Source organism: Hyperolius riggenbachi, chromosome 5 (genome assembly GCF_040937935.1).
Source record: "Hyperolius riggenbachi isolate aHypRig1 chromosome 5, aHypRig1.pri, whole genome shotgun sequence".
NCBI classification, from domain to species: domain Eukaryota; kingdom Metazoa; phylum Chordata; class Amphibia; order Anura; family Hyperoliidae; genus Hyperolius; species Hyperolius riggenbachi.
Window position 1 is genome coordinate 8,327,264 of NC_090650.1, and position 144,179 is coordinate 8,471,442.

General features: G+C 47.5%; 2 protein-coding genes across 4 annotated transcripts in view; one reads left to right on the forward strand and one right to left on the reverse strand.

Moving 5' to 3' along the window:
• The first annotated feature begins 18,099 nt into the window (after positions 1–18,099).
• GLCCI1 (glucocorticoid induced 1) lies at positions 18,100–114,143 on the forward strand. The gene is made up of 8 exons (XM_068235077.1): positions 18,100–18,380; positions 41,834–41,985; positions 56,558–56,647; positions 70,766–70,879; positions 80,849–80,998; positions 94,401–94,614; positions 107,697–107,817; positions 113,655–114,143. Exons 1-8 carry the CDS (start codon positions 18,221–18,223, stop codon positions 114,013–114,015), a joined length of 1,362 nt encoding a protein of 453 aa, XP_068091178.1. The 5' UTR covers positions 18,100–18,220; the 3' UTR covers positions 114,016–114,143.
• Positions 114,144–132,009: 17,866 nt separating this feature from the next.
• The window catches only part of ICA1 (islet cell autoantigen 1), a 129,067-nt gene continuing 116,897 nt past the window's right edge, over positions 132,010–144,179 (reverse strand). For all 3 annotated transcript variants that reach the window (XM_068235078.1, XM_068235080.1, XM_068235079.1), the window contains 2 exons: positions 143,411–143,521; positions 132,010–133,520 (listed from right to left, as the gene is read on the reverse strand). In XM_068235078.1, the coding sequence (XP_068091179.1) occupies positions 133,399–133,520; positions 143,411–143,521 (233 nt within the window). In that variant the 3' untranslated portion in view covers positions 132,010–133,398. The remainder of the gene's footprint in view (positions 133,521–143,410; positions 143,522–144,179) is intronic.

Below are 144,179 nucleotides of genomic sequence, written 5' to 3' on the forward strand. Positions count from 1 at the left end.
AAGGCCACATTTCAGCAGAGAATAATCGCAATCAGAGCAACATTTCACCAGAGAATAATCGCTATCAGAGCAACATTTCACCAGAGAATAATCGCTATCAGAGCAACATTTCACCAGAGAATAATCGCTATCAGAGCAACATTTCAGCAGAGAATAATTGCAATCAGTGCAACATTTCAGCAGAGAATAATCGCTATCAGAGCAACATTTCACCAGAGAATAATCGCTATCAGAGCAACATTTCAGCAGAGAATAATCGCAATCAGTGCAACATTTCAGCAGAGAATAATCGCAATGAGTGCAACGTTTCACCAGAAAATAATTGCAATGAGTGCAAATTTCATCAGAAAATAATCGTATAGTGGGCAGCATTTCGGTGAGAGTTGGAAGGAGGGTTAGAGAGGGTGGGCAGAGAGAGAGACATAGGGTAAGCAGATAGACAGGTACAGAAAGTGTTAGGGCTGGTTCAAACGGACACTTGCGGAACGCTTACCTCAAGCGTTCGGAACGTCTTGTTAAACGTTTGCACCGAGCTTTTACACGCGTTTACACAAACGCAGCGTTCGGGTCTCGATTTTCGCTTGCGTTCGTGGCCGCCCTGGAAGCTACATGTAGCTTCCAGGGGCTGCCAAACGCGACGGGTAATGTCTCCCTTGGGAGATAAAAACGCTGACCGCATCCGGACGCGACGGCTGCTGAAAGCCTGACCGCGCAGCAGCCACCGCACGTCATCAAACGTGACGCCGCGCAGACGTCCGTGTGAACCAGCCTTGACAATATTCAAGAGAGGAGTATGGGCAAAAGGAACACACCAGAGCATTGTACATTACCTCCTCCCCTTCTGTCATGTGTCTGGCTGGCAGGCTGTCTCTGTGCACTCTGCTGGGCTGGCTATGGCAGCTATGTCCCTCTGGGTGTCTGTGAGGCAGGCTAGAGGCTGTCACTGGCAGGCTCGGGCTGCAGCTCCTCTCTCTGCTGTCATGGCTGGCTGCTCAATCATTCACTCGCTCTGTCTCCTCGTCTCTGTCCAGCTCTGGTATTTCCCGCCGGTGCCACACATGGTGAAGATGCAGAGACGTCAGGCCAGCGTGAGTACGCCTGATGTCTCTCAGCATCAGGGAGCTGTAGGGGGAGCGGGGGAGGAGGCCAAAGCCTCACAACTTCGGCTGCTCTTTGAGCCTCAGGGTCTTTCTCAGTTATGTGGTTGGCAGCGAGTGGAGTTCTAGGAGCCTCTGTGACCTGGGCTGGGTAGCTGGTGGCCTGCTGCCTGGGCTGGGCGGCTGGGGCCTGCTGCCTGTGACCTGGTGGCCTGCTGCCTGGGCTGGGGCCTGCTGCCTGTGACCTGGCGGCCTGCTGCCTGGGCGGCTGGGGCCTGCTGCCTGTGACCTGGAGGCCTGCTGCCTGGGCTGGGCGGCTGGGGCCTGCTGCCTGTGACCTGGAGGCCTGCTGCCTGGGCTGGGCGGCTGGGGCCTGCTGCCTGTGACCTGGAGGCCTGCTGCCTGGGCTGGGCGGCTGGGGCCTGCTATCTGTGACCCTGGGGTAGCTGGTGGCCTGCTGCCTGTGACCCTGGGCTGGGATAGCTGGTCGTGGCCTGCTGGCTGCTGCCTGGGGCCTGCTGCCTGTGACCCTGGGCTGGGATAGCTGGTGGTGGCCTGCTGGCTGCTGCCTGGGGCCTGCTGCCTGTGACCCTGGGCTGGGGTAGCTGGTGGTGGCCTGCTGCCTGGGCAGCTGGGGCCTGCTGCCTGTGACCCTGGGCTGGGGTAGATAGTAGGTAGCTGGTGGCCTGCTGCCTGGGCGGCTGGGGCCTGCTTCCTGTGACTCTGGGCTGGGGTAGCTGGTGGTGGCCTGCTGCCTGCGACCCTGGGCTGGGGTAGCTAGTAGGTAGCTGGTGGCCTGCTGCCTGGGCAGCTGGGGCCTGCTGCCTGTGACGCTGGGCTGGGTAGCTGCTGGTGGTCTGCTGCCTGAGCGGCTGGGGCCTGCGACCCTGGGCTGGGGTAGCTGGTGGCCTGCTGTTCTGCCTGTGACCCTGGGCTGGGGTAGCTGGTGGCCTGCTGTTCTGCCTGTGACCCTGGGCTAGGGTAGCTGGTGGTTGCCTGCTGTGCTGCCTGGGCGGCTGGGGCCTGCTGCCTGTGACCCTGGGCTGGGGTAGCTGGTGGTGGCCTGCTGTGGTGCCTGGGGTCTGTGACCCTGGGCTAGGGTAGCTGGTGGTGGCCTGCTGCCTGGGCCTGCGAGTGACCCTGGGCTGGGGTAGCTGTTGGTGGCCTGCTGGGGTCTGTGACCCTGGGCTGGGGTAGCTGTTGGTGGCCTGGGCGGCTGGGGTCTGTGACCCTGGGCTGGGGTAGCTGTTGGTGGCCTGCTGTGCTGCCTGGGCGGCTGGGGTCTGTGACCCTGGGCTGGGGTAGCTGGTGGTGGCCTGCTGCCTGGGCTGGGCGGCTGGGGCCTGCGAGTGACCCTGGGCTGGGGACTGGAGTAGCTGTTGGTGGCCTGCTGTGGTGCCTGGGCGGCTGGGGTCTGTGACCCTGGGCTGGGGTAGCTGGTGGTGGCCTGCTGCCTGGGCTGGGCGGCTGGGGCCTGCGAGTGACCCTGGGCTGGGGACTGGGGTAGCTGTTGGTGGCCTGCTGTGGTGCCTGGGCGGCTGGGGTCTGTGACCCTGGGCTGGGGTAGCTGGTGGTGGCCTGCTGCCTGGGCTGGGCGGCTGGGGCCTGCGAGTGACCCTGGGCTGGGGACTGGGGTAGCTGTTGGTGGCCTGCTGTGGTGCCTGGGCGGCTGGGGTCTGTGACCCTGGGCTGGGGTAGCTGGTGGTGGCCTGCTGCCTGGGCTGGGCGGCTGGGGCCTGCGAGTGACCCTGGGCTGGGGACTGGGGTAGCTGTTGGTGGCCTGCTGTGGTGCCTGGGCGGCTGGGGTCTGTGACCCTGGGCTGGGGTAGCTGGTGGTGGCCTGCTGCCTGGGCTGCTGGGGCCTGCGAGTGACCCTGGGCTGGGGACTGGAGTAGCTGTTGGTGGCCTGCTGTGGTGCCTGGGCGGCTGGGGTCTGTGACCCTGGGCTGGGGTAGCTGGTGGTGGCCTGCTGCCTGGGCTGGGCGGCTGGGGCCTGCGAGTGACCCTGGGCTGGGGACTGGGGTAGCTGTTGGTGGCCTGCTGTGGTGCCTGGGCGGCTGGGGTCTGTGACCCTGGGCTGGGGTAGCTGGTGGTGGCCTGCTGCCTGGGCTGGGCGGCTGGGGCCTGCGAGTGACCCTGGGCTGGGGACTGGGGTAGCTGTTGGTGGCCTGCTGTGGTGCCTGGGCGGCTGGGGTCTGTGACCCTGGGCTGGGGTAGCTGGTGGTGGCCTGCTGCCTGGGCTGGGCGGCTGGGGCCTGCGAGTGACCCTGGGCTGGGGACTGGGGTAGCTGTTGGTGGCCTGCTGTGGTGCCTGGGCGGCTGGGGTCTGTGACCCTGGGCTGGGGTAGCTGGTGGTGGCCTGCTGCCTGGGCTGGGCGGCTGGGGCCTGCGAGTGACCCTGGGCTGGGGACTGGGGTAGCTGTTGGTGGCCTGCTGTGGTGCCTGGGCGGCTGGGGTCTGTGACCCTGGGCTGGGGTAGCTGGTGGTGGCCTGCTGCCTGGGCTGGGCGGCTGGGGCCTGCGAGTGACCCTGGGCTGGGGACTGGGGTAGCTGTTGGTGGCCTGCTGTGGTGCCTGGGCGGCTGGGGTCTGTGACCCTGGGCTGGGGTAGCTGGTGGTGGCCTGCTGCCTGGGCTGGGCGGCTGGGGCCTGCGAGTGACCCTGGGCTGGGGACTGGGGTAGCTGTTGGTGGCCTGCTGTGGTGCCTGGGCGGCTGGGGTCTGTGACCCTGGGCTGGGGTAGCTGGTGGTGGCCTGCTGCCTGGGCTGGGCGGCTGGGGCCTGCGAGTGACCCTGGGCTGGGGACTGGGGTAGCTGTTGGTGGCCTGCTGTGGTGCCTGGGCGGCTGGGGTCTGTGACCCTGGGCTGGGGTAGCTGGTGGCGGCCTGCTGTGCTGCCTGGGCGGCTGGGGCCTGCTGCCTGTGAGTGACCCTGGGCTAGGCGAGGCGAGGGTGCTTGCTGGGTACCTCTGGCTGCCTGGATCCTGGCTGGGTAGCTGTGGCGGCTGGGCTGGGTAGGGTAGCTGTGGCGGCTGCTGGGCTGGGTTGGTAGCTGTGGCGGCTGGGTAGCTGTGTCTGGGCTGCGGCGGCGGCTGCTTCACGTGGCTCCAGACTCCAGTCCCGACCCGACCACCTCGTTGCTGCTGTCCTCCAGTCCTCCTGCCGCCTGCGTGATCTAAAATGGCGGCGAGGGAGGAGGAGGAGGAGTCACTTTTTCCGGGCTCGGCTATGGGGGGGGCGGAGCATATGACGGAGGCCAATGTATCCATGCTGGCTGGCTGGCTGCCTGCCTCTCTCAGAGTCTCTCAGACTCAATGTCAAGCCACGCCCCCCCTCCCCGTACGTGTGCAAGTGGCTGCCTCCCTCCTCTCTGCTCTGGGCTGGCTGGCAAAACCATGGTGGCGGCGGCGGCGGGGGGGAGCGCCGAGCGCTTGCAAAATAACTGTAAGTGGTGATGCAGCGGCGCTCCCCCCCCCCCCCCCCTCCAAAAAAAAATAATAATAAAAAAAAAAAATGTCACAAGGGGAAAAAATTTAAAAAATTTTTTTTTTATTTAAACCCAGTCGCCACCCGCCCCCCCCGAGGACCCGCCCATGGCACCGGCCCACGGGTGCCTCTTAATAGATACGTCCCTGCATACTACATGGAAGGGGGTAAGATCTCTGTCTGATGGGGAGATCAGCTCCATAGAATAGACTGTGTAGGTGTGGCTCTCATACTACATGGAAGGGGGTAAGATTTCTGTCTGATGGGGAGTGCAGCTCCATAGAATAGACTGTGTAGGAATGGCTCTCATACTACATGGAAGGGGGTACGATTTCTGTCTGATGGGGAGTGCAGCTCCATAGAATAGACTGTGTAGGTGTGGCTCTCATACTACATGGAAGGGGGTAAGATTTCTGTCTGATGGGGAGTGCAGCTCCATAGAATAGACTGTGTAGGAATGGCTCTCATACTACATGGCAGTGGGTAAGATTTCTGTCTGATGGGGAGTGCAGCTCCATAGAATAGACTGTGTAGGTATGGCTCTCATACTACATGGAAGGGGGTAAGATTTCTGTCTGATGGGGAGTGCAGCTCCATAGAATAGACTGTGTAGGTGTGGCTCTCATACTACATGGAAGGGGATAACCTTGGTCTGTGATCTTTCATTTTCCAAAGACTTTTATCTGATGTGTGTACCCACCTTTATTCTTCTTGCTTCAAGGTTGAGGCACGTACTCTATTAGATAGATAGAAGATGCGGCGTATGCTACGACGCGGGTCGGCTAGTTACCAATATTTTACTACAGCTAAGCCGCACCCCACTCTCACACAGAACCCTCCGCTCCCTCCAATGCCTAACCCTAACACCCCCAGGTAGTACTTAACCTTAATTGCCCCCCTTCCCGCTGTTTAACCTTTACTGAAATCTGCCCCCCCCCCCTTCCTCACAAACCCCCTTCCTGACGCCTGACCTTAACACCTTCCCCTTCCCCCAACACAAAACCCTGTCCCTAACACCTAACATTAACTGCCACCTCCCGCACCCAAATTTCCTGTTACCCAATTGAGTTAAACAATAATATACATGATAATGATAAAAATAACAATAACGTAAGCAATACATTTTACCATGCGCCCAAAATGGGTGCTCAGTTGCTGCTAATTAATGTTAGTTCCAATGACGGCACCCCAATTTGTCCATTTACCGCTGGCACCCAAAACAAATGTCATGTTCCCCTTGTTACAGGGATCCCATGTGACCAGCTGTAGCTTACATGATGCCGGCTTCAAAGCCCAACTGTGAGTCTTTATCCCCTCACTCTCCTCCGATCACCCCCCTCATACCCATGAAATACCCTAAAGCTCAGAAATGCTGTTACATGGGGGCTTCTGGTCCTCCTAATGCCACCACGTGGATTCTACAGGAACACCACCTGAGCTGAGCTAATACAACTATACCAAGATATCTAAAGAGGAAAAGTCATACAAACAACCTCCGCTCTTTGCGAAACGCAGTCTCTCGCTACGGGAACGTTCTCAGAGGTGGGCTTCAATACTCAGAGCAGGATAATAGCATTTTAAATAACATTTATTTTAGGAAGTGAAAATAGTGCATTAAATTATACACAAATGTCAAATAGAAGTAACTAATAAAGGGGATAGTCCACAGTAACAAAAAAGGGGGTGATGGGGAAGTAAAATAATAGAAAATACTTAATTGCTTTTTGGACTGTCCAGTCTTTTGATAAACTAGATCTGTGTATTTGAAAAGTTCTATGGATTTATTGCATCTGCATCAAACCTTTTCTCATGCAGCCCCTACCCTTTTGAACGCCTTGCCACACCCAATCAAGACAGCTTCAACCTTGGAGGCGTTTAAACTGAAAAAAAAAAAAGGCGTCAAAACTGAAACGACACCTGTTTAGTCTGGCATTTATGATCAATCACGTCCCTTCACATTACTACATACTGATCTGAGCCAAGCTTATGCGCTTTGCGTCCTGTGGGAGGAAATTTACAAATATTTTGCTGTTGTTATTGGAAATCTAGAGTCCGGTGGTAATAATTTGTCCTTCTGCGACTCCCTGCAGATCCACGTGGTTACGATGTTATATCAGAAGAGCCTGTACAAGGCTTGAGCAAATGTTCTTATAGATTCAGGTGTGCCCCTCTAAAAGAGAGTAATGTACTGTGTAAGTGTATTTACATGTGTAAAGTAAACTTAGCATGTGAAGCTAAAATTCGCCTGGGAAATTAGCATGGTGGAACTAATACGGCGCATAGAGAGAAAGGCCTAAGCGTTCATATGGTCGCATAGACTGGTTGCTAAGGCAACCGCATAACAGAGAGAGAGGGGAATGTTCTGGAAGCTTTGCGCGGCCAAAGCGGAGCAGAGCGCAGGGGCAGAGCGCACGAGACCCAGCCTGAGGGAACTGGTTTAAACCAGTTCTCCTCAGAGCGCGCCAGTCAGTCAGAAGGCGGCGGTGAGGGAGGAAGGAGGCCAGTGAAAGCAGCCGCAGCAGCCACCCCATGAGGCAAAGCGGGGACCCGGCGGCAGCATACAGCCCACCAGCAGAGCAGAGGGCAGCGGTGACAGAGCCAGGCAGTTACCGGAGACCAAGTTGAAGTGACAGCAGGCAAGATCCCAGCTAGCGCGGAAGGAGAGAAACCCGGTCAGGCCAGATGAGTATAGGCCTTGCGCCAACATCAAGCCACAGTTGTGTTCAGAAAAGGGCCAGCATTCAGTGGAGATTTTCTGAGTAAAGTTAACCCAAGTTACTGAAGGGCATAATCTGAGGAAAGTGGTGTGACTAAAATCTGCCTGTCTGATAAAGCCTTAAAGAAGTTGTCAGGCAAATTTTAATAAAATAAACGCTACTTACCGGGGGCTTCCTCCAGCCCCAAGCTCCCAGGACCTCCCTCGCCGCAGCTCTGCCTGCAGCCGTTTGCCGGAGCTCCGACCCGGTCCCCGGCGATGACGTCAGAGCGACCTGGAGGTCGCTCTGTACTGCGCCTGTGAGATCGGCGCTGTCAATCACCTCCACGTGGGCCGGAGCGGACTGCACAGGTGGTTGTAGTTCTGCGCCTGCGCAGTCCGCTCCGAGTAAACTGAACATTGTTTTGAATGCCATATTGCCAACCAACGAACTATTGAAATTGCTTCAGTACCATAGTAAAGAGAGTCAGGAGTCCGCTAAGGTTTTGCTGAGCAATATAGCTTGGATTTGGCTACAAGGGACTGAGACTGTATAGGAACTGAGTTGCTCAGTAGACCTGTCGCTACCCAAGCTCCTATACCTCAGTAAATGGTACTGTGATTAAAAGGTGTTGTATTGTAAAGGGGTTGATGATTGTACAAGAAGATCTGTTGTAACTCAATTTTATTTAAAAGTGTTTGTGTAACTTAACCTTTTTATCCAGCAGCTTTTACCGGTGCACCGGCTGTTAAGAGGAGAAGATTGTATTTTGACCTGCGATGTGCAAGGGAAGTGTATATTGTTGTTGAAGTGTTACTGGTTGAGAAAAGTTACCAGTTGACCACTGTTAGGTCACAAATAAATCCTTGACATTTGCATCTGAGTCGGTGTCTGGTGGATTCCTCTCAGCAAGGGCCGAGTGGTAAGGATAAATCGGGTTACACAGGCCATGTAGGAGGAGTTGACAGCGCCCTTGAGCTGGGTGAAGCCCTGCGGCCCTCAGCATATAGAAACATCTTTTAGACACAATCATAAATACATGTGTCATTTCCACTGACCTGATCTTACCAACTGTATCCCAGCAAAATCATAATCTGCGCATATTGATGCACATGTACAGTAGATATAAGGGGCTTGATTCACAAAGCGGTGCTAATCTAGTTAGCAGCACGCCTAAAGACTTTGGGCGTGTAAAGTAGGGTGCTAACTAGGTTAGCACCGCTTTTAAAATAAACTCGCGCGCAAAGCTTTGCACAGCGCGGTGCGCGCGAAACATTGCATGCGGTGCGACGAAAACGGTCGCACAGGATGCGACCTTGATGTCGCTCTATGTGACGTTAAGGTCGCACCCCAGGTGCGTCGATTTCAGCGCAATGCATGCGATGTTTCGCGCTCGCAATCCTTTGCGAGCAGGACTTTGCGTGCGAGTTCGTTTTTCACATGCCTTATCAGAGTAGCATAGCGAGCGCTACAAACTTATTCTTGCTAATTGGCAATGACGAGAGCTCCACCCGTCCTGCCCTGAGCCCCTGCGGGGTCCAATCACTTTACAGGACATTATCCCCGCACTTTGATTGGCCCAATAGGCTGCCTATTAAGTTTCCTGTCAAGTGATAGGCTGCTTGTTGGGCCAATCAAAGTGCGGGGATAATGTCCTGTAAAGTGATTGGACCCGCAGGGGCTCAGGGCAGGGCGAGTGGAGCTCTCGTCATTACCAATTGGCAGGCATACGTTCGTAGCGCTCGCTATGCTACTCTGATAAGGCATGCCAACTCCGATATGGCATGCCAACTCTGATAAGGCATGCTATTTGTCTTAGTGAATGAAGCCTTTAGTGTGGTACGTCACTGTGCAGTATGTTCCCCTGTTGCAATGGCAATGAATGTCTGTGAGGCAGGGGCGTAGCAATAGCCATAGCATTTGTAGCAGCTGCTATGGGGCCCTGGAGCAGAGGGGGCCTAGTAGGTACTTAATGTATTCACCATTAACTTTCTTGTGTTTCTCTATTCTCTGACTTTGTCTCGTTGCCTCGATTCTGATTATGAACCATGCAGTGTTAACTGCATGAGAATGTAAACCGCCCCAATGAACTCCTATCCATAGAGTAGGGGCAAGTGGCATTGCTCAGGAGTGCCTTCATCTGAGGGCCCCGTAATCTCTGGCTGCACCACTGTCTGTGGAGACATTCATAATTACATTTTCACTGCAAGGGCAGGGATCTCCTCCTAGTGTTTCTTATTCTGCTGTAATATATCATATGCACATGTACCAGTATTGGGGATGTCTCACACCACCACTTGTATTGCTGGATGTCCTGATTGTCCAGAGTTTTGATCTTTTCTTAGGTATTTATATTGCCCAATATGTGTGAAGTACGATGTACAGCGCTACGGAAGATGTTGGCGCTATATAAATAAACAATAATACTATTTGCGCAGCCCACTTTTGCTAGTAGTGAGCATACAGAGAATTCAGATTTGTCTCCAGAGATAAAGGAATGGTGTTTTGTGTTTCGGAGGCATTCCGTGCAGCTGCAGCGCAGATAACGTTATCTTCAGTCATCAGATGGTCTTCCTGTGTCATGCGGGCCGACGAGCTGAGCGCTCCAACGCATGATAATAGCGTACAAACGCGTCATTCAGAGGAAGACTCCGTATGTCCTCTGAAGCAACCAATGACGTGCCTCCAATAATGAGCTCGATCAGTGGGTGATAGTCAGTCAGCATATGTGTGTGTTCTATGCTGTTATATATATATTATTATACTCTTATAGGGCAGAACTATACAGATTACATAGTCATACTCCACTCTTCATAGAGGTAGCACTCAGTCAGTCTGATCCAGAGCCGGATCATCCAAAAGGCAATTCTAGGCAGTTGCCTAGGGCCAGGAGAGAGTCTAGGGGCCTGGTTAATATTAGCCCTCACCAAATCTTACTGAAAAGCAAACTTATGACTTGGGCGCAGGATACAGCCGACATACGGCTCATCCTGCTGCTGCACAAGTCCCGATGGTGTTAAAGAGGAACTGAAGAGAGAGGTATACGGAGGCTGCCATATTTATTTCCTTTTAATCAATACCAGTTGCCTGGCAGCCCTGCTGGTCTATTTCTCTGCAGTAGTATCTGAATAACACCAGAAACAAGCATGCAGCTAGTCTTGTCAGATCTGACTTTAAAGTCTGAAACACCTGATCTGCTGCATGCTTGTTCAGGGGCTATGGCTAATAGTATTAGAGGGAGAGGATCAGCAGGACTGCCAGGCAATTGGTATCGCTTAAAAGGAAATAAACATGGCAGCCTCCATATAACTCTCTCTTCAGTTGTCCTTAAAGAGACTCTGTAACAACAAAAACCTCCCCTGGGGGGTACTCACCTCGGGTGGGGGAAGCCTCCGGATCCTAATGAGGCTTCCCATGCCGTCCTCTGTCCCACGGGGGTCTCGCTGCAGCCCTCCGAACAGCCGGCGACAGACCCAACTGTCAGTTCAATATTTACCTTTGCTGGCTCCAGCGGGGGCGCTGTGGCGACTTTCGGCACGGAAATAGACGGAAATACCCGATCTCCGTCGGGTCCGCTCTACTGCGCAGGCGCCGGAAACTTGCGCCTGCGCAGTAGAGCAGACCCGACGGCGATCGGATATTTCCGCCTACTTCGGCGCCGAGAGGCATCAGAGCGCCTGCGCAGGAGCCAGGAAGGTAAATATTGCGTCACCGCTGCACGGAGGGCTACAGCGAGACCCCCGAGGGACGCAGGACGGCGTGGGAAGCCTCATTAGGATCCTGAGGCTTCCCCCACCCGAGGTGAGTACCCCCCCCAGGGGCCGTTTTGTCGTTACAGTTCCTCTTTAAATTACTATTCCCCCTCCAGGTCCACGTGGATAATGGGGGGATGATGTAATTCAGTTTCCAGCTGTTGCTGACGGCCGAATTACAGTGCTTTAAAAGTAACTTCATCTTCATCTTCTGACAGCGCCGAAGTTACTCACTCTGCACCGCTATAGTTGTAATTCCTGTTATGGTCTATGATGGTGCAGGCTGCGCCCAAATCTCCTGCGTTGTTAATACAGCGATCGACTGATAATGCCAGGTGACCATCAACAGTGGGTACAAAATTGCAATTTATTGCAATATATTTTCGCACTAACCATAAGATTACTTACTGTTTTCTTAAAGAGAAACCGTGTCCAAGAATTAAACTTCATCCCAATCAGTAGCTGATACCCCCTTTTACATGAGAAATCTATTCCTTTTCACAAACAGACCATCAGGGGCCCTGTGTGGCTGATATTGTGGTGAAACCCCTCCCACAAGAAGCTCTGAGTACCGAGGTACTCCTGGCAGTTTCCTGTCTGTGAACCTTGTTGCATTGTGGGAAATAGCTGTTTACAGCTGTTTCCAACTGCCAAAAAAGCAAGCAGCAGCTACATCACCTGCCAGCAGTAAAAATGTCACCATGTAATAAATGTCAGAATGTAAATCAGGAAGAGGAAATATTTTACAATGGGCAAACATTGACTAAATCATTTATACATAATTATTGTAAGAATGAAGCACTTTTTATTACATTATTTTCACTGGAGTTCCTCTTTAAGTTTGCTAAAGCAAGATCACAATAGTTACGTCACTCAGGATTTTTGTTTTTTCAGATATAATTTTCTGATTCATGTATCCTCAGACATGCTCAGTTGGCATTTTTAGCTATCAATGTGGAAGAAAAACGTTCACGCAACGGTCGGCATTTCAGGCGAATTTCATGAATTACGACTTTAATAATAAATCTACCCTGAAAAAATAGTTAGCTACTCACCTATGGAGAGGAGAGGCTCTGAACCCCATATAACATACATGTCAAACTCGGCCCGCGGGCCAAATCTGGCCCTCAGAGCCATTCAATTTGGCCCTCAAGTGGTTTCCCCACTTAGCATTATGTTTGGCCCACTCTAGACCACCAGGGAAGCTGTATTGGAGGTGAAGCCCTAGTACACCAGGGAAGCCGTATGGGGGAGTTAGGGGGAAAGCAGTAAACACCAGAGGACTGTATAAGGGAGGGAGGACCACTAGACACCAGGAAACTGTATAGGGAAGGAAGGAAGTTAGTAGACACCAGGGAGTTGTATAGGGGAAGAAGGGGGGGCACTAAATATGAGGGAACTGTGGGGGAGGGGGCATTAGACACCAGACACCAGGGAACCTTATAAGGTAGGAAGGTGGACAGTAGACATTGAGGTTGGCCAGTGACTCAATTGATTGTCAGTGTTCAATTTCAGCTCACTTTTTGACATTTGACACCCCTGCCATAGAGCGTTCCTAGTCCTCTCTCCGTTGTCCCCTTGTGAAATTGATTTGCCCAACTGAGTGGCTGGATAGTGCCTTGGTTAAGGGCACCGCCTTTGACATGGGAGACCAGGGTTTGAATCCTGGCTAGGGTCAGTAAGGAGTTCAAGGCTAGACTTCCTAACACTGCAGGGTGGCCTCTTGAGCGCGTCCCAGTGGCTGCAGCTCTTGAGTGCTTTGAGTCCAACAGGAGAAAAGCGCTGTACAAATGTTTGGAATAGTTTGGGACTGGCCAAATCTGCCTTTCGGAGTCCTCTTGAAGGCTTTGGTCATGTCCCCGAGCGCATCCAAAGACAAGTGGATACCGCGCACACAGCGGTCAAGAGTGTGCTCACGCATGTGCAGTACAGATGCGCTTCTCTTCCAAGGCACTTGGGGACGGGAGTATTTCCGAAAGCCTTGCAATGAATACCGAAGGCATGGACTTTCACAGGTGGAACCGATAAAACCAGGGCACAGAAAGAGGACTGGGGAGGATACAGAGGATCCAGATCCTTCCCGCTACATAGGTATCTAGCTTTTTTTTCAGGGTGGCTTTAGATTTGCTTTAGGGTCCTTGGTGCGGTGCGATTGGTGTGACCCCGCTCCCAGGGCCAGATTTACCATAAGGCACTGTAGGCACAAGCCTATAGGCGCCTGATGATGGTAAGGTGCAAAGCTGGGACAAGCAGGGCCGGATTTCTGGCAAGGCCACATAGGCCATGGCCTAGGGCACCAGAAATTTAGGGGGCGGCTCAGTTAGGGGCAGTAAAGTTGATCTATGCAGCCATCCCTATCTACAAGGACAGCTTTAACCTTTGAACTCTCTGTCCTGTACTTGTGTCCTCCCTGCAAGACCTGTAAGCTCTATCCTGCAGGTACACATCAGCCTAACTCTCATGGTGACCCCATGGGTCCATCATTAACAAGATAGCAAACATAACATAAAAGTTCAAAACATAACTTATGATCTATACGCATATTACTAAAATAGTTATTGTCTGTGACATCCAATGATGGAAAGTAAGTAGAATTCTCATTGGGGCACACAGAGATAACAACCATACAGACAGTATAGTTGGCCTTGGGTGGTAAAAATTACAAATCCGGCCCTGGGGACAAGGTCCTCCAGCACCCAAGGCTTAGACACCAAAGTGCGCCCCTCCATCCCTCCCACCCCAGCCGTCACACACTGATTGCTATTAGACTAAGCGGTGCCACAGGGCCCACAACCTCCCCAACACCTTAATATCTAGTTATCTGGCTTGCAGTCACTGCTATGTATCCCCTTTTCCTATTTCTTTTTGCTTCATACACAATTAGGAATGACAGCTGATCGAATTGTGCGCCCCCTTCTACACTGCGCCCTGAGGCTGGTGCCTCTCCAGCCTATGCCTCGGCCCGGCCCTGGTAATGTGGCTCACTTCTCTCCCCAAGCACCTCCCTCCCTCCTTCCCTATGCAGAGTCCTGATGAGAGTGTAAATGAGCGGTTACTCACCCAGCTCTCTGCATTCCACTGACCAGGTCTCCCCTCAGTCGGGGTCACTACTAGTTACTTAACACTCAGGGTACCTCTGTCTCCCTATAGTGAGGGGCCGGGCATCTGTAGCTACCTATGACGAGTGAGAGAAGTAAGGGAGAAGTGACCGCTGGGACAGACAGCACACTTGCGGTGCGGTTCGGCGGGTGTTTGTAGGTTCATGGAGGGCGGAGTCTAGGGTGTCAGGACATTTGTGACTATAGGCCCCTGTGATGTAAATCCAGGCCTGCCTGCTCCCCATACATGTGTGCCAGTGATCTCAGAAGTCAGAAATATTGGCAGTATCAACAGAATTATCTACACGCCAGTATAGTTAAATAACCACAAGATGTCACTGTAAAGTGCTGCAATGATCTCTATGGTATTGCTATTTCCTGTATTCTCTCTGTTGTTCCTCTCTGTTCTAAGTAAGCAGCATTTCCTGATGGTGGTGTACGATTTATCTCTGCATGTTTTCCTTAGTAAAGAGTTCTAACTTATTATACAGGAAGCTTATCGCCGTGTACACTCTTCTCCGTCAAGAAGCATCTAACCCCTCAGTCTCGTGCACTCCAGATAGGAAGTGTGTTACATGATTTTCCTGATCTGCGCATGTGCGCTGCATCGCTAAGACAGCAATCTGTACATATTGTTTGTGGTCCCAATGACTACAATGGAGTCGTGCGCCACTCGGTACCGTGTGCACAGCTCGCCAATGCGTCGCATCGTGTCACACCGTGGGAACTGTGGCCTTTCTTATAGACCAGTGATAGCTAGCCTTGGCACTCCAGCTGTGGTGGAACTACAAGTTCCATGATGCATTGCAATACTCTGACAGCTCTAAGCATAACTCAGGGAGGCAGAGGCATGATGGGATTTGTAGTTTTGTCACAGCTGGAGTGCCAAGGCTAGCCATCACTGTTATAGACAGTAATGGCCCCCGCGACGAGCTGTGGCAGGGTAGCTGCAGGGAAGAGTAGCATGACGCGGTAAGTATGAAAAGGTCCTTAAAGAGACTCTGTACTGTGAAAATCTTACATAAATAAATGTACCAGCCTGTTTGTTGTCTTCTCCCAGCCCCCTTTGTGACATTTTTGCCGCTTCCCGCTGCTTTCTTGGTGATAAAATCACTGTTTTATTCATTGTTTTTGTAAACAGTGAAGATGGCCGCCAAACAGGAAATACATAATCAGAGCAGGTGCCTGTTTGCAGAGGCTCCTCTCAAACGTGACATGACTGCTGGAATGTTACTCCCACTTGTTGCGTTAGCTGCTTGTCTGAGCTCTGCACTGATCCTCTGCACTCACAGCTGTTCACAAGGTCACAGCTCCTGAGCCTGCAGACAGGCTGGCTGTGAGCAGAGACCTTGCCTGTGACTCATACACACAGAACACACACAAAGCCTGCAGAGGGCGTGGAGGGGGCGTGCATAACTTCTCCCTATCACAGCAGGGGCAGTGCATTCCTACCTGGGTTGACAAAGCTTGACAAAGAAAAGAACATTTTATTATTATTATTTATTTATAAAGCGCCAACATATTCCGTGGCTCTGTATAATGTAAGAAAACAAACAAAGGATACATAATGATACAGACAATGATATACATCAAATATGAACACTGATACAAGATACAGCACTGCTGATTGCAATTTGATTTAACATGATGACTAAAATGTATAAATGTCTAACAGTGTGCAAGCAATTAAATTAATAACATTTCATGACACAAAAAGGTGAGAGCCCTGCCCTTGCGAGCTTACAATCTAAAGAAATATCTTACAATCTAAAGCAATACCTTACAATCTAAAGGAACATTAGATATATTACAGAGACAGTGAAACTAGAAAAGGCTGCAGTAATTCAGACCACATCAGAACAGGTATAGGAACTTATAGGATAGAAGAAATAAGGCTGAACATTTTGTTACAGAGTCTCTTTAAGCTTGGAATTGCAAAATGTAATTCGGAACTCATGCGAGATCAGCGCGCTCAATTCTAAAACAACAAACCAAATAGTTTACATACATAGTGCTCTGATCTGTAGTACTATGCCGTGCAGCCGAGTACAGAGATTGACGTGAGCAGCGCGTATATACATTAACCAGCAATCAGCTTTCATTGCTGTGATTGCACGAACGTATCAGCATGATGACCGGCAGATCAGAACGCACCAGTCAATGCTCACCTTTGCTCTTCTGGAGTATAAAAAGTCATTACAGGATCCTGATACTTCTCCTTTATGGCTGTTTTACACAACATCTTATCCATATCCGTCCATATTTTACATTCCATAGGCTGATATACGTACAGGCTTGTGTGATGACAGAGAAATGTGAGCTCTTTTCTCGTATGCCGTGTCCTGAGCTGGCTGTAATCTGCACTCTACACAGCTCTATATTGCTATCGGGACACAGGAAAACGTCAGATGAAATGGGGTTCAAGACAAGTTAGTAATTCTGGCCCCCTCCCCTTATGCTCCTTTTGGTAATGTGAGATTGGGGAGTGGTCAGAGAAAGTAGAAGTTGGCCCCACTGACACCCGCTAGGCCCCGGGCACCTGCCTAAGTTTCTTGTGGATGATCCTGCAGGATTTCCATGTGGGAGGTGCCTGAAAAGCTGAGGACTGTTGTAAGGAGTCTCCCCCATGTCAGTAAGTGCTTCAGCCGGTCCTGGGCCTCAACAGTCTTCTGTTTACTCCTCCCATCAGAAGCCGCTACATTGCGCTCCAAGTATTGTCCCTCCTCTCGTTTCCATAGCAACAGATGTATCACTCTGCTGTGGCATGGAGAGGTGTCTGTACAGCACTCGGCCCCTGAACTGTCGCCTAAGGGATTATGTCCCAATACCTTCAAGGGACTTCGAGTGGGGACACACCCTAAGGGCTCGTTTCAATATGCAATACAGAGCCACGCGGCTGTGCGTGGCACTTGACTACCCGGGGGGCCGCGTTTACTATCCCATTCATTATAATGAATGGGGCTGCGGCGGGTACAAACGGGCCAAAATGAAAGAAACAATGCGCTGTGATGCAGTGGTCTATGCGCTGCCTGATGTCTCTGTGATCCTGTTTCCATAAGCGCGGCTGAAAACATGCTGTATGGAAACGAGCCCTGAACATACTAGTGCACTTCTGTCCGCTTTTCAGAAATGCTTATCAGTGTGTAAGGCCTCGTTCACATCATACGCGCTTCCGTGCGGATATGGAAGCGCATATGATGTGCATAGACTGCCCTTCTACCGTTCACATCTACTGCGCTGCGCAGCAGTACGATGGGCTGGGAAGCGCTTGCATACTGCTGCCTGCATTTTGCCCGCACCGCAGAGCTGATCCCATCACTGTCAATTGATGGGATCAGCAGCGCAGCGGCGCAGATGGCGTGCGATCGGATGCGATACGTTCCGATCGCACAGCCATCTGCGTTGGCTATGTTGTATGGGTGGGGTGGGGTATAAGAGTGTAATATATAGCATTGGGGTGTCAGTCAGGTCCCCTCAGTGTATAGACTGGAGGTATAACACCTGGAGTGATTTATGGAGGGGGTGTAATACAGTATGTGGGTGTCAGGCAGGGTCCCAGTTATATGGGGGGTATTGGGTATATATATATATATATTGGGGTGACAGTCATTCCTCTCAGGTGTGCAGGTGACACTGCTATAGCATATGATGTACATATAATATACAGTATAAAATCATGTATTATAATTTGATTTGGTATATAATATTATGATCACATTTATTATATGAAATATAATATATACTACGACTATTAGTATTGGGGAGTCAGTAAGGATTCCCATGTGTACAGGTGACGCCCCCTTTCCTCACTCCTCCCACTGCTACTCTCCTGCTGACGTCACCTGGCAATTTTACGCTACAACCTGACGGCGACCACGCCCCTCCTCGCGCAGCCTGAGAGGGATCGCTCGCCCATTGGCCGGAGCCCCTACGTCACGGCCGGCGGCTGCGCGCTGATTGGCCCGCAGGTAGCCCCGCCAGCCACGCCCCCTTCCCCTCGCCGCTGTGACAGTCGGCGGCGGCGGCCATTCGGGGGGCGGAGGAGGAGCCGGCGGGGGGCGGGAGAGCGTCCTGTGAGCCGCCAGACGCCCGTCATGTCTTCCAGTCACCCCCGAGGCACCCCGGGGCGCCTCCTGCAGCCCATCCGGGCCACCGTCCCCTACACGCTGCTGCCCGCCCCCTCCACCGAGACCCCGCCCAGCCCCGAGAACCGAGCCCGGCGCAGGAGGAGCAGCACGTCCCCCGGGAGCCGAGGTGAGCATGCTGTGACCTTTAGTGCACCATGACTGAGGCATGCTGGGACCTGTGGTGCACCATGACTGAGGCATGCTGGGACCTGTGGTGCACCATGACTGAGGCATGCTGGGATCTGTAGTGCGACACGACTGAGGCATGCTGGGACATGTGGTGCACCATGACTGAGGCATGCTGGGACCTGTGGTGCACCATGACTGAGGCATGCTGGGACCTGTGGTGCACCATGACTGAGGCATGCTGGGACCTGTAGTGCACCATGACTGAGGCATGCTGGGATCTGTAGTGCGCCATGACTGAGGCATGCTGGGACATGTGGTGCACCATGACTGAGGCATGCTGGGACCTGTGGTGCGCCATGACTGAGGCATGCTGGGACATGTGGTGCACCATGACTGAGGCATGCTGGGACATGTGGTGCGCCATGACTGAGGCATGCTGGGACCTGTTGTGGACCATGAATGAGGCATGCTGGGACCTGTGGTGCACCATGACTGAGGCATGCTGGGACCTGTGGTGCACCATGACTGAGGCATGCTGGGACATGTGGTGCACCATGACTGAGGCATGCTGGGACATGTGGTGCACCATGACTGAGGCATGCTGGGACATGTGGTGCACCATGACTGAGGCATGCTGGGACATGTGGTGCACCATGACTGAGGCATGTTGGGACCTGTGGTGCACCATGACTGAGGCATGCTGGGACCTGTGGTGCACCATGACTGAGGCATGCTGGGACCTGTGGTGCGCCATGACTGAGGCATGCTGGGACCTGTGGTGCACCATGACTGAGGCATGCTGGGACCTGTGGTGCGCCATGACTGAGGCATGCTGGGACCTGTGGTGCGCCATGACTGAGGCATGCTGGGACCTGTGGTGCGCCATGACTGAGGCATGCTGGGACCTGTGGTGCGCCATGACTGAGGCATGCTGGGACCTGTGGTGCGCCATGACTGAGGCATGCTGGGACCTGTGGTGCGCCATGACTGAGGCATGCTGGGACCTGTGGTGCGCCATGACTGAGGCATGCTGGGACCTGTGGTGCGCCATGACTGAGGCATGCTGGGACCTGTGGTGCGCCATGACTGAGGCATGCTGGGACCTGTGGTGCGCCATGACTGAGGCATGCTGGGACCTGTGGTGCGCCAGGACTGAGGCATGCTGGGACCTGTGGTGCGCCAGGACTGAGGCATGCTGGGACCTGTGGTGCGCCAGGACTGAGGCATGCTGGGACCTGTGGTGCGCCAGGACTGAGGCATGCTGGGACCTGTGGTGCGCCAGGACTGAGGCATGCTGGGACCTGTGGTGCGCCAGGACTGAGGCATGCTGGGACCTGTGGTGCGCCATGACTGAGGCATGCTGGGACCTGTGGTGCGCCAGGACTGAGGCATGCTGGGACCTGTGGTGCGCCAGGACTGAGGCATGCTGGGACCTGTGGTGCGCCGTTACTGATGGCAGCAGCTTTTTTTTTCCTTCAATAAAGTGCCAGCATCTTCCGTATCGCTGTACATAGTTTCTAGGCTCAAAGCGTGAAGGACAGGTTGTGGGAGAGAGTTCCAAACGAGAGGTGACACTCGTGAGAAGTCCTGGAGGTGGGAGTGAGGAGGGGACCAGGTTAGAGGGGTCTCCTGGGAGGAGGGAAGGGTCTGAAGGGTGCAGTAATACTATGGAAGACATCTGTGTGGAGGTGAGTGCTGGCATGCTGGGATTTGTGGTTCCCTCTGAGTAGTTTTCTGCCTTTGACTGATGACCAGTTCTGGCAGCTGTCTGCGGTGATATGTGGATGTCAGTGACACTGCGCTCCTGGTATCGGTCTGCAGTCTGCGGTGATATGTGGATGTCAGTGACACTGCGCTCCTGGTATCGGTCTGCAGTCTGCGGTGATATGTGGATGTCAGTGACACTGCGCTCCTGGTATCGGTCTGCAGTCTGCGGTGATATGTTGATGTCAGTGACACTGCGCTCCTGGTATCGGTCTGCAGTCTGCGGTGATATGTGGATGTCAGTGACACTGCGCTCCTGGTATCGGTCTGCCTCCTGCTGGGGGGTCACGTCGTGCAGCTAGATATCTGCAGCATTGTGAGACTTGTAGTTCTACGTTAGCTGCATGCCTCTGAGGGCTCGTTTCCACTATCGCGAATCTGCATGCGTCCAACGCATGCAGATCCGCACATGTAATACAAGTGGATGGGCCTGTTTCCACTGTAGCGTTGTTGAGGTGCGTTTTTTTCAGCGTGAAAAAAACGCACAAAAGAGCCAACGATTTCGCCTGCGTCGGGAATCCGTGCGAATCGCCGCTAATGTATTTAATAGTAAAAACGCATGCGTTTGTTACATGCGTTTTTACCCGCGATTTCGCGTGCGATTTCGCACCTTTTTCAATTTTATTTAGCCCTGGCAGTGCCATGGTTAATTTCGCATGGCACCCTGCCATGCGAAATCGCATGCGAAATCGCGGGTAAAAACGCATGTGGAAACGCATCCGCATGCGTTTTTACAAGCGTCGGAATGCGGCCGAAATCGCGTCGCAACAGTGGAAACGAGCCCTTACAGCGTCTGTGCTGCTGGGACCAGTGCAGCCTCTGCATGCTGGGACATGTAGTTCCATAGCTGTGCATGCTGAGCAATAGCTCTGTCTCTAGGCCTAATACTGAGGCTTACTCCTTTGACTTCAGTTCTTGCTGGCAGTATGCTTGGACATGTAGTTCTTCTCCTTGATGTGGTAGTTTGTCTCCTTGGCTGTTACCTAAACATTTCTGCATGTGCTATACTGGCGACTCCTGGTCCTCAGACCCCGACCATGTGCCTGTATGAATAAATATTAGGCGAATCCTGATATAGTAAACTAGTTGGCCAGGTCACTTGGAGTTTACTATAGAGGGGTCTTACTGTAGTGGAAGCCCCTGGTAAGCTCCTATTGCCTCCCATGAGGGTAGTATGCACAATATATATTGCTTCACAGTGCAATATGGATACTATGCAGCTTTACTACAAAGGAACAACTCAGCATTCCCAGAGAGTATCGTGGATTAAAGTGCACCAGTGATGACACTAATGTGTGTATTTCTACTTACCTGGGGCTTCCTCCAGCCTCACAAGGTGCGTGGGCTGCCTCGCCGTTCTCTGCAGCCTCTCGGATCACTTGTTATCGCTCCTGGTAATCTGGCCAGTCGTGCGCTTCTGCGCGTTCCTGGACACAGGCGTAGAACAGGAGCACTGCCGGCCGCACATGTGCAGAAGAGCCGACTGGCACAGCTGAGCCAGATTACCAGGACTGATACCAGGTGAACGGAGGTACTCAGGAGGATGGCAAGGGGCGCATCGCTGCTCATGGGGCTGGAGGAAGCCCCGGATAAGTATAAAATCTTTTTATTTGCCCATCTCAGGTACACTTTAAGGTCTGTTCACGCTGCGTCGATCAGTGTAGTCTGCCTTCTTGAAACAGAAGGTATTAGCGATCAATTCAGCTTTAAGTGGGCAACTGTGGTTTCCCACAATGCACCACTACTGAATATTTCTTTATGCCCCTGTAGCCAGGCTTGCATCCAGAGCCACATGAGTATAGCCAGCCTACAGCTTATACTCGTTACACAGCCACACCAACCCCACATGTAAATGGCTTGTTTAAGATTTTTTGTCCTCATCAGTACATGCTTTTAGTCCCCTATATTTTCCTAGTGGTTTAGGTCACCCCGAGCTGCTTGGTTACTTCTGTTCTGGTCCAAGTCCTATCCCATAGAGCCATATCTATCCCTGCCATGCCATGAGAAGTGCTTAAAGAGAATCTGTATTGTTAAAATCGCACAAAAGTAAACATACCAGTGCGTTAGGGGACATCTCCTATTACCCTCTGTCACAATTTCGCCGCTCCTCGCCGCATTAAAAGTGGTTAAAAACAGTTTTAAAAAGTTTGTTTATAAACAAACAAAATGGCCACCAAAACAGGAAGTAGGTTGATGTACAGTATGTCCACACATAGAAAATACATCCATACACAAGCAGGCTGTATACACAATTCCTTTTGAATCTCAAGAGATCATTTGTGTGTTTCTTTCCCTCTGCAGCTCTCACCCACTGAAGTGTCAGGCTGTTTCTTCCTGCAGAGTGCAGACAGCTCTGCCTGTATGTAATTCCTCAGTATGTGAAAGCCCAGCCAGCTCAGAGGAGGATTTATCCAGCTTGTAAAAGATAAGAGAGAAGAGAGAAGCTGCCCTAATCTAAATAATACACAGGCAGTGTGCATAGAGGGGCCTGGAAGGGGGAGTTCATAGCAGAAAAACAACACTGAAGAACTTGGCAGCGTTCCAGACACAGGCCGACAAGTCTGACAGGGGAAAGATACATTGATTTATTACAGAGACTGTGATAGTACAAAGTGCTGCAGTAAGCCAGAACACATTAGAATAGCTTTTGGAACTTGTAGGATGATAAAAAACAGGATGCAATTTTTGTTACGGAGTCTCTTTAAAGTCCAAAACAGGCTGTCTGCATGTTGGATTGATGTGGCTCGGTAAAATCTAATAGCTACAGGCTCACTATACACCAGTGGTTCTGGCTGCGAGCCTGGCTTTCAGGGGCATAAAGGGATAATTTGCATATGCAGTAGTGATGCATTGTGAGAAACAGTTGCTCACTTAAAGGACAATGAATTGAGAGGGATATGGAGGCTGCCATATTTATGTCCTTTTAAACAATACCAGTTACCTGGCTGTCCTGCTAATCCTCTGCCTCTAGTACTTATAGCCATAGACCCTGTACAAGCATGCAGCAGATCAGGTGTTTCTGACATTGTTATATCTGACGAGATTAGCTGCATGCTTGTTTCTGGTGTGATTCAGACACTATTGCAGCCAAATAGACCAGCAGGGCTGCCTGGCAACTGGTATTGTTTAAAAGGAAATAAATATGGCAGCCTCCATGCACCTCTCACTGCAGTTGTCCTTTAAAGGGAACCTAAAGCAAAGGCAAGAAAAAGAGTTTCATTTCCCTGGGGCTTCTACCAGCCCCCTGCAGCCGTTCTGTGCCGGTCCTTAGCTATGCTCTGGTTCCCCGCTGCTTTTTAGTTCTGGGCCACTGCGTCTGCATGGCCCTGGCCAGCGGTCCTGTCAGCGGGAGCGTCCTGTGCCGGGCACAGGGCAGCTTCAGGGAGCTGGTAGAAGCCCCAGGTAAGTGACATTCTTTCTTGCCTTTGCTTTAGGTTCCCTTTAAAAGGAACCCCTAGGTGTGAGACATGTGGAAGCTGCCATATTTATTTCCTTTTAAACCAAACCAGTTGGAGGCCTCTTGCACACTGCAAGCAAATCAGATTCAGATTTTTAATCTGTTTTTACATCCGATTCAGATTCAGATTTTTAATCTTAACTGCATGCTGCGTTTTTTGATCCGTTTTTCTGTTGAATGTATTCAAGGAAAATCGGAAACGGAATCGGAATCGGAATCGGAAAACGGATTTGCAGTGTGCAGGGAGCCGGAGTCCTGCTGCTCTTTCTGGTCAGTGGGGTCTAAATCGCTCACCTGGAAAAAGCATGCAGCTAAACTTGTCACACTTCAAGGACAACTGAAGTGAGAGGGATATGGAGGCTGCTATATTTATTTCCTTTTAAGCAATACCAGTTGCCTGGCAGCCCTGCTGATCCTCTGCCTCTAATACTATTAGCCATAGCCCCTGAACAAGCATGCAGCAGATCAGGTGTTTCAGACTTCACAGTCAGATCTGACAAGACTAGCTGCATGCTTGTTTCTGGTGTTATTCAGATACTACTGCAGAGAAATAGACCAGCAGGGCAGCCAGGCAACTGGTATTGATTAAAAGGAAATAAATATGGCAGCCTCCGTATACCTCTTACTTCCGTTCCCCTTTCAGTCAGAGCACGTGTTCTGCATGCTTGCTCAGGGTTTATGGCTAAATGCATTAGAGGCAGAGGATCAGCTGGACAGTCAGGCAAGCTGCATTGTTTAAAAGGAAAACATGTCAGCCTACATATCCATCCCTCCTCAGATTACACATACCTTCTACTTTAAGAAGGCAAACCACACTAAGCATTGCTTTTCAGTAGGGGGGATTTTCAGTCTTTTAGTCCCTTATACCAGTGATGGCTAACCTTGGCACTCCAGCTGTGAGAAAACTAGAAATCCCATCATGCCTCTGCCTCCCCGAGTTGTGCTTAGAGCTGTCAGAGTATTGCAATGCCTCATGGGACTTGTAGTTCCACCACAGCTGGAGTGCCATGGTTAGGTTCTGGTTCTCCCCGAGCTGCTGGGGTATTCTGTAGTACTGCGATGATGGGAATTTTCTCGGTTGCAGCAGGTTTTCGCCCTATTGCTTCTGCTCTCTATTCCATGTGCGTTGCGTTCACATTCTGATTGACAATGGGAATGTATCCTGTTGATAACCTAGTATGCGTTTGCTGTCTGTATTTACGTTTTTCTGCTGTATGAAAAGTGCAGTGTTTTTATCTGCGGTATGAACGGGGCCTTAGCTGTTCAACTGAAACTGCTGGCTGAATGCATGCTGAGACTTGTGGTATTACCTTACCAGTCATGGGATTACAAGCCAGCTACAGTGTCATCTGCCTTCCTATCCTGTTAGTAGCTAGAAGAGGTTTTGCATGCTTGAACGGTTGCAAATTTGACTGCCAAAGGCGATTGCCAGCGCACTGGTACTTGTAGTTCCCCAACCCTATGGACAATTTGCAGAAACAATACTTTGGCATGATCCGGTCGCTGCTGTGGATTGGGCTGAGTGCATGCTGGGACTTGTAGTGAAAGCAGCAGATTGCTAGTCACAGGCTTTGTACAGTAGGCAGCATGGCAGCTCTGGGTTCCTTGCAGTGAGGTCAGGCTGCAGGCTGTATTGTAGCTGATAGCTGCTCTGCACAGCCATGAGCACTTAATCCCAGCACGCCTAGGGAGCGCAGCCAGGATCGCTTTACCACTCAAGACTTCCTGGTCTCTGAATAGCTGAATGCATGCTGGGACTTGCAGTGCACCATGTGTCTGATCGTGTCTAGAGAGATGCATGAGGCAATAGAACCTCTTACTTGCTCATAGTATTGCCTCTTGATGGGTAAGCGTGCCGCCTGTGTCCAATGACACCTACATTACTGAGCAGCTTCCTGTACTCCCCAGAGAAAGTGCTGCAGAAGATGTCAGTGCTATAAATACATCATAATATGGTAGGCCATTACACTATGAATATGGTAGGGACTAGAGTAGTAGTATTGGTATAGTGTTAGTATAGTTCTCCTAATAAAGGGAGACCCTACCCAGTATTAGTATAGTGTTCCTAATAAAGGGAGGCCCTGCCCAGTATTAGTATAGTGTTCCTAATAAAGGGGGACTCTACCCAGTATTAGTATAGCGTTCCTAATAAAGGGAGACCCTACCCAGTATTAGTATACAGTTCCTAATAAAGGGAGACCCTACCCAGTATTAGTATACAGTTCCTAATAAAGGGAGACCCTACCCAGTATTAGTATAGTGTTCCTAATAAAGGGAGACCCTACCCAGTATTAGTGTAGTGTTCCTAATAAAGGGAGGCCCTACCCAGTATTAGTATAGTGTTCCTAATAAAGGGAGACCCTACCCAGTATTACTATATTGTTCCTAATAAAGGGGGGCCCTACCCAGTATTAGTATAGTGTTCCTAATAAAGGGGGGCCCTACCCAGTATTAGTATAGTGTTCCTAATAAAGGGAGGCCCTACCCAGTATTAGTATAGTGTTCCTAATAAAGGGGGGCCCTACCCAGTATTAGTATAGTGTTCCTAATAAAGGGGGGCCCTACCCAGTATTAGTATAGTGTTCCTAATAAAGGGAGGCCCTACCCAGTATTAGTATAGTGTTCCTAATAAAGAGGCCCTACCCAGTATTAGTATAGTGTTCCTAATAAAGGGAGACCCTACCCAGTATTAGTATAGTGTTCCTAATAAAGGGAGACCCTGCCCAGTATTAGTATAGTGTTCCTAATAAAGGGGGGCCCTACCCAGTATTAGTATAGTGTTCCTAATAAAGGGAGACCCCGCCCAGTATTAGTATAGTGTTCCTAATAAAGGGAGAACCTACCCAGTATTAGTATAGTGTTCCTAATAAAGAGAGGCCCTACCCAGTATTAGTATAGTGTTCCTAATAAAGGGGGGCCCTACCCAGTATTAGTATAGTGTTCCTAATGAAGAGAGGCCCTACCCAGTATTAGTATAGTGTTCCTAATAAAGGGGGGCCCTACCCAGTATTAGTATAGTGTTCCTAATAAAGGGAGACCCCGCCCAGTATTAGTATAGTGTTCCTAATAAAGGAAGAACCTACCCAGTATTAGTATAGTGTCCTAATAAAGGGAGACCCTACCCAGTATTAGTATACTGTTCCTAATAAAGGGGGGCCCTACCCAGTATTAGTATAGTGTTCCTAATAAAGGGGGGCCCTACCCAGTATTAGTATAGTGTTCCTAATAAAGGGAGACTCTACCCAGTATTAGTATAGTGTTCCTAATAAAGGGAGAACCTACCCAGTATTAGTATAGTGTTCCTAATAAAGGGAGGCCCTACCCAGTATTAGTATAGTGTTCCTAATAAAGGGAGACCCTGCCCAGTATTAGTATAGTGTTCCTAATAAAGGGAGGCCCTACCCAGTGTTAGTATAGTGTTCCTAATAAAGGGAGACCCTACCCAGTATTAGTATACTGTTCCTAATAAAGGGAGGCCCTACCCAGTATTAGTATAGTGTTCCTAATAAAGGGAGGCCCTACCCAGTGTTAGTATAGTGTTCCTAATAAAGGGAGACCCTACCCAGTATTAATATAGTGTTCCTAATCGAGGGAGGCCCTACCCAGTATTAGTATAGTGTTCCTAATAAAGGGAGACTCTACCCAGTATTAGTATAGTGTTCCTAATAAAGGGAGACCCTACCCAGTATTAGTATAGTGTTCCTAATAAAGGGAGGCCCTACCCAGTATTAGTATAGTGTTCCTAATAAAGGGAGAACCTACCCAGTATTAGTATAGTGTTCCTAATAAAGGGAGGTACTGCCCAGTATTAGTATAGTGTTCCTAATAAAGGGGGGCCCTACCCAGTATTAGTATAGTGTTCCTAATAAAGGGAGGCCCTACCCAGTATTTGTATAGTGTTCCTAATAAAGAGGCCCTACCCAGTATTAGTATAGTGTTCCTAATAAAGGGAGACCCTACCCAGTATTAGTATAGTGTTCCTAATAAAGGGAGACCCTGCCCAGTATTAGTATAGTGTTCCTAATAAAGGGAGACCCCGCCCAGTATTAGTATAGTGTTCCTAATAAAGGGAGGCCCTACCCAGTATTAGTATAGTGTTCCTAATAAAGGGAGGCTGTGCCCAGTATTAGTATAGTGTGCCTAATAAAGGGAGGCCCTACCCAGTATTAGTATAGTGTTCCTAATAAAGGGAGACCCTGCCCAGTATTAGTATAGTGTTCCTAATAAAGGGAGACCCTATCTAGTATTAGTATAGAGTTCCTAATAAAGGGAGGCCCTACCCAGTATTAGTATAGTGTTCCTAATAAAGGGAGGCCCTGCCCAATATTAGTATAGTGTTCCTAATAAAGGGAGGCCCTACCCAGTATTAGTATAGTGTTCCTAATAAAGGGAGACTCTACCCAGTATTAGTATAGTGTTCCTAATAAAGGGAGAACCTACCCAGTATTAGTATAGTGTTCCTAATAAAGGGAGGCCCTACCCAGTATTAGTATACTGTTCCTAATAAAGAGAGGCCCTACCCAGTGTTAGTATACTGTTCCTAATAAAGGGAGACCCTACCCAGTATTAGTATACTGTTCCTAATAAAGGGAGGCCCTACCCAGTATTAGTATAGTGTTCCTAATAAAGGGAGACCCTGCCCAGTATTAGTATAGTGTTCCTAATAAAGGGAGGCCCTACCCAGTATTAGTATAGTGTTCCTAATAAAGGGAGGCCCTACCCAGTATTAGTATAGTGTTCCTAATAAAGGGAGACCCTACCCAGTATTAGTATAGTGTGCCTAATAAAGGGAGGCCCTACCCAGTATTAGTATAGTGTTCCTAATAAAGGGAGACCATGCCCAGTATTAGTATAGTGTTCCTAATAAAGGGAGACCCCACCCAATATTAGTATAGTGTTCCCTAATAAAGGGTGACCCTACCCAGTATTAGTATAGTGTTCCTAATAAAGGGAGACCCGCCCAGTATTAGTATAGTGTTCCTAATAAAGGGAGGCCCTACCCAGTATTAGTATAGTGTTCCTTATAAAGGGGGACCCTGCCCAGGATTAGTATAGTGTTCCTAATAAAGGGAGGCCCTACCCAGTATTAGTATAGTGTGCCTAATAAAGGGAGGCCCTGCCTAGTATTAGTATAGTGTTCCTAATAAAGGGAGGCCCTGCCTAGTATTAGTATAGTGTTCTTAATAAAGGGAGACCCTGCCCAGTATTAGTATAGTGTTCCTAATAAAGGGAGACCCGCCCAGTATTAGTATAGTGTTCCTAATAAAGAGAGGCCCTACCCAGTATTAGTATAGTGTTCCTTATAAAGGGGGACCCTGCCCAGTATTAGTATAGTGTTCCTAATAAAGGGAGACCCTGCCCAGTATTAGTATAGTGTGCCTAATAAAGGGAGGCATTACCCAGCATTAGTTTTTTTTTTTGGTATATAATGCGAAAAATCGCATTAAGATGCAAATTTTCGCATCTGTTTTTTCACTGTAAAAGTGTTACTAGACAGAACATGTCAATTAGGGCCATTGTGAAAAATCCATGCAATCCAATTACCAATTTTTTTTCCCCCCCAGATGTGAAAATGCAGTGCTTTCATGGAAATGTAGCCTGATAATGTTAAAGGGAAGTCGAGGTGAGAGGAATATGGAGGCTAACATGTTTATTACTTTTTAAACCATGCCAGTGGCCTGGCTGTCCTGCTGATCCTCTGCCTCGAATACTTTTAGCTATAAACCCTGAACATGCATGCGGCAGGACTGCCAGGCAACTGGTATTGTTTAAAATACCAGAGGTGACATGTGACCTGATGAGCTAGACATGTGTATGTACAGTGCCAAGTACACAAATAATTAGGCTGCGTTCCTTTTTTTTCTTTCTCTGCCTGAAAGAGTTAAACATCGGGTATGCAAGTGGCTGACTCAGTCCTGGCTCAGACAGGAAGTGACTACAGTGTGATCCTCACTGATAAGAAATTCCACATATAAAACACTTTCCTAGCAGAAAATGGCTTCTGAGAGCAGAAAATAGATAAAAAGGGTCAATAGTTCATAGAGTTTAGCTCTGGCATACTTCAATGAACGTGTCATTGAGCAAAAACAATAAAACAGTTAAACCTTAAAAAGTAGATTTAAAAATAAAATAAAACTCTGGAATGTCTTAAAGTCATTTTTAGGAGAAGGAAGATAGATACAATCGTTTATTTCATTAGTTTATTTTCGCCTCGAGTGTCTTTTAACCCCCTTGGCGGTATGAAAAATACCGCCAGGGGGCAGCGCAGCAGTTTTTTTTTTTTAATTTTTTTTTTTAAATCATGTAGCGAGCCCAGGGCTCGCTACATGATAGCCGCTGCTCAGCGGCATCCCCCCAGCCCCGCCGATCGCCTCCGGCGATAGGCGATCAGGAAATCCCGTTCAAAGAACGGGATTTCCTGGAGGGCGTCCCCCGTCGCCATGGCGACGGGGCGGGATGACGTCACCGACGTCAGCGACGTCGGGACGTCATTGGGAGACCCGATCCACCCCTTGGCACTGCCTGGCACTGATTGGCCAGGCAGCGCAGGGGTCGGGGGGGGGGCGCGCGCCGCACCGGATAGCGGCGATAGGGCGCGCGGCGATCGGGGTGCTGGCGCAGCTAGCAAAGTGCTAGCTGCGTCCAGCAAAAAAAAAAATTATGAAAATCGGCCCAGCAGGGCCTGAGCGGCACCCTCCGGCGGCTTACCCCGTGTCACACACGGGGTTACCGCTAAGGAGGTTAAACAAATCCATATCCCTCTCACTTCAGGTTCCCTTTAAGTGTGGATCTCGATTGACCGGCGTGCTCCTTTTTCTGTTTACGCTTTCAGTGACATCATTCACAAAGGCTCTGGGGACCCGTTTGGCAAGGTGTGTAGCGCACACCTTTGCTGATTGGAGCACCCAGCTCTTTAATTGGCCTCCGCTGCCGCGACCGAGCTTCATCTTAATGTGCGGCTCGCGTTGATACGGTGACCACAGGAAGAGGCAGTGTGTTTAATTAACAAATCCCTTCTTCAGTGATGGTTATGCAATTATCTGCTGCCTCTGCCCTGAAATCTGTGTTAGCCGGATTCTCGACACCCGAAGACTCTTTTATTGTAATTTCTGGTCGGTGTGACATTTGAAGGTTAAGCACGCATGTGGGTTTGGCAGTTTCAGTTTCGGAGGAATAGCTCAGTGCTGAACTTTTAACATGTTGACTTTTTTCATACCGTGTAGTTTTTGACCCCCTGCAGTTTGGGAAGCTCAGCGGTGCATTGCAAGCTCTCCCGTCAACGTTCTGGGACGCTCCGCGGGGCTTTTTGGGATAAAAGGCCTCTTTTTGGGGGTGATATCTAAGCTTGGAAAACAGGGGATGCATGCGTGTTACCTGACCCAGATTTTGGGTGATGCTCTTGGGCCTGTTTATACAAAGAACAGCATGCTCATCAGAAAAATGTTGTGTTGTGTGCTGGAGTAATGTTGGAGTAATACAAAGTGGGTCAAAATTGAATGCTGGGACCAAGTCGCAGGCCAACCTCAATGTTTAGTGGCCTCCTCTCTTCCTTATAAAGTTCCCTGGTGTCTAATGCGCCCCCCTCCCCTATCCCTCCCCTATACAGTTCTCTGGTGTCTAGTGCCCCCCTTCTCTCCCTTATAAAGTTCCCTGGTGTGCTCGTGGCCCCCCTGTCTCCCCTATACAGTTCCCTGGTGTGCTCAGGGCCCCCCTGTCTCCCCTATACAGTTCCCTGGTGTGCTCAGGGCCCCCCTGTCTCCCCTATACAGTTCCCTGGTGTGCTCGTGGCCCCACTGTCTCCCCATACAGTTCCATAGTGTCTAATGCCTCCTCTCTCCCCTATACAGTTCCCTGGTGTCTAGTGGCCCCCACGTCTCCCCATACAGTTCCCTGGTGTCTAATGCCTCCTCTCTCCCCTATACAGTTCCCTGGTGTCTAATGCCTCCTCTCTACCCTATACAGTTCCCTGGTGTCTAGTGCTTCTCCCTCCCCTATACAGTACCCTGGTGTGCTCATGGCCCCCCTGTACCCCCTATACAGTTCCCTGGTGTCTAGTGGCCCCACCCCCCCGTCTCCCCATACAGTTCCCTGGTGTCTTATGCCTCCTCTCTCCCCTATACAGTTCCCTGGTGTGCTAGTGGCCCCCGTCTCCCCTATACAGTTGCCTGGTGTGCTAGTGGCCCCTCCCTCCCCTATACAGTTCCCTGGTGTCTAGTGTCCCCCCCCCCCCCCCCCGTTTCCCCTATACAGTTCCCTGGGGTCTAGTGCTTTCCCCCTCCCTCCCCCATATGGCTTCCCTGGTGATCTAGGCTTCACCTCATAATGCCAGGTGGGGAAACCACTTGCGGGCTAAATCTGCTGACTGTGCAGAGCCATTTTGGTCCTGGAATTGATCTGCATGGCCTAAGTGGAGAGCCCGGGGTGTTGGTTGGCCGACAGTTCTCCAAAGATTGCCAATCGTGATCCACAGCTTCCTGTTTGGGATATAGATGGGCCTATGGAATTAGTTTTGAGGACCTGTCTTGATGGCGTCAACTGGGCCACAATGTGCCGTGGAGGCCACAAAACTTCCTAAGCAAGGGAGGCACCGCAATCTCTTCCCATGACCACCCGTCTGATGTAATGTATGCAGTGCGTGGTCAGCCAGGCTGAGTATTTTTGGCCGATAGCTTTGTCCCATCCTCGCTGCAGACTGTCGGCCGACTTGAGAAACTTTCTTGGCTTATGAAAGTGGACCTGAACTCTTGCACAGGACAGAAGGAAAGCATAGAGAAATTCACCCTGTATGTATTTAGAGAGTTTAGCCTGTCTAATTCCCCTTCATCTGTGTCTAATCACAAGTTGTAATTTGATCTCACCCCTTTATCACCTGACTGCCACGGGAGATGAGCTCATTTGAAAGCACAGGATTTTAACAATATGTCTGCTTCCATGAAATACACTGCAATTTTATTGCAGGATTTGTATCCACTGTAACAAATATCACTCTCACTACAGTTGCCCTTTAAGTGCTAATTACCTTTTCCAAACATCCAGAGTTCACCAGTAATTGATTTCTTCTGATTTTACTACTGTGGTAACGGTTGTAGCAAAGCATGGTGGGAGAGCAGTGGGCGTTTCCTTACGAGCCAGAGTTCATCAGTAGGGATGGTGAATGCAAAACTTTGATGCATATATCTAGTGCTTAAAGGGCAACTGTAGTGAGTGATATGGAGGCTGCCATAAGTATTTCCTTTTAAGCAACACCGGTTGCCTGGCTATCAAGCTAATCCTCTGCCTCTAATGCTTTTAGCCATAGCCCCTGAACAAGCATGCAGCAGATCAGGTGTTGCAGCAGGATAGCCTAGGCAACTGGTATTGCTTAATAAGTAATAAATATGGCTGCTTACATATCCCTCTTGCTTCAGTTGTCCTTTAAAGGACAACTGTAGTGAGAAGAATATGGAGGCTGCCATATTTTATTTCCTTTTAAACAGTACTAGTTGCCTGGCTGCCCTGCTAAGCTATGTGGCTGCAGTAGTGTCTGGATCGCGCACCAGAAACAAGCATGCAGATAATTTTGTCAGATCTGACAACAATGTCAGAGACACCTGATCTGCTGCATGCTTGTTCAGGGGCTATGGCTAAAATTATTAAAGGACAGAGAATTAGCAGTAAAGCCAGGCAACTGGTATTGCTTAAAATTAAATGAATATGGCAGCCTTCATATCCCTCTCGCTTCAGTTGTCCTTTAAAACGGACATGAGCTCAGAACTTCCTCTCTGCTCTGAAAGATAAGCATCAGCATAACAACCTTTAAAGAAAAAAACATTTATTTGTAAAAGCTGATACAAAACCTGCATTAAATCTGCAGTGTCTACTTCCTGCTTTCGTGGAAGCAGATGTAGAGTTAATATCCCAGGCTTACCAATTAGCTGCTCTGCTGGGGCAGCCAGCTGATATAGCGGAGAGATCAAATTACAGCTTGTGATAAGTCACAGATAAGGGAGGATTAGACAGACTAAATTCTCTAAATACACACAGGGTGCATTTCTCTGTTTTCCTTGTGTCCTGTGTAAGAGTTCAGGTCCATGTTGTAATGAAGTGCGTGGACACCGTTGCGTTACTGATCAGGCAGAAGTTCCATTATCGCTAGGCGCACCAGTTGGCCGTTGTCTCCCAGCCTGCTGCGGCGGATACACACTTCCTCTGCTGCCGTTCCCTCATGTAGTTACTATGGCAGTGTTGTTTATTGTTTGATGTTGTAACCGCAGCAAATGTTCACATAGTTGTAGTAAAGCCTTGAATAGGCGTGCTTGTCTGTGTGACCGAGCTGCCTGTTATTCTGGGTTATTTTTATGGCTAAGCCGGCTAAGAGCCTTGAAACGGCTTTTATTTCATTCCTCCTTTTCCCGTACGCTGGAAGCCTTGTGATGTGCGATATTCTGGAGATCAGCCCTTTAGCTTTGTTTTAATAAGTGTAGGAAGTGTTAGTAAATTTTACGTACGGTTTCCAGGCTTATGTTGTAAAGACCGGTACACACATCGCAACTTCCTGTCAGATCGCTGGGTCGAATCGATAAGTCCCGACTTGTCCAATCTGCTTCCAATCGATTTTGTACTTTACGTATATAAAAATTGACCCCTGTTCTTATGTTTATTAATATCTAAATGAGTTTGTTTTTGTTTGTTTGTTTTAATGGAGAATTCTGCATGTAAAAATGTTTGAACCCCCTGGCAGTGTTCTCCACAGGCTCTTTTAGCCAGGTGCTCCGCCCAGCTACTTTTGGAGACCACCCGGCTGTCATCGGCTCACTTCTTCCTCCTCCTCCTATGCTGTTAGCAGAGTTTTGCTGGACCTGCATTCCCCCGTCGCTCCCCACCTGGCTACTTTTTCATGCCACCCGGCTGGAAAAAATTTGTGGGGAGAACACTGCCTGGTTGTGACCAGGAGCAGCCTGGCTGGAGGAGCTTACAGCAGGCTCTGGGGAAGATGGCACCGCATGTCCACCCATAATGGCGGTTGTAGGGGGCGGGGCACAGAGGGGTGTTTGGATTACAGTCCCCGGGGCCTCTGCAGTGTATTAGTAGTGAATCGCTCTCACCTGTCCGGCCAGCGCTCTCCCTCCTATCACCTTCCGTCTCCTTCCCCAACACTGGCACCCTCGTATAACATGCCGTCTGGTAATGGAGAACAGGCCCCAGTGTTCGCGGGTAAAGGCGGGATGGCATAGACCGGAGGGAGCGTGCCCGCAGGACAGGTGGGTGGCGAGTGTGCCTGCTATTTTAGCGGTTGCTGCTGATGCACAAATTTCCCTCAGTTACTGATAACTCGAGCACCTGGGGTGTTAAAACTTCTGCAGTACCCACTATTTTTAGTCTTCAGCTGACAGTGGCGCGGTTATTGGTGGGTTTGAGGAGGGCGGGTGTTAGGGTTCGGTATTGGAGAGATAGTAGAGGGAAAGCTCATGTGAGAACAGGGTTGGGTTCAGCGACAATAACATTTACTGATATCTTACTAGCGGCTTTATCCGACACCCAAACTTCCCCAGCGCCCATTTTGCATCTATGAGCTATGATGGAGACCCAGGGGGGGTTCGGGGGGAAGGGGGAGAGGCACTTACTGGCTACAGGGCCCTATGCAATTGACAACCAATTTTGTCCAGTCCTGTGTCCATGTCATTGTTCCGCGTCCCTCCAGCCAGCAGCAAGTCCCCAGAAAGCAGGCCGCCCACACACCTCCTCGTCACATGCCCGCGCACGGCAGACTTGTGCAGTACGGGAAAATCGCTACTGCGAAGTACGCGCCCTCCTGGCAACGGGAGTGCGATCAGGGTGCGCACAGCTCGGAGGGGGGGGGTGCATGTGTAGAAGCCTCCGACTGGCCATGACCGGCCAGCTTTCAGGGGGTTGCCGCTAGAGTGTGTTGAAAGGCAAAGGTTGGCTGCAGGGTGGGCTGCAAGAAGTCCTGGGTACTTTTAACTTTTTTTGGGGGGGGGGGGGGGGGGGCGCTTAAGTAGCACCTTAAAGAGAATCTGTACTCTTGTGATAGGCAGACAGAAGCTCAGTCTGTGACTCACACAGAGCCTGCAGGGTGTGTGGAGAGGGTGTGTATAGCTTCTATCCTATCACGGCAGAGCAGCACATTCCTGCCTGAGTGCCTGAGCCGACAAAGCCAGCAAAGAAAAGATTAGATTATATAACTGTGCAACTAGGAAAGGCTGCAGTAAACCAGAGCACATTACAACAGGTATAGGAACTTATAGGATAGAAGAAATAAGGCTAACAATTGTTAGTCGATTCTATAAGTATCTGTAAAATACAAATGATTGTGATGGGGCCTGTGTTTATGTGCCTAGCCAGTAAAAGGCGTCTAAGTAGTGTTTGTGTTTCAAGGAGTAAATGTGGAGCTGCTGTGTATTCTGGTTCAGTTTAACATTTGTTTCTGCCCCGGCTGTCTTTGCCCCGTCTCAATAAGCTGCCCTGTTGTGACAGAGCGCTGCTGATCTGTGACCGGTCTCTGCATTAGAGTTGTGATATTTGTGAACGCTGTGATGGCCACATTGCCTTCCTCACACACACAGGTTGTGCTGCGATGGAAATGTTGCATTGCTTGAAGGAGCTGCCCCATTGTAGCGTGTGGCCTCTGGGACCTGTGTAGTGTTTGCCAGAGGATTAGGCTGTGTTTTTCTCCTGCTTGTGCTGAGCAGATGGAAGGAACGCCATGCGGCCGGGACTAGTAATCAGATACTGCTCTGTAATCCCAGCAGCCTCTGTGAGTCCATCCAGCAGGCCTCACGCCTCACCTCCAGCCATGCCTCCCTCCCCACCTCCAGCCATGCCTCCCTCCCCCTCTCATCACGCCTCACCTCCAGCCATGCCTTCCCCCTCATCATGCCTCACCTCCAGCCATGCCCCCCCCCCCTCATCATGCCTCACCTCTAGCCTTTTCTCATCAGCACGGCACAAGCTGCTGTTAGCTGCATGGGGGTGGGAGGTATCCAGCAGGCCTCACGCCTCACCTCCAGCCATGCCACCCCCCCCCCCCATCATGCATCACCTCTAGCCTTTTCCCATCAGCACGGCACAAGCTGCTGTTAGCTGCATGGGGGGCGGGGGGGGGGGGGGGGTATCCAGCAGGCCTTATGCCTCACCTCCAGCCATGCCTCACCTGCAGCCCCCCCTCTCATCATGCCTCACTCACAAATTGGTCAGTGATTGGCCAATCATAATTGAGTGTGTAGCAGGCTTTAAAGAGACTCCGTAACAAAAATTGCATCCTGTTTTTTATCATCCTACAAGTTCCAAAAGCTATTCTAATGTGTTCTGGCTTACTGCAGCACGTTCTACTATCACCATCTCTGTAATAAATCAACTTATCTCTCTCTTGTCAGACTTGTCAGGCTGTGTCTGGAAGGCTGCCAAGTTCTTCAGTGTTGTGGTTCTGTGATGCATCTCCCACCTCCAGGCCCCTCTCTGCACACTGCCTGTGTATTATTTAGATTAGTGCAGCTTCTCTCTGCTCTATTATCTTTTACAAGCTGGATAAATCCTCCTCTGAGCTGGCTGGGCTTTCACATACTGAGGAATTACATACAGGCACAGCTGTCTGCACTCTGCAGGAAGAAACAGCCTGACACTTCAGTGGAAGATAGCTGCAGGGGGAAAGAAGCACACAAATGATCTCTTGAGATTAAAAAGGAAGGGTGTATACAGCCTGCTTGTGTATGGATGTATTTTCTATGTGTGGACATGCTGTACATCAACCTACTTCCTGTTTTGGTGGCCATTTTGTTTGTTTATAAACAAACTTTTTAAAACTGTTTTTAACCACTTTTAATGCGGCGGGGAGCAGCGAAATTGTGACAGAGGGTAATAGGAGATGTCCCCTAACGCACTGGTATGTTTACTTTTGTGCGATTTTAACAATACAGATTCTCTTTAAGCCTGGTACACAGATCTAATTTTCAGGAAGGTAAGTAAATAGAAAAAAGCATTGGCACTGTAGCAAATACTGGAGGGTTGTAACTGTACCATCCAGGGCCGGCTAGCTTACCACTGTGTCTTGCATGATCAGACATAAATAGTTCAATATCAGCATATCAAGGAAAAGACTGAGGTCGGCACTGTAAGCAGTTCAGGTTAATCCACGATTAAAGTGCAACAGCAAAATTGTAACAGTGCAAGCTTGTGTAGCAGTTAAAAAAAACAAATAGGTGCACATACCGGTCCTGGTGAGCAGTCAGTGGGTGGTGGGTGCAGGGCCTGACAACTGCCTGACGGCCGTTTCGCTCTGGTGGCGCCTCTACGGAGACTCCAAGAAGTGCATAAATATGAAATTGCTGCCGGGAGACTTGGGCGCAGGATACAGCCGGTATATGGCTTATCCTGCTGCTGCACAAGTTCCCGGAGGCAGTAATTACTATTCCCCCTCCAGGTCCATGTGGATAGTGGGGGAATTATGTAATTCAGCTTCCAGCTATTGCTGGCGGCCGCATTACTGTGTTTTAAGAGCAATTTCAGCTCCATCTTCTGGCGGCGCCGAAGTTACTCCCTGTGCGGCGCTATAGCTGTAATTCCTATTACAGCCTATGGTGGCGCCGGCTGCACCAAATCTCCTGTTATTACAGCGCTCGCCAAGAAGCTATTTTTTTTTAACTGCTGCACAAACTTGCGCTGTTACAATTTTGCTGTTGCACTTTAGTCGTGGGTTAAACTGACCTGCTTACAGTGCCGACCTCTGTCTTTTCCTTCATATGCTGATTAGGGATGATCACAGATAAGCAAATTGTTCCGAGTTTATGCAAATGTATGCAGCATGAAAGTGGACCAATTAATTTATACCTGGGTTTAAATTGGTTGGTCCATTTTCAAACTGCAAACCTTTGCATACAAATTTGCATAATATTGGAAGAATTTGCATCTCATTGGTCATCCTTAATGCTGATCAGATCTAATTTGGATTGGCCAATGTTTGTCCGATTTTAAAACTTCCATGCAGTATGGGAGCTTCCCTTACACAAGCTATTCATAGTATTTAAAGTCATTTGGCCCTCATGCTGAACTCATCCAAGTCAAAGAGACAGAGTACGGCGCGTGTGTCACTCAGACAGGCGGTGTGCGATCTACCCAGAAGTCCTGTACGATCTACCTAATGGAGCGCCCCTGACTTGCACACCTTGTCTAAAACACATTCGATATTTGGGGTTTGGCTGAGTTGAAGTATTTTTCACAGAAAAGCTTGTAGTTTTTTTTTTCCTTTTCTTTCTGCCCTTGAAAGTTATCGTGGGGTTATTTTGGGTTATGTTTTTAGTAGTATTCAGCCTTTTTTCTATAGCTAGGCTTGCGGCCTTGTGTCATTTAGTGCTATGGGGGTTGATGGAGGAGCGTCAATTTCTTTCTTTCTTTCTTGAAAACAACACTTTGCAACTAACAAGGTAATTGCCTGGATTCTGGACATGCGTTGCGGCTGCAGGAAGCTATTAGCACACGCGCACGAGACGCCGGCGGTCACATGAGACTGCTGGGAGAAAATGTAGACAAATTACTCGTGGCATATTTTCACGGGTCTGCTTCTCGTCTGTGCCGCTACTTTGTACCCTCGGTAAAAGCAGAGTCTTGCAGGGCTTTACTCTGTTCAAGGAAAGTTAGCAGGACTCGAGTTTGTGTTAAAGAGAACCTGAGGTGTGTTTAAAGAATGTGATCTGAATACAGAGGCTGGATCTGCCTATACAGCCCAGCCTCTGTTGCTATCCCAAACCCCACTAAGGTCCCCCTGCACTCTGCAATCCCTCATAAATCACAGCCACGCTGCTGACAAACAGTTTGTCAGAGCTGGCTGTGTTTATCTCTATAGTGTCAGTCTGCTGCTCTCCCCGCCTCCTGCAGAACTCAAGTCCCCGCCTGCATCCCTTCCCTCCCTGCTGATTGGAGGGAATGGACGGGGGCAGGGACCTGAGCTATGCAGGAGGCGGGGGAGCAGCTGAGACTGACACTACAGATGTAAATACAGCCTCACAGCACGGCTGTGATTTATGAGGGATTGCAGAGTGCAGGGGGACCTTAGGGGGGGTTTGGGATAGCAACAGAGGCTTGGCTGTATAGGCAGATCCAGCCTCTGTATGCAGATAATATTCTTCAAACCCACCTCGGGTTCTCTTTAAGTGAAATCGTGTTTTTTGTTTGTTAAATTTGCACTTCCTGATCACTGTCGGTGCTCTGGTTTCCTCCCACATGCCAAAAACATACAGATAAGTTAATTGGCTTCCCTCTAAATGGGCCCTAGACTACGATACATACACTTCACCATACATACAAACCGTATTTTTCGGTCTATAAGACGCACCTGGGTTTAAAAGGCAAAAACCAGGTGCCGCGGCGTCTTGTGGACTTTCTTCACCCAAAATGGTCTCTATCCAAGCTACACTGCCCAGCTACAGTAACTACACTGCCCTCCCAGCTATACTAACTACCTCAAATTATCCCCTGTTGCCCCACCACCTACACTAAGCTGCACACTCCCACCACCTACACTACCTACAAATGCAATCTTCATCCACCTTGCATAATTTGCCCAACTCTACCCCCAGAACTGAGGATCTATAGTATACTTGCATAAGAGGTGTGCTGTCAGGAAAGGAGCCGTAGGACTGCTGTGGGGTGGTGGGTAGCCTCTGATAAGCTGGTGATCGCTGGTGGCAAAACTTCCCAGGCGATCCAGAACCTCTTGTCCGCAGTGAGTATCAGTAAGCGCCCCATTAGCGGCACATGCTGGTCTGTTGGAGAGCCGGGACGAGAGCAAGGTCGCACACTGACTGGATGCAGGAAGCAGGGCTCTGTAGGTTCTTCCACCTGCACCTGAGGACACCTGGCCGCACATTCAGACTATAAGACGCAGGGACTTTCTCCCCACTTTTGGGGGAGAAAAGGTGTGTCTTATCGTCCGAAAAATACGGTACATAGACATGATTATGGTAGGACTAGATTGTGAGCCCCTCTGAGAGACAGTAAAGTGACATGGCAATATACTCTTTACTGTCCCTGCGTAATATGTTGGCGCTATATCAACACTTAAATAAATAAATCCATGCATACAAATGTTACCATCATCTCTGTACTTTGTACAGCATTACAGAAGATGTGGGAGCTATAAAAATAAATATAGTACACATCCCGACTGGACTACTGTAATGCTCTCTACACTGGCCTTCCAAAAAAGGTCTTGTACCGCCTACAGCTGATACAGAATACTGCTGCCAGACTGCTAACCAACCAACCCCGTCACTGCCACATAACGCCAGTCCTGCACTCCCTTCACTGGCTACCTATAGAATGGAGGGTCCTATTCAAGATCGGCCTACTGACATTTAAATTCCTGAATAATCTGGGCCGTGGATACATGAAAGAAATGTTGCAGCTGCGTAGCAATCCCCGCATTCTCAGATCCCATAGGTACTAATAATCTAGTCATACCCAGAGTCCACTTGGAAACTTTTGATCCCAGAGCCTTCTGTCATGCTGCCCCTACGTTTTGGAACTCCTTACCTCAACAGATCAAGACAGCTTCATCTCTAGAGGTGTTTAAATCTAGACTGAAAACTCACCTGTTCAGTTTGGCAGAAATATAACTTTTGTTGTGTGAATACTTCATCCTACTACCAATTACTGAATCTGAGAGAGCCTAAGCGCTTTGAGTCCTATGGGAGAAAAAAGCTATAGAAATGTTATTGTATTGTATTATTGTATTGTACATACATACAAAATGTTAGTCATTTTTGTACTCTGTACAGTGCTACAGAAGAAGTTGGCGCCATATAAATAAAAAGGCTGTCATCGGCTCGCCGCCTCTTCCTCCTATACTGTTAGCAGAGTTGCGCTGGCCCTGCATTCCCCCAGCAGCGGCCCACCCGGCTACTTTTTCATGCCACCCGGCTGGGAGAATATTCCGGGGAGAAAACACTTAGCATTAGTCTTGTACTATGTACTGCACAATGGAAGATGTTGGCGCTATATAAATGATGCATGCTGCTGCACCTTGTTTGGATAGTGCTGCTGGACAGACTCCCATCTGCACCCCTCTATGTTCTTGTTCTGAAAGCCGTTGCGGTTAGAGATGGTAGTTGGCTTCATCGGAGCTTTAGGAAACCTTTGCAGACTTGTGGGGGGGGGGGGGGGGGGAGGAGGGGATTTTATCTCTCTTTCTCTATATCTCATCTAAACTAATAATGAACCCCGTCTGTTTCATTCTTTAGCTGACAGATCCAGTTCCCATCAGCTGAGGCCGTCGAGCACAATACGGAGGACGTCGTCGCTGGACGCCATAACTGGAAGCTATCTGAGCGGACACTGGCCTCGGGATCCTCATGGGCACTACCCGACATGTATGAATGACAAGTCCACACAGGTAGTGATTACCTCTCTGCTTTCCATGAGAAAATGTATGCGTGCTCAAACACCAAGTTTAACCCTAGCAAGTCTGGCTTTGCAAATCCGGCCTAATTGGCTATTCATGTGGCAATGCTCATGCAAATATGCATTTGCTTTCGCATGCCAAACTATGCAGGGTGCAAAAACCAATACCGCAAAGCGATCGCCCTGCTACATGCTACATTAGCACTATCCAGGAGCTCCACAGGGAGGATTCCCAATGCCCCCTTTTTATACAACCGGAGGGACTGCAGGGTCCCAGGCTCTCTCACTGCCTGGGAACCACAGCGGCACCCCGGGGGGGGGGGGATTTGGGGGGGCGTGTGGGGGGGGAGGCTGGCTGGCGCAGACGACCCCCCCCCAAGTGTGGCCAGCGCCGGGGAGAGCCGTCTGCACCCACCTCCCAATATTAAAAACAGGCACTTACCTTAAGGACCATTGCGTTCTGCTAGATGCGCATTACCTCTCTGTCCCTGTAGATCAGGGGTGTCAAACTCTGATACAAAGTGGGCCAAAAGTGAACACTGGGACCAAGCCGTGGGCCACCCTCAATATTTACTGGGTACCTTCCTCCCTTATAAAGTTCTCAGGTGTCTAGTGGTTTGTCCCTCCCCCAAATGGCTTCCCTGGTGGTCTAGGACTTCACCTCCAATATATCTTCTCTGTTGGTCTAGATTGGGCCAAACATAATGCAAAGTGGGAAACCCACTGGGGGGCCAAATTGAATGGCTCTGAGGGCCAGATTTGGCCCGCGGGCCGGAGTTTGACATGTATGCTATAAATCATCCTGCTGCACAGTGCACAGAACAAGCAAGCCTAGTTCTGCTGGATAAATGGCTATACAACTGACCTGAGGTCACATTTCCTCCTCTGAAAGGACAACTGAAGTGAGAGTGATATTAAGGCTGCCATATTTATTTCCTGTTAAACCATACCAGTTGCCTGGCAGCCCTGCTGATCTATTTGCCTGCAGTAGTGTCTAAATAACATCAAAAACCAGCATGCCGCTAATTCAGTCACACTTCAGTCAGAGCACCTGATCTGCTGCATGCTTGTTTAGGGGCTGTGTCTTAAAGTATTACGCTGGGAATACACCATGAGATTTTTTAACAGATAGATATAGCTTGATAGTTTTCAACAGGTCCGATCTGATTTCAATCATTTTATTCTGATCAATTTTCTCATAGAAGTGAATGGAAATTGATTGGAAAGTAAATCTGCAAAAAAATCTCATTGTGTATTCCCAGCATTAACCATTTCAGCCCGCGAGGATTTTGCACCGTCAGAGAAATGTTCACCTCCCATTCATTCGCTAATAACTTTATCACTACTTATCACAATTTATTGATCTATATCTTGTTTTTTCTGCCACTAATTAGGCTTTCTTTGGGTGGTACATTTTGCTAAGAATTATTTTTTTTATAAATGCATTTTAACAGGATTAATAAGAAAAAAATGGAAAAAAATCATCATTTCTCAGTTTTCATCCATTATAGCTTTAAAATAATCCACACTACCATAATTAAAACCTATGTATTTTATTTGCCCGTTTGTCTCGGTTATTATACAATTTAAATTATGTCCCTATCACAATGTATGGCACCAATATTTTATTTGGAAATAAAGGTGCATTTTTTTCAGTTTTGCGTCCATCACTATTTACAAGCTGATAATTTAAAAAATGTTTGTAGTATACCCCCTTCACATGCATATTTAAAAAGTTCAGACCCTTAGGTAACTATTTGTCCTTTTTTTTTTTTTTTTCCCATTAAAAATTTGATTTGGGTAATATTTTGGTGTGGGAAATGAAGTTTATTTTTTAATATTGTTATGTGTAAATTGTAATGTAAAAAATATGTAGATGTAGTTTTACTATTTGGCCACAAGATGGCCAACTTGAGGTTGTTTTTTCTCCTTGTGCTTCTCGCTAAGCGGAAGTACAAGGGGGATGCAGAAAATTTTATTGGCAGAAAGACTGAAGCCTCTTGTAAGAGCGCTTCGGTTTTTCTGCTGGGGACACGGATCGGTGATCGGGAACCATGTTCCTGTTTACTGATCCCAGAGCTACCGGGGGCGCGCCCGCGATCGTGCGCCGAAGCGCGGCAGAGCAGCTGCTTGACGTGAGCATCACGTCCGGGTGGCTGAAATGGTTAAAGGAATACAGAGGTGAACATTAACTGATAAACAATTGTATTTACTCCTAAAAATAACTCAATGAGGCTGAACAGCATTTTAGGTGACATGTCAGATGATTTCACTAGTGTGTGTTAAGGTGCGTACACACGCACTACCGCCGGCAACGACGGGTCCGCCGGACCCTCCCGCACAGCGAATCGTTCAGAAACAGCCTTATCAGTCCTCCGACAGCGCGTACACATGTGCTCCTGTTGGCTGAACGTCCGCCTAACGGGAGGGTCCAGCGGACCTGTCGTTGACAGCTGTAGTGCGTGTGTACGCACCTTTAGAGTATAAGTGGATTGTTGATCAGGGAGCAATCTTAGATCTGAGGTGAAAAACTAACCACATCAAAGTTTAGATAGTTTACGCAACAAATCTAACAGTGAGAGCAGCCATTGTTAGAGGCAGAGGATCAGCAGGGCTGCCAGGCAACTGGTATTTCTTAACAGGAAATAAATATTGCAGCCTCCATATACCTCTCACTTCAGTTGTCCTTTAAAGCAGGGTTGTGGAGTCGGAGTCGGGCAATTTTGAGTGCCTGGAGTCGGGAAAAAATGCTCCGACTCCGACTCCTAATGAATTTGTAACTGTAATTAAAATAGAAAATATGATAAAATGTTCTATTTCTCAGATAATAGTCATCATAAATAATTTATATATACAGTATATATACAGTAATAGCTGTGCTTAGTCCTCAAAAATGAAATAAACCAATCAAAATTAGTTACTTGTGCTGCTTCAATAAAGCAGTCCCCATATTTTTAAGGTCAGATATACAGATCTGATTGTGACTGTACAGTATATATGATGTGTACACAGGAATCTCTTATATATACTAAATAACATCTATGCTGTAAGTATAAAGCCTTATGTGTAGCTGTGTCACTAATAGAGATGGTCAACGAGATGGAAATAATTCTGCATTGATGCTGATTTATGCAAATGTATGCACTCCCTTTGCTGATGAAATCAAATAATTTGATATGTTGTTAAAATTTGGTTTGGTGACTACAAATTAAAGGGTAACTGAGACGGATGAAAAGTAAAGTTTTATACATACCTGGGGCTTCCTCCAGCCCACTTCAGGCTAATCAGTCCCTCGCTGTCCTCCACCACCTGGATCTTCTGCTATGAGTCCTAGTAATTCAGCCAGTCAGCGCTGTCCAGCCGCATGCCGCTCCCACAGCCAGGAACATTCTGCACCTGCGCAATAGTGCTGCACAGGTGTAGTATGCTCCTGGCGGCGGAGTGTGTGCATGCGCACTACGCCCGACTGGCTCAAGTACCTGGACTCATAGCAGAAGATCCAGGTGGTGGAGGAGGACAATGAGGGACTGATTATCCTGAAGGCGGCTGGAGGAAGCACCCAGGTATGTATAAAACTTTAATTTCATCTGTCTCAGGTTTACTTTGTTACACAGTAGTACTATACTCCACATATGTACTCCCCACAGAGCTGCAGGGAATCCACTGAGAATGCTGTGCACATTGAACACAGAGGTGTTGTCTGTTTACAATCTCCTCATTCCCCTGCAGAGTACCTGCACATCATTCTTACATGTACCCACACTTACATTGCCTAGGGCCTGATAGATGTTCTTTGTTCCGGTTTGTACCTTTTACAAGTACTCTTACCAAGGACTAGTTTTAGTCTAAAGGGAATAAATATAGTAGTCTACATATCCTTCTCACTTCAGTTGTCTTGTAAAATTCCTAAGCGTTGGCAGTTAAGAGACAAATTTCATGTTACATACTTTTAATCAACAAAATTGTAATATGCAAATTAGAGGAGTCTGAGTCGGAGGAATCCTAAACTGAGGAGTCTGAGTCGGTGGAATTCTAAACTGAGGAGTCGGAGTCGGTGGATTTTTGGACCGACTCCACAGCCCTGCTTTAAAGTGAATCAGAGACGACGCGCCCTCATGTATTATACCATATATATCAGTGGGGACATTAGAGAAAACACCTACCCTGCTGTCTGCTTCATCCTTCACTGCTCAGCCTGCTTGTTATCAGCCCTGATAAGAATCCCCGGCTGAGCACTCAGTCTGGCTTTGCTACAGAATGATTATTGCTGAGTCTGTCTTTGGTGTCTTTTCAAGCCCAAGCCTGCTCCCTTGTGGCTCGGCTATAATGTCTCAGCTGTAATGATTCTTGAGCAAAGCCAGACTGAATGCTCAGTCGGGTATTATATCAGGGCTGATAACAAGCAGGCTATTTTTTTGTAAAAACGGGGGGAAAAAAATAAATCACTACATTGCAAAGTGAGAGGTAAAAATAGAAGAGAGAGCAAGAAATGACTGATATTCTCCATGTCATCTGTTCATATTGTTACATCCACATTCAGCCTCCAGATCATCACTATACTGGCAGACATGAAAAAAAAAAAACGCAGCACCAACTGCCATGTATAACCACACCCCCTAACTGTATAACCACACCCCCTAACTATAACCACACCCCCTAACGATGCAATAGGCAAAAGTTGTTTGTGGGTTTTTTAATATATAGATATACATATGGTTGCTTGGTAGTTGGAAACAGCTGCTGTTTCTCACAATGCAACAAGGCTCCCACAGTGTGATGTCAGGACCATGGTCATGACATCACACTGTGGGAGGGGTTTCACCACAATATCAGCCATACAGCGCCCCCTGATGATCTATTTGAGAAAAGGAATAGATTTCTAATGGGAAAAGGGGTATCAGCTGCTGATTGGGATGAAGTTTAATTCTTGGTCGGAGTTCCCCTTTATGATTAGATTAAAGTGGATACGAGATAAACTTTTACTCCTTGTATAATTGTGTTCCTTTCATATAGCTTATAGGGCATTCCTCAAGCCAAATATATATTTTTTTTTAATACGATTTCCTATAAACGAAACAAGCCTCGCCCACAGCTCCTTTTTGTGCCTTGGCACTCTTAAGCCCCATACACACGCTCAACAGCGGTCTTTTATGCAGCACAATTGTTGAACAACTTTTGTTGTGAAACAAGTTGAAACAGCCAAAAAGTCTTTTGTTATTGTACAAAAAGCTGATAAGACTGATAAGAAGTCAATCCAACTGTTATTGGGCTTTAGCGCAATGTAGCAAGGGCTTATGGGAGCTCAGTCTGGGCAGGAGGAGGAGGAGGTTACTAGCCAGAGGTTTCAGAGGCGGAGGGGAGGAGGAGAGGGGAGTGAGCTGAGGGTTGGAGATGCAGAGTAGCTTGCTAGTGTGTAATGTGACAAGCAGAACATGGCTGCTGTCATTGTATCACAGGAAGAAATAATCATATACAGTTGAAGCTGTTTGCAGCTAGATTTGCTGTGCAAGTTATCTAAATTACTTGTTAGTTAGTTTTTCATCTCGGATCCGCTTTAACGTTGGTTTTTCTAGAGCAGAAGCTGACAGACTGTTTATCGATCGGTGGATCCTGTTGCAGGCCGGGTATATGAGATCTTCGTTGCTCGCTTAGCCTCTGAAGCTCTTCTGTCTCTCAGTAGAGAGCGGTGGGCTTTGCAGAGCTGGGATACTGACAGGCGTATCTGAGGCAGACAGAAATAGCGGTTTATAAATGCCACTCTTCCATTAGACAGTAATCGCTGTACATCTAAGTGGCCTTTCATGGATTAGTGCTGAATCTGTCATACAATCTACTCATTGTAGCGCCGTCTCATTGAGATGCAGTGGATATTGTGAACTCTTTCACAGGCCTGTGTATGAGCAGAATCTGAGCTCCGCTCTCTCAGCTCAGTATATCTCTGATTATAGGCAGAGCCTCCATTTAATGAAGACTCCAAACATTCAAGAAATAAAGCTATTTCTCAAGTCCAGATTGTCTTCCTGTTCACAGTACGGGCAGGTCCATTAAGAAACCGGTCTCTGTTTGATCAATTCTGATCAGAGAGGGACTTCTTTTTATTTAGTTTTGTATATATATAGCGCAGACATCTTCCGCAGCGCTGTACAGAGTGTATTGTCACCTAGCTGTCCCTCAGAGGGGCTCACAATCTAATCCCTACATATGTCTATGTATGTATCGTGTAGTGTATGTATCGTAGTCTAGGGCCAATTTAGGGGAAGCCAATTAAATTATCTGTATGTTTTTGGGATGTGGGAGAAAACCGGAGTGCCCGGAGGAAACTGTTGGCTGTCCGTACGCTGCAGGCCGATTCCTGATCAATTTCAGTATGAAAAATCTTGGGAATTGGTCGAGCCCGCAGCATCCGCCGCCTTGCCGCTGTTCCCCTAATGTATAAAAGTGCGTGTAATGTGTGTATTTATACATTGCCTGTCCCGTGTGGCACTGCCCGTCCATCTTTTGAATCCTCCGCTCTCCCATAGACGCATACACGCTGCCTGCGTGGCGCGGGTGACATCACATATGTGCCGGCGGTGTGTATGGGGCTAACAGAGGAGCTGCGGATTTGGAAGACAGACTGACACTGCGACATGGGACAGGTAATGTATAAATGCACACAATACATATATTTATACATTGCGGGAGCAGGGTTTTGTCGCCCGTCCCGATATCGCTCGCAGTTACCGCCGTGCACCTGATTGACCACGACGGCCCAACATATTTCAGCATGTCTGACCGATATATATGACCAATTCCGGCCTAAAATCGGAGGCACCGGTTTTCTTCCAATTATAATAATCGAATCGGATGGTCGATCGGCCACCAAGTCGTCTGATGTATGGCCACCTTCAGTGGATTATTGATCGAGGAGCAATTTTGGGTTATTTCAATGATTGAATGTTTTTTTAGTTTAATCTCTGCTTACCCCTCCTTAGCCCTCTGCAGTGCTCTGCCTGGTTCTCCTGACTGTGGTGGTCTGTTACAGGCAGGGCTGTGGAGTCGGAGTCGTGGAGTCGGGCAATTTTGGGTGCCTGGAGTCGGAGTCTGGAAAAAATGCACCGACTCCGACTCCTAATGAATTTGTAACTGTAATTAAAATAGAAAATATGATAAAATGTTCTATTTCTCAGATAATAGTCATAAAAAAGAATGTATATATACAGTAATAGCTGTGCTTAGTCCACAAAAATGAAATAAACCAATCAAAATTAGTTACTTGCGCTGCTTCAATAAAGCAGTCCCCGTATTTTTAAGGTCAGATATACATATCTGATTGTGACTGTATATATAATGTGTACACAGGAATCTCTTATATATACTAAATAACATCTATGCTGTAAGAATAAAGCCTGATGTGTAGCTGTGTCACTAATAGAGATGGTCAATGCGATGGAAATAATTCTGCACTGATGCTGATTTATGCAAATGTATGCACTCCCTTTGCTGATGAAATCAAATAATTTGATATGTTATTAAAATTTGGTTTGGTGACTACAAATTAAAGGGTACCTAAGACGGATGAAAAGTAAAGTGTTATACATACCTGGGGCTTCCTCCAGCCCCCTTCAGGCTAATCAGTCCCTCGCTGTCCTCCACCACCCGGATCTTCTGCTATGAGTCCTGGTAATTCAGCCAGTCAGCGCTGTCCAGCCGCATGCCGCTCCCACAGCCAGGAACATTCTGCACCTGCGCAATAGTGCTGCACAGGTGTAGTATGCTCCTGGCGGCGGAGTGTGTGCATGCGCACTACGCCCGACTGGCTCAAGTACCTGGACTCATAGCAGAAGATCCAGGTGATGGAGGAGGACAACGAGGGACTGATTAGCCTGAAGGGGGCTGGAGGAAGCCCCAGGTATGTATAAAACTTTAATTTCATCTGTCTCAGGTTTACTTTGTTACACAGTAGTACTATACTCTACATATGCACTCTCCACAGAGCTGCAGGGAATCCACTGAGAATGCTGTGCACATTGAACACAGAGGTGTTGTCTATCACCCATAAACCTGGTTCAGATTGTGCATGAAGAATGTGTAATAGAGGAAGAATCTCCTCATTCCCCTGCAGAGTACCTGCACATCATTCTTACATTGCCTAGGGCCTGATATATGTTCTTTGTTCCGGTTTGTACCTTTTACAAGTACTCTTACCAAGGACTAGTTTTAGTCTAAAGGGAATAAATATAGTAGTCTACATATCCTTCTCACTTCAGTTGTCTTGTAAAATTCCTAAGCGTTGGCAGTTAAGAGACGAATTTCATGTTACATACTTTTAATCAACAAAATTGTAATATGCAAATTAGAGGAGTCTGAGTCGGTGGAATCCTAAACTGAGGAGTCGGAGTCGGTGGATTTTTGGACCGACTCCACAGCCCTGGTTACAGGTCTGCCTTCCCCTCCTTAGTTCTCTGCACTGCTCTGCCTGGTTCTCCTGACTGTGGTGGTCTGTTACAGGTCTGCCTCCCCCTCCTTAGTTCTCTGCAGTGCTCTGCCTGGTTCTCCTGACTGTGGTGGTCTGTTACAGGTCTGCCTCCCCCTCCTTAGTTCTCTGCACTGCTCTGCCTGGTTCTCCTGACTGTGGTGGTCTGTTACAGGCCTGCCTCCCCCTCCTTAGTTCTCTGCAGTGCTCTGCCTGGTTCTCCTGACTGTGGTGGTCTGTTACAGGTTTGCCTCCCCCTCCTTAGTTCTCTGCACTGCTCTGCCTGGTTCTCCTGGCTGTGGTGGTCTGTTACAGGTCTGCCTCCCCCTCTCCTTAGTTCTCTGCACTGCTCTGCCTGGTTCTCCTGGCTGTGGTGGTCTGTTAGAGGTCTGCCTCCCCCTCCTTAGCCCTCTGCACTGCACTGCCTGGTTCTCCTGGCTGTGGTGGTCTGTTAGAGGTCTGCCTCCCCCTCCTTAGCCCTCTGCACTGCACTGCCTGGTTCTCCTGGCTGTGGTGGTCTGTTACCGGTCTGCCTCCCCCTCCTTAGTTCTCTGCAGTGCTCTGCCTGATTCTCCTGGCTGTGGTGGTCTGTTACCGGTCTCCCTCCCCCTCCTTAGTTCTCTGCAGTGCTCTGCCTGGTTCTCCTGGCTGTGGTGGTCTGTTACAGGTCTGCCTCCCCCTCCTTAGTTCTCTGCAGTGCTCTGCCTGGTTCTCCTGGCTGTGGTGGTCTGTTACAGGTCTGCTTCCCCCTCCTTTGTTCTCTGCAGTGCTCTGCCTGGTTCTCCTGACTGTGGTGGTCTGTTACAGGTTTGCCTCCCCCTCCTTAGTTCTCTGCACTGCTCTGCCTGGTTCTCCTGGCTGTGGTGGTCTGTTACAGGTCTGCCTCCCCCTCTCCTTAGTTCTCTGCAGTGCTCTGCCTGGTTCTCCTGACTGTGGTGGTCTGTTACAGGTCTGCCTCCCCCTCCTTAGTTCTCTGCAGTGCTCTGCCTGGTTCTCCTGGCTGTGGTGGTCTGTTACAGGTCTGCCTCCCCCTCCTTAGTTCTCTGCACTGCTCTGCCTGGTTCTCCTGACTGTGGTGGTCTGTTACAGGCCTGCCTCCCCCTCCTTAGTTCTCTGCAGTGCTCTGCCTGGTTCTCCTGGCTGTGGTGGTCTGTTACAGTTCTGCCTCCCCCTCCTTAGTTCTCTGCATTGCTCTGCCTGGTTCTCCTGGCTGTGGTGGTCTGTTACAGGTCTGCCTCCTCCTCTCCTTAGTTCTCTGCACTGCTCTGCCTGGTTCTCCTGGCTGTGGTGGTCTGTTAGAGGTCTGCCTCCCCCTCCTTAGTTCTCTGCAGTGCTCTGCCTGGTTCTCCTGGCTGTGGTGGTCTGTTACCGGTCTGCCTCCCCCTCCTTAGTTCTCTGCACTGCTCTGCCTGGTTTTCCTGGCTGTGGTGGTCTGTTACCGGTCTGCCTCCCCCTCCTTAGCCCTCTGCAGGGCTCTGCCTGGTTCTCCTGACTGTGGTGGTCTGTTACAGGTCTGCCTCCCCCTCATTAGTTCTCTGAAGTGCTCTGCCTGGTTCTCTTGGCTGTGGTGGTCTGTTACAGGCCTGCCTCCCCCTCCTTAGTTCTCTGCAGTGCTCTGCCTGGTTCTCCTGACTGTGGTGGTCTGTTACAGGTTTGCCTCCCCCTCCTTAGCCCTCTGCAGTGCTCTGCCTTGTTCTCCTGGCTGTGGTGGTCTGTTACAGGCCTGCCTCCCCCTCCTTAGTTCTCTGCAGTGCTTTGCCTGGCTCTCCTGGCTGTGGTGGTCTGTTACAGGTTTGCCTCCCCCCTTGCGGTGTTGTGGCCTGTATGGACTTTGTGAAATTAGCTGCTAATGTTTAGTGACTTGAGAGACTTGTTTAATATTTCACACCGGCTTAGAATTAGTAATAGAATAGCGCTGAGTGTTTCTGCTGCTCCGAGCAGCTCTTCAGCGAGCCCAATCCCTTTTTCTGCTGCATGTTTAATGTGGTGTGTCTGCAGGGCAGGCGTCACATAAAGGGGAACTCTGCAGCATCACACAGAGAGAAGCCTATATCATAACATGCATGTTTACTATAGTGTGTCTGCAGGGCAGGCGTCACATAAAGGGGAACTCTGCAGCATCACACAGAGAGAAGCCTATATCATTACATGCATGTTTACTATAGTGTGTACAGGGCGGGGGTCACATAAAGGGGAGCTCTGCATCATACAGAGAGAAGCCAATATCCTAACATGCATGTTTACTATAGTGTGTCTGCAGGGCGGGGGTCACATAAAGGGGAACTCTGCATCACACAGAGAGAAGCCAATATCATAACATGCATGTTTACTATAGTGTGTCTACAGGGCAGGAGTCACATAAAGGGGAACTCTGCATCATACAGAGAGAAGCCTATATCATAACATGCATGTTTACTGTAGTGTGTCTGCAGGGCGGGGGTCACATGAAGGGGAACTTTGCAGCAGCACACAGCGAGACAAGCCTGTATCCTAACATGCATGTGTAATGCAGTATGTCTGCATGGCGGGCGACTGGCAGGCCCAGTACTGCTTCTGCACAGAGGAGCTGTCTTACAGGAGAGCTCTGCATCATCATTCAGTGAGACAAGCCTATATCATAACATTCATGATTATACCAGCCTATCACGTTATAGGAACCGGCCTGCTGTCTGTTTCCTTTCCAATTCATGTCTTAAAGCGGACCTGAACTCAAAACTTCCGCTCTGCTCTAAAAAAAATATGCAACAGCATAATAACCTTCAAACAAAAACATTTGCTACAGCTAATTCTTCAATAAATCTGTAGTGTCTGCTTCCTGCTTTCATGGAAGCAGACATATTGCTAACATCCTGTGTACAAATTAGCTTCTCTGCTGAGGACTCGAGATTCCTGAGCTGACACAGCTGAGATCAAATTATAGTGGCGATTAGTCACAATTGAGGGGCGGGGGACGGGGGGGTGATTAGGTTAAACTCTCTAAATACACACAGGGTGCATTTCTGTATGTTTCCTTTCTGTCCCGTGCAAGAATTAATGTCCTCAAAGCAGGGGTGTCAAACTCTGGCCTTTTGGGGGTCTTTTTTTACTGAAATGACCAGGAGTGCAAACATGTCACCAGTTTGCTATAAGGAAGACTTGCTACTTGCTTGAACTCTGAGACGAATCACATGACCAGTGAGCGAGCCTCCCATTGGATAAGATTGTGGCAATAAATTGTCTAGTAGTATAATAGTATGTAATAAGTATTTTCTGTAGTCCTGACCTTTCTTTATTTTGGTAAGGGGAGTGGCAGTTTTGATTGGTAGCTCCCCCCCTTTTGTCTCACTATTCGCTGGATGTCAGATGGGACGGGACCATCATGAGATATAGGAAGAGGAGGTGGAGGGGCTGAATGTAAACATTCCGGCTGGGTTCACACTGCCAGAAAAAACGTTCTATGTTTTTCGGAACGGATGCAAATGTATTCTATGCAAAGCAATGTGATCCACTCACAACAGTCCGCTCTGAGCAGCTCAGTTTGTTCCATTCCGACAAGCAGAGCACAGACTTTCCTGATCAGCCTGACTAAGCTAATGGTGAGTGAGGCCGACAGAATCAGTGCTGGCCTATGAGAACAGACGGTGTTCGTTCACACTAGGCTGCTTGCTGCATACATTTCACATGATACTCTCCTGCTGCCATCCCTTTGGGTCCCTGCATGGAAGGGATACCGGTATACAGATCCCCAGCATCAGATTCCTATTGGCTGCGATAGACCAATGGGAATCAGACTTCCGCAGGGAGGATTCTCATTGGTTCACTGAGTGGTGGTCTACAGAAAATCCTCCCTGGTGCTCATGGTGGATGCCCATTGGTCTTTTACAAACCAACTGTAGCCTGATGACTCTGCTGGGGGCTCTGCAATCTGTAGACAGGCATTTCTTCCCTGCAGGGACCGGAATGGACGGCTGCAGCAAGTGGGTGATGAATGGAATGACAAACTGATGCACAATGTAACAAACTGATCAGTTTAAATAAAAAAAAAATGGATGAGATTTTACAGGATTCATTTTTCATCTGGTTTTGTGTGCCCCCGGCCTTATAGCTGGCTACACACACATAGAAGGAAGAATTGAGGCTCTGTGAAATGCATCGGTACCCTCTAATCACAGAACAGACATCGGGGTATGCAGCGGGTCTGAAGAGAGCCTGACAGCCGTTTCGCTAAAAAAAAAAAAAAAAAAAAAAGCTACTCAGAGCCTAGTGTGACGTACCCTGAGAGGCTAGTGTGAAATACCACATTATGTCACACTAGGCTGTAACACAATCATTATAGGCATACTCATAATATTTATAGTTTACTTTAATGGAGTAATAATTATTTGGCGTTCTGCTCTTTTCATGCCTTCTCTCTAAAACTACGTCAGTCCGAGGCTACATTATGGTTTCAATATGTAGCCACTTCTGTGACTATTGCTACTTTTCCATGTCCAATATACTGTTATATTCTGATAATTCTGTATTATTATTATTATTGATTTATAAAGCGCCAACATATTCCGTGGCGCTGTACAAAGTAAGAAACAAACATGGGGTACATAATACAGACAATGGTGTACACCAATATACAAGATACATAATTAGTGACAAAATACAAAAAATGATACAGCATACAAAATACAGAAGTGGTAATGACAGTGATAAAAGTAACATGATGAATAAAATGTATAATGATTTCCAAGACACAAAAGGGGGGAGAGAGCCCTGCCCTTGCCAGCTTACAATCTAAAGGGAATGGGGGGAAACAAGAGGGAGGGTAGTATACGATAAAATATATAAAGGCAGTGTGTTTTAGGATACCTAGTAGGACTGCAATTTGGTCTTAGAACAAAGGGAAGTGGCTTAGGGTAGCGCATATGCTTGTCGGAACAAATACGTTTTTAGAGAGCGTTTAAAGGTAACAATGGTTGGCGAGTGACGGATGTGTTGTGGGAGGGGATTCCAGAGGAGGGGTGAAGCGCATGCGAAGTCTTGTAAGCGGGAATGTGAGGAGGTGATTCTAGAGGAGGACAACAGAAGATCGTGTGCAGATCTGAGATTGCGATTGGGTTTGTATCTGGAAATGAGTGATGATATGTACCGGGGAGAGAGATTGTGGAGAGCTTTGTAGATAGGGTTAGGAGTTTGAACTGGATCCTTTGGTTAATTGGCAGCCAGTGAAGAGCTTGACAGAGAGGATCAGCTGAGGAAGATCGAGAAGAAAGATGAATGAGACGAGCAGCTGAGTTCAGTACCGACTGGAGCAGGGCCAGTTTGTTAGACGGTAGTCTACAAAGTAGTACGTTGCAGTAGTCCAGACGAGAAATTATGAGAGCATGTATTAACATTTTGGTTGTGCCTTGAGTGAGAAAGGGACGGATGCGAGATATATTTTTGAGTTGGAGATGGCAGGAGCTGGTTATGGAGTGAACATGAGGAATAAAAGAGAGAGAAGAGTCGAATATTACCCCCAAGCACCGAGCTTTGGGAACTGAAGTTATGGGAGTGTTATTAACATTTATTGTTACTTCAGGCAGAGAGGTGGCCAGAGACGGTGGAAAAATTATTAGTTCTGTTTTACTCATATTAAGCTTTAGGAAGCGAGAGGACATGAATATAGCAGACAAGCAGTCAGGAACACATTTGAGGAGGGAGTTAAGGTCTGGGTCCGAGAGGTACAGTTGTGTATCGTCTGCATACAGGTGGTGTTGAAACCCGAATGAGTTCATTAAGTCACCAAGACCGTGCATGTAGATGGAAAAGAGGAGGGGACCAAGGACAGAGCCTTGAGGAACCTCGACAGACAAAGCACGATATATTATCTGACATTATATATGTCACTGTACATAATTTTTCTGTCATTATCTGAATTAGTGAAATTATTATGGCTCCTGGATGATGTCATGATGCTCGAGCAGAATGTTATATTGCTCTGTTATGTTTTTCTTCTTTTAATAGAAGTTATAAAAAAAAGTGATGATAGCTGGTTACAGCAGGGACCTCGTAGCTTTGTGTGGCCAGGCAATAAATCCAGCGTAATCATACCTGATGCAATAAATCCAGTGTAATCATCCCTGATCTGTCTCTGCAGACGCCGAGCTGCTGGGGAGAGGAGAGTACGGAGAAGAGGGCCGGACATCAGCGATCTGCATCCTGGGGTAGTGCAGACCAACTCAAAGAGGTACTGGACTCCGCCCACTAATCCGATGACTTTGTTTTCAGCTTCTGCTTACTTATTCACGCCCAAAGATGATCGTTTTCATAAAGTCATAACTGATGTGTGGGGAGAAAAGATGCAGGAAAGCCTCTGTGATCCTGGGGTCTCCTCTCCAAATCCCCCCCCCCCTTACCAAAGCGGGGGGGGGGGGGCGCTTACTATGTGCGGGTCTCTCCATGGATGGCCACACATCAGATTGTGATTGGCCAATCCCTGACTAGTTTACCACTTCCATATTGTATGAGAGCCAACAGATTTTTAATACTTTTAACAGATTGTGTAGGTAAGATCTCATACTACTCATACTATGTGTAAGTGGTAACCTTGGCCGATCAGAATTGGATGTGTGTAGCAGGCGTAACACTAAAATGATTCAAATAGATGATTTAGCCTCCCTTCTAGACATCTGTAGCTGACAAATGAAGGATGCACAATTTTGTCTAAAGGTATCGGTTGCAAATAGTTATGGTCATGTCTAGGAGAAGTCATGGAGAAGCATGTGATCAGTGTGGTCAGGTGATAGATATGTAAGTCTCTGATTAGTGATAGTCATGTCTAGGAGAAGTTATGGAGAAGCATGTGATCAGTCTGGTCAGGTGATAGATATGTAAGTCTCTGATTAGTGATGGTCATGTCTAGAAGTCATGGAGAAGCATGTGATCAGTCTGGTCAGGTGATAGATATGTAAGTCTCTGATTAGTGATGGTCATGTCTAGGAGAAGTCATGGAGAAGCATGTAATCAGTCTGGTCAGCAGAGTAACCAAGCAGCTCGGGGTGACCCAAACCACTAGGAATGTATAGGGGTATAAAAGAGACCGAAAAGCCCTCCTACTAATAAGCAATGCCGGGTGAAATGTGCCTTCTTAAAACAGAAGGAAACTTACAATAATTCACCTATAAATGAACATTTGTGGTTACCCACAATGCACTACTACTGAATATGCAAATTATCCCTTTTTGCCCCTGAAAGCCAGGCAAGCATCCAGAGCCGCTGGTGTATCGCAAGCCTATAGCTTTACATTTTACACAGCCACATCAACCCCACATGCAGACAGCCTGTTTCAGGCTTTTGGCCCTCATCAGTACATGGTAATTTGCATATTCAGTAGTAGTGCATTGTGGGTAACCACAAATGTTTACTAATAGCTGAATTATTGCAAATTTCCTTCTGTTTTAAGATGGCAAATTTCACCAGTCTGGTCAGGTGATAGATATGCATGTCTCAGATTGGCTAGTCGTGAGCTAAAGCAGGGTGTGATCACAGCAAGTCTGAGGCTTGCAAATCTATCAGCTGATCATATAAATCGCATGCTTCTCTGTGACTTCCTTAACTCGTCACCATCACTCGTTGCAAATTTCTGTTGTGCTCCCTTCAATGTGGACCTGAACACAGAACTTCCTCTCTGCTCTAAAAGATTCATAAGAGCATAATAACCTTTAAAGAAAAACATTTCTTTGTTACAGCTGATACAAATCCTGCAATTAATCTGCAGTGTCTACTTCCTGCATTCATTGAAGCAGACATTAACATCCTGTGCTTTCAAATTAGCCTCTCAGCTGTGGCAGTCAGCTAATACAGCTGAGGGATTAAATTACAACTTGTGATGAGACATAGATGAGGGGGAATTAAGACAGGCTAAACTAAATACAGGGTGAATTTCTTTCTTTTTCCTTTTGTCCTGTGCAAAAGTTCAGGTCCACTAGACCAGGGGATTTCTGCATGATAGGTGCTGCGTGGGGTCTCCAGCCCGCAGCACCGATCGTGATTTAGACAGGGCGTTCAGACTTCTCCCCCCCCCCCTTTTTCCCCACTAGGGGGATGTCCTGCTGGGGGGGTCTGATCGCCGCCGCTGCCTACTGCCGAGGGGGGGGGGGGGGCTCCTCAAAGCCCCCCTCCGCAGCGATATTCCTCCCTCCTTCCCCTTACCTCCCTCTGGCTTTCTACGGCGCAGGAAGGTTATCCGTCCTGCGCCGGATAGGATGGGCTTTAGCCTATCAGATGCCGGCGATCGCCGATCTGCTGCGCAGCAGCGCCGTATTGATGTAAACAGCGGGGATTTCTTCCCCGCGTGTTTACAATTAGCCTGCGAGCCGCGATCGGAGGATCGCAGGCTATTCACGGAGACACCCTCCGTGAACTGACATGGAACGTTTCCATGTAAAACCACAAACGACCAGCCGCCGCCTATTGGCGTTAGCTGGTCGTTAAGTGGTTATGTGAAGTGAAAATAAACTTCTCCTACCTATTATTAATAATAATAATAATAATATAATAATAATATTAATAAAGTGTCCCTGCGTCTGTCCGTGTGTCGGTGCTTTTTAGCACCGCGCATGTGCAGGAACAAGACGCAGAGACACTGCCGAGAGCCGGAGGAGGGCGGGGCCAGAAGGGTCGGGCGGATTACTGACAGACCTAGCCCGTTTTTAAACAGGTTAAGGTCACTAGTGAGTTAATGATTTGTGGGTGTGGTACTGCTAAGAAATAGGACTTTAGTTACAAAATGTATGAGTCTCATTTTAAGAGTTCAGGGAAAGTTAAGAAACGTCACTTTCTGCTAAAGAGCTTCTCTGAGCTCTACGACTAATTTAGTCAGAGAGCGGTGCTATTTTCTGAAGCACTTCTACATAAAAAACAGTGAAAGAAAACTTCAGATAAGATTTTACTGCAGGAACGTTCAATGGGTCTTTAGTTCTGCTCTGTTCCATAGTTTAAAAGGCAGAGTGTAGTGTGGAAACGGCAACTATTAGAGAATTATGCAATGTTATAACAAAAGCTATATAACTGAAAATGACTCTCTTCTTTGCTGCTAATCTTCTATGAATTATTCATACTACACATACAATTCAGAACAACCAACAAGAATTGGGTGGCCAACATTTTATCAATGGCACCACTCTTTTTTGCAAAGAGGAGAGATGTTGGTAACATAGACAGCTATAGACAATACACTAAACCACCATCTCCATGTGCTTGTACAAAAACTTTATTAGTGGCATGCAAAAATAGCCAGCAGCGGAACAACATTACCCTCCCTTTAAAACCAATTAAAAACCCTGGTCATACAACAAAAGCGTGATTGATTCATCCCCACTGTCACCTTGATAGTTATAATCAGTCCGATCGCCCAACGCAAGCCTATGCCAATCTGACTAATCCACCGCTCAAGCTGACAATTTTGTGGGCCCACCACCGGCGCACACCTCGAGGCACATCAGCTCTATTCAATAGATTCCAGTGTGTCATATCTGACTGTTGTCATTCAATTCACTGCAGAGCACAACCTGTACCAGACAGATGTAGACCAGGCCCTCCCGCTGGTCTACACATGTGAGCGCTCACACTCCTGGAACGCCGAGCGGCGCCCGTGGAATCTCTTGGAGAGAGACGGCAGCAGATTGGAGGGCGAGGTGACGCAGTTGGCATCGGGCTGAGGCGGAGATTACGCGGCCCTGAGTGGAGCTCCCTCGCTGGAAGCAAAAGACTGCTGTTCTGATCGCTCCACTCACCGCAATATGGATGGTGACGTATAGCAGCTGCTGAGACACGGCTGTGTATGTTGAAGTGCTTATAGTTCTGGAGGAATACTGTGATACATCTGTCTGGTACAGGTTGTGCTCTGCAGTGAATTGAATGACAACAGTCAGATATGTGACACACTGGAATCTATTGAATAGAGCTGATGCTGGGACATTGAGACATATCAGCAGTGATCCTGGAACGGCATAGTTTAGAAGCAGAAATACAGCGCTGAGACGGTTGGCCATACATTGAACTGTGTGTGAGTGGAGGCCTCGAGGTGTGCCCCGGTTTTAAATATGACCAGGGTTTTTAATTGGTTTTAAAGGGAGGGTAACGTTGTTCCGCTGCTGGCTATTTTTGCATGCCACTAATAAAGTTTTTGTACAAGCACATGAAGAGATGGTGGTTTAGTGTATTGTCTATACACATACAATTCATAAGTTTTTTCCAATTCATTGTCACTTTAAATGGCTGAATAAACAGCCGCCCTGTCGTTGTGAGGTCACACACCGTTTTCTGGGACTCTCTCATGAGAGGATTTTGAGAAGTATTCCGTAAGGCCGTGCGAAGTTCTCCCATGTGAAAGTTGTGAAGATGAGAAGAGGAAGATGCTCCTGATTACTGAACGTTATTTCAGGTCATCCGCTATGAAAATCTCCTCCATAACCCCAATCTGTCAGATCCGGGGAGAGAGCGGAGCTGTCTGAAGAAAAGCACAGGTTGCAAATTACTATGTGTCATGCATGATTCGCCCACGCCCGCCGATTTACACTTCTCGCTAGTTACTTTCCACCCACTCCCCGTAACCTAGACATCAGTATTGTTCTAAGCCGGTTAATTACCAAGTGCAAACGAACATCTTCACTGTCCCGCACCGTCACCGCGTGGTTAAACCGTCATATTAGCCGACATTTAAACTTGTTTGAATTTAATGCAGAAAAAAAATCCAAAACTATTCATCACTTTTAGCTTTAGTTTGAGTGTGGATGTATTTTGTTAGGTTGTCATCCAGGGAGAAGGGGGTGAGCTGGTTAGCAGTTTTCTCCTCAGACATTTTTGTCCAGCCTGGTGGAGTGGTAGGGGGAATACAGGGCTGGCACAGTTCTGCTTACAGCATTGGGGGATGAGGAGGCGAGTCGATAACAACCGGGTGCTCACTAAAATTGGCTGGGTGGAGCACCTTCTAATAGAACCCGGGGAAGAACGCTGGTTAGGGTTGGGACATCATGTCTAGTTTTGGATATTGTTGGCGTTTGCGGTTCTGGTTAGGGAAAGGCCTCTTTTACACTTAGAGAACCAGAGACATTTGAAAAAAGCTTTTATACATACCTGGGGCTTCCTCCAGCCCCATAAGCCTGGATCGCTCTTACGCCGCCGTCCTCCGCTGCCTCTATCCGTCGGTATCGGGTCCCGTACTTTCAACCAGTCGAGCCAGTCAACGCAAGCGCAGTGCATCACTGCCAGCGGACGCAGCAAATTGTACGCAAGAGCAGGGACTCCCTCCATATCCTGCGCTTGCGTACATTTGGCCACGTCCACCGGAAGTGACGGGACCCGGTAGCGGCGATAGAGGCAGCAGAGGACAACCGCATGGGAGCGATCTAGGCTCATTTTTTACCCAGGCTTCGTCTCTGGTTCCCTTTAAAGGACTATTATCATGAAAGAAGTAGGCAGTTAAAATCTGACAAAGGCCACAGGTTTTTGGCCAGTCCATCTCCTCATGGGGGATTCTCAGGGTTTTCTTTGTTTTGAGCAGCATTTCATGAACAGCAGTGGCAAAGTCTGATTGACAAAATAGTGTACAAGTGAGTAGGAAAGCTGGCTGGTTTCTTACTATTTTGGCAGAAAGACTGCTGTTAAGGAAATGCTGTTGAAAACAATTAAAACCCTGATAAAACCCATGTGGCGATGCACTGGCCCAAAACCTGTCAGTTCTGCCAGATTTTAACTGTCTACTTTTTTTTTTTTTTTTTTTTGCGATGGTGGTCCTTTTACTACCTAAAGACTGCGTCACGCCGATGGGCGTGATCGCGGTGGCAGCCCCAGGACCACCTAACGCCAATTGGTGTCAAGTCCTGGGGCCGGCTATTGCAGGAGATCGTGCATACCTCCACTTGGTAGGCTCCGCCTTCAGTCTCCCAGCGGCGAACGCTGATGGGAGACTGTTAGACGGCAAAACCGCCTTCTTTTTATGTAGTACAGCACTGCAATCTGCAGCAGCGCTGAGCTGGGGACAGCCGTGTGACACGGCTGTCCCCTCTGGGGCACAAGAGAGCGATCGACTTTCATAGGCTGAAGCCGATGACAGCCAATCGCTATGATTGGCTGGTGGGGGGTGGGAGGGAAGCAGAGGGAGAGGGGGAAAAAAATAAATTTATTTTAAAAAAAAATACAATAAATATTTGTAAAAAAAAAAAAAAATTACACAAACAGCATGGGGAGGGGGGGGGGGGGGGGGCGGCTGGGCGGGGTTGGGAGCGATCAGACCCCACCAACAGAGAGCTCTGTTGGTGGGGAGAAAATGGGGAAGGGGTAGGATCATTCGTCGTGTGCTGTGTTGTGCAGCCCTGCAGCTTGGCCTTAAAGCTGCAGTGGACTATTTTGAAAACAATAGCTTGGTCTTTAGGGGGGGGGGGGGGGGGGGGTTAGCACTGTGGTTCTCAAGTGGTTAATCATTTGCTCTGTTATAACTGAAAGAAAACTGATTTTCAAAGTAATCCCCAGGTTTTCCTATGGCAGAGTTCCCCATCTTTTCCACAAAAAAGCACTGCTAAGGAAAAAACACATACTATCGCATACCAATGCATTAAATGTAAAAGGCTCCTTAGGTAATGGGATCTCCCTCCCATTACCTAAGGAGCCTTTTACATTTAATGTCAGACTGTTGGGGTCAGATATTGGTAGAGGGATGATTCTTGTGAGAATATGGTTAGGGTTCAGGCTTGTTGCCACACAGTGTCGGCATGTGTCTTGTGAGATGCTGGCACAGCTGTGATGCCAAAGATAAATAAATAAAAATGCAGCGTGCATTAATTTGTTTATAAACAGGTATAGGTATTGCAGGGGTTAATAAGCTAGGCTGGAGTTAAAACTTAAATGAGGATTAAAAAAAAAAACACTAAATTGGGACCATGTCACTTTATTATTATTATTATTATTATTATTATTATTATTATTATTTTTACTTTTAAAACTTTTTTTATTTTTCTGCTCCCCCCAACTTTATTGAATTTTGATTATTTGCTAGCAGCAATAATTTACAGGAAAGTGCACGTGTGACAGCGGGCAGAAATTTAGTTTTATTGGAGGACATAGATTCTACATCCTAAAACCTACAGCAGCACTAATAACGTAGAATCTACATCCTGAAACAACAAGCAGTTAAGTATCGGTAGAGGGAAGGCAATAGTAAAATATTGGTAAAATGTGCTATCTCTGGCGCCCAGATTACCGCAGGGCCCTTTTTACATGTACACATATTTCCTAACGCTTCATGTTCCTGTGAAATGTGTGAGCTTGATGGCTCGGGGGTCATTGGGACAGAGGAAAATCTCACCAACATGGTCCCAATCTGAGGTCGAGGCTTTGGTAACTTTCTGTACCTATGACACGTGGGTTAAAACAAGGGCAGGGAAAGGAATCCATTAAAGGGAACCTTAACTGAGAGGGATATGGATGTTTCCTTTTAAACAATACCAGTTGCCTGGCATTCCTGCTGATCTCTTTGGCTGCAGTAGTGGCTGAATCACACACCAGAGACAATCATGCAGGTAATCCAGTCTGATCTGCATGCTTGTTCAGGGGCTATGGCTGAAAGTATTAGAGACACAGGATCAGCAGGACTGCCAGGCAACTGGTATTATTATAAAAGGAAAAATTAATATCCTTTCTTAGTTTAGGTTCCCTGTAACCCCCCTGGCGGTATGAAAAATTCCGCCAGGGGGCATCGTAGCAGTTTTTTGTTTTTTTTTTAAATCATGCAGCGAGCCCTGGGCTCGCTACATGATAGCCGCTGCTTAGCGGCATCCCCCCACCCGCTTCGATCGCCTTCGGCGATCTCCGATCAGGAAATGCCGTTCAAAGAACGGGATTTCCTGGAGGGCTTCCCCTGTCGCCATGGCACCGACGTCAGCGACGTCGGGACGTCATTGGGAGTCCCGATCCACCCCTCGGCGCTGCCTGCCACTGATTGGCCAGGCAGCGCTGGGGGGGGGGGGGGGGCGGGCGCGCCGCAACAGATAGCGGCGATCGGGCGCGGGCCGGCGGCGATCAGTGTGCTGGCGCAGCTAGCAAAGTGCTAGCTGCGTCCAGAAAAAAAAAAAATTATGTAAATCGGCCCAGCAGGGCCTGAGCGGCACCCTCCGGCGGCTTACCCCGTGTCCAGCACGGGGTTACCGCTAAGGAGGTTAAACAGTACAATTTTTTTTTTTTTTTTTTTTTTTTTTTTTTAGTGAATGATTGTATTGTTGATCAGATTATTCAGAGTGCTTTGTGAGAACCTGGTTGGCCCAAACGATCGTATTGATCATTTGATAGACCTACGGAGGCTGCCATATTTATTTCCTTTTAAGCAGTGCACATTGCCTGGCTGTCCTGCTGATCCTCTGCCTCAGTGTGATTCAGACACTACCGCAGGACAGCCAGGAACTGGTAGTGTTTAAAAGGAAATAAATATGGCAGCCTCCATATAACTCTGACCTCGGGTTCACTTCAAGCATGTGGCCTGTTCAGTGTCTCTGTTTGTGGCCCCCCCACCAAATCGATGTAAAAAAAATTGCTTGCAAAATTCCTGGTACAGTCAGGTCATCTGGGTGTTTCTGGCCCGAGTGTCTTCTGAAGATAAGAAAACTTGCTGTACGGCTGTGTGGAACGGCAAGACGGTTATACAGTTGTGTTCAAAATGATTCAACCCCCAATGCTGTGTGGAACGGCAAGACGGTTATACAGTTGTGTTCAAAATTATTCAACCCACAAAGCTGTAAAGGGTTTTAGGGAATTTAGTGTACGTTTGTAATTGTGTTCAGAATGAAATCTTACAAGGACTGTTTAAAGAACCAAATGCAACTAAAATGACATCAATTGTTTTTGTAATACAGTATTAAATGTTTTTTGTGTGATTTCTTCATTGACACAATTATTCAACCCCTTAAAGACTACCACTCTTAAGAACAGAGGTTCATTCAAGTGTTTTCGATCAGTTATTGAAAACACCTGTGGATGTTAACGAGCAGCAATCAAGCATAATCAGCACCAATTAGGCAGATTTAAAGAGAATCTGTATTGTTAAAATCGCACAAAAGTAAACATACCAGTGCGTTAGGGGACATCTCCTATTACCCTCTGTCACAATTTCGCCGCTCCTCGCCGCATTAAAAGTAGTCAAAAACAGTTTTAAAAAGTTTGTTTATAAACAAACAAAATGGCCACCAAAACAGGAAGTAGGTTGATGTACAATATGTCCACACATAGAAAATACATCCATACACAAGCAGACTGTATACAGCTTTCCTTTTGAATCTCAAAAGATCATTTGTGTGTTTACCTTCTGTCCCCTGCTTCTCTCATGCACTGAAGTGACAGGTTTCCTGCAGACAGCTCTGCCTGTGCCTGTGTTTGTAATTCCTCATTATGTGTCAGCCAGCTACTTTCACAGCCTAACATAGGAGGATTTTTATCCAGCTCTCTTCTATCACTGATAAGATAGCAGAGAAGCTGCTGGCTTATGTAAATAAAACACACACTGGAGTGTGCATAGAGGAACAGTTCAACACTGAAGAACTTGGCAGCCTTCCAGACACAGGCCGACAAGTCTGACAGGGGAAAGATACATTGATTTATTACAGAGACGGTGATAGTACAAAGTGCTGCAGTGAGCCAGAACAGATTAGAATAGGTTTAGGAACTAGTAGCATGGTAGAAAAAAACGTTGTAATTTTTGTTACAGAGTCACTTTAAAATGACTGTGATACTCAACTCCTTCTAGACCAGGCATGGGCAAACTCTGCCCTCCAGCTGTTGCGGAACTACAAATCCCACAATGCATTTGCTTTAATGAGTCATGACTGTGGCTCTCAGACTCCTGCAATGCATTGTGGGACTTGTAGTTCCGTAACAGCTGGAGGGCAGAGTTTGCCCAGGCCTGGTCTAGACATTTACTGGTGTATTTACAAACATGGTGAAGTCAAGAGATGGTACAGGAAGAGAAGAGGTGATTTCTCTTCACAGGAAGGGCAATGGCTATAAGAAGATTGCAAACATGTTAAACATACCAAGAGACACAATAGGAAGCATCATTCGCAAATTCAAGGCAAAGGGCACTGTTGAAACGCTACCTGGTCGTGGCAGAAAGAAGATGCTGACTTTGACTGCTGTGCGCTACCTGAGGCGCAAAGTGGAGAAAAGTACCCGTGTGACTGCTGAGGAACTGAAAAAAGATTTGTCAGATGCGGGTACTGAAGTTTCAGCTCAGACAAGAAGGCGCTCACTGCGTAATAAAGGCCTCCATGCCAGAACTCCCAGGCGCACCCCCTTGCTGTCTCCAAAGAATAAGAAGAGTCGACTGCAGTATGCCAAAAGTCATGTGGACAAACCACAAAAGTTTTGTGGTAGTGTTCTGTGGACTGATGAAACAAAATTAGACCCATGGATCAACGCTATGTTTGGAGGAGGAAGAACAAGGCCTATGATGAAAAGAACACCTTGCCTACTGTGAAGCATGGCGGGGGGTCAATCATGCTTTGGGGCTGTTTTGCTTCTGCAGGTACAGGGAAGCTTCAGCGTGTGCAAGGTACCATGAATTCTCTTCAGTACCAGGAGATATTGGATGAAAAAATGTGATGCAGTCCGTCACAGACCTGAGGCTTGGGAGACGTTGGACCTTTCAACAGGACAATGATCCCAAGCACACCTCCAAGTCCACTAGAGCATGGTTGCAGATTAAAGGCTGGAACATTTTGGAGTGGCCATCGCAGTCACCAGACTTGCATCCGATTGAGAACCTCTGGTGGGACCTAAAGAAAGCAGTTGCAGCGCACAAGCCTAAGAATGTGACTGAACTGGAGGCTTTTGTCCATGAAGAATGGGCTGAGATACCCGCAGATCGCTGCAAGACACTTGTGTCAAGCTATGCTTCAAGTTTAAAAGCTGTTATAACTGGAAAAGGATGTTGTACTAAGTACTAAGAATGAATGTCACTTGGGGGTTGAATAAAACTAATAATGATGTGAGCACAGAAAAGACATTTGTGGTGATTTCATTATAAATGTTATATTTGTCGGACTTACAAGTGCCTCTTTGATTTAATTGTAAGCAAGATGACTGAAATGATCAAAACCAATGGCACACTGGCCAAAACACTCAAGTTTGAATCATTTTGAACACAACTGTATTTTGCTATCAGTGTATATATTGCAATATTTATCCCTACATAGTTACATCACTATTTTGAATGCTGTAATATCCCCGTGTAGCATTTGAATAATGCTGTAATATCTCCTTTAGCTGTAAATGTGCAGAATGTGAGCACTTTATAAATAAAGCTTAAAGTGACACTGAAGCAAAATAAACTTATGAGATAATGAGATGTAAAAAAGGAACATGCGCTACTAAAATACTAGCTTCTTTTAGCAGTAATAAAACTTTTCTAAAATTCAATAATCCACCCTGTATGCAATCTACACTCGTAACACCCATACAATCACACAGTCAATTGGCCAAACCCACATGACCCTCTAAAGCCATGGAAAAAAAAACTTCTCAATTTCAAAAAAGCAGTTCAAATTCACTGGCAAGATCCGGGGTTTCAACCAGAAACAGCCCTATGTATGCAAGTCCTTGGGCAAAGGATCCAATATGTCCGTGATGGTGATAGCAAAATTTTGTAAAATCTCCACCGCTATAAATAGAGCAATAGGACCGGTCCTTTATGCCTCTAATCAATGATTAGCCTTAAGCCTTTTAACTTCTTGGATGATCGCTACAATAGAAGTCCACTCAGAGTACCTTAAAGAGAATCTGTACTCTAATATTCTTACAATAAAAAGCATACCATTCTATTCCTTATTTTATCCTGTGCCCCTCTGTGCTGTTTCTGCCACTCTCTGCTGCAATCCTGGCTTGTAATTAACAGTTTTAGGCAGTGTTTACAAACAAACTAACCAGCTTCTAATAGGCTCAGCTAAGCATAGTGTGTGAGTCATTCAGAGCCTGCAGGGGGCCTGCAGAGGGTGTGTATCGCTTCTACCAATCACAAGCAGCCCTGCACATTCCACACAATCAAGCCTTAGCCCGACAAACAGGACAGAGGAAAGATACATTGATTTATTACAGAGACAGTGCAGTTAGGAAAGACTGCAGTAAGCCAGAGCAGATTAGAACAGGCATAGGAACTTATAGGATAGAAGAACTAAGGCTGAAAAATTTGTTACAGAGTCTCTTTAAGTAAAGTGCTTGGGTCCTTTTCTTCTACTATCCACGTAGCTGGGAACTTCAGAGCTTTCTTACTCCGGCGGTGCCCGGCAGCCTGCGTCACTTCCTGCTGACAGTTCCAGTGGCGACGCTCGCTCTTCCGGGACTTCACCGCTCCTAGTATCTTTGTTGAAGGTGACGTCACCAAGGAGTCAGCTGAGATGCAGGTCAATGGAGGGAAGGAGAATCATGAATTGTATGTGTAGTACGGATAATTAATAGAACATTAGTAGGAAAGAGAGAAGTATTTTATCTGCATTTCTCGTGATATAGCTTTTCTTTTATTGCATTTATTTATTTATTGTATTTATAAAGCGCCAACATATTACGCAGCGCTGGACGTTAACCTCCCTGGAGGTCAATTAAAACCGCCAGGGGGCAGCGCAGCACTTGAAATTTTTTTTTTTTAAATCGTGTAGCTAGCTACATGATAGCTGCTGTGCAGCGGCATCTCCCCTCCCGATCACCTCAGGCGATCAGACCAAACAGGAAATCCCATTCAGAACGAGATTTCCTGTTTGGCTTTCTCCGTCGCCATGACAACAATCGGGATGACTTCATCCACGTCATGGCGTCGAAGGGAGTCCCGATCCACCCCTAAGCGCTGCCTGGCGGTGATTGGCCAGGCTGCGCAAGTGGTCTGGGGGGGGCGCGGCGGGTAGCGTCGAATCAGCGCGGAGCGGCGGCGACGATCGTGTAGTACACGCAGCTAGCAAAGTGCTAGCTGCTTGTAACAAAAAAAATTGTACAAATTGGCCCACCAGGGCCTGAGAAATCCCGGCGGCTTAGCCCGAGTTCAACTCTGGCCTACCGCCAGGGAGGTTAAGGCTACAGACAATATTTAGGGCAGTTTCGGTTGAATGGGCAGGCCGAAATCCAGATTGCAGTGGGTCTAGCAGCGAGTTTGCATTGAGGTACTGGGTCAGGCGTTCATTCTGTCATATTTTCAGTTTACAAATCACCCTCTATTTTAAACTATAAAACAAAGCAGAGCTAATCACCCCTTGAACTTTCCTGCAGTAAAACCTTATCTCACGCTGTCTCTGTTTCTTTGATGTCTAAATGCTTCAGAAAACACGACTGTATTCACCCAAGTTGGGTCGGGAAGCTCAGAGAAGCTTTTTTGCATACATAACTGAAGTTTCTTAACTCTTTACTGTACTGGAAACCATATGAGACTATTTTCTTTGCTACTAAGGTTCTATATCTTAGCTGTGCTACGCATACCATTCATTATCTCATTAGTTTATTTTCACTTCAGGTTTGGGCTAATAATTATTTTGTGGTCCAGGAAGTAATGGCAGCTCAGTTGGGTATAATCTTCAGTTTCCCTTTCTGAATCGGACGCTGAGAAGGGGCGGAGAATGGAGTATTTGGGATGGCCAGTGATGCAGAGCTCATGCAGGTTTTATGCCTCTTGGAATTCCAGCCTGCGTAAACTTTGCATAAAGATCAGATTATGGGAAACTTATTGACCGTCCCCTGTTAGCTTCCTGCATTATAGTGCCTCCTGTTTACCGTGATCAGGAAAAACGAACAATGTTTATCCAGCTAATAAACTAATCTAATATAAAAACCACTCTTCCAGTTTAGCCTAGAACAGCTGAGGTCTCTGATAAGTTACACCTTCTTTTTCCTTGCAGCCATGGCAACAGTCCAGTTTCTTTTCCCTCTGCAGTGAGTGCCTCCTTTATGTAGGTCTGTGTGTGCAGCTGTAGGGAGTTTCTGATGCCAAATGTCTGATCGCCGCCATTGTGCACCCCACCTTCTCCCCCCTACCCCCACCCCCCAAGATTCAGTTTCACTTGGACTGTCTGAAGAAAGGACAAGTAGATAATGTTTAGAAATGTCTGCTGAAATACTTATACTTCCTCTGAAGGAAGTGGTCTTTCTATGTTCCGCAGATGTGGAGCTACGCTGGGAGAAGAAGAGTTGAGTAGTTAGTAGGTTAATCCAGCTACTAGCACTTTATACTTGTTTGAACATTTTGATGGTTGTATTTGTTGAAAAATGACCTATGTCCTCCAGAACTGCGCATTTCCCACCAATCACTGATCTGTTCCTCTGTGTTTAACTCTTCGTGTCTCCACAGATCGCCAAACTAAGACAGCAACTCCAGCGTACCAAAAACAACACTCGTCACATCAAGGATAAAGACAGCCTGTCACCTATACAAGGGAACCATATAGCAGTCAGTCATACTCAGGTGAGGTCTCCTTCCAGAGAGTGTTCTGACACACTTACCATGTGGTTAAAGGGTACCCGAGGAGACATGTGGCATGAGGAGATAATTGTGTATGTACAGTGCAAAACAAATTAACCAGGCTGTTTTTGTTTTATTTTTCTGGATGAAAGAGTTAATTTTCAGGCATGCAGGTGACAGCTTATGCCTTGTTGGTACCTTGTCAAGAAGATAATAAACATCACTGATAATCAAGCATAAAAGTTTTCCTGGCAGGATACAACTTCTGAGGGCAGGGGAGAGATAAAAACAGGTCAATTTGTTTTTTAACTCTGGGACATTGACTGTCATTGAGCAAAGACAATAAGTCATTCAACGTACTTTATAAATGTTTGAATATAAAAGAAAACCAAGGGATAGCTTTAAAAAAAAAAAAAGAAAAAAAAAAAGGTCTGCGCAGGACACTATTGCGGACGGGAACGTGAGCAGGGATACGTGTGGACAGAGCCGCGCAGGCGCGGTGATTGGTGAAAGCGAAACTAACCGCCGCGGGGGAATGGAGGATCGTTTGGTAATGGCGCGGGCACAGGAGGGCTGCAGGGGGCTGGTGGAAGCCCCAGGTAAGTGAACATTTTTTTTTTGTGTCTTAAGTATCCCTTTAAATCCTTGCAGTTCAGTAGATTCAGCACCTTTTCAAAGTGCGGCAGTGTGATTTGTTTTTGTTAAATCCGAGGTGCATGTTCACTGGAGCGCACGCACCGTATGGTGGGGAACAGTGAGGCGAATAGTACGTTTTGTAAACTACAAAGATAAATAAACTTTCTACTGCTTGAACATGAACAAGGATAGCTGCATTTTATGTATTTGTCACAGGGGGAGTACTCCCATTGTAAAAGACCTAGCCCAGAGATCTGCAAACTTGGCTCTGCAGCTGTTACGGAACTACAAGTCCCACAATGCATTTGCCTCTATGAATCATGTCTGTGGCTGCCAGACTCCTGCATTGTGGGACTTGTAGTTCCTTAATAGCTGGAGAGCTGAGTTTGCAGATCACTGACCTAGCCTGTCTGTCTTAATGCTGCCAGGATCGGGGGGGGGGGGGGGGGCGTAGTCCTTGTGGCATCTCTTGTTGTAAAGCCTTCCAAAGCTCTAGCCGCGATCACGTTGTGTTGCCGCTGCCCGCAAAGCAGGTGGGAGTGACCAGAGCCTTGAAAAAATGGACAACTGTGCCAATAGAGGGGGCGGAGCTTCACCTGTCCATTAAATTATATGCTGGTGGCTGAGATATTAACCCCGAGACCCAACCAATTCTGGCAGCCTTGTCTCTCTTTATTTATTTTTTTTCACTGGAAGCGTTCTTTAAACAGCAAAGACAGGTCTAAAATATTTTGGACTAATTCATCTTCTCATGGGGATTCCCAATATTTATTTTATGCTCTACAAAAGCAATCGTTGGCCATGCTTTGATTGCTTTATACAAAGAAACTCCTCTACAGGTAGTGCCCGGTTAAAGAGGAACGCCAGTGAAAATAATGTAATACAAAAGTGCTTCATTTTTACAATAATTATGTATAAATGATTTAGTCAGTGTTTGCCCATTGTAAAATACTTCCTCTCCCTGATTTACATTCTGACATTTATCACATGGTGACATTTTTACTGCTGGCAGGTGATGTCACTGGAAGGAGATGCTGCTTGCTTTTTTTTGGGGGGGGGGGGGGGGGCAGTTGGACCCAGCTATAAACAGCTGTTATTTCCCACAATGCAACAAGGCTCCCACAGTGTGATGTCAGTACCTAGGTGCTGACATCACACTGTGGGAGGGGTTTCACCTTAATATCAGCCATACAGCGCCCCCTGATGGTCTGTTTGAGAAAAGGAATAGATTTCTCATGTGTAAGGAGGTATCAGCTACTGATTGGGATGCAGTTCAATTCTTGGTCACGATTTCTCTTTAACAAATAAGATGGGTACTGTAGGTTTGCTCTTAACCGGAATCTGTCGAATCTGTGCCGTCCCTGTCCCCTGCACCCTTCGTGTACCACAGCGAAATGTCATTTTACCAAACGTTTTTCATTTGAATTTTTTTAAAACAACTTTTCTCAAAAGATTTGTATCAGCCATTTGTCTCAGCGGTCGTTGGTAAGTTGGGGGCTACCTGGACTTAGCTGTTTTTGTTTCAGTGCCTCACAACAGCAAGGCATTGGGTAGTGCATTGATCTGCAAACTTGGGCTCTCCAGCTGTTACGGAACTACAAGTCCCAGAATGCATTGCAGGAGTCTGACAGCCACAGTTATGATTCATAAGAGCAAATGCATTGTGGGACTTGTAGTTCCTTACCAATGGAACACATAACCTGCGGGCCTCAGTAACACACACTTCTGTTGGGAGTCACTGATTGGAAAGAGGGTCCATCAAACCTCCAATATAAAGTCCAATTTACGATACCAATCCAGCCCTTTCTCAAGCGCTTGAGAAAGGGCTATACGGCCGAAACGTTGTGCTGATCTGTTTGTGCTATACAACCGCTGCAAATAAATGAAACATTTGTGGAATATTTCCTGGCTTTGATTGGTTGAGTCTGGATTGGTATCGTAAATTGGACTTGCAGTTCCTTAACAGCTGGAGGGCCAAGTTTGCAGATCACTGGGGAAGTGTATTGCCTAAGCATGATGAACAGAGATCGCAGTTAGTGGCTTTTACAAGATGCCTCCCCAGAAGCAGTGACTGTGTAGGAGGCAGAGTCTTCATATGTGAAGGTTTAGGGGGGGGGGGGGGGGGTGGAGTCCGTGGGTGATGCTGCGCACCGAGTCTGACAGTTTTGTGAGCTTGTGGTCTGCTGATACCTCTGCCACAATGAGTTGTTATAAGTTAGGATGTAGCAGCTGTTTGCAGCATGTACAGCAGGAGTTCAGGGAGGGAGAGCTGGACTGGAATGTTATACATTTATACTGGGATAGATTTATGCTGTGATTCTGCACACATAAGATGCCTCGGCTGTGATATACAAGCATGCCCCCTGGACCTGGCACCTCACGCATGGTGTATGTTGCATGCAGTAATTTGTCTGTGCGCTGGGCACATACGCAAACCCTCACTTAGGTCTGGGACCCACTGAAGAGCACGATTGCGCTTTGTGTAGAGGCTTTTGCAGGGACTTCTGGTGCAATTCTGATGTATTTCATAGCGCTTTTTAAAGGGAACCCAAGGTGAGAGACATGAGGCTGACATATTTATTTTTAAACTATGCACATCACCTGGCAGTCCTGCTGGTCCTCTGTCTCCAATACTTTTAGCCATAGCCCTAAAACAAGCTTGCAGATCAGGTGACTGAAGTGTGATTACATGCTTCTTGTGTTATTTAGACACTACTGCAGCCAAATGGATCAGCAGGACAGCCAGGCAACTGGTATTGTTTAACAGGAAATAAACATGGTAGCCACCGTATGTCTTTTACCTCTAGTTCCCTTTAATGTAATCCTGCCGATTAGTAGAGCAATTGTGATTTTCAGTATTGTTTTATGTTGTGGTGGCGGTAGTAAAATTGCTGCAGAATGTCTTTTGTACAGCGATCGTAAAGCATTTTGGATCGCAAACCTTCCAGGAATGCTTCAGGCATGGCGATTTGTGGAAAAAGCAATTGCTCCTGTAGAATGGCCTCCATTATTATTACTTGGTCTCATCGCGGTGGAACAGTCCAGTATGGAACAAGGCATGCAAACTGGTTTTGGAAGCCAACATCCTTCGTTAATTATAATAGGTGCATCTGTTTTGAGTGCAAGATGTGTACCCTGCCTATAATTATGCTCTGCACACCTCTGCTGGTAACCATGCAGATGCAGCCTGTCTTGGGAAGTGACATTATTAACTCTCCCTATTACAGGGGTGTCAAACGCAAATACAAAGTGGGCCGAAATTGTACACTGGGACCAAGTCGCGGGCCACCCTCAGTGTCTACTGGCCACCTTCCTCCCTTATATAGTTCCCAGGTGTCTAGTGGTCCTCACTCCCCTATACAGTTCCCTGGTGTCTAGAGGCCCCCACCCTCCCCTATAAAGTTCCCTAGTGTTTGGTGCTTTCCACTTACCTTCCCATATGCCTTCCCTGGTGGTCTAGGGTGGGCCAAACATAATGCAAAGTGGGAAACCACTTGGGGGCCAAATTTAATAGCTCTGAGGGCCAGATTTGGCCCGCGGGCCGGAGTTTGACATGTATGCCCTATTGTGTGTTTAGTGTTGGCGGCCTGCAGCCCCTCCTGGCTGAGCCATTCTGCTGCGTTCCTCCACGTGTAATCCTGGCTCCACCATGCTGCTGCGTTCCTCCGCGTGGAATCCTGGCTCCACCGTGCTGCTGCGTTCCTCTGCGTGGAATCCTGGCTCCGCCTCCCTGCAGAATAGATGGCTCCAGTTTCCCTGCTCCTTATTTAGCTGCAGGAACAGATTTATGTCTCGGGGGTGTGACGTGTTTGAGGAAGGAGGAGGCGGCTGTGTAACGTCACTCTGCAGGGAGAATACACACTGAAGTCTATATTTATAGCCGCCCATTGTCCGACCTCACACACCGAGCAGCACATGTTGTGTTTGAGCCAATTCCTTTTATTTTGGATACAATGAGGGAATGAGGAAGAGCTCCGATCTCTGTCCGGGGATTTCCCCGCTTATCTCGCCGCTGAATATGACTGGGAATTCCCCAAAGGGAGGATTCTATCGCTGATATTTGTACCTAATCCGGTGTTTCCATTGGGAGGAATTCTTCCTGATTCCTGTTCTGGTGACCTTGGTAAGCTTTTTGAATTAATCCTTTTCGGTGGTCCTGGGCCAGCGGTCACAGTAAATATGAAGATAGACGGCTATAAAAACCTGGATGTAGGATGGGAGACCGATATGGCCATAAAAATTTTAAAAATTTAGTCATTCCACACGAAGCATAACTGTGCTTGTTCTCTTAACCATTTCAGCCCGCGGGTATTTTTCACCTTATGGACAAGAGGAATTTTCACATTTCAGTGCTAAATGCATTATAATGGGAATAAGAGAAAAATAGAAAAAATTCATTATTTCTCAGTTTTCAGACATCACAGTTTTAAAATAATTCATGCTACTGTAATTAAAATGCACACGTTTTATTTGGCCATTTGGCCCGGTTATTGCAACATTTAAATGATATCCCTAGTATAATGTATGGTAACAATAATTTTATTTGGAAATAAAGGTGCATTTTTTCAGTTTTACATCCATTACTAATTTTTAGCCCACAATTTAATAATATATCCTCTTGACATACTTAGTAGAATTACACCTACTGACTTTAGGGAATAATAATTTTTTAATATTTGGCCACAAAATGTCCCCATTGAGCGCTTCCTATTTGCGTACAATATATACGCTATAGGAAGCAATGTGTTGCTACATTGGAACTAAGCAAGTGACGCAGGTATCAATGGAACTTTGCTCCCATTCCTAAATCTATCGATAAGCGGCGGTAAGTGGCAGAAATCAGCGGTGGATCTATTTCAGAATGGACACTGGTTTTGAGCTAAAACGGTGTTCATTCTCGGCGGACATGTACGGATTGGCACAGGGGACTTTTGTCCCCTGCAGCCAAGCCCCCCTGTTTCTGGCAACATCTCGATCGTGGGCATTTGCACTGCACAATCGCCCGCACAGCACCCCGAACTGCAGGGACGTGACTAGTGCATCCCTGCGGCTGTAGCAGCTGCCTCTGGGACGTAAGGCTCAGGTCCTAGCGGCAGTAATGCTTAAAGGACACCTGAAGTGAGAAGAATATGGAGGTTGCCATATTTATTCAATGTTAAACAATGCATATTGTCAGTGTTTGCCCAATATTCATCTTTCCTCACCTCGATTTACATCTTTAGGACCAAGACACACACTGAGCACTTTCTGAAAGCTTTTCTGACCATCAGTGCTGTCTGAGTTTTTCATTTTTTTTTTTTTGTTTTGTTTTTAAATCACAGTGATCACAAATATTTGAAAAATCATGATTGTGGCGATTTCACCGTGATTTTAATGCAAGTCGGTGGGATCAGTGTTTTTTTTTTTTTTTTTTTTAACACTCGGGCAGCGCTGATGTTCAGGAAAGCCCTCCCGGCTAGACCCGGAATCAGACCATGGACTTTCATGCTCCACCTCTCCTGACAGCTGCCTGGTCTTGGCCTAGTGCCTGGCACACACAATACAATTTTCTCATTGGTCGATAATCTCTAGTATATCTGCTACTGATCGATAAAGGGATCAATTTTGTGAAGTACTGATCTCATAATCTATTCCATTATCGATCGAAAGCAGATCGGACATGTTAAAAATGATCAATCCATGGTAAATTTCCAGTCGATCTGATGAGAAAATTGTATCGTGTGTACCAGTTTGGGATTATTTACATCTCATTGAGCATCCCTATTTGGGATACCCGTTTTTTTACATTATTGACTATCCCGGTTTCAGCATCAGAAATGCGACCTTATAATTTATTGCTGTGTATTAGCATGTAACTCCACCCTCCCAGTGATGTCACAGCCTAGGCTATGATGTCATGCAGACTTCTGCCCCAGAGCACTATGGGAGATCAGCTGACGTTGCTGCTCACTACACAGAGGGGGAGGGGGAAACATTCCACAGTGATGCCACTGCCTTGGTAAAGAAGTTCTGGTTTGCACTGTATAAATCCTAGTTTCTGTTGCATTTTTTGATGATAAATTCCCTCCTGTCAGCCTAGTGCAGCTCGCAAGCCAGCCTCCTGTTTTTCTGGTTACACCTTTGTGTATTATTCCGGTGTTATTTCAGCCAAGCAAGTTCCTACCTGTCTGGTGATATCAGGACATGTCTGAAGCTGTGTCTGTCCCGCATGTCCAGCCCTGATAAACCCTCAGCTATTCTGTCAGTCCGTGCCAAAGAGCAGCTCACAGGCCAGTGTTAAGCTAAGTACACACATGAGATAAAAGTCTTTGGAGTATGTAAGAATTCGAAAGATATGAATATGAAAGATCAAAGACCATATTTACCAGGGCTACCAGATTTTGAATACTAACGCTGGATACACAAGATAAATCTTTGGAAAGTGAAAGATCAAAAAATCTACAGAGAATGTTTGTGTTAAAAAAAAAAAAAGTCCACAAAAGAGCCAGACGAAAGAAATGTATCTGTCAATCTTTCAGATTCATCCTGGTGGATCTGATCTGCAGATGAAAGTCTGTAATGCTGGGCATACACTGATGCAATTATACGCCGGATCTCGATCTGGCACGTCCCCGCCCGTCCCTGTGTGCGCATGGATCGATTCCCGCTCGTCCCCGTGGGCGCTTCTTATCTTCCGCTCGTTTTTGTCCCATTGTCCGCCCGCGGAGTTTGAGCGCAGTATCGATCCGGTAGGGTATCGGACACGTCGGAAATGATCAATCGAGCCATCAGCGGCTTGATTGATAAGCAGCAATCCATCTGTGTATGCCCAGCATAAGGCGTGTATGAGATCTCCAGATATTATAGTATATGAATGCATTTTGCAGGAACCGATATTTTGCGTGTTTACAGCATCTTTATGCTGGGAGTACATGTTGCGTTTTTCAGCAGATAGTTTGATAATTTCCAACATGTCCGATCTTTCTTTCGATCGTTTTACTGCTCGATTTCTCATTGAAGTGAATGGAAATTAATAAGAAAAACAAATCGAATGGAGAATCGACCGAAAAAACGCATCATGTATTCCCAGCATTAGAAAGATGAATCTTTCAAACCTCCCTGACAGACCTGCAGTATGTGACAGATAAATTCCTCAGATTGCAGAGATTTTGATCTGATGTGTGTACTCAGCTCGATAGAATGGACTGTGTAGATATGTTCTCATACTACATTGAGGTGGTAAAATTGGTCTGTGATCTTTCATTTTTTAAAGGAATACACGATGAGTGGTTTTGACAGATTTACTTTCCGATTGTTTTTCTGATCACTTTCCATTCACTTCTATGAGAAAATTGATCAGATCGGACCTTTCGGAAATGGTCTATCGAGCCATCTGTCTGCTGAAAACCTCATGGTGTGTTCCCAGCATGACTCTGCAGAACTTGGCAGGTCGTTTTCTGGATATCTAGGCTTCACAAGATGTTTTCCTAAGAAGCTGTGATATACATTATAACCCTGCAGAGGTGAAATCTGGGCTTAATGTGGAAAAGTAGAAAGCTTCCAAGTGCCATAAATAAACCAGTTCTGAAGGACCTTTGAATGGGAGTGAGCGGTTAGTCTGTACAGGGCTGATGGAACATTCTTCTCCATTCTGAGAAGACTGCAAATAACTTGCTGCAGACACTTCTCAAAGCCGTCAATAGCACCTGCAAACCACACCCACTCGTTCTGCTGCCCATAGTCTCGTCTCCTGCTTCCATGAGCAGAACGCTGACCCAAGCAGCGTGCCTGTACAGCGCTTGTTCCTGCAACTGTCTTCATAAAAAATAATTCCTTTTTTGTATAGCGCTTTTCTCCTGTCGGACTCGAAGTGCTTGCGAGGCAGCCACTAGAGCGCACTCAGTAGGCAGTAGCATTGTTAGGGAGTCTTGCCCATAGAACTCCTTACTGAATAGGTGCTGGCTTACTGAACAGGCAGAGCCGAGATTTGAACCCAGGTCTCCTGTGTCAGAGGCGGAGCCCTTAACCATTACACTATCCAACCATCATTAACAGCGACCTTAAAGAGAGCCTGAGGTGGGCTCATAAAATGAAAAAAAAAATTACCTGATCCAGATAGCTGAGCGGATCAGGTAGCCGCAAAAACCGCCGCTCCTGCAGGCCGCCATGGCCCACTTTCAGTTTCGTGGCCTCTGGGTCACCATGCTGCACTGAGACTGTGGGTCTCTCACAGTGTGCAGGGGGAGCGGCAGGGGGCGTGGCCAGGGAGAGAGACCTGCCCAATGGCCGCTCTGGAAAGCCTGCAGGAACGCCCCTGGCGGGTGTTTGGAACAGGGAATCCCTCTCCCCTGTGTTTACCTCCGAGATGGCGACAAATAATGTTGCCAATCTCCGGGGGCTATAGCGCGGCGGTGGGGGGCAGAGAGCGGCAGTGGGGGGACACAGAGGCATGTCGTGAGGCAGAGAACATGTCTCTGTGTCTCATCTGCCCCCCCCTCTTTAAACAGGAACGTTAACTCAGGATTGAACTTCATCCCAATCAGTAGCTGATACCCCCTTTCCCCTGAGAAATCTATTCCTGACCAAAAAGGTCATCAGGGGGGTCTGTATGGCTGAAGTGGGATTTCATGTCAGTGTGTGCGAGGTAAATGTGAAATGGCCAGATATGGCCAGTGAGATGCCAATAATTCAGATTGCATGCAAATTGTATGCCGCTTTGAATTTGGGCCGATTCATCCGGAAGTGCATACATTTTGCATGCAAGTTAGAATTCTCTCGTCCTTGGCCTTCTCCGTAAATCATTATATAACTTTTAGACTTCAGCTGTAATGGAGCGGCGTGTCATTGTTACGCATACTAAAATGTATTTCTCATCTCTTAACCTCCTGGGGGATACAATTATATCGCCCAGGAGGTGGCGCAGCACTATTTTTTAAATTTTTTTATTTTTTAAATCATGTAGCGAGCCCAGGGCTCGCTACATGATAGCCGCTGTGCAGCGGCATCCCCCCACCCCCTCTGATCGCCTCCGGCAATCAAAGCAAACAGGAAATCCCGTTCAGAACGGGATTTCCTGTTTGGCTTCCCCCGTCGCCAACGACGTCGTGACGTCGGAGGGAGTCCCGATCCACCCCTCAGCGCTGCCTGGCACTGATTGGCCAGGCTACGCACGGGGTCTTGGGGGGAGGAGGGGGGGAGCGGCGCGGCACGGCGGGTAGCGGCGAATCAGCGCGGAGCGGCGGCGATCAGTATATACATGCAGCTAGCAAAGTGCTAGCTACGTGCAACAATTATCCCCCAGAGGGTTACGTGATTTTCACAGATGCGTAGTAACCATCTCTCTGGTTTTTTTTTCAGACTTCATCCTCCAAATCCATTCCTGTTCCCACCGCAAGCATCCTGGTACCGAAATCCACCGGCTCCAGAGTCACGTGTAACGTGGAAGGAATAAGCCCTGAGCTGGAGAAAGTCTTCATAAAGGAAACTAGTGAAAAAGATGGAGTCAAGGTAAAGAGAATCCTCCCTCCTGCCACGTTTCTCTGGGGGGTCCTCCCTCCTGCCACGCTACTCTGCGGGGTCCTCCCTCCTGCCACGTTACTCTGCGGGGTCCTCCCTCCTGCCACGCTACTCTGCGGGGTCCTCCCTCCTGCCACGCTACTCTGCGGGGTCCTCCCTCCTGCCACGCTACTCTGCGGGGTCCTCCCTCCTGCCACGCTACTCTGCGGGGTCCTCCCTCCTGCCACGCTACTCTGCGGGGTCCTCCCTCCTGCCACGCTACTCTGCGGGGTCCTCCCTCCTGCCACGCTACTCTGCGGGGTCCTCCCTCCTGTCATGCTACTCTGCGGGGTCCTCCCTCCTGCCTCGCTCCTGCCACGCTACTCTGCGGGGTCCTCGCTCCTGCCACGCTACTCTGCGGGGTCCTCGCTCCTGCCACGCTACTCTGCGGGGTCCTCGCTCCTGCCACGCTACTCTGCGGGGTCCTCGCTCCTGCCACGCTACTCTGCGGGGTCCTCGCTCCTGCCACGCTACTCTGCGGGGTCCTCCCTCCTGCCACGTTACTCTGCGTGGTCCTCCTTCCTGCCACGCTACTCTGCGAGGTCCTCCCTCCTGCCACGCTACACTGTGGGGTCCTCCCTCCTGCCACGCTACTCTGAGGGGTCCTCCCTCGTGCCACGCTACTCTTCGGGGTCCTTCCTCCTCTCACGCTACTCTGCAGGGTCCTCCCTCCTGTCGTGCTTCTCTGAGGGGTCCTTCCCTCCTGCCACGCCACTCTGCGGGGTCCTCCCTCCTGCCACGCCATTCTGAGGGGCCCTCCCTCCTGCCGCTCCACTTTGAGGGGCCCTCCCTCCTGCCGCGCCACTCTGAGGGGCCCTCCCTCCTGCCACGCTTCTCTGTGGGGCTCTCCCTCCGGCCACGTAGCTCTGAGGGGTCTGCTGTGTACGTAGGCTGCCGGGTACAGAGGAAATTAAAACTGTGTACAAAAAACAATGGGCTAAATTTATTTATTAGAGAGACGCCCTTAATTTCGGCAGCCTTTGTGATGTCTGGCGGCTCTGTGTGACTAATGGCGAGAGGGGCACCTCTGATGTCTGTCGCTGCTCCCTGTGAGGAGAGGGGCACCTCTGATGTCTGTCGCTGCTCCCTGTGAGGAGAGGGGCACCTCTGATGTCTGTCGCTGCTCCCTGTGAGGAGAGGGGCACCTCTGATGTCCGTCGCTGCTCCCTGTGAGGAGAAGGGCACCTCTGATGTCCGTCGCTGCTCCCTGTGAGGAGAGGGGCACCTCTGATGTCAGTGGCTGCTCCCTGTGAGGAGGGTGGCACCTCTGTCTGTAGCTGCTCCCTGTGAGGAGGGTGGCACCTCTGTCTGTAGCTGCTCCCTGTGAGGAGGGTGGCACCTCTGTCTGTCGCTGCTCCCTGTGAGGAGAGGGGCTTCTCTGTCTGTCGGTGCTCCCTGTGAGGAGAAGTGCACCTCTGTCTGTCGCTGCTCCCTGTGAGGAGAGGGGCACCTCTGTCTGTCGCTGCTCCCTGTGAGGAGGGTGGCACCTCTGTCTGTAGCTGCTCCCTGTGAGGAGAAGGGCACCTCTGTCTGTCGCTGCTCCCTGTGAGGAGAGGGGCTTCTCTGTCTGTCGGTGCTCCCTGTGAGGAGAGGGGCATCTCTGTCTGTCGCTGCTCCCTGTGAGGAGAGGGGCACCTCTGATGTCTGTCGCTGCTCCCTGTGAGGAGAGGGGCATAGGCACCTTTCCTATTCAACTCCTCCACCCTCATGTGTACCGTACATAATGCACATGAAGCAGGAAGACTGACCTAAATACGTTGTTTTGATTTTTATATTTGCCTCAGCGTTCTTTTTGCTAAACTCGTTGTGGTTGTATCCAGAGTGATCTCCATGTCATTAGGAACTGCTGTATATTAGAAGACTCGTCCTCTAATACACCAATACCAACAAGATGTAATAAAAAGCACCTTCAGCATAGCTGAAGTTTATTTTAAGAGGCCCTGTAGTGACATATAGTAGCATACATTCAATTATTCGGGATACCCACTTTCAGCATCAGTAAAAAATAAATCCTATATCTATGTATTGCTGTATATTTGTATCCCCGCCCTCCCTGTTATGTCACAGCCTAGACATGTTGAACACTGACTGACTAAGTGAATATGGTAAAAAAAAAAAGTTAACTTTATTCATTACATTATTTACAATTTTTTCACTACAGTCCTGGCACTTTTCTACAAGACGCAATTTGAGTCGAAAATTCGTGGCCGTTTTGTGATCACAACAGCCCCGTGATTAATATGTAAATTGCTGTGCTGGTTTCCCGCTAGTGGGATTCGGTTTTCCCTGGAGTGCTATTGCTGGCCTGCACAATTTTTGATGCCACCAAATCGTAATAGTAGAAATAGAAGGAAGCGTGATTACCGACTTTGCATGGGATCGCCTTTCCTAGTGGAAAAGACCCTTGCTCTTTAAAGGGAACCCGAGGTGAGAGAGAGATAGAGGCTGACATGTTTATTTCCTTTCTAATAATGCACATTGCCTGGCTATCCTGCCGATCATCTGCCTCTAGTTCTTTCAGGCAAAGGCCCTGAACAAGCATGCAGCAGATCTGATGTCTGACAAATCTGACAAGATTAGCTGCATGCTTGTTTCAGGTGAGTGATTTAGATCCCACTGACCAGAAAGATCAGCAGGGCTGCCAGGCAATTGTTTAAAGTGAAATAAATATGGCAGCTCTAAATATAGAGCTCAAGGTGACCACTGATTAATTTTGCCAAGCGACCGTTTATGAACGATTCTTTGAATTAAAATGATCGTTTGGGACCACTTAGGACAGAAATATCCTAACCAATCAAATCAAATTAATGAAATCTATCTGATTTTAGGATCGATCGCATCAGTCTGATCTGTTTGGTTGAGATTTTTGTACGTCCGTGGTCCCAAACTATCATTTCCAATCGTTCATACAAATAGTTCATAAATAGTTGTTAGACAAATTCAGGCCCCCTGGAAAAACGCAGAAAAAAACATGCAGTACAGATTAGAAATTGGAATCGCATGTGAAATTCGATTAAAAATCGCAAAACGGAATCACATGTAGTGTGCAAGAGGCCTGCATCGTTAGTGGCCACCTTTACATCTCGAGTTTGTGATTGTACAATCGCTGCAGCTGCTGCTTTGCTCTGGTAGGCAGAGGGGCTCATTCTCATCCTTTGTGTATGCAAGCATTGCCGCTAACACTTGTTTTGCATTTCCACCAATGTATTGTGTGTTTGCATTGTCCGGTTAGGTCACACAGCTGTAGATAGTTTTGTGGAGAAATGCGTGCAGTTAAAGGATACCCAAACTGACATGTGACATGATGAGATAGACATGTGTATGTGCAGTGCCTAGCACACAAATAGGCTGTGTTCCTTTTTCCCCCCTCTGCCTCAAAGAGTTAAATATCAGGTATGTAAGTGGCTGACTCAGTCCTGACTCAGACAGGAAGTGACTACAGTGTGACCCTCACTGATAAGAAATTCCCCTTTTTTACCCCTTTCCTGCTCTCAGAAGCCATTTTCTGCTAGGAAAGTGTTTTATAGTTGGAATTTCTTATCAGTGAGGGTCACACTGTAGTCACTTCCTGTCTGAGTCAGGATTGAGTCAGCCACTTACATACCTGATATTTAACTCTTTCAGGCAGAGAAAGAAAAAAAGGAACACAGCCTAGTTAATTGTGTGCTTGGCACTGTACATACACATGTCTATCTCATCATGTCATATGTCACTTCGGCTATCTTTTAAGCCAATTGGACTGTGTCCCACTGAAAAACACAAACGCACAGGAAAATACATAGAGCATGCATTTTTGTTGTATTTTTATTGTTTTCTGTGCAAATTTTTTTTTTTTTTTTTTTATGAATCCACTAAGAGTTAAAAAAAAATTAGATATTCCGTTGAACACAAAATAAGGGAAAATAAATGTGGGACAGAATTGACTGTGATTGAATTGGTGAATGGGAATGGCCGAGCGGCAGAGGATTTTAGGCCACACAGCTACTACGTTGGTCAGTATTTTTTTTATATTTAGTTTTCACAATACATTTTTGAGTTTTAAACCGGTGAACAGGTAAAGCAATTATAGAATGCTGTAATGAAGCTGACAGTAACAGAGTAGGTAATAGTAATAATAATCATATTGTAAAATAGGGAAAAAAGGGGACAGAGGCGCTTATCGTGACCTTAAAGGGAACCTAAACTGAGAGGGATATGGATGTTTCCTTTTAATCAATACCGGTTACTGGGCAGTCCTGATCCCTTTGGCTGCAGTAGGGCTGAATCACACACCTGAAACAAGCATGCAGCTAATCCAGTCTGACTTCAGTCAGAGCACCTAATCTCCATGCTTGTTCAGGGGCTGTGGCTAAAAGTATTGGCAACACAGGATCAGCAGGAGAGTCGGGCAATTGGTATTATGTTAAAAGGAAAAATCCATATTCTTCTCAGTTTAGGTTCCCTTTAAGACTGCACTGTGTGTACTCCTGTTCGTTATTCCCTGAGGAAGCGATAATATACCTGCGAAACGCATTGCACTGTCTGTTGGAGTATAGAAATACATTTTCTTGTATCTGAATCTACAGTATCCTGTCTACTTTGGGGAGGTGCGTCCACCCCCGCCTCCCTAAGAATTTTATAACTTTTAGATATATGCTTTTTTATTCTTTTGGCGCCTCTGGTCTCTCTACCATTTTGTAAAATAACACAAGCGGGTTTTACATTGTTCAGTTACGTGAGGGGAAAAAATACATAGGTAACCGTAAAATGTGCTCTAGCTTATGATACTTATTTCTATATTAATGACCAGACACTTGAGGTCGTTTCCAAGGGGTTAAATACAAGGGGTTTATTTACAAATATACATATGTACAAGTTAGATCATACGGAGTATGTGTCTCACATAATGGCACTATATACCCTATGCACAGTCACACACTTGCATTAGCTGAGCCCCTTTCTGTCCCACAGTCCATGTCAACATTCCAAGAGAGAGAGAGCTTCACAAGCATTGTCTTATATCTGGAGACCACAGGAATAGAGACCCCTCCTCTGTGTTATACCTTAATAGTTCCTGCCCTTAGCAGCTGGGGGAGGATAGGAACCTGTTGGGGTGGTTGTAGCAGTTGTCCACTTGCAGTTAGCACAGCCCTTCGCCATTCCAGATTAAGCAGCTCCTCAATCCTGGTTGTAGAGATGATTTGGTTTCAGTTGAAAGAGGACATGTCCTTCCCAGAAACTCTTGTGTTGCCAAACCAGATAACTCAGTTTCCTCTCACCTTGGGTAGCCAATTCCTCAATGGCCATTTGGGGGGCTGGGGTCAGTGTCTGAGGCCATTGTCTTTGTTGTGTTATTTACTCATATGCAGATGTGTGTAGTTCTAAAAAGTCATTTATGAAACGCAGGCTTTGCACAAGGCCCCGGCTGATCAACTAGATTCACTGCAAATCTCTGATAGCAACATAAATGTCCAGACATACTTTTCCATTAAGGCACACATGGAAATACACCGTTTATACTGAAAAAATACAACAGTAACCAACTTTTGAGTAAACTCTGTAACACCAGAAAGTAAAGGGTACCTTTGTAGCGGGCATTGCCTACTTATTAGAAATAACTGTGTTTGCGTTAGAAAGTCATTGGTCAGTATTTAACGGGACACGAGTGGTAGGTGGGGAGGAGTCAGCATAGTAGTCGGTTTGTAGTTTCGGGGATTGGTTTTCCATTGTTCCTGTACTCACGTCTGTATCTCACCGCACTGTTCGTAACTTGCTTCCAGCGCTCTCCTGGCTGCGGTTCCATTCCAGTGCTAGATTATATCTGGTTTGGGGGGTGCATGTGGCGGCTGCACAGTTCTGCCATCTCCCCTAGGCTCCAGGCACACACGGTAAGGTGACTGACCTCCTGTATGGGTAACGCTGGCTTTCTAGGGCTGTGCGGCGTTCGTAGAAATCTTGGTGCGGCTGGAGAAGGCCTGTAGTCACACTGGGACGTGAGCATTTAGGACATCCTACCCTGTAAAGCTTGGTTCACACTAAAGGTGCCCATACATCTAGTAATTTTGTGCTCTATTGACCATGCCATTCCATCATTTTATAAAATCTGATGAAAATCTGTGCCGCGCCATGTCCACTCATTTGATGATTTGACTGAATACATCAATTGGACACGCTAGATCAGGGGTCTCAAACTCGCGGCCCGCGGGCCATTTGCGGCCCGCGATACAATATTTTGTGGCCCCAAGGCCCCAGAGCTTGTAGGGGCCCCCAGTGGCTACAAGAGGAAAAAAATTTTTTTCAAATCGGCCTTATAGTTTTTGAGAAAATCGATTTTAAAGTTGCAAAGGAAAAAAATACACATTTAAAAACCCGCCGACTTTAATGGTTAATAGCAAATCCACCTTAAATGCTAGAAACCCTAAATTTGCAGGATATGTTAAGGAGATCATTAGGAATAAGAGGAAAAAACAATTTTTCAAAAAGACCTTATAGTTTTTGAGAAAATCGATTTTAAAGTTTCGAAGGAAAATAGTATACTTTTAAATGCGGTAAATGTCACTTTTAGTAGCAAGCCTAACGGTAGTGTAATTTTACATGTATCAAAAGAAAGAGCAATACATTTCCTGACAGTTTCCAGGGGGTCCATACGCAGCCGCAGCGCTTTGGCCAGGTATCGCTATACAGCCGTAATATGGCTGTATGAAGATTCCTGGCATTTTTTCCTATTTTCCCAATTTTTTTTTTTATGTTTAGAGTGGGCGGGCAGAGGCGGCGATCCGCCGCGATTGACGTCAGGAGGGGCAGAGCTGAAGCTGAAAGCTCTGCCCCTTCCAGGAAATGCCGGCGGATTGCCCCCGGGGCAATTTGGGGGCTCTGCAGCCCTCGTTTTGCGGCGGGGACACGTGAACTCCCTTATGCGGCCCAGCCTCATCCTGACTTTGCCTCCTGCGGCCCCCGGGTAAATTGAGTTTGAGACCCCTGCGCTAGATAATCTTGTTGATAAATGGCCAATCAGGTAAGCGGCAGTAACGGCATGTGATATCACGACTGACATACACAATGGACCCCCGGCCGCTGTCCCGCCAGTGTGCGGTGTAAATTCTTGTCTGGGGGGGGGGGGGGGGGGGGTGGACCGTGGACCCGCCGTCATTTGTAAATATCAATGTCACCTCTATGCACCTGGCTGAACTCTTTTCATAGAGATCTTTCTATCATGTTGGATCGATCCTTTTGATCGATTCAGCAATAAATCAATCAAAATGATTAATTGGGCAGAAATGCTGCGAGATCGATCTTTATGATCATTATGATCAATTTGGTCGGATAGCAATGCCACAAATCAATGTATGGGCACCTCAAGTCTTCAGTATATGCTAGCTAGGGTGGAGTTTCAGCTGTGTAACCTATAAGCAGCTTCAATAGAGTTATCTCGTATGAGATAAGTGTGCTGCTTTTGGCCTCAGTCTGCAGAACTCGTTGTGCTGTAAATTCTTGGAATGCTTTGATCTCTCTACTAACAGAAAATATAGAAACTGAAAGCAGAAGTCCTCGGTTATTGTCTCACACTGCCCCCTTGTGACAAGTGGCCATAAACACACATTGCAGAAGTACTAATTAGGAGCAGGGAAATGTAACAAATGGCAAATAAAAATGTACTAAAATAAATTGACCTGGAGCACGTGCAAGCCTCGAAATCAATTGGCGGTTAAAAGGTTAACATACTGGTTTTGACAGGTTCTCTTTAGAACATGTAGCTGTGGGTGTGCTGGGTCTGTTTTCTCTGTGCAGTGGTTATTTTTGCTCCCTTGTTATCTAGTATTTTCCCTCCTCCTCCTCTGCTTCTTCCTGTCCTGTTACTGGATAATTCCACTTGTCCTCCCGTCCACCCCCTGCAGGAAGAACTCCGACTTCAGAGCTGGTTTCCCTCCTCCTCCTCTGCTTCTTCCTGTCCTGTTACTGGATAATTCCACTTGTCCTCCCGTCCACCCCCTGCAGGAAGAACTCCGACTTCAGAGCTGGTTTCCCTCCTCCTCCTCTGCTTCTTCCTGTCCTGTTACTGGATAATTCCACTTGTCCTCCCGTCCACCCCCTGCAGGAAGAACTCTGACTTCACAGCTGGTTTCCCTCCTCCTCTGCTTCTTCCTTATTATTATTATTATTATTATTATTTATTGTATTTATAAAGCGCCAACATATTACGCAGCGCTGGACAATAAATATATACAATGATACAAGGATGACATACATAGAGTTATACACATAGAACAAAGTTATACATACAAATTGTACAAAATACATGATCATGCAATATGGGCAGGTTAGGTAGGCCCAGTAATACAAGTACAGGCTGTCATAGGACAGGAGCACATGATCCTGTAGATTACACTAGGGAGTGGAGGACCCTGCCAGAGGCTTACAATCTAAAGGGAGGGGTGGAAACACTAGGGGGGGCTGTTAAATATTCCTTAGAGAGTTACTGTGTGGTAGGAGGTGGGTAGGCCATCATAAAGAGGTGGGTTTTGAGGGCTTGCTTGAATGTGTTGAAAGAGGGAGCAAGTCTGATGGGTGGTGGAAGGGCATTCCAGAGGGTGGGGGCAGCTCTTGAGAAATCCTGCAGGCGGGCATGGGAGTGTGAAATGCGCGGGGTGGTGAGGCGAAGGTCGTTGGAGGAACGGAGGGGGCGACCTGGTGTATACTTGTGAACAAGCTGCGAGATGTAGGTAGGGCATGTTTTGTGCACAGATTTATACGCCAGGCATAGAATCTTGAAACTTATCCTGAGACGGATAGGGAGCCAGTGCAGGGATTCACAAAGGGGAGATGTGGATGCAGAGCGGTGCGAAGAATGGATGAGTCTTGCAGCCGCGTTCATCACTGATTGAAGGGGGGCAGTGCGTTTCAGGGGGAGGCCAGAAAGGAGTGAGTTACAGTAATCAAGGCGGGAGATGATGAGGGCATGGATGAGCAGTTTGGTCGTGTCCGGGGTTAAGAATGGGCGGATCTTGGAGATATTACGGAGGTGGAAATTGCAGGCTCTTGTGATGTTTTGGATGTGTGGGATGAAGGAGAGGTCAGAGTCCAAGGTGACACCCAGGCAGTGGGCCTGGGAGGTAGGGAGAATGGTTGTGTTGTCGATTGTGAGGTGGAAACCTGGGATGGGTGCAGCAGCATGGGGTGGAAGGATCAGGAGCTCAGTTTTGTCTAGGTTAAGCTTTAGGAACCTAGCTGACATCCAGGAGGAAATTGCTGAGAGACACGAGGAGACCTTGTTTATGGTGGTGGCTGAGAGATCGGGGGTATGGAGGTAAATCTGAGTGTCATCTGCATAAAGGTGGTAATTGAAGCCCAGGGAGGAGATAAGCTTGCCAATTGAGGAAGTGTATATGGAGAAAAGAAGGGGGCCTAGAACAGAGCCCTGGGGGACCCCAACTGAAAGGGGGGCAGGAGTTGAGGAGGAGCCATTGAAGGAAGTGGTGAAGGAGCGATTGGATAGGTAGGAGGAGATCCAGGCCAAGGCAAGCCCATGGATGCCCATGGACTGTAGTGATTGGAGGAGGAGGGAGTGGTCAACAGTGTCAAATGCTGCAGAGAGGTCAAGGAGGAGTAGGATGGAATAACTGCCTTTGGCCTTGGCAAGGGTAAGGTCGTTGACCACCTTGGCGAGGGCTGTCCTGTTACTGGATAATTCCACTTGTCCTCCCGTCCACCCCCTGCAGGAAGAACTCCGACTTCAGAGCTGGTTTCCCTCCTCCTCCTCTGCTTCTTCCTGTCCTGTTACTGGATAATTCCACTTGTCCTCCCGTCCACCCCCTGCAGGAAGAACTCCGACTTCAGAGCTGGTTTCCCTCCTCCTCTGCTTCTTCCTGTCCTGTTACTGGATAATTCCACTTGTCCTCCCGGCCACCCCCTGCAGGAAGAACTCCGACTTCAGTGCTGGTTTCCCTCCTCCTCCTCTGCTTCTTCCTGTCCTGTTACTGGATAATTCCACTTGTCCTCCCGTCCACCCCCTGCAGGAAGAACTCCGACTTCAGAGCTGGTTTCCCTCCTCCTCCTCTGCTTCTTCCTGTCCTGTTACTGGATAATTCCACTTGTCCTCCCGTCCACCCCCTGCAGGAAGAACTCCGACTTCAGAGCTGGTTTCCCTCCTCCTCCTCTGCTTCTTCCTGTCCTGTTACTGGATAATTCCACTTGTCCAGCCCCTGCAGGAAGAACTCCGACTTCAGAGCTGGTTTCCCTCCTCCTCCTCTGCTTCTTCCTGTCCTGTTACTGGATAATTCCACTTGTCCTCCCGTCCAGCCCCTGCAGGAAGAACTCCGACTTCAGAGCTGGTTTCCCTCCTCCTCCTCTGCTTCTTCCTGTCCTGTTACTGGATAATTCCACTTGTCCTCCCGTCCAGCCCCTGCAGGAAGAACTCCGACTTCAGAGCTGGTTTCCCTCTTGCCATGACCCAGAGCTGTGTGTTTTATTTCCCGGTTTGGTGTGGGAGTTTTCCCTGCCGTCACCCTCACCGTCTATAAATACATCTCTGGCTTTGCTGTTTTCTGGAAGTAAGAAAGCAAAACAATCTATATATATAAACTGCAGCTGAGTCGCGATTTAGACAACATTGTGTTCAGGTGTTAAAGAGGAACTCCAATGAAAATAATGTAACAAAAAAAGTTCTTTCTTTTTACTATAATTATGTATAAATGATTTAGTCAGTGTTTGCCCATTGTAAAATATTTTAAATCCCTGATTTACATTTATTACATAGTGACAGTTTTACTGTTGGCAGGTGATGTAGCTGCTGCATGCTTTTTTGGCAGTTGGTAACAGCTGTAAACAGCCATTTCCCACAAAGCAGCGAGGTTCCCAGACAGGAAACTGCCAGGAGTACCACGGTCCTCAGAGTATCTTGTGGGAGGGGTTTCACCACAATATCAGTCATACAGCGCCCCCTGATGGTCTGTTTGAGAAAAGGCAAAGATTTCTCATGGGAAAGGGGGTATCAGCTACTGATTGAGATGAAGTTCAATTCTTGGTCAGAGTTTCTCTTTAAGTTTGAAAGTTTAGCGAGTGAGCTCGGCTCCCCCCTGTGGCTTGTTGTATCGTGATGCCCGAACATTCCGAGAGGCAGGAGAAACGCTCGCCGTGTAGATCGGGACTTAAAACCAGGGCTGTGGAGTCGGAGTCGGCAATTTTGGGCAATCGGAGTCGTTGATTTCATAAACTGAGTCAGTTGGGAGTCTGATGATTTTTGTACAAAATCCACAGCCCTGTTAAGTATTAGACTAAGGAGTCGGAATCGAGGAGTCTGAGTCGGGGCCATTTTGGGTACCCAAGGTCGGAGTCGAGGAGTCTGAGTCGGGGCCATTTTGGGTACCCAAGGTCGGAGTCGTGGTTTCATAAACTGGGGAGCTGGAGTCGGAAGATTTTTGTACCGACTCCACAGCCCTGCTTAAAACCTGTATTATAAAATCGGGACACAGCCCTGCAACATAATCCCGACATCCTGAAAGTCGTTAATGTGAATTTATACTATTTAAAAAAAAAACAACTGATCTCCGTAGACCTAATCCTAAATTTCATGTTCTAATTTTGGTTTCCAAGGTTAAAAAAATCTAGGTTTGAAAATTAAAGGACGTGAGAGGGGTATGGAGGCTGCCATATTTATTTATTTTTAATCCATGCTCATTGCCCGGCTGCCCTGCTAACCCTCTGCCTGTTTTTAGCCAGAGCCCCTGAACAAGCATGCAGATCAGGTGCTCTGACTGAAGTCAGACTGGATTGGCTGCATGCTTGTTTCCGGTGTGTGATTCAGCCACTACTGCAGCCAAAGAGATCAGCAGGGCTGCCAGGGAACTGGTATTGTTTAAAAAAAAATACGTATGGCAGCCTCCATAGCCCTCTCACATCAGGTGTGCTTTAAACTGTCTCACTGACATCTGGTGCTGCTCTGTTTGTGTAGCTCCCATACAGAGTAACGATGACCTATTGAATGTATAAAAAGACATCCAAGCTCATTATACTGCTTCTACAGCACTGACCCCGTTCACCTGTAACTCCTCCCTCTCCTCCTTCTGCCTTGCTGGCCTGAGTGATGCTCCTGTCATCTCCATCTACCACTGTTCCAGTCCGCTCTGTCCCCTCAGACTTGCTCTGTGTCCGCTCTGCAATGTAGGCCCCAGCGCAAAGTGTTCATTTCTCCTCTACTTATATTGGTTCTCAGTTAAGAAAAATGTCGTGCTTTCAGCACTGGAAAAAAAAGCCTTCTCTGCCCTGCTCCATACTCTACCTGTTACCCCATTTTTCTCTTTTCCGTGCGCCTCCAAAAGAGGAACTGTTGTGAAAATCTTAAGATTTAAAGGGGAACTGAAGTAAGAGGTATACGGAGGCTGCCATATTTATTTCCTTTTAATCAATACCAGTTGCCTGGCAGCCCTGCTGGTCTATTTCTCTGCAGTAGTATCTGAATAACATCAGAAACAAGTATGCAGCTAGCCTTGTCAGATCTGACTTTAAAGTCTAGAACACATGATCTGCTGAATGCTTGTTCAGGGGCTATGGCTAATAGTATTAGAGGCAGAGGATCAGCAGGGCTGCCAGGCAACTGGTATTGATTAAAAGAAAATAAATATGGCAGCCTCCGTATACCTCCTTACTTCAGTTCCCCTTTAAAACATATACAAATAAGAAGTACGTTTCTTCCTGAGTAAAATGAGCCATAAATTACTTTTCTCCGATGTTCCTGTCACTTAAAGCAAGTAGTAGAAATCTGACATTTGCAACAGATTTTGGACTAGCCCATCTTCTCATGGGTTTTTTTTTTAAAGCACTTAGTGAATGGCAATTGCTCCATCCAACTGCCAAAAAAGTGTACAGCGAGCAGAGAGGCTGGCCAACATCTTTGTATAAATCTTTTTCAGGGAATGTCTTTATAAAGAATAAAGGCCATGCTGAGAATCCCCCATGAAGAGATGGACTAGCCAAAACCTGTCAGTGCTGTCACATTTCTACTACCTACTGTAAGTGACAGCAACATAGGAGAAAAGTAATTTATGGCTCATTTTACTCTGGGAGAAATGTACTTCTTATTTGTATGCGTTTTACATTTTCAGATTTTTGCGACACTTCCTCTAAATGACCTGAGTGACTTGTGTACCAGTAGACTGACACAATATCTCCATGCCGCCGGGCGCTCTAGTAACTGGTAAGGGGTTAGCGCAGAGGTTGGGGTTCGTTATAAAGATTCTGTTTTTGCCAATGGTCCTTCCTGTCCTATTACACTAATGCGCCAGTTTTCTTATGCAAGGTTGCACCTGGCAGATCTATTGTTTTCTATGTAAATGGTTTGATAAAGTTACAAGCATGACCATCTGTATTTTCCTCCTTCCAGACTCTAGATATACCGGACGGACGGCGAGCTCCGTTACCCTCCACGTATCGCAGCAGCAGCACGCGCAGCATCGACACGCAGACGCCCTCCGTGCAGGAGCGGAGCAGCAGCTGCAGCAGCAACCACTCCCCGTCTGCATCTCCGTCATGTCCCCCCGGCTCCCAGGAAGGCAGCCCCTGCTCCGCAGACGACCTGCTCTTCGATCGGGACAAAGGTGAGTGCACTAGAGAACCGTCCGTCTGTCATGTGATCAGTGTGTGTCGCCTGTGCTGCTGTCATGTGATCAGTGTATGTCGCCTGTGCTGCTGTCATGTGATCAGTGTATGTCGCCTGTGCTGCTGTCATGTGATCAGTGTGTGTTGCCTGTGCAGCTGTCATGTGATCAGCGTCTGTCGCCTGTGCTGCTGTCATGTGATCAGTGTATGTCGCCTGTGCTGCTGTCATGTGATCAGTGTATGTCGCCTGTGCTGCTGTCATGTGATCAGTGTGTGTTGCCTGTGCAGCTGTCATGTGATCAGCGTCTGTCGCCTGTGCTGCTGTCATGTGATCAGTGTGTGTTGCCTGTGCAGCTGTCATGTGATCAGCGTCTGTCGCCTGTGCTGCTGTCATGTGATCAGTGTGTGTTGCCTGTGCAGCTGTCATGTGATCAGCGTCTGTCGCCTGTGCTGCTGTCATGTGATCAGCGTCTGTCGCCTGTGCTGCTGTCATGTGATCAACGTGTGTCGCCTGTGCTGCTGTCATGTGATCAGCGTCTGTCGCCTGTGCTGCTGTCATGTGATCAGCGTCTGTCGCCTGTGCTGCTGTCATGTGATCAGCGTCTGTCGCCTGTGCTGCTGTCATGTGATCAGTGTCTGTCGCCTGTGCTGCCGTCATGTGATCAGTGTCTGTGGCCTGTGCTGCCGTCATGTGACCAGTGTATGTCTGCTGCTCTGTGTCACGCCTCTGTCATGTGATCAGTGTGTTGTCTGCAGCTCTGTCACACGTCATGCTTGCTTTTCCTCACTGTTTGCCTCTCACAAATCTCTTCCATAGACCTCCTGTGTTAGGGGGAGACTCTGGTCACAGACTTGGGGGTGGCCAGTTTGTCCTCATCACTAATCCGTAGTTACAGCTACAATTAACACTAGTGAACTGCTAAGCTGACGTCTCTGCAATATCTTCCTTCACCGCACTGCAGAGATGATTTACTGAAGAATAATATAAGGAATTCAGCAAACTTGGATTTTTCTATTTGGCCCTTTATTCAATTCACATTCTCTCCTGGATGATCTTTTCACATCTAATCATTAAATGCCTTTTTAAAGGACACCTGAAGTAAGAGGTATACGGAGGCTGCCATATTTTCCTTTTAAGCAATACCAGTTGCCTGTCAGCTCTGCTGGTCTATTTGGCTGCAGTAGTGTCTGAATACCATCAGAAACAAGCTTGCGGCCTGCAATTGAAGTATGACTGTGTATTTAGTTGGACTTCAGTTGGAAACCTCTGCATGCTTGTTCCGGGTCTATTGGCAGGGAACTGGTGGTGTTTAATAGGAAATAAACATGGTAGCCTCCATATCCCTCTCACTTTAGGGGTCCTTTAAACCCCCCACAAGCAAGACAATACCTGACAGTACTTTTCCCCACTTTGTAGTACTTTTTCAATTGCTGAAAGTGCTGAAAAGTTATATTAACCAGAAGAGAGGTTTGCCTTCTTAAAACAGAAGGAATTTGCGATAATTCAGGTTGGCGTGAGCTCTGAGATGTCTCCCACAATGCATCACTGCTGAATATATGCAAATCTTCTCTTTGTCATCCCTGATAGCTAAACACACCTCCAGAACCGCGGGAATGGCGATGGATTCATGTGGCTTCATTAACCTTTTAACGACCAATCCACGCCAATTGGCACGGACGCAGCGGCCGCCCCAGGATCTCTCAACGGCAATTGGCGTGAAGTCCTGGGGCGTGGCTGCTGCTAGGGGACTGATAGACAGTGATACCGCCGTCTACTTACACTGTACAGTGCTGCGATCTACGGCCGCGATGTACTGAGGACAGCCATGTGACACATGTCCCCGTGGAAGGCAAGAGAGCGATCGGCTGTCATAGGCTGATGTCTACGACGGCCGATGGCTGTGATTGGCTGGTGGGGGGGGGGGGGGGGGTAAGAAAAAATAGATTAAAAATAGAAATATTTATTAAACAAAACATAAATAAAAATACACAAACATGCCGGGAAGGATCAGAACCCACCAGCAGAGAGCTCTGTTGGTGGGCAGAAAAGGGGGGGGGATAACTTGTGTGCTGAGTTGTACGGCCCTGCAGCTAGGCCTTAAAGCCGCAGTGGCCTAATTTGTAAAAAAAAATAGCCTGGTCACTAGGGGGGGGAGGGGGGGGTAGAAACCGGCGGTCCTGAATAGGGGGGGGGGGGGGTAGAAGCCGGCGGTCCTGAAGCGGTTAAACAGAAGATGAAACAACATCTCATAGGAGAAAACCTAGTAGAAAAACGTAAATTGAATAAAGGCAAAGGTGAGAAAAGTTGGTCCCCAGGGTCATATCAGAATATAGCAGTGGTTGCTGTGAATATAGCAGCGGTATAGCAGTGGCGTTGCATGTGACCACAAATGGCACAATTTATGGCTGTGTATCTCGACGGGCAAGAAGGGCGCCTCCATAGGTTGTAATGTGTATTACGGCTATAGCGGCCCTCAGCGGGTAATTTGGGTGCTGGCAACAGACAGAGCCCAAATTATGAGAAAAACGGTGCAATTTAGCTGCCAGCAATAGCCTCTTTCCTCTGAGTCCACGGCGGCCTAGAGGGGGAATAGTAATTATCGCCGCCGGGACTTTTCCAGGAGCGGGGTGAGCTGTTTTTTGGCTTCACCCTGCCCCCAAATTTGCCGCTGCTGTTTTTGGATGTATGGGAGAGTGTAGCTTAATTCATGGCCCATTCAGTGCTCCTCGCTACATTCTTATATGACCCCGGTGAGCTTGAACGCTTTTGACTTCTGAAAGCAAAGACTTTTAAAATCGCTAAATCCCGTCCACCGCTGTTCTCCATCTTTAGTAAATCAGGTCTGGTGTGTGCCTATCTGTCTTGTAGGTTATAGATACTAAAACTAACACCAACAGCGTACTTCTTAATATCGCCATATGCTTCTCGGAAACTGTAATTGTGAACCATACCACAAAGATCACTGTGATATTAATTGCCTCTGAAGATCTGAACACAATCCAGTGAGCTGGCGCCATGCTGCCTTTTTCAGCACAGAAGGACACGCTGAATTCACTGGAAATTCTGTTCTGGCGGGATTGGACTTCCGATGACCCTCCGAAATCAGTAGGGCCACCTCTCTGGCCACGTCGGTCAGTAATGGCCAGAGGTGACCAGCGAAGTGCTGAGAATTAGAGTTTGGAATTGCACCAACCCAATCAAAGATATATCTCTTTCAACAGTCACAAAAAGTTTAACATGGTCAATATTTATTATGTATTTATTGTAATTATAAATCCCCAACATTTTATGCAACGCTGGACATTAGTTACAGACAATATTTTAGGGCAGTCGAGATCACACAGCACAGTATGTGTACCAGGTAATGCTTAGTCACTGGAGGGGAGCATGGAGATCACACAGCACAGTATGAGTACCAGGTAATGCTTAGTTACTGGATGGAGCATGGAGATCACACAGCACAGTATGAGTACAAGGTAATGCTTAGTCACTGGAGGGGAGCATGGAGATCACACAGCACAGTATGTGTACAAGGTAATGCTTAGTCACTGGAGGGGAGCATGGAGATCACACAGCACAGTATGAGTACAAGGTGATGCTTAGTCACTGGATAGGGGCATGGAGATCACACAGCACAGTATGAGTACAAGGTAATGCTTAGTCACTGGAGGGGAGCATGGAGATCACACAGCACAGTATGAGTACCAGGTAATGCTTAGTTACTGGATGGAGCATGGAGATCACACAGCACAGTATGAGTACAAGGTAATGCTTAGTCACTGGAGGGGAGCATGGAGATCACACAGCACAGTATGTGTACAAGGTAATGCTTAGTCACTGGAGGGGAGCATGGAGATCACACAGCACAGTATGAGTACAAGGTGATGTTTAGTCACTGGATAGGAGCATGGAGATCACACAGCACAGTATGAGTACAAGGTAATGCTTAGTCACTGGAGGGGAGCATGGAGATCACACAGCACAGTATGAGTACAAGGTAATGCTTAGTCACTGGAGGGGAGCATGGAGATCACACAGCACAGTATGTGTACCAGGCAATGCTTAGTCACTGGATGGAGCATGGAGATTAGGCAAGTGGAGTTCACTCAGATCCATAGTAATGGAGGTGCATGATCAGGTATGAGACATAAGGAGGAGGACCCTGCCCGAAGGCTTACAATCTAGAAGAAATAAATATGTCCGCCTCCATATCACTCTAACCTCAGGTTCCCTTTAAATGGTCGAGCAGCAAACTTAGTGTGGGACCCACCGGTGGTGCTTTGCAACAGATTTCCAAAATCAGAAGTCTGTGGTTTCAGGAGCGATCGCGACGTGGCTCTGTAGCCACTAATGCCATCGCTTCCAAAATGTTGCAGGGATTTGTAATCGCTCCGCTATCACAATACTGGGTGTGGGACCACCCCTATAGGGTTAAACTGTTATAGTGTGGGAAACCGGTGATCTAATGGCCAGCCCTGCTCCTCTGCCACACAGATCTCCCCTAACATCACCTAGGCCACAAAACGCCTCACATTCCAGGCTGCTGATCTAATGACCCCGCCTCTGCCACACAGATCTCCCCTAACATCACCTAGGCCACAAAACGCCTCACATTCCAGGCTGCTGGTCTAATGGCCCCACCCCTCTGCCACACAGATCTCGCCTAGCATCACCTAGGCCACAAAACACCTCACATTCCAGGCTGCTGATCTAATGGCCCCGCCTCTGCCACACAGATCTGGCCTAGCATCACCTAGACCACAAAACGTCTCACATTCCAGGCTGCTGATCTAATGGCCCCGCCCCTCTGCCACACAGGTCTCGCCCAGCATCACCTAGGCCACAAAACGCCTCACATTCCAGGCGGCTGATCTAATGGCTCCGCCTCTGCCACACAGATCTCGCCTAGCATCACCTAGGCCACAAAACGCCTCACATTCCAGGCTGCTGATCTAATGGCCTCGCCTCTGCCACACAGATCTCGCCTAGCATCACCTAGGCCACAAAACGCCTCACATTCCAGGCTGCTGATCTAATGGCCCCGTCTCTGCCACACAGATCTCCCCTAACATCACCTAGGCCACAAAACGCCTCACATTCCAGGCTGCTGATCTAATGGCCCCGCCTCTGCCACACAGATCTCGCCTAGCATCACCTAGGCCACAAAACGCCTCACATTCCAGGCTGCTGATCTAATGGCCCCGCCTCTGCCACACAGATCTCGCCTAGCATCACCTAGGCCACAAAACACCTCACATTCCAGGCTGCTGATCTAATGGCCTCGCCTCTGCCACACAGATCTCGCCTAGCATCACCTAGGCCACAAAACGCCTCACATTCCAGACTGCTGATCTAATGGCCCCGTCTCTGCCACACAGATCTCCCCTAACATCACCTAGGCCACAAAACGCCTCACATTCCAGGCTGCTGATCTAATGGCCCCGTCTCTGCCACACAGATCTCCCCTAACATCACCTAGGCCACAAAACGCCTCACATTCCAGGCTGCTGATCTAATGGCCCCGCCTCTGCCACACAGATCTCGCCTAGCATCACCTAGGCCACAAAACACCTCACATTCCAGGCTGCTGATCTAATGGCCCCGCCCCTCTGCCACACAGATCTCGCCTAGCATCACCTAGGCCACAAAACACCTCACATTCCAGGCTGCTGATCTAATGGCCCCGCCTCTGCCACACAGATCTCACCTAGCATCACCTAGGCCACAAAACGCCTCACATTCCAGGCTGCTGATCTAATGGCCCCGCCTCTGCCACACAGATCTCGCCTAGCATCACCTAGGCCACAAAACACCTCACATTCCAGGCTGCTGATCTAATGGCCCCGCCTCTGCCACACAGATCTGGCCTAGCATCACCTAGGCCACAAAACACCTCACATTCCAGGCTGCTGATCTAATGGCCTCGCCTCTGCCACACAGATCTGGCCTAGCATCACCTAGGCCACAAAACACCTCACATTCCAGGCTGCTGATCTAATGGCCCCGCCCCTCTGCCACACAGATCTCGCCTAGCATCACCTAGGCCACAAAACACCTCACATTCCAGGCTGCTGATCTAATGGCCCCGCCTCTGCCACACAGATCTCACCTAGCATCACCTAGGCCACAAAACGCCTCACATTCCAGGCTGCTGATCTAATGGCCCCGCCTCTGCCACACAGATCTCGCCTAGCATCACCTAGGCCACAAAACACCTCACATTCCAGGCTGCTGATCTAATGGCCCCGCCTCTGCCACACAGATCTGGCCTAGCATCACCTAGGCCACAAAACACCTCACATTCCAGGCTGCTGATCTAATGGCCTCGCCTCTGCCACACAGATCTGGCCTAGCATCACCTAGGCCACAAAACGCCTCACATTCCAGGCTGCTGATCTCTTCCTGTACTGGAAAAAATATTACTCTCTGCTCCTAATGTTTTATTTCTTAGCTGTACTACACATACAGATCATTATATCATAATTTGTTTCCCACTTCAGTGTCTCTTTAAGAAAATTGGACTGTGTCTCACTGAAAAAGAACACAAACTCATAGAAAAATACACAGCATGCATTTTTCTCTGTATTTTTTGTGTGTGCGTTTTTTGGATGAATTGCCTCTATTCACTATAAGGGTAAATAGATTAGATGTTCAGTTGTACACAAAATTAAAGGGACTCTGAGCACCTCTCATGGGCATGCCTTTAAGACTCCAACCAGTACTGCAAAGTACTTAGATGCATACCTTTCTGTAGCTTGTGCTCTCCTCTTTCATTTGATGCCTGTTCTACACCATATAGTTTTCGCTTGCTTTCAATTTAAAAATCGCGGCTGCCATCTTGACTGTTATAACTTCCGGGTCACCCCTGTCTTCTCTGTTAGAGAAGTGCATCACTGAATGAAGCAGGAAGAGGAAGTGACACGCATGGCCATTGCAAGAGGCTCCTCCAGAGGGGTCATAGCACGACTTTGTTGGAAGTTGTCTGGCTTAAAGGCATGCCCACGAGAGGTGCTCGGAGTCCCTTTATGGAATTAAAATATAGGACAGAATTGACATTGATTGAATTGCTGAATAGGAATAGTGGCCGGCTGAGGATTTTAGGCCACTCAGCTCTTAACTACATTGGTCAGTATTTAATAGTAGGGGGAGTTAGTTGACTTTTTGGTTTGTAGTTTCGTGGAATTGGGTTTTCCGTTGTTCCTGTACTCACATCTTTATCTCACCGCACTGTTCGTAACTTGCTTCCAGCGCTCTCCTGGCTGCGGTTCCATTCCAGTGCTAGATTATATCTGGTTTGGGGGGTGCATGTGGCGGCTGCACAGTTCTGCCATCTCCCCTGGATTCCAGGCACACACGGTAAGGTGACTGACCTCCTGTATGGGTAACGCTGGTTTCTAGGGCTGTGCGGTGTCTATAGAAATGTTGGTGCGGCTGGAGAAGGCCTGTAGTCACACCGGAACGTGAGCACTTTGGACATCACACCCTGTAAAGCTTGGTTCACACTGAAGGTGACCATACATCTAGTAATTTTGTGCTCTATTGACCATGCCATTCCATAATTTTATCAAATCTGATGACAATCTGTGCCGCGCCTTGTCCACTCATTTGACGATTTGACTGAATACATCATTTGGACATGCTAGAAAATCTCGGAGCAGTGCTTTTCAGCGCTGTTAGATTTGGGCGCAGCCAGCGCCGCCATAGACTGTAATGGGAATCAGTCTATAGCGGCGCTCAGTGAGTAACGTCGGCTCCGTCTTCTGACGGAAGTTGCTTAAAAAACACAATAATTCGCCTCCAGCAATCGCTGGAAGCCAAATTATTTCATTCCCCCACTATCCATGGCGGCCTGGAGGGGGAATAGTAATTAAAACGGCCCGGACTTGTGCAGCAGCAGGATCAGCCATATACTGCTGTATCCTGCGCCCAAGTCTACCGGCGCCGATTTCAAATGTACTCGGAAAATCTTGTTGCTATGTGGCCAATCAGGTGAGCCGCAGTAACGGTATGTGATATTCACATTCCAGGCTGCTGATCTAATGGCCCCACCCCTCTGCCACACAGATCTGGCCTAGCATCACCTAGGCCACAAAACGCCTCACATTCCAGGCTGCTGATCTAATGGCCCCGCCTCTGCCACACAGATCTGACCTAGCATCCCTTAGGCCACAAAACGCCTCACATTCCAGGCTGCTGATCTAATGGCCCCGCCTCTGCCACACAGATCTGACCTAGCATCCCTTAGGCCACAAAACGCCTCACATTCCAGGCTGCTGATCTAATGGCCCCGCCTCTGCCACACAGATCTGGCCTAGCATCACCTAGGCCAGAAAACACCTGACATTCCAGGCTGCTGATCTAATGGCCCCGCCTCTGCCACACAGATCTCACCTAGCATCACCTAGGCCAAAAAACGCCCCACGTGCCAGGCTGCTGATCTAATGGCCCCGCCTCTGCCACACAGATCCCGCCTCTGCCACACAGATCCCGCCTCTGCCACACAGATCCCGCCTCTGCCACACAGATCCCGCCTCTGCCACACACCTCTCGCCTAGCATCACCTAGGCCACAAAACGCCCCACGTGCCAGGCTGCTGATCTAATGGCCCCGCCTCTGCCACACAGATCCCGCCTCTGCCACACAGATCCCGCCTCTGCCACACAGATCCCGCCTCTGCCACACAGATCCCGCCTCTGCCACACACCTCTCGCCTAGCATCACCTAGGCCACAAAACGCCCCACGTGCCAGGCTGCTGATCTAATGGCCAGCCCCGCCTCTGCCACACAGATCTGGCCTAGCATCACTTAGGCCACAGAACACCTCACATTCCAGACTGCTGATCTAATGGCCCCGCCTCTCTGCCACACAGATCTCGCCTAGCATCACCTAGGCCACATAATGCCTGACATTCCAGGCTGCTGATCTAATGGCCCCGCCTCTCTGCCACACAGGTCTCGCCTAGCATCACCTAGGCCACAAAACTCCTCACATTCCAGGCTGCTGTTCTAATGGCCCCGCCTCTGCCACACAGGTCTCGCCTAGCATCACCTAGGCCACAAAACACCTCACATTCCAGGCTGCTCATCTAATGGCCCCGCATCTGCCACACAGATCTCACCTAGCATCACCTAGGCCACAAAACACCTCACATTCCAGGCTGCTGAACTAATGGCCCCACCTCTGCCACACAGATCTCCCCTAACATCACCTAGGCCACAAAACACCTGACATTCCAGGCTGCTGATCTAATGGCCCCGCTCCTCTGCCACACAGATCTGGCCTAGCATCACCAAGGCCACAAAACGTCTCACATTCCAGGCTGCTGATCTAATGGCCCCGCCTCTGCCACACAGATCTCACCTAGCATCACCTAGGCCACAGAACACCTCACATTCCAGGCTGCTGATCTAATGGCCCTGCCTCTGCCACACAGATCTCGCCTAGCATCACCTAGGCCACAAAACTCCTCACATTCCAGGCTGCTGATCTAATGGCCCCGCTCCTCTGCCACACAGATCTCGCCTAGCATCACCTAGGCCACAAAACGCCTCACATTCCAGGCTGCTGATCTAATGGCCCCGCCTCTGCCACACAGATCTGGCCTAGCATCACCTAGGCCACAAAACGCCCCACATTCCAGGCTGCTGATCTAATGGCCCCGTCCCTCTGCCACACAGATCTCACCTAGCATCACCTAGGCCACAAAACTCCCCACATTCCAGGCTGCTGATCTAATGGCCCCGCCTCTGCCACACAGATCTGGCCTAGCATCACCTAGGCCACAGAACACCTCACATTCCAGGCTGCTGATCTAATGGCCCCGCCCCTCTGCCACACAGATCTCGCCTAGCATCACCTAGGCCACAAAACACCTGACATTCCAGGCTGCTGATCTAATGGCCCCGCCTCTGCCACACAGATCTCACCTAGCATCACCTAGGCCACAAAACACCTCACATTCCAGGCTGCTGATCTAATGGCCCCGCTCCTCTGCCACACAGATCTGGCCTAGCATCACCTAGGCCACAAAACGCCCCACATTCCAGGCTGCTGATCTAATGGCCCCGCCTCTGCCACACAGATCTCACCTAGCATCACCTAGGCCACAAAACACCCCACATTCCAGGCTGCTGATCTAATGGCCCCGCCTCTGCCACACAGATCTCGCCTAGCATCACCTAGGCCACAAAACGCCCCACATTGGCCCCGCTCCTCTGCCACACAGATCTCGCCTAGCATCACCTAGGCCACAAAACGCCCCACATTCCAGGCTGCTGGTCTAATGGCCCCGCCTCTGCCACACAGATCTCACCTAGCATCACCTAGGCCACAAAACGCCCCACATTCCTGGCTGCTGATCTAATGGCCCCACCCCTCTGCCACACAGATCTCCCCTAACATCACCTAGGCCACAGAACACCTCACATTCCAGGCTGCTGATCTAATGGCCCCGCTCCTCTGCCACACAGATCTCGCCTAGCATCACTTAGGCCACAGAACACCTCACATTCCAGGCTGCTGATCTAATGGCCCCGCCTCTGCCACACAGATCTCACCTAGCATCACCTAGGCCACAAAACGCCCCACATTCCTGGCTGCTGATCTAATGGCCCCGCCTCTGCCACACAGATCTCACCTAGCATCACCTAGGCCACAAAACACCCCACATTCCAGGCTGCTGATCTAATGGCCCCACCCCTCTGCCACACAGATCTCACCTAGCATCACCTAGGCCACAGAACACCTCACATTCCAGGCTGCTGATCTAATGGCCCCACCCCTCTGCCACACAGATCTCACCTAGCATCACCTAGGCCACAAAACACCCCACATTCCAGGCTGCTGATCTAATGGCCCCGCCTCTGCCACACAGATCTCGCCTAGCATCACCTAGGCCACAAAACGCCCCACATTCCAGGCTGCTGATCTAATGGCCCCGCTCCTCTGCCACACAGATCTCGCCTAGCATCACCTAGGCCACAAAACGCCCCACATTCCAGGCTGCTGGTCTAATGGCCCCGCCTCTGCCACACAGATCTCACCTAGCATCACCTAGGCCACAAAACGCCCCACATTCCTGGCTGCTGATCTAATGGCCCCACCCCTCTGCCACACAGATCTCCCCTAACATCACCTAGGCCACAGAACACCTCACATTCCAGGCTGCTGATCTAATGGCCCCGCTCCTCTGCCACACAGATCTCGCCTAGCATCACTTAGGCCACAGAACACCTCACATTCCAGGCTGCTGATCTAATGGCCCCGCCTCTGCCACACAGATCTCGCCTAGCATCACCTAGGCCACAAAACACCTCACATTCCAGGCTGCTGAACTAATGGCCCCGCCCCTCTGCCACACAGATCTCCCCTAACATCACCTAGGCCACAAAACTCCCCACATTCCAGGCTGCTGATCTAATGGCCCCGCTCCTCTTAGCAGATTCCTTGTCTTTGTCTTGCTGCTTGTTGTAGAGACTTCATCCAAGGTACACAGAGCAGGTGCCATGCATACTATCAGCCCTTTGAGTGTCGGCGGCTGCTAAACACATTTCATTATCGCAGCTCTGCACAGATGTCTAATCTATTAATCCTGTGAACCATACAAACTAATACTCAAGCGCATAAAATACAATATAGTACTGTATCTTAAATCCGTGTATAATTGGGAGTCATTTTTTCTTTTCAAATTTTCAGCAAGCGAGCACAGAGTGTCTAAGCTAGATCACAATGCCCAGTGCTCAATATGCAGGGATTTGCATGCAATACTCCTGCAACAGCTTGCACAGGAAGCATAGGTCTCACAAGGTAATGCTGGTACAGTACTGATAGTGTGCTCCTCTGTCCACATTTCTGTGCAGCCTGGATGATGCAGTAGCATTGCAGCCATGCACAAGTAAGTCACAGATGACAGGGAATTCCCTCAGTAATCACACTACAGCTTGCGCAGTAAGCAGAGGTCTCACCAGTTAGTGCAGGTACAGTGCTGATAGTGTGCTCCTCTGTCCACATTTCTGTCCACATTTCTGTGCAGCCTGGATGATACTGTAGCGATGCAGCCATGCATAAGCAAGTCACAGATGACAGGCAGTTACCTCAGTGATCAAGCAGCAGCTTGCACAGGAAGCATAGGTCTCCCCAGCCGGTGCTTTTGAGGTAATATGCGGAGGCCCAGAGTAGTGTGCAGATAGCGGGCTACAAGTGGCTGCCAGCCCACCCACCAACCACAGCTCATTGGTCTCTCTGACGTATGACGCATGTGCCCGCCCACTTTCCAGTATAGGCAGATACAGAATAATGCGGGAGCCAAAAAACATGTTTTCTATAACAGAAGCTCTATTGTATCAGGGTTTACTATACCAGGTGTTACTCCCATATACTTATAATGTGGCGAGACCTGGACAAATGGTTTACTATATCAGAGTTTATTATAACGAGATTACTCTGTATAGTGAAATAATGGTTGCTGTTTATTCTAGCCATACTTGGAGCTGACCCAGAGGGATTTAGCGATTTCCTCCAGAAAATTGCACAATCCATTTACATTTTTGGCAACAGGAAAATTGCATCGGAGAAATTCTCCTGTTATTTACAGAGCTGAGGTTAGCGAGTTGACTTAACCACTTCCGCCTCCTATTAAAAACTACTTTTGTTAACAGTGGAATTTGTGATGCTGCGAATTGGAACCGCAAGGGTTCACATTGTGATGCCAAATGACAGAGTTTTTAGGAAAGTATTTTAAGTTGTGAATTCTTTTTCCCTTGAAGCCTTTGCCAATCTCACCGCCCTGCCAATAACACAGACTCTCTCTCTCTCTCTCTCTGCATGTCCGGTACGTCCGCCACTAACCGTATTGTAGCTCTCCGTCCGCTGTTTGCTTTTTGCTTTATTTTTCCTGCTTCTGCTTTCGCCTTCTGGATGTGATCCGGACTGTTGACTTTTCTTCTCCACTGTTATTTTTTTCTGAATAAGGATGAGCACAAAGCTAACATGCCAGTAACACTTATAGAGTCTGAGAGAGCTGGATGGATGAGAAGGGAGCGTGCCGCTATCACTAGTAATATCACTGTTTACATTTTCAGACAGTGGGAGTAGCTCACCGCTGCCAAAGTACGCCTCCTCTCCCAAACCAAACAACAGCTACATGTTCAAACGGGAGCCCCCCGAGGGATGTGAGCGGGTGAAGGTCTTTGAGGAGATGTCGTAAGTAACCTTAAGCCCTTGTTTTCGTTAGCTGGCGGCCGCTAAGCCTTACGGCAGGACCGGTCACTCTGCAGGCTTCTGTGTCTGCCGCGAGCCGGTCGGGCCTATAGCACCAATACAGATGAGCCTGCAGCATGCTTCTCTTTTCCCTGCAGTTATCTGTATTTTCATTAGTCATGATTATCCCGAGTTGAATTTAAAGGGAACCAGAGACGAAGCACCCTCATGTATTTCACCATATAGATCAGTGGGACCATTAGAGAAAACACCTACTCTGCTCTCTGTTTCATTCTTCACTGCTCAGCCTGCTTGTTATCAGCCCTGATAAAATCCCCGACTGAGCATTCAGTCTGGCTTTGCTCAGGATTCATTACAGCTGAGTCATTATGGCAGAGCCACAAGGGGGCAGGCTTGGGCTTGAAAAGCCATCAGAGAAGACAGACTCAGCTATAATGATTCCTGAGAAAAGCCAGACTGAATGCTCAGTCGGGGATTTTATCAGGGCTGATAACAAGCAGGCTGAGCAGTGAAGGATGAAACAGAGAGCAGGGTAGGTGTTTTCTCTAATGTTCCCACTGATATATATGGTAACATACATGAGGGTGCTTCATCTCTGGTTCACAAAAAAAAAAAAGACACTGGCCAATCACTGACCAATGTTACCACCTCCATGTAGTATGAGCGCTTACCTGCGCAATCTGTTCAAAGTATTTAACATTTCTTTTGACCAGTTAACTTGTAAGGTGTTTGCCAGGCTTAAAGGACAACTAAAGAAAGGGGTATATGGAGGCTACCATGTTTATTTCCATTTTAAGTAATACCAGTTGCCTGGCTGTCCTGCTGATCCTCTGCCTCTAATACTATTAGCCATAGCCCCTGAACAAGCATGCAGCAGATCAGGTATTTCTCACATTATTGTCAGATCTGACAAGACTAGCTGCATGCTTGTTTCTGGTGTTATTCAGACACTACTGCAGCCAAATAGACCAGCAGGGCTGCCACGCAACTGGTATTGTTTAACAGGTAATAAATATGGCAGCCTCCATATCACTCTCACTACAGTTGTCCTTTTAAAGGACACCTGTAGTGAGAGGTATATGGAGACTGACATATTTATTTCGTTTGAAACAATACCAGTTGCCTGTTGCGCAAAAAGGTGGATCAGCGCAACACCAGGCCGCCTCCGAATGGCCTCCATCAGAGGTGCGCTGAGCTCCCCCAGAGACTGCAAACACACCTTGAACCCAAACAGAGGCTCTGCATATACACCAAAAGCAAAGCTGTTAAGTGGGAGCAGCTGACCAAAAACGAATTAAATTAGTACATGGCAAGGAAATGAACAGCGCTACTAAAAAACAGATGAGTGCCTACCTGCAAAAGAGTGCAAGCCCCACTTGTGGGATAAAATACACACCAAACATACACATGACCTGTCTACCACTAGAGGATGTTGGTTTCCTGTAACAGCTTGCATGCAACCTATTAAGTACTCGTCCCTCCCACTGCGAAGAAGTCAATCCTCCATGGGAGGGGACCTAACACTAACTAAATCCTAACCTATGCATAGCCTGGGCGAGCTACCAAGTAAAATTGAAAATTGCACAAAAAGTGGGATCAGCGCATCACCAGGCCGCCTCCGAATGGCCTCTGATCAGAGATGCGCTGAGCCCCCCCAGGAACTACAAACGCACCTTGAACCCAAACAGAAGCTCTGCATATACACCAAAAGCAAAGCTGCTAAGTGGGAGCAGCTGACCAAAAATGAATTAAATTAGTACATAGCAAGGAAATGAACAGCGCTACTTAAAAACAGATGAGTGCCCACCTGCAAGAGAGTGCAAGCCCCACTTGTGGGATAAAATACACACTGAGCATACACAAGTTGCATGCAAGCTGTTACAGGAAACCAACATCCTCCAGTGGTAGACAGGTCATGTGTATGCTCAGCGTGTATTTTATCCCATAAGTGGGGCTTGCACTCTTTTGCAGGTAGGCACTTATCTGTTTTTAAGTAGCGCTGTTCATTTCCTTGCTAAATACCAGATGCCTGGCTGTCCTGCTGACCCTCTGCCTCTCATACTTTTAGCCACAGCCCCTGAACAAGCATACAGCAGATTGGAGCTCTGACTGAAGTGTGCCTGGATTAGCTGCATGCTTTTTTTGCAGGTGTGCGATTCAGCCACTACTGCAGCTAAAGAGATCAGCAGGGCTGCCAGGCAACTGGTATTGTTTAACAGGAAATACATAGGGCGGCCTTCTAATTCTTCTTGCTTCAGTTGTCCTTTAAGGAGTGCATTAACACATCCAGTTTTGATTGGCCAATTTTGCTACTTCCATGTATGAGGGCCAAGAGATTATGAATGACTCCTTACTGTTTTATGTACTGGCTTGAGACAGGATTCAAACCCGACATCAAAGGCAAGAGCCTTACCAGTGTGGCATAACTACCATGTATTGGGGGCCCCCCTGCAAAAAATAAAATGTATGGGATCCCCTAGGTTGTTAGCCACCCCCTCCCCCACCCACCCACGGGACTGGGCAGCCAGCCGGAAAACCAACATCCCCGCCACCATCTCCCACCAGTCAGATTAGTGCAGGGAGTGTTATATATCTACCTGCTTCCAGCACCACGGATCTCCATGCATCACAGCAGCAGCACTCTCTGCTGCCATTCACCGAGCTCCCGATCACATGACTTGCATCGGTCATGTGATAGGAAGCCAGTGAATGGCTGCAGACAGTGTCCTGTGATGCAAGGAGGAGACCCACAGCACTGGAGCAGGTAGCAAGTGTAACATTACCTGCTTCCAGTGCTGCATGTCTTCTCCGTGTTTCACAGCACACACTGGCTCTGTCACATGACCAATGCAAGTCATGTGATTGGGAGCTGGAGGAATGGCAGCTGCTGCTGTGATGAATGGAGATCCGTGGCAGCGGAAGCAGGTAAATATACTGCTCCCTGTGCTACTCTGCATGCAGATCCTCCGGAGCCTTCCCCTGTCTTTCTCCTCCTCGCTATTTCAGCGCCCAGACGCCATTGACACAGGCTTGTCAACGAAGCTCGGCCACCCAGCGCAGTAGTCTCACACCTGCGCAGAGCCGACAAGTCAGGTAAAGGGCGCCACGTGGCCCAGGGCATTTGGGCGCTGCCATAGGCCGGAATATGAATTACGGGTATAGCAGCACCCGGTGAGTAATTTGGACGCCGGCAAAAGACTGAGCCCAAATTACGATACAAAAAGTGCAATTCGACCGCCAGCAGTAGCATCTTACCCCCCCCCCCCCACTGTATGGTGCCTTGGAGGGGGGATAGTAATTAGAACCACAAGGAAATTTGCCACAGCATAGTGAGCTGGTTTTCGGCTCCACCCAGCGCCCCTTTTTACATGCATGCCGGAACCGGATGGGCTTTTCCCGCTGCTGCGTTCTACTGCGCAGGTGTGAGAGGGTAGCTGCGCTCATTCTCGTACCGGAGCACAACCGCGGACTTCAGAGGTCCCAGTACTGGAGTGATGAGATAGCGAGAGACGGGGGCAGTCTCCAGAGGATCACCCGGTCTCCCTCTGCCCCTGGCAAGTATCCATTACACAGATTTACATTAAGGTGCCCCACTAACTGTACAATTTTCAGTGCAGAATCACCGGAACGATCAAATAAATGTGATGGGAAATAAAACTGTGAAATGATTATTAGCGAACCAATCTTTACTTCCTATCACAACCCATTGTAACCAAATGCTTCTCCGATTGACTAAACTGTTGTAAAAGATCACCATTAGAATTGTTCAGTCTATTTAGAACATCGAGGTTTATTTTCTGCCAATCTGATTGTATTTGTCTGATTGCTCACGCGATTCTTCGCTGAAAATTGTACTATTTGTGGGCACCTTTAGAATAGAACTAGGGATGGTCCAGGAGATGTGGATTCTGAGTTGATGTATATTTTATGCTAATGTGTTTGTAAGATTGTGAAACTTGGAATTGGGTAATAAGATGTTAAAGAGAATCTAACAGAAAAACAAGCCAGGGGGGTACTCGCCTCGGGAGGGGGAACCCTCTGGATCCTATTGAGGCTTCCTCCGTCCTCCTCGGTCCCGCGGTGGTCTCGCAGGGCCCCTCGAAGCCACAGCCGACAATTTGTCATGCTGTGGCGGAGGCACAGAAGCACCTGCAATATTTAACTTCCACCGTCTCCAGCGCAGGCGCAGCAGCAGCTCCCCGATGGGCTAAGGCAGAAATAGCCGATCCCAGTCAGGTCTACTCTACTGTGCAGGAGACTTGTGCCTGTGCAGTACAGCGGACCAGATGGGGATCAGCTATTTCCAGCTTGGCTCATCGGGGAGCTGCTACTACGCCTGCGCTGGAGACGGGGGAAGGTAAATCTTTACATGGACGCAGTTCGGAGGGGCCCAGTGAGACCACGGTGGGGTGGAGGACAGGGGAAGCCTCCAATAGGATCCGGAGGCTTCTCCCACCCGAGGTAAGTACCCCCTAGGGGCACTTCTTTTGTTACAGGTTTTCTTTAATGACTGGGGCCAATTCCATGCACTTCTTGCCAATTTCCTTAAATTATGCATACAAGTGGTTATAAGCATGTCACCCCCGCATCTCTAGAGGCCGTCCTGGCATCCCCCATCTCTAGAAGGCCGTCCTGGCATCCCCCATCTCTAGAGGCCGTCCTGGCATCCCCCATCTCTAGAGGCCGTCCTGGCATCCCCCATCTCTAGAGGCCGTCCTGGCATCCCCCATCTCTAGAGGCCGTCCTGGCATCCCCCATCTCTAGAGGCCGTCCTGGCATCCCCCATCTCTAGAGGCCGTCCTGGCATCCCCCATCTCTAGAGGCCGTCCTGGCATCCCCCATCTCTAGAGGCCGTCCTGGCATCCCCCATCTCTAGAGGCCGTCCTGGCATCCCCCATTTCTAGAGGCCGTCCTGGCATCCCCCATTTCTAGAGGCCGTCCTGGCATCCCCCCATTTCTAGAGGCCGTCCTGGCATCCCCCCATTTCTAGAGGCCGTCCTGGCATCCCCCCATTTCTAGAGGCCGTCCTGGCATCCCCCCATTTCTAGAGGCCGTCCTGGCATCCCCCCATTTCTAGAGGCCGTCCTGGCATCCCCCCATTTCTAGAGGCCGTCCTGGCATCCCCCCATTTCTAGAGGCCGTCCTGGCATCCCCCCATTTCTAGAGGCCGTCCTGGCATCCCCCCATTTCTAGAGGCCGTCCTGGCATCCCCCCATTTCTAGAGGCCGTCCTGGCATCCCCCCATTTCTAGAGGCCGTCCTGGCATCCCCCCATTTCTAGAGGCCGTCCTGGCATCCCCCCATTTCTAGAGGCCGTCCTGGCATCCCCCCATTTCTAGAGGCCGTCCTGGCATCCCCCCATTTCTAGAGGCCGTCCTGGCATCCCCCCATTTCTAGAGGCCGTCCTGGCATCCCCCCATTTCTAGAGGCCGTCCTGGCATCCCCCATTTCTAGAGGCCGCCCTGGCATCCCCCATTTCTAGAGGCCGCCCTGGCATCCCCCATTTCTAGAGGCCGTCCTGGCATCCCCCATTTCTAGAGGCCGTCCTGGCATCCCCATTTCTAGAGGCCGTCCTGGCATCCCCCCCATTTCTAGAGGCCGTCCTGGCATCCCCCCATTTCTAGAGGCCGTCCTGGCATCCCCCGTCTCTAGATGCCATCCTGGTATCCCCCGTCTCTAGAGGCCGTCCTGGTATATGGAAGATGTTTGACATTAGTCTTGGCTCCATTGGTCATTCGCATCACAGCCATGTCATAACGATGATCTGTTTGTGTCACCATAAAATCTGTTTTTTTCTCTTTTTTTTTCCCTCCTCCGCAGGTCTCGTCAGCCGGTCCCCACCGCTCTCCTTTCATGTCCTGACAAAAACAAGGTTAATTTCAACCCCACCGGATCAGCATTCTGCCCAGTGAAGCTTCTCACCTCGTTGCTCATCACATCCGACCTGACCCTGAAGAACGTTCAGAGCCCCTCCCCCAGCTCCGCCGTGAGCGCTGTGACTTTTGAGCACATCTCATCTCAGGTCTGCAACTCCTCTCTGAGCGACACCACCACCAGCACCGTAGACAACACTGAAGCCAACGGCAGCGCCGCCTCGCAAGAACACGGCGCGGAGAGACCAGCCGACGACCGTTTACCACAGTCCCCTCCCCGTTCCCCGCACAACCACGTGGCCATGTGAGCCGGGCAGAGCGGGCCTCTGCCACACCCACGAGGAGCCAGGCCACAGTCTTCTTCTGCATGCGGATTGGTTAACGCTGTCTGATCTTTATCATAACAGAGAAGTGCTTGCTTAGCGTCGATTAATAATCTGCCAATGTCTCCTGGGACTAGTCGTGATATCTACTTAAGTCCTTCCCCGTAACAAAACAAGAATCTGGTTTCTTAGAGGTAAATTTCTGCAGATGTTTCCAGCAGTATCTGATTTCATTGTGGACTATGCATCTTGCTCTGTGTTCCGGACTGGTAAATCTCACACTGTTTTCAGAGCAAACTGGAAGCTCCCTACCGCTGGTGTCACTCTGGTCTCTGCTCTTGACGGATTGGGAGGGGGAGGAGCTTGTGACAGATTGGGGAAGGGGATGAGCTTATGATGGGAGGGGGAGGAGCTTGTGACGGATCAGGGAAGGGAGGAGCTTGTGACAGATTGGGGAAGGGGATAAGCTTTGGCTGGTTTGGGGATGGGAGGAGCTTGTGATGGATTGGGGAGGAGCTTGTAATGGATTGGGGAGAGGGAGGAGCTTTGGACACCATGAGTGGCCTCTTGCGCTTTTGTTACGACAAAATTCCCAAACTTTATACAGGCTGAAATGGAATCCGTCAATAAGGGAAGAGCATCGAGATAATTTAGAGATGATGGTCATTTAGTTTGGTAATAGACCAATCGAAAAGCAGCATCCACGCCACATCAATTTGCATTAAAAAAAAAAAAAGCACAAAATTAAGAGTAACTTTTTTTTTTTTTTTAAATGCCCATTAACGGTACAATTCCGGGGCTGGTGCATTGTTTCTAAGTAACCTACCGAAAACGATTGGTCGTGCCCATTAGCATCCAAATTCCTGCTAACCGATCAAATCGATCGGAAAAACGGATCGATTACCTTAATCTGATCTAATTTGCTAGCAAGAATTCATTAATGGGCACAACAGATTGTTTCCGTGACGTTTGGAAAAAAATGGCGGTGACATCATATTTTTTAAAGTGAACTAGAGGTGAGAGGGGTATGGAGGCTGCCATATTTATTTCCTTTTAAAACATACCAGTTGCCTGGCTGCCCTGCTGGTCTATTTGGCTGCAGTAGTGTCTGAATCGCACGCCTGAAACAAGCATGCAGCTAGTCTTGTCAGATCTGACTATAATGTCAGAAGCACCTGATCTGCTGCATGCTTGTTCAGGGTCTATGGCTAATAGTATTAGAGGCAGAGGATCAACAGGACTGCCAGGCAACTGGTATGGCTTAAAAGGAAATAAACATGGTGGCCTGCATATCCCTCAACTCGGATTCACTTTAAGCACCGTATAAAGAGCCATGTCGAAATTATAGCACCACAGTACAAATGCACATTTCTATAGAATCGATACAGTTAAAGTGAACCAGAGACGAAGCACCCTCATGTATTTTACCATATGTATCAGTGGGACCATTAGAGAATACACCTACCCTGCTCTATTTCCTCCTTCACTGTTCAGCTTGCTTCTTATCAGCCATGATAAAATCCCCGACTGAGCATTCAGTCTGGCTTTGCTCAGGAATCTTTATAGCTGAGTCTGTCTTCTGTGATGTCTTTTCAAGCCCAAGCCTGCCCCCTTGTGGCTCTGCTCAGGTATCATTATAGCTGAGTCATTATAGCAAAGCCAGACTGAATGCTCAGTCGGGGATTTTATCAGGGCTGTTAAGAAGCAGGATGAAACAGAGAGCAGGGTTGGTGTTTTCTCTAATGTTCCCACTGATACATATGGAAAAATACATGAGGGTGCTTCGTCTCTGGTTCACTTTAAGGAGATACTTAACTGCAGCCATTATTATTAAGGGAGTATCGGCAGCAGCAGCAATGCTATGCCTCCCCTCCTAGGTAATGAGCCAGACAAGCAATGCGGTGTGGGCCTCTGATATCAACACAACTTAAACCGTTACCTGGAGTTATACTGTCGCATGGCTATCATCAGGAGTTGGCGTCACTTGCGACATTACTTACGGGATGCCATGTGACTGTTGTCAATACATTCTCCTGTTAATAAAGTTTTCCCTTCAATACATGTCCTTGGAGGGGATAGTCTGATTGTCATGAAATGTATGGATAACAAACTTGAAACTAGAAATCTGTTGGTCACATTCCTGGTACGGCTAGATGACATAAAAATACATAGCTGGTATGATGATGATATTAAACGCAAGAGGCCACGGGTGTAAGGGCTTAAGCACCTCCCCCTCACCCACCCCCGCCAAAATAAAGAGGCCGGATAGTAGATGTTTTGCCAGCGAGGATCCGATGTAAAGATAAGCCATATGAATTGAGGGGAATTCTATTGGATTTCTGCAGAATGGGTAAACCTAGGTCTTTCGAAGTTTCTGCGAATGTTGAAATCTTAACTAATGCAGGTTGGAATTTTTTGTTGCCTAATCTGAAAAGCTTTTCTTAACAATTCAACCTTTTTAGATATTCATTGATCTTTGCAAGATGGCTGATTCTCCCTCCAGTTGGTGTTGCACCAAGAATCGGTTCGTTTGTTTACTTGGGTTCAGCGATTGTCCATTCCCCGCGAGACGTGTTTAATCCACCATAGGCAGTTTACCTTGCAGAAGAAGGGTCCACGGCGTGGTGTGCTGCTCCACGGCGTGTTGTGCAGCTCCACGGCGTGTTGTGCAGCTCCACGGCGTGGTGTGCAGCTCCACGGCGTGGTGTGCTGCTCCACGGCGTGTTGTGCTGCTCCACGGCGTGTTGTGCTGCTCCACGGCGTGTTGTGCTGCTCCACGGCGTGTTGTGCTGCTCCACGGCGTGTTGTGCTGCTCCACGGCGTGTTGTGCTGCTCCACGGCGTGTTGTGCTGCTCCACGGAGTGTTGTGCTGCTCCACGGAGTGTTGTGCTGCTCCACGGAGTGTTGTGCTGCTCCACGGAGTGTTGTGGAGCACACAGGTGGAAGGGACCAGGTAATGCTCCACAGACACCAGACCTGGGACACGGGAGCCTCAGTTGTAGAGAAGAAGAGGATGTATTTGGATTAGAGAGAACAGCTTTGGATTGTTAAAGACGAGAGCCACAAACATTGCCCTGAACTGGCACCCTCAGTGCTGGTAGTCGATCAGTGGGAAGATGACGTGGGAAACTTGAGGTACAGTTAGTATTTTCCAGGTGTGACTGAGTCTTGGGGGTACACGTCCAATCTGTCCATTACCACGCAGGAAAACAGGGTATTAGGCCTAGCAAGCTGATTGAGGCTAGCCTAAAGCAAAAGGGCCTTCTAGGTGTTGCACATAGCTGCCACCAACTCTGTACTAGAAAGGTGAGCTGCAATAGGCCGCTGTAGCTGTCAGAAACACTCTGGCCCATATTGTTACGTTCGACACCACAGATAAATCCATACTTCAGGATTGGTATTCGGGTCCATAGAGTCCAGGCGTTTGGCAATTCAGCTTGACGATAGTGGGGGTGGGGGGGGGGTAGTTATGCGGTGTGTGTGATACGCTTCCCACTAAGCAGTAGCTGAGTTAGGGTTAAATGTTGATGGACCATTCTGAATTGCACAAAACCCTCCCACGGCCTCACATTCAGGTACTTCAGCTGAAGTCTAAGGGCCTAAACTACACAAGCGTTTTTTGGATTGCTCACCCTTTGTGAGATTTTAACGTTTTTGCAACACATTGCTGCAAATGAGGCGACTTAAGAGCGTTTAAGATGTTTCGGAGCGATCTTAAAATCTCCTGTGTCGTTTAGGTCTCAATCTCAGGTAACTTGGAATGTATACTATGTTGAAAAATTCCAAATCTCACAGCTTAAAAAAAAACAACTCAAAAATGTTGTATTTTTGAAATTTTTTTATTTTGTTTTTGTTTTTTCTCGTTACATTCCTCTTGTTCTGTTTCAGAACCAAACCCAAGTGAAATGTCCTGGAAGTCTGGTCACTATGACAACCAGCAAACCTTGTGACCTGTCAGTGTAGGTGGTCAAATCATTCCTTACCTTTATCAGTTCTCTGAAAGGACTTAAAGGATACCCGAAGTGACATGATGAGATAGACATGTGTATGTACAGTGCCTAGCACACAAATAACTATGCTGTGTTTTTTTTCTTTCTCTGTCTGAAAGAGTTAAATATCAGGTATGTAATTGGCTGACTCAGTCCTGACTCAGACAGGAAGTGACTACAGTGTGACCCTCACTGATAAGAAATTCCAACTATAAAACACTTTCCTAGCAGAAAATGGCTTCTGAGAGCAAGAAATAGATAAAAAGGGGAATTTCTTATCAGTGAGGGTCACACTGTAGTCACTTCCTGTCTGAGTCAGGACTGAGTCTGCCACTTACATACCTGATATTTAACTCTTTCAGGCAGAGAAAGAAAAAAAGGAACACAGCCTAGTTATTTGTGTGCTAGGCACTGTAAATACACATGTCTATCTCATCATGTCACATGTCACCTCGGGTATCCTTTAAGGAGGCCTAATCATCAATGAAGGGTGCTGTTATGCGGTCCAGAATAAATACCTGCCTATCCCTTCTCATTCCTAATCCATGTCATTTAAGGAATGGCCCTGTCTTTCAAAATGGCCGACTCCTTTCTATGTGGATGACCGGAACACTCCAGGGACTGTTAAACGTTACGCCCCCAGCTTAGCGCCATTCCATTCAGAACAAAGGTTTGCTTATTAGTTTTTGTTTTTGTTCTTTTCATTTCCAAAATTAACCTTCCTATGCTGGTCCACATTTACCAAATCCCATTTCATGGACGAAAGACTTGTCTTGCCAGGGAGGTATCCATCTTTGCAGGCTGAAGCCATTGGTTGTTAGGGACTAGTGACATTGCTGAAGTATGGCCCTGCAATGTCACTACCCTTCTGCATTCTCAACTAAGATCCCCCCCCCCCCTTTTTTTTCTTTTTGAAGCCTGGAAAGCCATGTTTTTGTTAAAATATAAAGTTTAGGTTTGAGTTGTAAAGCTTAGTTTTGCTGTCTTTCTTTTTTCAAAAAGGAAAAAAAAAAGCAAAAAACAAAAAAAAAGCTTTAAAAAGTAAATTAGGCATTTTTTTGAAGGGTAGCACAAGCAATACTTTGAACTCTTGTTAATCAAAGCCCACCGAGAAGGTGGAGTCTATTTTTCTAGTTAGAGCATTTGTGAGCTTTCCTAGGATTGGCTATTGAACATGTCTGTTCTTCCTGCAACCTTTATATTGCCATCACATGGCCCATACCAAATTACTACTTCTAGAATTATTATTTTTTATTTTTTGCACACTTCAATGTACAGATAACCTTCTTCCTCTTAACGTTCTTTGATCGTCCTCTAAACACACCCACAAAAAGAAAACAAAAAGTTGCCTTGTCTCTTTATTTTCCTCTTGCCGTTTTGAATGATTGTTGAAAAAAAAATTGGTATATGAATTTAGGTGGAGAATTAGGATATTTAATTTTGTTTTTTCCTATTTATATTTTTATACTTGTTTAAGCCTAAGTAGCATATTTTTTCTTCGGTTTTTCTCTGCTAAAGCCAGTTTCTTTAGGATACCTAGATCACTGCAGAAAGAAAGGCACTTATTGTATCAAATCTCAGGTCATGAATACAAAGGAAAAAAAAGTCTGCATACAAGATGCTGATTATGGATAGATGAGTTAAAACATGAACAACTTTGATTTATTTCAATGTTTTTCTTTTCCATCTTCCCTGTTAATGTTCTGCACGGTATCTACATTATATGTGTTGGCCCCCCAAAAATAAAATAAAGTAATTCACTGTCCCTCCTGCTCTGTCACATTGACCACATGTCCTCTATGCACCCACATGATGTTAAATATTTACTCCCCCCATAAACTTTTCTTTACTCTTCTGACATATGGCGTATGTTGAATCAAGGTTGTATAGCAGCCGACCAACGCCTTTGACTTCCGCCATGGAAGAACATCTGTTGGTGGTTCGCCCATTGCCGAAAGACGAGGGTTTGGCCAAGTCGGCTGTAGAGAAGTCTATCCCGATGACTCTGTACATGTCCTAGCAATTCTCCTATCCTCAGACGCTGTAGAACCTTTATTTCTTTGAGATATCGATGAGAGATTTGTACAGTCATCCTGTTTATTTTTAGCCGATGTGCTTTTTCAGTATTCCAGTTACCACACTATTGCTTTGGAGAGGAAAAAGAAAATGTGTGGTTTTTGTTTTGTATTTTTTCAGTATAGAGATTCTTGTGTCTTTATTTAAATAAAGTTATTAATAAAACGCAATCGTGTTTGTGCGTGTGTGTTTGTTTGCAGTGTTCAGCTCCTTCCATGGGGGGTTCCAAGCGATCCGGTAACATGTGATTTAGAAAAACTACCAGCGCGTTTGCGCTGGCTGAATTGCAAAAACGCAAACCGCTAGCGATTTTACAATCGCTACGGTTTGCTTTTTAACATAGGAATCGCGGTAGGTAATTTCCACTACCGCGATTCGTTTTTTACTTGATCGCGATCGCGCCGCGGAGCGACTTTTGCCGCGATTTTGCTATGCAGTGCATAGCATAGCAAAATTGCGGCCGCGAACGTCGGGGAATCGGCGGTAATTGCGATTCAGCAATCGCTAGCGTTCAGCGTGAACGCTAGCGATTGCTAGTGGAAAAGGGCCCTTAAAGAGACTCCGTAACAAAAATTGCATCCTGTTTTTTATCATCCTACAAGTTCCAAAAGCTATTCTAATGTGTTCTGGCTTACTGCAGCACGTTCTACTATCACCATCTCTGTAATAAATCAACTTATCTCTCTCTTGTCAGACTTGTCAGCCTGTGTCTGGAAGGCTGCCAAGTTCTTCAGTGTTGTGGTTCTGCTATGAACTCCCCCTTCCAGGCCCCTCTATGCACACTGCCTGTGTGTTATTTAGATTAGGGCAGCTTCTCTCTTCTCTCTCATCTTTTACAAGCTGGATAAATCGTCCTCTGAGCTGGCTGGGCTTTCACATACTGAAGAATTACAGACACAGGCAAAGCTGTTTGCAGGAAGAAACGAGCAGCCTGAAACTTCAGTGCATGAGAGATGCAGGGGGAAAGAAACACACAAATGATCTCTTGAGATTCAAAAGGAAGGGTGTATACAGCCTGCTTGTGTATGGATGTATTTTCTATGTGTGGACATACTGTACATCAACCTACTTCCTGTTTTGGTGGCCATTTTGTTTGTTTATAAACAAACTTTTTAAAACTGTTTTTAACCACTTTTAATGCGGCGGGGAGCAGCGAAATTGTGACAGAGGGTAATAGGAGATGTCCCCTAACACACTGGCATGTTTACTTTTGTGCGATTTTAACAATACAGATTCTCTTTAACCACTTGCCGACCGCACACTCATAACGTGCGTCGGCAAAGTGGCAGCTGCAGGACCAGCGACGCAGTACTGCGTCGCCAGCTGCAGCCTAATTAATCAGGAAGCAGCCGCTCGTACGAGCGGCTGCTTCCTGTCAAATCACGGCGGGGGGCTCCGTGAATAGCCTGCGGGCCGCCGATGGCGGCTCGCAGGCTAGATGTAAACACAAGCGGAAATAATCCGCTTTGTTTACATTTGTACGGCGCTGCTGCGCAGCAGCGCCGTAAGGCAGATCGGCGATCCCCGGCCAATCAGCGGCCGGGGATCGCCGCCATGTGACAGACCACATCCTGTCACTGGCTGCACAGGACGGATAGCGTCCTGTGCAGCCCGGAACACCAGGGGGGGCCAGGTAGGAGAGGGAGGGGGAATTTCGCCGCGGAGGGGGGCTTTGAGGTGCCCCCCCCCCCGCCACCCACAGCAGGCAGGAGAGATCAGACCCCCCCAGCACATCATCCCCATAGGGGGGAAAAAAGGGGGGCAATCTGATCTCCCTGCCTGCACCCTGATCTGTGCTGGGGGCTGCAGAGCCCACCCAGCACAGATCAATCAAACCAGCGCTGGTCCTTAAGGGGGGGTAAAGGGTGGGTCCTCAAGTGGTTAAGGTGGCCACACACCATACAATTTTTTTTTTTTAAATATCTTTTCAATTCAAGAATGCAATACATTTTTCTGACTGACTGTAACACCTCTAATGTGTGTCACTTGTTCATTTTTTCACCCAGTTAAGAAAAAATGATAAATTGTCAATCTATTCTACACCATTCATTTTTCATATAAATTGATCAGAAAAATCCAACACTCCCGATCTTTTATTTTATTTTTTATTGAATAAAAACGGGAAATTTAATCCGATTTCTCTTTAATAGGATTTCTTTAAGGAAGAAAAACTTTTGATTTTTCTTTACAACTTATTGGCCTCCATTCTGGTAGCTCTGTGAGGTAAATATTTTCTTAGTAGGTAAAATACCTCATGCTGTATTTTTCCTCCTTTTTCCAGAATGGATTTTTTTTTCATTTCCGAACATGAGGTAAATCATGAGGTATTTCAGGTAAATCATGAGGTATTTTAGGTAAATCATGAGGTATTTTAGGTAAATCATGAGGTATTTTAGGTAAATCATGAGGTATTTTAGGTAAATCATGAGGTATTTCAGCGGTAAGCATTCAGTAAGTAAACAATAGTCTTTAATTGTCTTCCATAAGTTAGGATAGTCTTTAGATTTTTTTTTTTCCCTTTGAAGGGGAGGTGTATTTGATTCTGTAGCAACCTATGAAAAGTATATTTATTTTATAGGCATCCCTTATAAAAAAATAAAAACTGTTCAGTTTCATTTTTACTATTCTTTTTTTACTACACAGCCTGAACAGGAAAAACACTAAAACAGGAACTCCAGTAAAAACTGCAAAATGCATACAAATTGACTTTACCTCCAGGTACAGGCAGGTCTTACACTGATCCGTAAGTTATGTGCTAACATGCCCCCTAATTTCCATGAGAATGGCTATTTTTCTGTAAAATTAATGAAAATCAGCTCACAAATTACCTCATAATTTACCTCATGAGGTAAAACATGATTAAAACCTGCCAGAATTGAAAAATGCAGTTACCTCATGAGGTAAATTACCTCACATGAGGTAATTTGATAACCCTACCAGAATTGAGGGCATTGTATTTATCGAATTGGTGTCAAATTGGATCTTTTAATTGTATGGCCACCCTTATGCTTCGTACACACTTGCGATAACTATCGTTTGCAAGGAACGATAGTTACCAGACGAACGATATTGAAAAGATTGGTATGCAACGATGGGATGCAGCGATCATCATACACATTTCAACGATAGTTCTCGCAGAAAAGAACGATCAGAAGGAAATGTTGCGTACATATTTATATAAAATAAAAAAAAAACCACTGACATGGAGTTACAATAGATACAAATATATGATTGTTAACTTGAAAACAAAGTTTAATTGAAATGAGCAATGTAACAATCTTTACGGCTGCGCTACAAAGGAAGTACTGAAGCTGGGCAGAATTCAACGCAGGCGCATAGTCCCTTGTAACGATCGTTCTCGGCCGATGTCTGTACACACTATAGTTTTGTAACGATTGTCGGTAGATACGATCCGTCAGGTTGGATATTTCCATCTTCCCGATGTGGTTCTTTTGTCGTTCGTGTTAATGATCGTTGGGTATAGTTTTTTTCCCCGATTGTCGGCGGAACGATCGTTAATGGGCTGTTTCAAACGACCATAGTCGCCAGTGTGTACGCAGCATTAGTCTTAGAGATGGTTAATGAGTGGCCAATAAATGTACGCGGCTTGTGATTGGGCCAATCGGAATAGGCAGAAGGTGAATCTTCCTGGCCCTGTTCCGAGCTGCAAGTGATGTGCATTAGATCTGCATGAAGCAGAAGTTACTGGCATCATCTCCGGTAAGTAGGGGGTGTGGTCGGTGAGATGCAAATCATTCCAAGTTGGTTATTTTGGGCAGCATGGAAATAAGTTAATCGAAAGTAGCTTCTGGATTTTCTTTTTGCTGACTTCCATATAAATTTGCCTTCGCTCAGAATTTGCAAACCATTCACCATACCCAGTGCTAAGATAAGGTTGCTTATTAAATTTAATTATTTTTAAGCAAACCTGAAGTAGGAAGCAATTGGCAGCTGCTATATTTAATTCCTTTTAACCCTTTAGCAGCCACTCCTACACTGAGGCTGGAGCCTCTCTCGCCCTGCCCTGCGCCCCCTCCTACACTGCGCCCCGAGGCAGGAGCTTCTCTGCCTTGGCTCCGCCCTGCGCCCCCTCCTACACTGCGCCCCGAGGCAGGAGCTTCTCTTGCCTCTGCCTTGGCTCCGCCCTGCGCCCCCTCCTACACTGTGCCCTGAGGCAGGAGCTTCTCTTGCCTCTGCCTTGGCTCCGCCCTGCGCCCCCTCCTACACTGCGCCCTGAGGCTGGAGCCTCTCTCGTCTCTGCTTTGGCCTTGCCTTGCCCTGGACAGCACCTCCCCTGTGTACTACAGATGATCCATGACCTGCTACAGGTGGCTGAATCTGGGGAACAGGAAGTTTAGGTGCCCCATAGGCACCATGTTAGTTATGGCTACAAACCGCAGATTATATAGTGGGCCCAAGTTGCTGTTTGTAGCCACAACTAATATGGAGGTCAGAAACGTCCGCAGATCCTGATATTTATCGTAACATGGCAAAGCAGTCGCAGATATCTGTGATCTTGTGGAGGGGGAAATGGTTAGGGGTCATGGGGGGGTAGTTAGTGTTAAGTATCGGTGGCAGGGAATGGGACGGGTGTCGGTTAGGCATCGGTGCTGGGGGGTGGTTAGGGTTGGGTATCGGTGCTGGAGGGAGGGAGCGTGGGGTGGTTAGGCATTAGCAGCAGGAAAGAGGGGGAATCTGTTAGGCATTGTTAAAGGGAGGGAAGGGTTATGCTGCATACACACTTGAGATAAAAGTCTCTGGAAAAGGCAAGATCACAGACCAATTATACCCCATTCCATGTAGTATGAGAGCCATACCTTCGCAGTCTATTCTATGGAGCTGCACTCCCCATCAGATAAAATATTTGCAAGATGCTGCACACAAAGATGCCCGTACACATTCAAAAGATCATTATCTGCAAAAGATCTCTTCCTGCAATAGATCCATTCCTTCAAAATGCATTCATAGTCTATGAGATCTGCAGATCATCATACACACCTTGTTTAGCAGGCAATCATCTGCAGATCATCTGCAGATCAGATCCACCAGGATGGATTTTCAGATCTGCAGATGATTGCCAGATATGCAGATGAAGTCTGTTAAACAAGGTGTGTATGATGATCTGCAGATCTCATAGACTATGAATGCATTTTGCAGGAATGGATCTATTGCAGGAAGAGATCTTTTGCAGATAATGATCTTTTGAATGTGTAAGGGCATCTTTGTGTGCAGCATCTTGCAAAGATTTTATCTGATGGGGAGTGCAGCTCCATAGAATAGACTGTGTAGAGTATGGCTCTCATACTACACGGAATGGGGTAAAATTGGTCTGTGATATTGCCTTTTCCAGAGACTTTTATCTCAAGGGTGTATGCAGCATTAGAATAGTTAGGTTTGGCAATAGTAAAATATCTGTAAAATGTAACAATATTTTACTACTGCCCAAAAGTACAATATCGGTAATTTTACTAATCTACTAGCGGCTATTTCTGATGCCCAAATTTCCGCAATGACCATTTAGCATGTAAGTGGATCTGGCCAGTTACCTCTTCTTTGATTCATTTATTTTAGCATAGTTTTATGTATCAGGTTTCTTACAATATACTGTGTAAGGAATCAAGCGTCTGTTGCTCCCGTAGGCTCTTGTGATGTTAATCTGACTCCACCTTCTCTATGCTCGTCGAACCATTTCTCCCCCTCCCTAACCCCAAATGTAACATACAATTTTTCCGCCACAATCAGTGGTAACCCCAAGCCTATCTCGGGTGGTATAGGGTGGCAGTTAGAACTCACCTCAACCGGGATCCAGACGCTGGCAGCCATTCTTCTTCCGGTCCTTGGACGCTCTTGATTCCTCTGGTGAGATCGAAGTTTGTCACATGACAGACGGTGATCTCACTATATGTGTAGAGCACCACCTGGTGGACAGAGGGAGAATTGCAGCGCTGGATCCAGGGGAGGGGAGTTGTATGTAGGGCTGCCGCAGATCTGTCTAGTGGTATGATTATTTTTTTCCTGCTTGCAGGGTTTAAAAGCTTGAGAAAAAACAGCACCACTTTTGCGCCTTAAAAACGCCTTAGTAGAGCCCTCTGAGCAGGGACGCCTCTAGCCATTTTGTCATTCCAGGTAAGAAAACCTGTGGTGGCCACCATGAAAATAATTGTGATGCAGCAATGTTTCACCAGAAAACAATTGTAACGCGGCAATCTTTCACTAGAAAGTAATCGTGCTGTGGGCAGCTTTTCACCAGAAAATAATTTGGACTTCCTCCTGACGCGCAGCTCCCCTGATGAAAGTCCCACGCTGATAGGCAGAGAGCAGGGCTACGGGTAGATAGCGCCCAAAACCCTGTACTGGAGCCTCATAGTTTCCAGTGCAGGGCTTCAGATGCCATCTTCCTGTATCCCTGCTCCGCCTGCCGTAAGACTCCCACAGGCTTGAGTTGAGCTGCGGTTTGCGGGGAGTGAACTGGTGCGGTGTGTATCAGACACTGCAAGCCAGTTCACCACGCGGGGCGGAGTGTGGGCATCCCCCCGCCCCGCATAGCGCCTAGTCAGCCTGGTGGACCAGACACCCCTGCCTCCAAATAGCAGGAGGGGACATTGCTGCATACAATGCAGTGTTACCACTTGTTTGCCTCATGCAGGCTCACTTTATGCAAAGAATCCTTGTGGTCTCCGTCCTCCATAACTTCGTGACCAAAAACACAAAGACGCAGAACAATAGGCCTCGGTCAGGAGGGTAAATCGTGCTTGTTGAGCACATTGTAAATGTTCACACAATTAAAACAGATTAATAAACTCAAGTTAAATATTGAATGTTCTCCTTTTGTCTCCTCTCTGGTGGAGGCCAAAGCCTTCATGTTATAAAGTGTTTATCCACCTGGAAGCACAGTTCCTTCACATTACTCCCGACTCTACATTATTAACTCTTCCAGGTAAGGAACAGAGGTGGAAGGACAGCCTCACTGATCCGGGACATCTAACCAGCCATGGGAGGCCTGGAGGCTGCCAGTGAGGACCTCCTGGCAGTATGAGGTTCCTCCTGAACCTCTGGATCTGGCTCTACATTATTAACTTTTCTAGGTAATGAACAGAGGAGGACAGACTGCCTCACTGATCCGGGACATCTAACCAGCCATGGGAGGCCTGGAGGCTGCCAGTGCGGACCTCCTGGAAGTACGAGGTGCCTACTTAACCTCTTCATGCCCACAACCAACAACAAATGGTTGATGGACGGACACTCTTAGAATTGTGTGATTACTGCTAATCGCTCAAGCGCTTGCGTTTTTTAAAAACGCTAGTGCTATATTAGTCTATGGCAGTGTTCACACTTGAGCGATTAGCAATAATCGCAGGCTTTCCACGATTATCGCTAATTGCAAACGTGTTGTATGCAGGATTTTTCCGGCAATTTGAGCGATCGCCATTAGCATATATAGAAACGCTAATCGCGATCGCTCCAAAATGTGAATTTGTACAGTGACTTTTCCGTGTTAAATCACGGAAAAAACACCCACGGAAAACGGTAACGCAAACTGCTAGTGGTTAGCGATTTTAGGAGTGAACAAGCTCTTAGGGCCCAGACACACTATAAGCGCTTTTCAATTGATTTGCGCTTCTAAAAAAATTCTCCCATTCACTTTCATTAAATTCGCAGTAAAAATGCGTAAAAATCAGAGATTTTTTACTTACGCGTTTGCATGATCGCGACGATTTTTACGCTTTTTATCTCCTGCGATTTTAATTAAAGTGAATAGGAGAAATTTTAAAAAAGCGTTTAGAAAGCGCTAATCAATCGCAAAACGCTCCAAAAAGCTTATAATGTGGATCTGTCCTTAGGATCCAGTTACAAGTTTAAAGCTGTTCTCACACTACACTGTGAACACAGCGTCTACGTAAACAATTGCATGGTGAGTGCATCCATTCAGGACCTGAGCAGCTGCGGTGGAGTCGTTCAAACTGGTCGTTGCATCGCTGCCCGTCTGCTCACCTGTCCAACAATACTTCCACAATTTTCTCATCCGCCCCACTTGTCCTCTGCTCACCCGGAGACTAGTTGGTTTGTTAAAAAAAAAAAAAATTTAATTGGTCCACATGAACCAACCAATGAGAATTTTCTTTGTTACAGGATTCCCATTGGTTATTTTGTAAACCAACAGGAAGCTCTATGCTTCCTGGTCTTCGGAACGATTGCCCTGAATTTCCTCGGGACAGGTAGCGTTTTTTTTTTCATGCGGTGGGAAGCCTTGTGGGAACACTGCCCATTTCCATGGGCTTGCATTGCATCACATTCGTGTTTAGGGTTGCCAGGTGTCCGGTTTTAGGCCGCTGTGTCCTGTCCAAAAAGGCATGTTAAACCGGACAATTAAGATGTCCGGTTTTATGCCTTTTGCCACTTGCCGCCAGTAACTCCGAAACATCCGTTCATCAGCCGTTTCGGAGTCACAGAGATCATTCTGCACGATTAGCAATAGGGATTCGGGAAGCACTACTGTGGATATGGCACCGCCCCTGTTTGTCATCACATCACAATACTGAGATCCGCCTCCAACATGGCGGCCTGTACGGCTCCGAAGTTGCGACATGGTGATGTACGACATGCCGCGCTAACTTGTGTGCGCATGCGCAGTGTCTGTAGTGAGGCTGTCTCCTGATGGTGGGAGCGGGGTTTTCCTGCAGTTTGTAATTCGGCAAAACTGTGCAGGACTCGTCACCAGCAGTATGGCGTTCAACTTCGGATCTGCTACAGGGGCCAGCACTAACAGGTAGGAAGATAGTGAGAGATGGGGACACAAAGCTCGGGGGGGGGGGGGTTGTATAGAAGCAGCACGCTGTCACACATCATGCTTGTCAAACCTTATGTTACTGCTGTCTCTCAACACGATTACAGCAATTGAAATACAGTTTGATTATGAAGTCAGTGTAGCCCGTTTTGGGTAACAGGCCCGCCACCCGTCCGCCAGCGCTGCGCGACCGCTGATTCGCTGCCTGGCTGTCAGTCAAAGGCACAGCCAGCCAGCTTACGCGGCGTAAGTTACGCCAGCTTAAGTACCGAGCCCGCGCTTTCGACGTTGCTACGTGTAATGCTTGTGCATTTACTGGTGAAAAGCAGTCTCTTATTATGTGCATTTACTGGTGAAAAGTGGTCTCTTATGTGCATGTACTGGTGAGGACAGTTAGTGACATGGCTATGTACTCTGTAATGTGCTGCAGAAGATGTCAGTGCGATATAAATACTGTAAAAAACATTTTTTAAAAAGCCCATTGCTTAGCCCCACTCTACATAAAAGTGCGCTTCTGACTCCGCCCCTAACTCCACCCCCTGTCCGGTTTTCTCCATCAGCCGACCTGGCAACCCTATTCGTGTTTGCGGTGCAGCTGCAGAAAAATGCAGCAGTTTGCATTTGCAGTCCAGAGATTGCATTGTGCATTTGCGTTCCGTTTGACAGTGTAAGCACATCCTATCGACAACATTGGATGCATTTACCGTCAGTTACATGCAGAATGTTTTACTTCAGTGTGAATGGGCCTAACACTGGACTGATAACTTTAACCCGGTGCCCAATTGTGCTCTGTGTTTAAAGGACAACTGTAGTGAGAGGGATATGAAGGCTGCCTTATTTCCTTTTAAACAATACCAGTTGTCTGGCAGCCCTGCTGATCTCTCTGGCTGCAGTAGTGTGTGAATCACACACCTGAAACAAGCATGTGGCTAATTCAGTCACACTTCAGTCAGAGTACCTAGGACTTGATTCCCAAAGCGGTGCTAACCTAGTTAGCACGCCTAAAGACTTTGGGCGTGTAAAGTAGGGTGCTAACTAGGTTAGCACTGTTTTTAAAATGAACTCGTGTGCAATCGCGGTGCGCCGAAAACCAGCGCACCCGATGCACCTATACTTTGCGCGCTAGTTCATTTTTACACGCCTAAACTCAGTTTAGGCGTGAAGAGGAGCTTTTCACAAGCGTGCTAACAGTTAGCACCGCTCTTTGTGAATCAAGCCCCTAATCTGTTCAATGCTTGTTGAGGGGCTTTGGCTAAAAATATTACAGACAGAGGATCAGCAGGGCTGCCAGGCAACTTGTATTGCTTATAAGGAAATACATATGGCAACCTCCATATCCCACTCACTTTAGTTGTCCTTTAAGTGTAAGATTTGTGTTGCATATTTGTTCAGGTTCATTTAGAAGGTAAGTAACGATGCCCACCAATGATACAATCTCAATTGTACAATCTTAACGCTTCTATGTGATACGGCGTGAGGGATTTAAAGTATCTGTTCAAACTGTATTCACTCCATTTAGCCTTCTACTACATAGATTGGTAAGATTGTACAATCAGGGTTATAGCATTATTGGGGAGGTTAAGAGTGAGCAGAGCTTTGTGCTTCATCTCATGAGAAGCGCAGCAAAGCTTATAGTTCTTATGCTACATACATGTGTTGGACTATCGCTGTTTCAAACTAACAAGAATCGACAGTTCGTCGATTCATGGCCAACCTCTACAAACAATCAATGCCAAGTCAAAAATATGGCAACTGACAGCTCCATATGGAATCTTGGGTCTTGAAATGTTTGGCACTGGTCTGTGACTACCTGGATGGTTCTCCTACTGCTATGTTTCACATTGGTTAATATTGGCCCATCGTGTGTTCTCATGCAGCCATTTTGGCAAAAGCAGGTTATAGTCTCCCCCCCCCCCCCCCCCAAAAAAAAACAAAAAAAAACCACACACAAATATATACCATGTGCCGTATAAGGTGGATGCATAATACAGGGAGCCCCCAAGATACAAACAACCTGCCGATCATGTCGCATTTTTTTTCCCCCCAACTTAGTGTGTAAATGCAGAGTATAGTGCAGCAGAAGCTGTGCTCTCACCTCTCTGCTGGAGTCCAGTGCTGTGCCTGTGTGACCATCCTGTCTGTCCCCATCCTCCTTCTGCACTGCCCCAGCTTAGTAAGTAAATGCAGAGTGTAGTGCAGCGGAGAGGTGAGAGCACAGCTTCTGCTGGAGTCCAGTGCTGTGCCTGTGCGACCATCCTGTCTGTCCCCATCCCCCTCCTGTACTCCCCCAGCTTAGTGTGTAAATGCAGAGTATAGTGCAACAGAAGCTGTTCTCTCACCTCTCCGCTGGAGTCCAGTGCTGTGCCTGCGCGGCCATTCTGTCTCTCCCCCTCCTGCACTCCCCCAGCTTAGTGTGTAAATGCAGAGTATAGTGCAGTAGAAGCTGTGCTCTCACCTCTCTGCTGGAGTCCAGTGCTGTGCGACCATCCTGTCTGTCCCCATCCCCCTCCTGCACTCCTCCAGCTTAGTGTGTAAATGCAGAGTATAGTGCAGCAGAAGCTGTGCTCTCACCTCTCTGCTGGAGTCCAGTGCTGTGCCTGTGCGACCATTCTGTCTGTCCCCATCCCCCTCCTGCACTCTCCCAGCTTAGTGTGTAAATGCAGAGTATAGTGCAGCAGAAGCAGTGCTCTCACCTTTCCGCTGGAGTCCAGTGCTGTGCCTCTGTCTTTCCGCTCAACACTCGCCCTAGTGCCCAGCATCTCCTACCGCACGTAGCATGATTGATTACACTCTACATAAGGACAGTGAGTAGGTAGGAAACAGATAGGATGGCACAGGTACCGCACTGGTGGGGAAGTGAAAGCACAGCTTCTGCTGCGCTATGCTAGGTCTCACTGACTGTACACGCAGGCCCAGAGTAGTGTGCAGATAGCAAGCAGCCCGTCCACAGCTCACGGGTCTCCGACTGACGTATGATGCATGCCCCGCCCACTTTCCACTATAGCTTGGCCAGGACCTGGACATTTAGTTTACTATACCCGAATATCAGAGTTTACTACAATTAAATTTTATGTAAATGGAAAAGATAAAAAAAGATCATGAAAATGATAGTGAAATAACCACCGTACATGATGAGCCAAAGTAATTTTATTATCCAGTTTTCCTACACATCATGGCAGAGACGCTGCCCATGCGTCTCCTGTGAACTTCGCAGACGCATCTCCATCTCTCCGAGCGGCGTGTAAACACGAGCGTCTGCAGAGGCACTTCCGAGAATGTGAGAACATGGAAAGATTTCCTTCGACAAGTTATAGTGCTAGAGACCACAGTGACTCTTCTCAACCTCCCGAATGGGGGAAGCCATTTCCCCTCGCACTCTATACTTCCTGCTCCAGTGTAAAACTAAACAGTAGTGATTGGCGCAGTGCATGCTGGGATTTCTTAGCTAGAATGAAGAATTTTGCTCCCAACCAAATAAATTATCCTTAACAAAGACTAAGCATTCAAATGTAAACTTAGAAGAAAAAACAACAGAAGAGTTTTGGCGTCCGGATCCTCCGATGGTGAACGTAAAAAAATAGGCTCCGAGTCTCTCCCTTTAAAATAGTTCTTTAGAAAGTCCAGAGTGGATGTAGGCGAGTTTCCAGGAGGAACAGATAAATTCTCTCTCTCTTTATGAAAAATCGATTCTTTGTTTCAGGAAAAACATCAGTTAAAGTGTAACAGCAGCCAATATGGTTTATTCCAATCTTAGCGTGAGGAAAGTTTTTGGATCGGTCATGGTTTTTATTGCCATCTTTGTCCCCAAATTGTGGGATTTCTATCCGATTCCGTTTTTTTAGTGGCAGTTTTGCCAGGAGAAGAATTTTCAAAGACGACAATACAAACCTCACAGATGTTCTGAGCATTTCCGGCAGAACTAAGAATAGGTTTTTAAAGCTGTTTGTGTTACTAACATGTAAACATTTTGGCTGGAGTTCACTTTTATAGTAGTGGCACAAGTATTATGTCTCCTTCCTGTGCGGACATCATTGGTGACAAGGCGACTTGTTGAATGGGATAGAGCAAGGGGAGGGGATAGGGTAAGGGGAGGGGATAGGGTGAGAGGAGGGGATAGGGTGGGAGAAGGGGATGGGATAGGGCTCAGGGAGGGTACAGGGTGATTGGGGGGGATACGGCAAGGGGAGGGAACATGGTGAGAGGAGGGATAGGGTGAGGGGAGGGCACAGGGTGAGAGAAGTGGAGGGGAGGGAACATGGTGAGGGGAGGTGATAGGGTGATGGGATGGCACAGGGTGAGAGGAAGGGAGGGGAGAGGGGAGGGCACAGGATGAGAGGAGTGGAGGGGATAAGGTGAGGGAAGGGGATAAGGTGAGAGAGAAGGGCACAAGGTGAGAGGAGGGGAGAGGGATAGGGAGAGGGGAGGGCAGAGGATGAGAGGAGGGGGAGGGAAAGGCACAGGGTGAGGGGAGGAAACAGGGGGAGGGGAAAAGGGGTGACCTAGTGGCACAGGCTGGTATTAGGCGTTTAGTAGTTCATGTTCCTTGTCTGTTTTGCCCACAGCATCTGGATTGGAGAGCGGATCCAAGTCTGCAAACAGATTATACCAAGTGGAGAGGTCTTTTGTGCTCTTCAAAGCATCTGCAAAATAAATGCATGTTTAACTGAAAAAAATGTAAATTATTATGTGCTTACATAGTACAAATATCTCCTGCAGCACATTACAGAGTACATAGTCATGTCACTGACTGTCCTCAGAGGAGCTCACACTCTAATCCTACCATAGTCATAGTGTAATGTCCTACCATATTATTATTATGTATTTATATAGCACTGACATCTCCTGCAGCACATTACAGAGTACATAGTCATGTCACTGACTGTCCTCAGAGGAGCTCACACTCTAATCCTACCATAGTCATAGTCTATTATCCTACTATATTATTATTATGTATTTATATAGCACTGACATCTCCTGCAGCACATTACAGAGTACATAGTCATGTCACTGACTGTCCTCAGAGGAGCTCACACTCTAATTCTACTACCATAGTCATAGTCTAATGTCCTACCATATTATTATTATGTATTTATTTAGCACTGACATCTTCTGCAGCACATTACAGAGTACATAGTCATGTCACTGACTGTCCTGAGAGGAGCTCACACTCTAATCCTACCATAGTCAGTCTAATGTCCTCCCATATTATTATGTATTTATATAGCACTGACATCTTCTGCAGCACTGTACAGAGTACATAGTCATGTCACTGACTGTCCTCATAGGAGCTCACACTCTAATCCTACCATAGTCATAGTCTAATGTCCTCCCATATTATTATTATGTATTTATATAGCACTGACATCTTCTGCAGCACATTACAGAGTACAGAGTCATGTCACTGACTGTCCTCAGAGGAGCTCACACTCTAATCCTACCATAGTCATAGTCTAATGTCCTACCATATTATTATTATGTATTTATATAGCACTGACATCTTCTACAGCACTTTACAGAGTACATAGTCACGTCACTGACTGTCCTCAGAGGAGCTCACACTCTAATCCTACCATAGTCCTAGTCTAATGCCCTACCATATTATTGTTATGTATTTATATAGCACTGACATCTTCTGCAGCACATTACAGAGTACATAGTCATGTCACTGACTGTCCTCAGAGGAGCTCACACTCTAATCCTACCATAGTCCTAGTCTAATGCCCTACCATATTATTGTTATGCAGGGCTGGCCCTAGACTTTTTGCCGCCTGAGGCAAAAAAAAAAATTTCCGCCGCCACCCCCGTTGGGGGGGGGGGGGGGGGGGGGTGAGGGCGGCGCTCTGGGGGGCCGCCGAGCTGGAGGGGTAGCTGGCAGGACGGGGGTATTGGGCCTAGCGGCGGGGAGGGGGTCGTACCCCCCCTCCCTCGCCTGGGTCCCCCGAACTGCGCTCCCCTCCAGCCTTACATAGAAGAAGCAGCCGCTATTTGTAAGACGCACGGGGGGGGGGGGGGGGGGGGGGGGGGGACTCACCTGTTCCCAGCGTGCGCTCCACTGACATCACTTCCTGCAGCGTTGCAGGAAGTGACGTCAGTGGAGCGCACGCTGGATCGAGGAAGAGGTGAGTCCTCCCCGCCCGTGCCTCTTACAAATAGCGGCTGCTTCTATGTAAGGCTGGAGGGGAGCGGAGGATGAGGGACCCAGGCGAGGGAGGGGGGGGGGTCCGACCCCCCCTCCCCGCCGCTAGGCCCAATACCCCCGTCCTGCCAGCTACCCCTCCAGCTCGGCGGCCGGCTACCCGCACGGACGGGCGGATGCCGCCCCTGGAAATTTGCCGCCTGAGGCAAAAGTTTCACCCCGCCTCATGAGCGGGCCGGCCCTGTTGTTATTTATATAGCACTGACATCTCCTGCAGCACATTACAGAGTACATAGTCATGTCACTGACTGTCCTCAGAGGAGCTCACACTCTAATCCTACCATAGTCATAATCCAATGTCCTACCATATTATTATTATGTATTTATATAGCACTGACATCTCCTGAAGCACATTACAGAGTACATAGTCATGTCTGACTATCCTCAGAGGAGCTCACACTCTAATCCTACCATAGTCATAGTGTAATGTCCTACCATATTATTATTATTTATTTATATAGCACTGACATCTCCTGCAGCACATTACAGAGTACATAGTCATGTCACTGACTGTCCTCAGAGGAGCTCACACTCTAATCCTACCATAGTCATAGTCCAATGTCCTACCATATTATTATTATGTATTTATATAGCACTGACATCTCCTGAAGCACATTACAGAGTACATAGTCATGTCTGACTATCCTCAGAGGAGCTCACACTCTAATCCTACCATAGTCACAGTGTAATGTCCTACCATATTATTATTATGTATTTATATAGCACTGACATCTCCTGCAGCACATTACAGAGTACATAGTCATGTCACTGACTGTCCTCAGAGGAGCTCACACTCTAATCCTACCATAGTCATTGTCTAATGTCCTACCATATTATTATTATGTATTTATATAGCACTGACATCTTCTGCAGCACATTACAGTGTACATAGTCATGTCACTGGCCGTCCTCAGAGAAGCTCACAATCTAATCCTACCATAGTCATAGTCTAATGTCCTACCATATTATTATTATGTATTTATATAGCACCGATATCTTCTGCAGCACATTACAGAGTACATAGACATGTCACTGACTATACTCAGAGGAGCTCACAATCTAATCCTACCATAGTCATAGTCATAGTCTAATGTCCTACCATATTATTATTATGTATTTATATAGCACTGACATCTTCTGCAGCACATTACAGTGTACATAGTCATGTCACTGGCCGTCCTCAGAGGAGCTCACAATCTAATCCTACCATAGTCATAGTCTGATGTCCAAACATATTATTAGTATGTATTTACTAGCTGGTGGATTTGGCCTGACGTTGCCCGCTTATGTATTTGGCTGGTGTTAGCTGCACCCATTTTTTCTAACCCTAACACACAATTACTTAATGACCTAGTGTGCAATCTTTGTGGTTTTTGGCATCAATAATTTGCATTGAAATAAAACAAATCTGATTGGCTGTTTGTGGCTCCACCCCTTTGTCTGAATTTGAACCCCAGTCAATGACCAACTGTACCAGGTTTGAGCAATTAACAGTGCAAGATTGGCAGAAATTAAATATCCCACTTGAAAATCAATAGGTGAATTTTGATTGGCTTTTGTAGGCTCCACCCACCTTTCTGAATATTAAAGAGGAACTCCAGTGAAAATAATGTAATAAAAAAGTGCTTCTTCTTTTTACAATAATTATGTATAAAGGATTTAGTCGGTGTTTGCCCATTGTAAAATCTTTCCTCTCCCTGATTTACATTCTGACATTTATCACATGGTGACATTTTACTGCTGACAGGTGATGTAGCTGCTGCATGCTTTTCTTAGCAGTTGTAAACAACTGTAAACAGCTATTTCCCACAATGCAGCAAGGTTCACAGACAGGAAACTGCCAGGAGTACTACGGTCCTCAGAGTTTCTTGTGGGAGGAGTTTCACCACAATATCAGTTACACAGCGCCCCCTGATGATCCGTTTGTGAAAAAGAATAGATTTTCTCACGTAAAAGGGGGTATCAGCTACTGATTGGGATGAAGTTTAATTCTTGGTCACGGTTTCTCTTTAATCCCAGTCACCCAGTGACCAAATGTGCAAAGTTTAAGAACCCTGCCAATAACAGTGTAAGAATGGCTGTAGTTTACATTTTCCAGTGATATTTGTATTTGTCTCCGCCCACTTTTTGGTTATGGGAATAAAAAGTATCCTATACTTTATTCCAGGAAGTGGAGTAGATTTATATAGCACCAACATCTTCCACAGCATTGTACAGAATACATAGTCATGTCACTTACTGTCCTTAGAGGAGCCCACAATCTAATCCTGCCATAGTCATAGTCTAATGTCCTACCATATTATTATTATGTATTTATATAGCACTGACATCTTCTGCAGCACATTACAGAGTACATAGTCATGTCACTGACTGTCCTCAGAGGAGCTTACAGTCTAATCCTACCATAGTCATAGTGTAATGTCCTACCATATTATTATTATGTAATTATATAGCACTGACATCTTCTGTAGCACATTACAGAGTACATAGTCATGTCACTGACTGTCCTCAGAGGAGCTCACACTCTAATCCTACCATAGTCATAGTCTAATGACCTACCGTATTATTATTATGTATTTATATAGCACTGACATCTTCTGCAGCACTATACAGAGTACATAGTCATGTCACTGACTGTCCTCAGAGGAGCTCACAATCTAATCCTGCCATAGTCATAGTCTAATGACCTACCATATTATTATTATGTATTTATATAGCACTGACATCTTCTGCAGCACTATACAGAGTACATAGTCATGTCACTGACTGTCCTCAGAGGAGCTCACAGTCTAATCCTACCATAGTCATAGTCTAATGACCTGCCATATTATTATTATTATGTAATTATATAGCACTGACATCTTCTGCAGCACATTACAGAGTACATAGTCATGTCACTGACTGTCCTCAGAGGAGCTCACAATCTAATCCTGCCATAGTCATAGTATAATGTCCTACCATATTATTATTATGTATTTATATGGCACTGACATCTCCTGCAACACATTACAGAGTACATAGCCATGTCACTGACTGTCCTCAGAGGGGCTCACACTCTAATCCTACCATATTATTATTATGTATTTATATAGCACTGACATCTTCTGCAGCACATTACAGAGTACATAGTCATGTCACTGACTGTCCTCAGAGGAGCTCACACTCTAATCCTATCATAGTCATAGTCTAATGTCCTACCATATTATTATTATGTATAGCTGATTGCCCGGCGTTGCCCGGGTATGTATTTGGCTGGTGTTGGCTTCGCCCATTTTTTCTAGCCCTAACACACAATTACTCAATGACCAAGTTTGTGAGCTTTGCGGTCTTTGGTATCAATAACTTTCATTGAAATTAAAAAAATCTGATTGGCTGTTTGTGGCTCCACCCCTTTTCTGAATTTGAACCCCAGTCACCCCGTCACCAACTGTACCAGGTTTGAGGCCTGTGCCATTCACAGTGCAAGAATGGTAGCAATTAAATATTCCCCTTGAAAAGTAATAGGTGAAGTTTGATTCACTTTTGTAGGCTCCACCCACTTTTCTGAATATTAATCCCAGTCACCCAGTGACCAACTGTGCAAAGTTTGAGAACCCTGCCATTAACAGTGTAAGAATGGCTGCAGTTTACATTTTCCCAGGGAAATTTGTATTTGTCTCCACCCACTGATGACCCGGCGTTGCCCGTGTATGTATTTGACTGGTGTTGGCTCCGCCCACTTTCTAACCCTAACACACAAACACGCAATGACCAAGTTTGTGAGCTTTGGGGTCCTTGGCATCAATAATTTGTATATTCCAATGAAATGAAACAAATCAGATAGGCTGTTTGTGGCTTCACCCCCTCTCCAGCATTTGAACCCTAGTCACCCAATGATCAACTGTAGCAGGTTTGAAGCATCTGCTATTAGCAGTGTAAAAATGGCAGCAATTTAAATATTCCCATTGAAAATCAACAGGTGAATTTTGATTGGCTATTATAGGCTCCACCCACTTCCATGAATATTAATCTCAGTCACCCAGTGACCATCTGCGCAAAGTTTGAGAACCCTGCCATTAACAGTGTAAGAATGGCTGCAGTTTATATTTTCCCAGTAAATTTGGTTTTGGTTCCGCCCACTTTTTGTAACCTGGACACACAGTCACTAAATGACCAAGTTTATGAGCTTTGGGGTCCTTGGCATAAATAAGTTGCATTTTACCATTGAAATGAAACAAATCTGATTGGCTGTATTTGGCCCGCTCCCTTCAGAATTTAAACCCCAGTCTCCCAGTGAGATGCTGACTGTACCAGGTTTGAGGCCTCTGCCATTAACAGTGTGAGAATGGTAGCAATGTGAATATTCCCCTTGAAAATCAATAGGTCAATTTTGATTGGCTGTTGTAGGCTCCACCCACATTTCTGAATATTCATCCCAGTCACCCAGTGGCCAATTGTGTAAAGTTTGGGAACCCTGCCATGTTAAAAATTTAGCTGTTGGCACCGGGACACTTTCTAAACTTGACATACAGTCACTCAATTATCAGTTTATCAGCTTTGGGGTCCTTGGTATCAATACCTTGTATATTCCCATTGAAAAATAAACAAATCTATCTGTTTGTGGCTCCGCCCCCTTTCTGAATTTGAACCCTAATCACCCAATGACTGACTGTATCAGGTTTGAGGCATTTGCTATTAACAGTATAAGAATAGTAGCAGCTTAAATATTCCCTTTGAAAATCAAAAGGTGAATTTTTATTGGCTGTTGTAGGCTCCACCCACCTTCTAAAATCTTAATCTCATTCACCCAGTGACCAACTGTGCAAAGTTTGAGAGCCCTGCCATTAACAGTGTAAGAATGGCTGCAGTTTATATTTTCCCAGTAAATTTGGTTTTGGTTCCGCCCACTTTTTGTAACCTGGACACACAGTCACTAAATGACCAAGTTTATGAGCTTTGGGGTCCTTGGCATAAATAAGTTGCATTTTACCATTGAAATGAAACAAATCTGATTGGCTGTATTTGGCCCGCTCCCTTCAGAATTTAAACCCCAGTCTCCCAGTGAGATGCTGACTGTACCAGGTTTGAGGCCTCTGCCATTAACAGTGTGAGAATGGTAGCAATGTGAATATTCCCCTTGAAAATCAATAGGTCAATTTTGATTGGCTGTTGTAGGCTCCACCCACATTTCTGAATATTCATCCCAGTCACCCAGTGGCCAATTGTGTAAAGTTTGGGAACCCTGCCATGTTAAAAATTTAGCTGTTGGCACCGGGACACTTTCTAAACTTGACATACAGTCACTCAATTATCAGTTTATCAGCTTTGGGGTCCTTGGTATCAATACCTTGTATATTCCCATTGAAAAATAAACAAATCTATCTGTTTGTGGCTCCGCCCCCTTTCTGAATTTGAACCCTAATCACCCAATGACCAACTGTATCAGGTTTGAGGCATTTGCTATTAACAGTATAAGAATAGTAGCAGCTTAAATATTCCCTTTGAAAATCAAAAGGTGAATTTTTATTGGCTGTTGTAGGCTCCACCCACCTTCTAAAATCTTAATCTCATTCACCCAGTGACCAACTGTGCAAAGTTTGAGAACCCTGCCATTAACGGTGTAAGAATGGCTGCAGTTTATATTTTCCAGTGAAATTTGTTTTTAGCTCCGCCCACTTTTTGTAACCTTGACACACAGTCACCCAGTGACCAAGTTTGTGAGCTTTCAGGTTCCTGGCATCAAAAATGTGTCAATGGAAGCAGTTTATCCACCAAGGAAATCTGATTGGCTGTAGGTGGCCCTGCCCCTTTAGTGAATTTGGACCCCAGTCACCCAATGACCGACTGTAGCAAGTTTGAAGTCTCTGCCATTAACAGTGTAAGAATGGCAGCAGTTTAAATATTCCCTTTCAAAATCAATAGGTGAATTTTGATTGGCTGTTGTAGGCTCCACCCACTTTCTAGAATCTTAATTGCATTTACCCAGTGACCAAGTGTGGCAAGTTTGAGAGCCCTGCGATTAACAGTCTAAGAATGGCTGCGGTGTACATTTTCTTATTTAAAATGAATGGCTGAAATTTGATTGGCTGTGTTATGCTCCTCCCACTTTTCCTGGATTCGTAACCTCTGTCACCAAGTGACCAACTGTGCCAAGTGTGGGGACTCTGGCTTGATTACTGTAAGAATGGCAGCCTTTTACATTTTTTCCATTGACATGAATGATGATTTGCTATTTGTAGCTCCGCCCAGGTGTGCAGGGGGGCCGCGAGACCCCCAGAACATATCATCCCAGGTAGTAAGGGATCTGTATACCAAGTTTCGTTCAAATCATTCAAGCCGGTTGAGTGATCGTCGGTCAAGCCAGTTGAGTGATCGTCGGTCAAGCCGGTTGAGTGCACGCACGCACGCACGCACGCACGCACGCACGCACGCACACACACACACACTTTTATTTATATAGATTTATATAGCACTGACATCTTCTGCAGCACATTACAGAGTACATAGTCATGCCACTGACTGTCCTCAGAGGAGCTCACAATCTAATCCTACCATAGTCCTAGTGTAATGTCCTACCATATTATTATTATTATGTATTTATATAGCACTGACATCTTCTGCAGCACTATACAGAGTACATAGTCATGTCACTGACTGTCCTCAGAGGAGCTCACACTCTAATCCTACCATAGTCATAGTGTAATGTCCTACCATATTATTATTATGTATTTATATAGCACTGTCATCTCCTGCAGCACATTACAGAGTACATAGTCATGTCACTGACTATCCTCAGAGGAGCTCACAATCTAATCCTACCATAGTCATAGTCTAATGCCCTCCCATATTATTATTATGTATTTATATAGCACTGACATCTTCTGCTGCACTGTACAGTGTACATAGTCATGTCACTGACTGTCCTCAGAGGATCTCACACTCTAATCCTACCATAGTCATAGTGTAATGTCCTACCATATTATTATTATGTATTTATATAGCGCTGACATTTTCTGCAGCACTTTGCAGAGTACATAGTCATGTCACTGACTGTTCTCAGAGGAGCTCACAATCTAATCCTACCATAGTCATAGTCTAATGCCCTCCCATATTATTATTTTGTATTTATATAGCACTGACATCTTCTGCTGCACTGTACAGTGTACATAGTCATGTCACTGACTGTCCTCAGAGGATCTCACACTCTAATCCTACCATAGTCATAGTATAATGCCCTCCCATATTATTATTATGTATTTATATAGCACTGACATCTCCTGCAGCACATTACAGAGTACATAGTCATGTCACTGACTGTGCCCAGAGGAGCTCACAATCTAATCCTACCATAGTCATAGTCTAATGCCCTACCATATTACTAATATGTATTTGCACAAGTCAGGATGTATTCTTGCTTTAATGTTGTTTATGCCTAATTCTGACCCAACCATCTGAATGTTGCAGCTGAAATTGTGACTCCTCAGACCATGTAACATTTTTCCAGTCTTGCGTAATTCAGGTGAGCCTGTGCACAATGTATCCTCACTTTCCTGCTCTTAGCGGACAGGAGTGGCACCTGGTGTGGTCTTCTGCTGCTGTAGTCAATCTGCTTCCAGGTTCATGCGTTCAGAGATTGTTTTCTGCACACCTTGGATCTGGACCCAGCCTGCCCATTTTCCTTTGACCGCAAGGCATTCTCCTCCACACAACTACAGCTCCCTGAACATGTCTTTTTAAATCTTCTCTGTTGATCCCAGAGACTGTTGTGTATGAGAATCCCAGTAGATCAGCAGTTTCTGAAAACCTTGATACCATCCCTTCTGGCACCAACAACTATGCAACATTCAAATTCATCTCAAATATCCTTACTTCCCATTCTAAAGCTCAGTTTGAACTTCTCCAACTTGTTTTCCCAACGTCAGGATGCTTCAAGTCAACGAGGTGAGATTAATATCAAGGCTACCAATTGCCTGGTAGCCCTGCTGATCTATTTGGCTGCAGTAGTGTCTGAATCACACCAGAAACAAGCATGCAGCTAATCTTGTCAGATCTGACAATAATGTCAGAAACACCTGACCTGCTGCATGCTTGTTCAGGGGCTATGGCTGAAAGTATTAGAGGCAGAGGATCAGCAGGACAGCCAGGCAACTAGTATTGCTTTAACAGGAAATAAATATGGCAGCTTCCATACAAAACTTTTTCCTCTGGTTCACTTTAAATGCATTAAGCTGCTGTCATATGATTTGCTGATTAGCTATTTGCGCTTTATTAGGTACACCTGTTTAAGGAACACAGATTATATCCATATGTAGTATTCTGGGAGATCTGGGAGTTACCATATCCCCGCCTTCTCACCTTTCTGCGGAGTCTTGTTAGTGTTGTCAGTGGTGTGTGAGGGCGATTGGGCTGGCACGGTGGACGGAGATAATGATGATGATGATGAGGCCCCGCTGATGGCTGCCCAGTCTGAAACAAACAGAACAATGTGAGGCAAGATTTCATATGACTACAACTAAATGTGTAACAGCAATCATAGGAGATATATTGTGAAGGTGTGAAAAATTGCTTCCTCCTCAATAGGGATACTCAATGAGATGTAAATATTTCTGGGTTTATGCAAATTTATGCACACTTTTATGCAAATATATGCAGTTTGCATGGCCCGCACTGACAGTTCAAGCAGTAGACTTCGTTCACTTCCAAAATGTGAATAAACAAAGCCAGAATATCCGACAGCAAGATCAGCATGTGACTACTGCTCCATATAGCTCTATGATATAGATCTTGCTACACGCTGTAAGCAGAGGGTATGCTTGAGATCAGGTCCAGGTTTACATTGCAGTCTAGGTCTTCTAAGCACAATGGACTGTCGCCGCTTCGGGAGGAGGAGAAACCGCTTAGAAGACCTGCACTGCAATGTAAACATGGACCTGATCTCAAGCATACCTCTGTTTACAGCATGTAGCAAGACAGGGGCGTAACTAAAGGGGCCCATACACCTAACGATTTTCCCGCCGATATACAGCAGATTCGATCACTGTGATGTGAAATCGGTGCGCAAACGATTGATTTCCATCCGAAATCAATCGTTCCCGTCGAGCCGTCCGTGCGGAAGATTTTGCTC

Coding starts and splice junctions, on each gene's coding strand:
- GLCCI1 (XM_068235077.1), top strand. CDS start 18,221: ATGTCTTCCAGTCACCCCCGAGGCACCCCGGGGCGCCTCCTGCAGCCC. Junction 18,381..41,833: donor CACGTCCCCCGGGAGCCGAG/GTGAGCATGCTG, acceptor TTCATTCTTTAG/CTGACAGATCCAGTTCCCAT. Junction 56,648..70,765: donor GTGCAGACCAACTCAAAGAG/GTACTGGACTCC, acceptor GTGTCTCCACAG/ATCGCCAAACTAAGACAGCA.